Genomic DNA, 144,179 nt, shown 5'->3' with positions numbered 1-144,179 from the left:
AGACAAGGCACACGCACGAGAGCAAAACTGAAAGTTAGGAGAGCTTATGTGATTGAGAACTGTGCGAGTTCAGGTGTGACAGCAGCAATCACCTGGCCGAGCTGATTGACGAAACGTGCGAGAGGTATTTGCCCTGAATCGGGCGTAATCAGGCTCATGATGATAAAATTACGAATATTAAGTCTCAAAGCGTGCTTCTCAGCTGTTGTGTGTTTGTATGAAACTGCATTTTTCTAAATTTTAGAGTGCAATAATTATCAACACATAAACAGATGGGGGTTGCAGTGGCGCAAAAGGCAAGTATGGCCAAATACTCCTATAACTTTTAAAGCCGTTTCAAACATATCACTGACGTTAAGAGCATGCAGTACAAGTGTGAAGTGGCTTGTTAAGCTTATGAAGCCATGATGAATGAAATAATCATAAGACTTTTGAATTAACAAAATTGGGAGACCGTTATGCTAGGCCTTTTTGAGAGTTCAACGCGAGAGCGATATTCAGTCTCTAGTGCGTACTGAGTTCAAAATGGCTTGTGCCAGTAAAACTTTCGCATACGGCTGCGTTCTCTTTAAGGGTAACAATAAACTTGTGTTTCCTCTCTCTCTGTAAGGTTATATCATGGTTTAAACCACGGTTGTGCGTGGAATATTTTCGCATATATTATGCACTGACTACGTGGTGTCAAGAGAAAATGCGCAGTTCTGTGCCTTTTGTAGTGGGTGAATCGCTTTAAACCACCAAGTCATGATAATCACATGTTTCCAGAAGTGATACGTGGTACATGTGTGCCACGCATCATAACTGCGATATTACATGTTTTATTGGGAAGCATGTATACAGGGCACGTCCGTTTGTAAGGCATGCAAGTTACTTTCACTGCATTTCCTAGCACAGGAAGTAATTTTCACTGTATTCTCGAGCAGACGCGTGGTATTGTGGCGGAAGACCCGCTTTCCAAACAGGCGACTGGGTTTGATTTCTACTCAGACCTAGAATTTCAAGGGTGAAGGTCCTCAGGATGTGAGTAATTCTCTGCCCCATATGTAGTATGTAGCCACCCCTAGTTTATGGCTTGCTCAATAGATGGCGTTGATTGTATACATTCTTAAGGAAACAGAGAGGGACAAGTAGAAGATAGGAATGCTTACAAAATCATCACTGCAGACCTACCGAACTTTCAAACAGTAAATTTCAAAATAAAATATTTAGCATAATTCTCAGGGCATTTCTCTTGTGTTTGAGGCAAGAACGGCAGTATTGCGGACCAAGACGTACCGAGCCAATTATGAAGGCACAGTCACGGTATGTAGTGCGTATGGAGTAGGGGAGAAAACGGCTGAACATTTGAAAATGTTCTGTAAACGGCTCTACCCTGTAGTCGAAGATGATAGCGCGAATTTTTCAAAGCAGTGGGGTTTAGGGACAGTGAAGGCAAAATTGACTTTAAACGGGTAGAAATAACCAGCAGGAGGCGAACTGATTAGTGGCTAGAATAGAGGCGCGAGTGAAATTTATTCCTTAATTGCATGCTCATAGTACTCAACTTTATGGCTAAGTGGCGTGAGCCACCACTTGGTCTAAAGGGCAATCCGGATACATCCATCCATCCATTCATTCATCTACTTCTCCTTGAGAATAAGAAGCCGTGGTGTTTACAGCGTATTCACGAATTGAAGGATGGTGAGTGGGGCGAAGTGACCATCGGTCCATCTGTATGCCGAACCATTTGTGCGTCTATTCGTTCGTCCATCCGTCCGTCCATGCATCCATTTATTTGTCTCTCCACGCATGCTTCTGTTCATCGATCCATTCGTCCGTCCGTGTGTCCATCCTTGGACACACGGACACGGCGTGCGTCAGTGCATCCGTCTAGGCGTATGTACTTCTGTCCGTCCGTCCGTCTGTTCATCCGTGCTTATGTCCATCCGTTCATGGGTCGGTCCATGCTTCTGTTCATGCGTGCTTCCGTTCATCCACGCGTCAGTCCGCGCGTGCTTCAGTTCATGAGTCCGCCTGTGCGTCGATGCATGCGTCCATCCATGCTTCCGTTCATTCATTTGTGATTCCGTGCCTCTGTCCATCCATTCATCGGACGGATGAACACACGGACGGAGGCGAATACATATGGACGGACTGATGGATGCATGAATGGACGCACGGAGGGAAGAAAGAACGAGCAGATGAACGGAAGCGCGGTTGAACGGGTGGACACAAACGCAGAGGGAAGGACGAACACTTGCTCCACTTATCTTCATTCACCTTGTAGATATGCCCAGATTTTTTATTATTCATTTCAGTTACATCTTTCTCAACTTTTCGGTCAGGCACAAGATGATTTTCCCACAGAATCAACAACGACGTCACCAATGCCGAAAGTGAAATTGCTGGTAAACGAGCTCGTTATCGCTGTCGTGTTCATAGTGCAGAGTTTCGCTTATACACTGGGCCGCTCCAAATTTCTTGGTGTTTGTCAGCGTTGCAAAGACTGCTTTCTAACGTTTTTATGGCTCAGTGCATCACAGTACACGTTACGGTAAAACTATATAATACTCAGAGAAAGCCAAATTCCGCCTTCTTACAGGTACGCAAACTCCCAGGTGGTAGGCTCCAAATAATTTGAGAAAATACCACCACCACTGAAAATGAAAATTGGAACACAAGGTCCGCGAACACCAATAAATATTTTGCAACAGACATCAGCAGTAACTGTGATAGAAATTATTAGGTCATTGTAATAAAACCTTGTGACAGACTTGGCGAGGGGGACGTTTCTGCTTAGCTGCCTAATAATCTGTGGGGTGTGATGGCACTTTACATGTGTTTGCTGAGCTTACTTGTCGTGATTTTACATAAGGGAGGTCTGTTATATGCACGGATGCATATATCAGTATTGAGTTGTCTGTAATACATGACCACTATGCCAGGTCTCTCGCAGTCGTTAAAACCTCCACACTCCGGGATGACTTGGCAAAGCATTAAGAACAGCACGTGAGAAGTCTTAGTTGCTCTACTCGAGATGAGCTTATAATCACAGTGTCAGATTATTGCGCAGTACACATTACAGCGTTACGTGTCAACTTTCCCGAAGCATACCAAAGAAACACTATCACCGCTCATCCGGAAGTACAATTTCTGCCAATATGTGTCCTTGCCATCTACCGCAAATCGATCGCGCTTCCTTTGTCGTTTACATCTCCTATGCAGCCTTTGTGCTAATGAACACGTTCTTTGTCGTCCTAATCTGCTAGTAGAGGACTCCCATGGGCAGAGTCCAACTGTGTGCAAGCACGGAGTTCTCATTCGGAACACAAACCTGAGTAATCACACGCCTTGTTTGCTTCCACTTGAGAGCTCGTAGGAAAGATTAGAATTAGGAAGTGATTATTGGTTGGCGTGTGTTTTAAATGAACTCCATTGAAACAGCCATAGCTTTGAGAATGAAGTAAAGGGGCTATTCTTTATTAAAATATTGCTCTGAAAAACTCTCAGAAGGTGACACTTTAAATACCAACTTACACGGAGCTTGTCACAGTATAGATTCAGTTTCCTCTATAAGCTGTGATCTCTTTTTTGTCATTCGATCAAGCTATTTGTCGGAGTTATGTGCTATCCTTTTTCTCGAAGCACTGATTCTTTTGTACTTGACTGCGAAGATCCTCTTTACGTGGGTGGCGTTCAACATTACCCAAAGTACAGCAGTGCTGGGTCTGGATAGCTGACGCTGCTGCTATAAAACGTGCCGTATATTAGTAGTAACGTGCCGTATATTTTCTTGTCTTGGTACAAACTCTGGAAAAAAGCAGTTGTATATAGGGCATAATAATTTTAGCTGTACCGCAGCAATGTTGTTACGTTACGAGCGATGCGAAGATAAAGAATAACAGATAGCAATGACTTCAACCAGTTTTTGTCATCTTTACATTGTAACATAACAGCCTTCAAAGTTGAGCCAAACTTCACTGTTGAAGAAGCTGTACGAAACATGACCAATTTCGAAAGCCTGTGTCCTAACACAGAAATTTTCATGCACACTGGAAATGCGATCACATCATAGATTTGCCCTAATTAAAATGTTCAGTGTTTGTATGGGGCCAAACATGCATAAAAAACATGGAAACCGTGGAAGTTGGTTGATATGTGTAGTAAAAAATTATTGTGAAACACTATCACAATCAGATATCGATGTGTCGAGCTTATTTCAAGCAACACAGCAGCATATCCTGAGGCTGGTTTTCAGAAAACGCCGACAATTATAAACACGCGAAAATACGTCACTACTGAGATAGAATGATTATGCACGTTTTAAGAAAATCAGTTAACGCTCGTTAACGAGCCCGTAGCTCTGCACAAAAGTTTCATGATTTTCTTGTTGTCTCGGCTACGTTGATGCTGACTACATAATGATAAGAGCACACTGACGCAGACTTGCATTTGTGTGTATGTGCGACTGAGTGTCTGTGCGGGTCTGTGCGTGTTTGTGTGTGTGTCTGTGTGGGCGTGCATGCGTGCGCGTGTGTATTACACACTAGCGCACTTCGTAATGGGGCATTCTGTAAATTATTACTCTCAACTCTCATTTTTATTCCACTAACAAGGTTCCTTACGTACACACCGATCGTTATACCTTGCCCAGACAGAACAAAACAGCAGTGATGACTTCGAACAGACGTGCATGTCGAGGTTACATAATAATTTAATTTACTCAAGGAGGCCAGGAATACGAGAGCGAAACTGTACAATATGAAAGACGACATAGTCGTAACGTAGGAGAAATAACAATATATTCCGAAAGACAAAACATTTTCATCCCATTTCAAGCTTTTTGAACTGATGTTCAACCGAAATTTACAAATGTCTTCGTACTAGCTCACGGAAAAAGTCTGATAGTTTGTTCAAGACTAACGCTTCGTATGTAGCGTTGTTTCGGTGTGGATGATATTCCTTGTGTTTTGTCTTTAACAGTTAGGTGAATATTGGCATTTGATTGATTCAGAAATACAGAACTGCCTTACACGCGTTTCAGCATTTAGACAAATTCGACAATACATTCGAACCTCGATATAACAAATTACAATATAACGAATTATCGGATAAAACAAAGTACGTTAGCTTTGCCATAACTACAATGTTACTTCTTATCACTTATAATGAAATTTTGGATAGAATAAAGTTTTTTGTGGTAGATGTGATTCTGTTATACTTAACTTTGATTGTAGTTTTTGTTGTGGACAATATTAATGCTTAAGAATTTATATAAATCAATATTAACTCTGCTTTGGTTATGCATTGTGATTTCACAGTTTTACAGTGGTAACCTGAATCCTATACGATCAAGCCATCTGACTTCACGTACACAGCCGTGCTCCTCCTCGACTGAGCTTCAACGGGTTCAGGAGCAAACCTTTAAGAGTTATAGTGATAAAGTATTGACGCCTCGGGCTCTGCATTTGGTTAGTTATGCGCTAATAAAGCTACATAAGAAGCTTGTTAGTATGACTTTGTGGCTGTCCTCGTGGCCAACAGATGACAATAAAATAACTAGGCACTCCAGAGAACCTGGTTGAAGTACGCTTCACAACGCGGTTCACGATGCGCTGACTCGCATTCAGCCTTGTTTTCGTCAAAGTGTGACAGGACGGATATTTATGCAGTGTACTTACCAAGAGATTTAGGCTATGGTTGCTTTCAATTGAACAAACATTTGCGTTATAATTCAAGTGAATTTGGGAAAGTCACACTGGCCGAGGTAGCTACTAAGGCAAGGTTTCGATTTCGAATCACAGCGGACGCATTACCAAGTATATAAAATCGTAAATTGAAGAAAACAGGTTTACGTGGTGAGGTGGTAGGGTTCCATGAAGAATATAACGCACTGTGTCAGCCGAAGTACACGCAGAAAGTAGTGAAACTTGGAACGTTCTTGCAAACAAGCTTCTTGAACATTTGTAAACCAGCTGGTGGTTGGCACGACTTTAAGTAGTTGTCCTTATAGGTGTGACGAACGCATCTTTATTTTTTTACGAAAAGCACGCTCATTTCGTCCACGTGCCTTTTCTTCGAACTAAGCTGTAAGTAAACCTCGCTTGAATAACTTCTTCATGAATGTTCAGTGTCTGAAGCACCGTTTTGTATTCATCATGAAACGGCAAGAATACTCGCCTATAATTAACTATATTATTCTACCCGGCTAGGAAAATTGCAGTGTTGTCTTCCACTACCTCCTAGAGAACACCACATTATCAAAGATATTCTAGAAATAAATGTTGTCTTTGTCGCTCATTGTTCGTCTTCATTTCATAACGAGCAAAACTTGTGACGCTACCCTAAAGTGCCTTCGGTAAGCAGCCGTAAAAGTTCCATTAGGCACTTCTCTTTAAACAGCACTAAATGCTATAGCTCCGAAAATAAGTTTCGGCGTGTAAATAAATGTAGCTCACTATCTCTGGGAACTTCATGTGCCAAAATCATTGACAAAGAAAAAGCACGAGCATTTCTTTGCGTCGGGATTGTGCGACCTCGCAGTTATCGATATCGAACTCAGCCAGCTGCCTACGCATTCGCATGAACTAGAAATCGAAGAGATATGTCTGTTGCACCTCAATAAATATTCATATTTGCAAGGTGTTTCAGCGCGCGACCAAAGGAAAAAAGGACAGGGTAGACAGAAAGAGCGCTGTGTCTACCCTGTCCTTTTTTCAGAAACAGCGCTCTTTCTGTCTACCCTGTCCTTTTTTCCTTTGGTCGCGCGCTGAAACACCTTGCAAATATGAATACGCACCAACTAGCCCAAGCTTCCACTCTTGTCAATAAATATTGTCTGGTTGGATTAGATTGCTCCCAATGGCTTCTTGCATTTCTTATTTATTTGTTTGGTTCACAAGCAGCCATGACATATCGTGCTATCGCCAGGGACACCACAAATTTTCAAGCACGCTCATTCATCGGGCTTTTAACATTTTTTTGTATCTCTGCAGTATAAAATGTCATCATTTACAACTCGTGGCACAGGAGTAATTTTTCACAAAAACGAGTGATATAATTATTTTTATATGCACCAAGTTCTGAACGACTGCATAGAAAAATATGTAATAATCTTTAGAAAAGAAGAAAAAAATGTTTTGGTGACTTTCTTTAAAGCATGCATCGGAAATTTAGTTGGCTCACCGTAGTTTGCTGGAGTTAACCACACAAAAGATAAAAGTGCACATTGAAGCACCACAAAGCAATATTTAGTGGTGTTTTTGTGCACAAGTTGACATGGATGATTTTCGTGTTGTCCCGAATGTGAAACAATGTAGATATTTTATCATTTATTGCAAAGCTATTGTTTCAAGTCAGAGTACTATATCTGGCTATCGAGAAAAGGCAAAATCAAGCAGCGATGAAGTTTCAAACATTCAGTTTAAGGGGATGACGCGAGATTCGTTAGAAGTTTGCCATCAGTTACACGTAAGGATGAAAACTAGAATTTGTACGCATATTCACAAACTAGGTGCATGAGGCGTTCCTCAAGTGGCGTTTATAGTGTTGTTAAACTGAAACAAGACGAAATGATTTGTTATGTGGTGTTGTTGCAGGCCTCAACCTGATGGCCACAGCAACGCGCAGTAGGTATGAAATAATAAAGAGGAGAAAAGGTTAGAGGAACCATCTATGAGTGACTCAGGAAATGAAGCGGACTGGTCTGCCATTTGAGATCACGAGGTGAGACTTACAAAAAATAAAAAAATAAGAAGAATTTAATCACCATAGATAGATCGTGTGTACTTTGGTATACACGCTCTTGTACTTTGTTCGCTGTAAATAGAGTCTGTGTACGTTGGAGAGTGTCTTGCTCTTGCAAAGGAGTCTTGTTAGTGGCGGCCCCACGCTGCGTATATCCGCTGGTCGAGAGGCAAATGTTAAAAATATCGACTTGTATCGCGTCACAACTCAAACGCATATTTGATATCATTTTTTGGTGATCCTCATTCTTTGATTTGTGCACTCACAAAATAATGACGACGGGTTCCGCTAAGCATATTTTATCCGGGCTGACTTCCGTTCTTATAGCGGTAGTGTTTCGCTGGTATAAGAGTTGAAGTGCACCATGCATGCGGCTGCGTAAAATACTGCCACGACGCACTTTCCGCTGCATGTGTATTTGTACGGCTCCGATAACTTTCGTCCCAATAGTTCCGCTCATTTTATGCACCACCGTCTTACATAGGAACACTGCGCCAAGCCCCAACATCAGCCGGCTCATATAGAGCCGAAAGGCCACTGAGCTCACAGAACTGAGATGACAAGACATGAAAAATTTATTGCGCCGCATTGCTCCGGTTTGCCCTAATGGACGAAAGCAGACACTAAAACTTTTAGGCCGCGCAATGACCTAAGGGCTCTTATATGCACTTATCCTAACTTTCCAGCTTGTCAAGCGAACAGGCGAGTTCCATATTTATAGGAAAGCACTCCGCTTCTCCAGTGGGTCAAATGTCAACCAGTGTGCTCTTAGCTTGCATACGTAACAACAGCAAATCGTGCTATGTCGGTCGCTTTAATGGTTTACACGCTAAGACTTGGCGTAGTAACATACCCGATAAAGTGGAGAGAAAACCAAAGCGCTTTACCTCAATAGGTAAACAATATGTCACGTTATGCAAATGTTGCAGGCCACGTGGTCACTATAAAAAACAATTCGCTTTTTCGATAACTTTTTTTTTCTCTTGTGTCACTTAGCACTATGGCTAAATACTACAAATATTAATTCTGATGCCTCACTCAGCTTCACTGCCTGTATGTGTGACTAGGTTGTGCCTTAGGATGAAACAAGCATTTGATATATTGCCCTTCGTTTGTTCATTATCTACATGTTCCAGATTTGACACACTGGCAAACTTGTTTCCTTATTTTGGCATACCACGTTCAGTAAACTAACGGGCATGAAGGGAATGGTCGTAGTGTACAAGACACCATATGTCTTATCGAATGCGCTGCAGAAACATGGAAGCTAAACAACTGTTAGTACTTCATGCTAAGATCGGTGGTGGTATATAAATTTGTTTTCATTGAAAAAAAAGGACGCCATTGTAATGCAGATGCCCTGCGTATAACTCTACAAAAGATAAGATAGCATACTGCAAGGGCCAATTTATGCACCGCCATGGAAACGTGGTAGTGCGCAGTGCAATATTGTAGAAGTGGTCTTAACTAGAAATATTACGGTGCGCCTGCCGCGCCACTGCTCACCGGGCCACGTTGGGAGTTGAAAAGAAGTCATACATTCTAGCAGACCGACAAGGCGCAATGACACAGACGTTTTAAGAAAATCAAAGTTAGCGGCCCCACGTACCTCTATAGCCCACAGACAAAACTGCCGTGAATGCAATCACAATTGCAAAAGTAGCGAAAGGAGCGCTTAAGGTAAAATAAATAGCCCCAGATTGTCGCCCGCTTACGACAGAAGCACTTTCTGCGGCCAAATGAGTTCTGAAGTAGTAGGTTTTGTTCTCTTACTGTTGTAATTTGCATTTCCAGTACCAAGCTTTATTCCTTTTTTTTCTGGAGGGCTTGAATGCCTCGGTCCAGACACGGTTCGAATAAAATGTGCACGTGCCTGCAACTGGCATACTCTCTCCTTCATAAATGAAGCTGTCCTTCTGCATTTTAGTGAGAGGATATATCTTTTCTGAGTATTCATTTGTACAGGACGCTCAGTCCGTTTTTATAGAGAGCAATACAGAAAACTTTTAAACGCGAAGCATTTCATAGCGAACTTCGGCCAGTTTGATCGTTATCTATCTATCTATCTATCTATCTATCTATCTATCTATCTATCTATCTATCTATCTATCTATCTATCTATCTATCTATCTATCTATCTATCTATCTATCTATCTATCCATCTATCTATCTATCTATCTATCTATCTATCTATCTATCTACCTATCTATCTATCTATCTATCTATCTATCTATCTATCTATCTATCTATCCATCTATCCATCTATCTATCTATCTATCTATCTATCTATCTATCTATCTATCTATCTATCTATCTATCTATCTGTCTGTCTGTCTGCCTGTCTGTCTGTCTGTCTGTCTGTCTGTCTGTCTGTCTGTCTGTGTCTGTCTGTCTGTCTGTTTGTCTCCAGGTGGTGGCGCGTGTTTCTGTTGATAATCGCCAGTGATTATCAACCGGGACATACGCCACACCAGTAGTTTATGTCTCCACTGACCCCTTTAAAACAAACACGCCAAGGATGACACGGCGCCTTTGAGAAAGACAGATCCCCCTATCGAAATGTCAGTCAGCCTGTCTAAGGCACTTCCACTCTTCAGCCTGACTAGTAATAACATGAAAATGAAGGCATACATGCATGGATGTCATAACTAACATTTCATGATCTTGCTGCTCTTGCGCCGGTTTCATTGACATGATATATTGCAAAACTGGTAAGGTACGACATGACTGCAAGGCGAAGATAAGTGCCAGGCCGCAACGTGTAAGTCATGATATGCATTTCATGAAAGTTATGAATACACGCCGTGCTCGCGATGCGCTCGCGGTCGTTTCGCTAGCTTCACTGATACCTAATTTAGTAATAATGAACGTGAATGAATGACGATAATATATGACTGGTGCAAACAAGATAGATAATCATGACAACCATGTCATGTGAAGATATCATGACATAACACGATCATGATGGGTTCGCGGCCGTCCCGCAAACTTCACCGACATCAAAATTGGTAATACATGACGTGAATGAATGACGAAGGTATATGACTGGTGCGAACATAATATACATGATATTCGTGTCATGTAACACAAGACGACATGCCACGCTCATGATGCGTTCGCAACCATTTTACTAGCTTCAGATATACCAAATTTGGTATTACGTGACGTGAATAGACAACAAAGGTAAATGACATATCCAGACATGACAATCATGACATGCGTGTCATGTAAAACATCACCACATGATACGCTAATGATGATTTCGCGGCTGTTTCGCTAGCCCGACAACTACCAAATTTGGTCTGAAATGTGGTGAATGGACGCCGAAGGTCAGTTACACGTCATAACATGATAACATGATATGCGTGTGATCTAAGACATGACTACATGCTACGCTCATAGCACGCTCACGTCCGTTTCGCTAGCTTTGGAATTACGTGTCGTGATTAACGACGAAGGCTAATGACACGTCCGAGTATTATAAACATAATTTGCGCGTCATGTAAGCATGACTACATGCTGAGATCATAGCGCGATCATGGCTGTTTCACTACCTTCACATATAACAAATTTTGCATAATGTATCACGTATTACGGAGTAATGTCAGGCGGATTTGTGTTCGGGACATAATAATTATGACATGGAAGTCATGTATGGCATAGTTTATATGCCTATCTATGCTGGTGCTGGCATTCGAAATGTCATTGGTGCTGTCGTTACGCTACTATAAACAACATACCTGCATTTTGTCTAGATATGTGAGCGCGCATAAAATATCTACTTGTGTTTACTGTGTACTACGTCTGCCCACCTCATAACGTTGTGTTGATTTTAAAGTGATATATAGACCAAGCTTCCTTATTTGTGCTTCGTATATATTTCATTCCCACTATACGTTAAATCTGTCAATTTTTATAGAAAGGCAGGTACCTTACCCGGCGTTCACGCATCACTGACGTGCTAATGTGCGGAGACAGGAAGAGACAGAAAAAATAAAAAAAAATGAATATACAAATAACAGAATAAACTGAGTCTTTTGGCTTCCAGACAGCACGCGCCCTGATGAAGTCTCGCATTTGGTGCATTCAAGGTGCAAATCAACTTTGTCGAGCTGACCAGTACTCTCCAAATAAATAATGAAAGTTTTATCCCAACGTCTGTTGCGTGAGGCAGGCTAAAAGGCCAAAGACAGTAAGACGATAATCATTATTTCTCTTGTTATCGAAAGCATGAAATTTTGGTAGGGCGCACGCTAACAGGTATGTGCTCGACATCAAAATAAATTTGCACAAATGGGTTGCCCATGCAATTACATTAGAATAGAAACTTAGCGGTGTTTACTTGTGAAAAGCTGCTGTTCGCGTTGTTCCTTTCTCTCTAAACACCACGCAATCTTCCCAGAACAGTACTTTCCCTCAGCCTTCGACAGATGATGACAAAAGTAGAGTCTAACGCCATCTTGGCCTCACCTTGCTTCTCCGGACAAAAACCAATATTCTTCTTTTGTCCTTTCTCTGAGAACAAGCGCCATTAAACGCATTATATAGGATTCACTCTTGTCAACAAATGTAGCCAATATTGAAAGAGTAGCAAGCAAAAATACTTTTTTCTGTGATCTTAGAAGATTAGTGACGTTTTATTTAGGTCGGCGCGCAACTTGCACCGTATACCTTTGGTTAATGAACAATTGCACTGGTAAATTCATGTCAACTCCACCACGGATGGTCTGCATCATCAAGGTAATGAAAATGTCACAGAATTAAAAACCTCTGATGTCATATTTGTTTACTCGTTTACATTAATGCAACCGCTTTGCTATTTGTCTCATAGGTTCAGGCAACCTTCCCGGCGATGCTAGTTTCAATTAAAGAAATTCTAGAGCGGCCCTGTATAAAGCATCAAACTCTTCAGACGTGACTTCCGAGGATGGCCGAGCCAGAGTATATCAGGACAGATATATCCTCACCGGCGTCAAAAACTCAGCTGCCGGCTTCCATCTAATCAGTCTTTCGTATCTTGCATATTCCCTCAGATTGGGCTCTTATAGGACGTCCATAAGCGCAAGTGCTGCGAGTGAACATTCCGCATATGGCACTTGCGAAAGCTGAGCGTAATTCCTGTTTGCGCTGGGCCACGTAGATGGCATTACTCTCATTTATCATCCTTTATTTTGACGCCCGGCACAATGCCTGATTTCTCCTATGTTTTGCAGCTTTTTTTCCTACACGAATTTTACGCAGCATGTTACGAACACAGATCGATAAGATGACAAGCCGCAACAATGTGAAGTGCTAGAAGACAACATCGTCTTTTTCGCAGTAAATTTAATTTTTGCCGCATATGCGTGGCATGCTTGTTGCACTGAATGTATTTTAACGCTATAGCATTGCAGAGCTCGTTTCGAAGGGTTCTGGCGTAGGCGGTTCTGAGCGAAAGCTAATCATCATTGCGTCACCGAAAAATAAACAAAGATGAAAATAAAATATATAATGAATTCCGAGTCTGAGTTAAAATCAAACCCGGGTCGTTTGCGTGGCATGCGGGTGTTCTACCACACAGCCACGCCTCTGCTTGTGAATACAGTGAAAGTAAGTTCCTCTGCTTGGAAATGAAGAGAAAATAACTATTATGCCTTACCAGCGCACGCGTCCTGGTTACGTACATGTGTCACAATATAACAAGTAATACTGCCGTAATAGTGCGTGGGACAAGCGTACATTGCCATCAGGCGTCAGAACATGCAATTATCATGATGTAATCATGATAATGTAATGAATTATCATGATGTAATCATGATAATTGATCAATTATCATGTAATCAATTATCATGATGAGTTCAAAACCAGTCGCCCTCTATAAAAAGCCAGCACACATTACTGCACCCTTCAGGCCACGTAGCGGGCGCATAAAATGTTCGAAAAGATTTCGTACAATGGGTGGTTGAAATAAACACTAGGAACAGAATATCGCTATGTCGGTAATCAACAGACGACGATGAAGAATTGATCGTGGGCTGCTGTCTCCCTTGCAGGCGCCATTAGGTGCGTGTACCACCGTCATCATCATGTACCGTTCTGCGTTCTATTGTAACCATTAAAGACACTTTTTTGTAATTTTGCTGTTGCGTCGCACGCCGTCGTTCCACGACAATAGGTGTCGAAGCCATGGAAGCAACGAGCGGAACCGGCAACCTTACTAGCAAGTAAGCCGTGATCATTACAATACAAGAACCGCCTGACAGCTAAACGCACTGCTAGATAAATGCAGGTAAGAGAGTCACGGATGAGGTGACAACGCTCTCGGGGTGTGATAGCAACGACTGAATGGTATTCAGCAAGGTCATAGACAAGCTCGTCGCAAGCCGTGACGAGCTTTGGAAGATCAAATCCGCAATCGAGAACGTCATTCCGCTGGATGAACTTGCGAGAGAGTACGAGTCTGCGGGGCACAATGACGATCAGGTACTTCAGGTTCTGACGTGCCAGTGGTGTCGTATTGAAGAGCTCAGCTTATGGAATGTGCGGTGGACCTCTACTTGGACGGCGATCAAACTGTCTGCTGCCCCAAGGACAGAAGCGTCCCAGAGGTTTGGACCTCGTCTCCCAAAGCTGACTATCGAGCTATGTCGTGGGGGCGCATGTCAGTGGATATCTTTCTGGAAGCAGTTCAACGGAGCTGCCATACCATCACATTTCTGAGCGAGACGGAAAAATTTAGTTACTTCCGCAACTACCTGGTAGATGAAGCCATAGTGGTAACTGCTGGGTCACCAAAGACGCAAGCCTCTTATGAGATTACCGCCTGGTTACTGGAGCAGAGGCTCTGGAACAAGAGCAGTATTGTACAGCAGCACTTCTGAGCACTTCGTGAACTGCAGCCGGTAAATTCTTCATCATATATGAAGGAGTTGAGCAAGCTTTACGTTGCAGTCCAACTGAATATACGCTGCCTCAACGTTTTAGACAACGCCATGAGCAATTTTTCAGCAGTACGCTACGACATTATGCTTCAATACTTGCCACGAGAAATCGTCGTCGTGTTCCAGCGCTATAGACGTCTCTAGGAAAAACGACAAGGATCAGGAACATTTGATTCAGGGGAGGCAACCACAAAGTATTGTAAGAAAACAGGAGCATTTCTAATCTATTTCTTTACACAACACACCAGGGTTTTAGGTGTGTGGTGGTTGGGTATGTGGGCGTCTGGTTGCATGCGCGTGTAAAAGTGTCGTGTGTCTGCGCTCTAGTTATCTTTTTTTTAAATGTGCAAACACTGTTTACAAAGACACTCCTCGCGGGTTTATCGTCAATTATGGGCGCTTGTTATAAATGCCGAAAAATCCCTGCATGTGTTTCACTACACCGTTCATACGGCCAAGGCATCGATAATAACTACACCAGATGTTATGTACTAACGTTGAGATGTTGCAGAATCACACGAGGATTACGATTCGTGCTTCTAATTCACGCGTTGCACTTGACTCTGAGATTACATTGGCGCTGACTTGGAGCAGTAACATGGAGCCAGGTGGTGATGATGGCTGGACCAGTAGTGGCTGTTCCTGCCGCACTTCACTGTAACAATTAGTATTGTTCATTCACTCTGTGCAGGTTAATGCTTAATAAACAAACGTTTGCGGGCATGTCATAGAAAACCATATTGGCACTAAGGAAGTTAAGCTTTGGCAGTTTTCAACAACACATGAAAACGAACAAATCAATTCGCACGTTCGCGCGAACACGCAGCCACATTTCCGTTCATACAGTGGGCTACTCTTGTTTAACAGTTGCGAGCCACACTAGCTGTCACCTAGGTATCATTTTCGTTTGTTTATTTTTCGCTATAATGATGTCTGTTTGTCATTGTGTTTGCTTTACTGATTTCTGGAAACATTAGAGTACCTGCTTCACTGAAACTTCCGCAAAATATTGTATGCGATCGAGATTTACTCGTAACAAACAGAACGATTTGAAGTGGTTTTTAAGCTTACTTAGAAAAATTATTTTGGTAGAGACTTACGTGGTACTTGTGACGAATGCGCGCATCATTCATAATGAACCATATACAACATTCTCAACGGGCATTACAAAGATTATAGCGAAATATTCTTGCTGACCTGGTGATTTAACACATTCATTCAGAAATATTTTTGCTTTAGCTAGCATATGAAACTGATTTCGCCACCTACTCCAGAGCAGTCCAAAGAACACGTCGGTAATTGAACATAAGTAGCATCGTATGCTTTTGATCCCGGGCCTGAATAAACAGAAAGGTCTTATTTACACCATAGTTTATTTGGCTCTGTCTTTAAGTTGCAGCATCTTTTCATGTAGAAATGACTACAGATTACTGTACTGTAAAAGCCGTGTACAATTTGCCCCTTCTAAAGATCATTAACATTGTGTAAACAAATATATGATAAATGGCAAATTACCAAGAAGTATATGCAATATGTATTAAATTAGCGAAAACTTTCAAGAACGCATTAGGCACAGCTTTGGTAAACAAGAAGGCGTTCTGCGTGAAAACATTTGAAATGAAGGAAATGCTGGCGTTCAACAAACCCAAGGGCGTTCACACAATGTAAGGTACTGCATGCAACTGTAGACGAGCCTCAACAGATCTATAACCTCTAATCGTCGTGTGATAAATTTCTCTAGTGATTTCTCCTTACACAGGAGCTTTGACCGGTCACCATGAAAATCATTGCACAGTGGAGGTAATTACTGGGCACTGCTTCTGACTTATTATCCCTAATGCATCCGGGCTGTCAATGATCGGGCGTGGGTAGGCTCGTTGCGCACAGCATCCATGCCTATATTGCCTATATACAGTCGCCCGCTATGCGGAAAATATTTTCCGCTGAGATGAAAGCCGTGGAGCGCCATTTGTTTGGACTAATGCTACAGAGATTTTTATTTCTGTCTTAGTATTTAGAGAGTTATAGGAATACATCACGCATACAATTCATGATGCACTCAAAGGACAGCGCCCAGTTTCACATCGCGAGCATTCTGCCTCAACAAACAACAAAAGCATATCCACGGAGTGCATAACGAAGAGTGGAGCGAAGCAGCCGTGAGTCCGTCCGTGCTTCCATTTATCCGTGCCTCCATGCGTCCGTTTCTGCATTAGTCTGTGCGTCTATCCGTCCGTCCATTCATCTTTGTGTCTGTTCGTGTGTCTGTCTGTCCGTCCGTGCGTCTCTCCATCCATCCCTACATCTAACGAACACTCCAAGTACTGCCATCTCGTATCTTTTCATCATATATTCATCATACAGGCGTACCGCCATTCAGCGGACAATCCGAAGACTAAACGAAAAGTGGCGCTGCCGAATGAGAAGAGAGGATTAAGATTAGAGTTTGCGATTAGGAGTAGAGGAGATTAGAGGAGAGGCACACGCACACTGTCTTACGGCCTGCTCTTCCTGTCTAGTTCCCGCCTTTCACCACCACTAGTTCATGGCGATGCGGCCCAACCCTCGCTAAACCTTGCTAAAAGCAAAGTGGTTACGCCCAGCAAGTTTAACTTGTCAACCTTTTCTGGCCAGATAGTGCTCAAAGCGTCCTTCTCCTACACTTCTTTTTTTAATAGGCATCAAATTCAAGGCAAATTTTATTGGAGATTAAGTCATCAATACTCGTCGCTGTAAGTTGTTTCATCAGAAACAACCATTCGTCTATTAATGATTAGTATGCGTGGGTTTCCTCCTCAATTCAAAAGAGTGCGCGCGTGCCACTTCTTTAGTCTGGCCGTGGAGGTGGCTACCTACTACTACTACGACGATGACTACTACTACTGCTACATACATCGCGGACGCACGACCCACGGCTTAGGGCGCTTCGCCCCCAAAATGGAGGCAGTCAAAAAAGCTCCGGTACGTCCCACAATGTAATTGGAGTGATTGCATAATGAGGTTTTTGTCAAAAATGGCTCAATGTTGAAGAACTCGCAATATTCTGCATATTGTTTTGCCGAAAGCGAGAAATAGAGCTTAAAAGAGTTCAATGTACGTGCAATTGTGTAGTATACAAAAGGGAAAAAAAACTTGCTCGACCAAAGTACTTTTACAAGGTTTTGTTTTCCAACTGTTCCAATAATTAGAATGTCATTTTTATTTTTAGGAACTAATTTCTAAGTATAGTGCCGCAGGTTGTGCATTAGCAGCTATATGCAGCCTCATGAGACGATTGCTTTTACGTTCATGTCGTTCCCAACTTTTGGTCGCTAAGTACACCATGAAACGGAAATTCTTTATGTGACTTTAGATTTAAGACGAGAGCCCCAACAGAAACTCACCTACTGCCAAGCGTTGTAGTTCATTAAGAAAAAAATATATATATTCCTGCTGTGAAGTCTATGCCAGGGGCCGAAAAAGAAGTACAGTGAAGTGCTACAAAACTTAAAGCGCAGTGCCAGCAGCCCAAGAGCTTGAGGCTGGCGGTAATTAGTCTTTAAACGTTATGGCGGAAGCATCAATCCTAGCAAAGCGGAAAACGGAGCGAGAAAACTTAATAGCGGAAACGCTGAGGGGGGGGGGAACACAATATTCAGCGTGTTGTGTGAAAGGTTTTTCCGGCATGCTTATCGCCCACCTTAAATCGCTCACGAGCGCTTACGCTCACTCATTTCAATAAACAACAATGTTACGTGTTTCTAGCATAATCCGCATGGCTTCAAAGGGGCCGTGCAGTTACGGCAAACCAGTTTTTTTGATATCATACAGGCATTATGTCGGTCAAAGCATCACCTCAGCCATAAACTGAGGCATGGTGCCTACAGGTGTCATGTGTAAAATACCCCGTAGAGTCCTCATGTCAGGCAAAGAATCACGTTTGAATTCATTTGATAACGTGGTAGTAAAGTAATGTAGCATGCAGGAGTCACACAGTGCGAATCCCAATTCGAGTCGGTAGCCGAATACCTCCAACCCGTTAGAAACGGCTCAATCGCAATTCTTGATCGTCAGCAGCCGCAACAGAAGCTGACAATGCCTTATCGATGTGTTATTCTATGGCTTTCCATGGAATAACGAAAAACGACCTAGTCCACCTTAATGAAACAGTGCCTAGGGCGCTCGGTGAATGACCCGAAGGTCGAGTGTTCGATCCCGGCTGTGGCGATCGCATGTTGAAGAAATAGGGGAGACCTGATACTGTGCGATATCAATGACATTGCGATTACAATCACCTCTTTTCACATAGATGGGATCTTAGCGGAAGACCATACAGCCCTATACATCAGGAGAGGGTGTTCTGTGTGTCGTCAGGTAAGTTCTTTAGCATTTGGTACACAACATAGTCAGAACCTAGTGCCGATTCATTGCAGCAGTTTAGCTATGTTGACTACATCGTTGAATTCGCCTATGTCTTGGCACATCTTGTTTCTGGTTTTTGACTTTCTATAGCTGTCTAATATTTTTGAACGTGTTAGAGCAGTGCTCAGAGCTGGACACTCGTTAAATATGTGCACCCGACAAGTTTGCTTGATCTTCCAGGTTGTTGACATCAGTGTTTACTAAAGAAAGAGAGTGTGCTGCTCACCTTGCATCCTATTTACCTTGTGCCAGGCCTTAGCCACATCTGCATAGGAGTTAACTACCGATAAAAACTTGTGCCAGCTCTCCCTTCTTGCCAGTGGGCGTTTTCGCCGACCTTCGGACATAATTTGTTTGAAGGGAATGAGATTCTCGGCAGTGGGGCAGCCATGCAGCAGTTCCCACGCTTCGCTTTGTTCGTTGCGCCAGTATGACGTCACCTAGAGTGAAAACTGATGTTGACGTCCTCACTTGACCTTAATTCTTGGTGAATTGAAGTAGTCTGAAACCGCGTTAGGTGCAGAATTCTTTCGGGGAGGCGATGAGACCAGTGCAATCAACATAAAATGTAAATAAAGAAAGTATCTCTCGCATTCGAGTCATCCTTGGTGACTGCACAAGGAATGACGGACTTCTTTCTATTCTGTCATTGTGTGAGCGACGGGTACTTGTGGTTTGCTGGCGCAACCTAGATTTTTCAATCGGCCTGAACCAACCTTGGCACATAATACTTCCTTGTTCAAAAATTTGTTTTCTTTCGGTGGCATCAGCAGACTATGACAACGCTAAATTTTGTGTTGTAAGGTATTTTTTCCCAACACTTTTGAAGTTCCGTATTCGTATGAACACTGGCTTCCACGCCCTTATTATTTTTAGCATGCATAGATTAGTCGCACATGAACGTAATCTTCGAAGAATCATACCTTGCGTGCCGTGCCCAATGTGCTGTGTACAATTAGCGGGCTGGTACAGGGAGTGTTCGGTAAAATCATCAACCTGATTTCGTGCGAAACTGCAAGAAGAAATGCGTACCAGTCTGCGCCTGCCTTTAGATCCTTTTTTTTCCTGTCTTCCTATTACTTCCGATTTCATGGAAGGAAAGTTTTTAAGCAACAGAATGCTTTTGTGAAAGAAAACGCGTACAATTTCACAACATTCGCAAACAGCACCGTTTGCAAATTTTGCGAAAAAAAAAGACGGCTAGAGGTTGAATATGAGGCAGCCCAAGCTTGCGGCCTTCAATATTTAGAGCAGAATTAGCAGTTACTCTCGAGCATTACCGGAGGTGCAATCGGACTTCTACGAGATAATAATTAAAAGAGACTCACTTCACATACATTCAAACCTAAGTGTTGTCTGGTTAGTTTTCAACAAAAACTAGGCTTTCTAGAGAAAAGAAAAACAGGGAGCAAACAATAGTTATCACGGCTATGAATTCAAATTGAACCTTCCGCATAGCAAGCAGATGTCCTGCTACAAAGCTACGCAAGTTTTTGAAACTTTTTATGAAAAAAATGTGATAATCATTACGTGTTGTTCATTGTGCGAATCAGTTTGATGCGAAACAGGCAGTGAATAACTGTCCATGATGTATTTATGGGCTTCGAGGGAAGCGTTACTTGCAGAAATTCATGTTTTTGTCAATAAAGTAGTTCTGTTCATATGATGACCTTACCAATCAGCATTGAGATAAATGCAGCGTTCCGACAATCAAGACACAAAGCATATTGTCACAGATGTCACGGGGTCGTGACGTGGCCGAAGACAGGAGACTTCGTGTTGGGGTTTAACTGTTTATTTGGGCGAACCTGTGCCCGGTAAACGGAAAGTCCAATTACAGCAGCAGTCTCGCACAGATAGCAGTCTCGGACTGATAGCGGCGAACGGAGCGTCGGCCTTCGATCAACAACTGACAAGCGGCGAAGCGCGTCGGCATTTATACTCTTGCCGTCGAATGTTCTAGCGTTGTCGCTGGCGGTGGCGTAGCTTCCAGAACAATCTGTACCGTTCGCACAGTGGGCGTGATCTTATCGAAATAATCTACTACAGTCCGGAACCTTCTAGAAAACTGAAGGGGCGGTTTGCGCTAAGAATCGTGTGGTGTTTTGGGACGATAACAAAAACTTAGGAAATGGAACGTGGCATTGCCCCCCTCTGAAAAAAGGCATCGTCCCGATGCTTTAACTAAAGATGAAAGTACAATAATAATGCAAGAAAGTACAATGAGTAAATTCTGATACAACAATAATACAAAAAAACACTGGTTCAGTTTGTTAACGCGCATGAAACGGCTTGAGGCGCGCGACATGGACGACTTCAGGTCGCGATCGGCGTCGTTGAGAGTTCGTGATGCCGTCGGGAACAACCTCGTAATCAAGTGGGCCGAGACGTCGAACCACCTTGTACGGTCCGAAGTACCGTCGCAGAAGCTTTTCACTTAGTCCACGTCGGCGTATCGGCGTCCACACCCAAACACGTTCACCGGGCTGGTATTCCACGAAGCGTCGTCGAAGGTTGTAACGGTGGCTGTCGGTCGTCTGTTGATTCTTGATACGGAGACGCGCAAGTTGTCGGGCTTCTTCGGCTCGTTGAAGGTACTCGCTCACATCGAGGTTTTCTTCGTCGGTGACGTTGGATAACAAGGCATCGAGCGTCGTTGCCGGGCTCCTTCCGTAGACCAATTTGTATGGAGATATCTGCGTCGTCTCCTGCACCGCCGTGTTGTATGCGAAGGTCACATACGGAAGAATGGCGTCCCACGTCTTGTGTTCGACATCGACGTACATTGACAGCATGTCGGCGATCGTCTTGTTAAGCCGCTCGGTGAGGCCGTTGGTCTGTGGGTGGTACGCTGTCGTCCGGCGATGGTTTGTTTGGCTGTATGCCAAGATCGCTTGAGTTAAGTCGGCAGTGAATGCCGTTCCCCTGTCGGTGATAAGGACCTCCGGGGCGCCGTGACGTAGGACGATATTTTCGACGAAGAACTTAGCTACCTCGGATGCACTGCCTTTTGGCAGGGCTTTTGTTTCGGCGTAGCGGGTGAGGTAGTCGGTAGCTACCACGATCCACTTGTTTCCGAAAGCCGACGTCGGGAACGGCCCCAGTAGGTCCATACCAATCTGCTGGAAAGGTCGGCAAGGTGGATCAATTGGCTGCAGAAGTCCCGCTGTCCTTGTCGGCGGTGTCTTGCGTCGCTGACAGTCCCGGCATGTTCTCACATAACGAGTGACGTCGGTGGTAAGACGTGGCCAGTAGTACCTTTCTTGTATCCTCGCGAGCGTGCGAGAAACACCGAGGTGCCCTGCCGTCGGATCGTCGTGCAGGGCCTGCAGGAGTTCTGGTCGCAGAGCTGAAGGCACCACAAGGAGGTACTTAGCTCGAAGCGGTGAAAAGTTTTTCTTTTGTAGAAGACCGTTTCGTAGAAAGAACGACGCAAGTGCGCGCTTGAATACCTTCGGGACTTCGGCGGTCCTGCCTTCGAGGTATTCTATTAGGGCCTTAAGTTCCGGGTCGGCCCTCTGTCGTTCAGCGAAGTCGTCGGTAGTTATCGTTCCTAAGAAGTAGTCGTCATCCGGGTCGTCAGGTAGCGGTTGGTCGACAGGCGCACGAGAGAGACAGTCGGCGTCGGAGTGTTTTTTGCCGGACTTGTAAATGACAGTAATGTCATATTCTTGAAGTCTCAGGCTCCATCGTGCGAGGCGACCTGAAGGGTCCTTCAAGGTGGCTAGCCAACACAATGCGTGGTGGTCGCTCACAACTTTGAAGGGCCTGCCGTAGAGGTAGGGGCGAAATTTCGACGTAGCCCAGATGATGGCCAGGCACTCCTTTTCTGTTGTGGAATAATTTGCTTCTGCTTTGGATAGCGATCGGCTGGCGTAACTAATAACCCTTTCAAGTCCGTCAGCCCTCTGCACAAGAACGGCGCCAAGACCTACGCTGCTTGCGTCAGTATGTATTTCTGTCTCGGCGAATTCGTCGAAATGGGCAAGTAACGGAGGCGTCTGGAGGCGATGTTTTAGCTCCTGGAAAGCGTGTTCCTGCGGCGTTTCCCACTTAAACTCCACGTCGGCCTTGGTAAGGCTAGTGAGAGGATCGGCGATGCGGGCGAAGTTTTTCACGAACCGCCTATAATAGGCACACAGGCCCAGAAATCGGCGCACTGCTTTCTTGTCAGTGGGCGGCGGGAAGTCGGCGATGGCGGCTGTTTTCCGTGGATCGGGACGAACTCCAGACTTGCTGATAACGTGCCCCAGGAACAAGAGCTCCTCATACGCAAATCTGCACTTTTCTGGCTTCAGTGTGAGTCCGGAAGTCTTGATGGCTTGAAGTACAGCTTCAAGGCGCCGAAGATGCTCGTCGAAACTCGAGGAAAACACGACGACGTCGTCCAAGTACACAAGGCAAGTCTGCCACTTCAATCCTGCCAGTACTGTATCCATAACGCGTTGAAATGTTGCAGGCGCTGAGCAAAGGCCGAAGGGCATCACCTTAAACTCGAAGAGGCTGTCCGGTGTTATAAACGCAGTCTTCTCTCGGTCTCTTTCGTCGACTTCGACTTGCCAATAGCCAGTCTTGAGGTCCATTGACGAAAAGTACTTGGCGTTATGGAGCCGATCAAGTGCGTCGTCTATTCGTGGGAGAGGATACACGTCCTTTCTTGTGATTTTGTTCAGGCGGCGATAATCGACGCAGAAACGTAAGGTTCCATCCTTTTTCTTCACTAACACCACGGGGGATGCCCATGGACTCTTGGACGGCTGGATAATGTCATCCCGCAGCATTTCATCAACTTGTCTCTTAATGGTCTCACGTTCTCGCGTCGAAACCCTGTACGGACTCTGACGGAGTGGTCTGGCATTTTCTTCGGTTATGATGCGATGTTTCGTGATTGGGGTCTGCCGAATTTTCGATGACGACGAAAAGCAATCTTCGTATTGCAGGAGCAGGGCCTTGAGCTGTTCTTGCTTATCGTTCGGAAGTCTGGGATTGACGTCGAAAGCTATAGGAGGGGCTTGGTTCCTCTGAGCAGGTTCCGCAGAATCGGCGAGGGCGAAAGCACTGGTGGCTTCGACAATTTCTTCGATGTATGCGACCGTTGTTCCTTTGTTCACATGTTTGTACTCATTGCTGAAATTCGTGAGCATAACCGTTACTTTGCCTCCCCGCAGCTCTGCAATTCCTCTTGCGACGCAAATATTTCGGGTGACCAACAGATGCTGACTGCCTTCAACGACGCCTTCCAAGTCAGGTGATTTAGGAGCGCCGACTGAAATAATGACGCTCGAGCGAGGCGGAATGGTGACTTGTTCTTCCAGCACATTCAAGGCATGGTGTCCTGACGGCGTGCGCGTCGGTAGTGCTTCTTCTGTGGATAACGTTATCGACTTTGTTTTTAAGTTGATGACAGCACCATGGAGGCATAAGAAGTCCATGCCAAGGATGACATCTCTCGAGCAACCCTGTAGGACTACGAAGTCTGTAGGATAAATACGGCCGTTAATGGTGACTCTCGCTGTGCAGATTCCTGCAGGCGTTACGAGATGACCTCCGGCTGTGCGGATTTCAGGGCCTTTCCAAGCTGTCCTAACTTTCTTTAACTTCGCGGCGAACGACCCACTGATGACAGAATAGTCGGCTCCAGTATCGACGAGAGCGGTCACACTGTGGCCGTCGATAAGAACGTCGAGGTCGCTAGTTCGCCGTCTCGCATTACAGTTAGGGCGTGGCGTCGGGTCACGGCTGCGTCGGCTTGTTCCGCTGCTTCCATGTTGCGTCGTCCGGCCACCTTCGGTAAGTGAGCTTTTGCCTTCAGGGCTTTGCCTGGTTGGTGTTGTGTTCAAAAAGCTCCGTCGCGGCGGCGGCGTCGTCGGAGGATCTTCGGTAGTTCGTCGCACAGCAACCGCACCTCCACCGGTTGCTGCCCTTAGTTTCCCGGATACGGGCTAGGAGACCGGCCCCGCGTTGGGCCAGAGTACAGCCGGTGGTGCGGTGACGTGCGGCGGCTGGGCGACGGGGAACGCGAAGGGCTTCGTGGTGTCCACCGAGTTCCTGTCAGGTAGTCGGCGATGTCACGTGGTCGTTCTCCTGGCTGTGGACGCGGTGCATTGACGGCGAAGCCACGCAGTCCCATCTGTCGGTACTGGCAACGGCGGTATGTGTGTCCGGCCTCGCCGCAGTGGTAGCAGAGCGGGCGATGGTCATGGGTGCGCCAGACGTCAGTCTTCCTCGGTGCACTGCGCTGGGCCGCTGGCGAACGGTATGACGTCGGTGGGGGTGGTGGCGGCGGTGGCGTCTGTCGACGGAAGTGCGATGGGGCGGCGTTTTGGCGTGGACGGGGAGAAGCGTTGTGGCGCAGTGCAGCGGCGTAGCTCATAGCTTCCGGCTCGGGCAGCGGTGCGTGGGGAACTTGAAGCGATTGCCGAACTTCTTCTCGCACATTGTCGGCGATCGAATCCACTTGAGGGTGCGCCGATGGCAACAGTTTGCGCAGCTCTTCCCGCACGATCGCTCGGATCGTTTCACGCAGGTTTTCAGAGTCACTGGTTTGAGCAGCAGCGCATTCTGGAATCAGGCGACGATTATACTGTCTGGTGCGCATGTCAAGGGTTTTTTCGATGGTGGTCGCCTCGGATACAAATTCTTGGACGGTGTTCGGTGGATTTCTCATTAGTCCCGCGAAGAGCTCCTGTTTGACCCCTCGCATGAGGAAACGAACTTTCTTCTCCTCAGGCATGTCTGGGTCAGCGTGACGAAATAGACGGGTCATCTCCTCTGTGAAAATTCCAACCTTCTCATTTGGAAGCTGAACCCGGGTCTCTAGTTGAGCAGCGGCCCTTTCTTTGCGAGCGACGCTCGTGAACGTTTGCAGAAATGCGCCGCAGAAGACATCCCACGTTCGGAGCGTGGACTCATGATTCTCTAGCCAGGTCCTTGCGGTGTCTTCCAGGTAGAAGTACACACGACGGAGCTTTTCTTCGTTGTCTCAGTGGTTGAGGGCGGCCACACGGTCGTATGTTTCCAGCCAGGTCTCCGGGTCTTCGAACGATGACCCATGGAAAATTGGTGGTTCCCTTGGTTGATGCATCACCATCGTGGGCTGGGATGCGGCGGTTGTCATAGTCGCTGCAGTCGCAGTCATGGTCTTGGTCTTCCGCGCCTTGTCTTCTAGAAGCCCGTACTCCGGTGGTAGCCCTTGTTGTCGGCGGCTTGTTCGCTGCTCCTGGTTGGCGTCGGTGTCTTCTCCGCGACGTGGGCTGGGTTCACGGCTTGACGGGGGCGTCCGGTACATGAACGAAGCAGCACCTCCACCAGATGTCACAGATGTCACGGGGTCGTGACGTGGCCGAAGACAGGAGACTTCGTGTTGGGGTTTAACTGTTTATTTGGGCGAACCTGTGCCCGGTAAACGGAAAGTCCAATTACAGCAGCAGTCTCGCACAGATAGCAGTCTCGGACTGATAGCGGCGAACGGAGCGTCGGCCTTCGATCAACAACTGACAAGCGGCGAAGCGCGTCGGCATTTATACTCTTGCCGTCGAATGTTCTAGCGTTATCGCTGGCGGTGGCGTAGCTTCCAGAACAATCTGTACCGTTCGCACAGTGGGCGTGATCTTATCGAAATAATCTACTACAGTCCGGAACCTTCTAGAAAACTGAAGGCGCGGTTTGCGCTAAGAATCGTGTGGTGTTTTGGGACGATAACAAAAACTTAGGAAATGGAACGTGGCAATATTGACATTGTTGTGTAGCCAGTCTGGCAAAAGATCTCTTCAGTCGACTTCTGAAGAGGTCTTCCATCGGGAACAATTCACTCTGACAGGGTGCTTTCGGCATAGGAGATGTTAGTCACTGTTTACTTAAATATATCCCCCTGAGTGGACAAATAATTCGAAAAAATGAAATCAGTGACTGCAAAAATTTCGGTCCAAGCACAAAAAAGACACAAGAGCCAATGTTTCAGAAAAGTCAGGGCAGTGAACTCGGTATAACATCATCATCATCATCATCAGCCTGTCTACGTCCACTGCAGGACAAAGGCCTCTCCCATGTTCCGCCAGTTAACCCGGTCCTGTGCTTGCTGTTGCCAATTTATACCCGCAAACTTCTTAATCTCATCTGCCCACCTAACCTTCTGTCTCCCCCTACCCCGCTTCCCTTCTCTGGGAATCCAGTTGGTGACCCTTAATGACGAGCGGTTATCCTGTCTACGTGCTACATGCCCAGCCCATGTCCATTTCCTCTTCTTTATTGCAGCTATGATATCCTTAACTCCCGTTTGTCCCCTAATCCACTCTGCTCTCTTCTTGTCTCTTAAGGTTACACCTACCATTTTTCTTTCCATTGCTCGCTGCGTCGTCCTCAATTTAAGTTGAACCCTCTTTGTGAGTCTCCAGGTTTCTGCTCTGTAGCTAAGTACCGGCAAGATACAGCTGTTATATACCTTCCTCTTGAGGGACAGTGGCAATCTACTTGTCATAATTTGAGAGTGCCTGCCGAATGTGCTCCACCCCAATCTTATTCTTCTAGTTACTTCAATCTCGTGGTTAGGCTCTGCGGTTATTAGCTGCCCTAAGTAGACATAGTTTTTTACAACTTCAAGTGCACTATTACCTATCGCAAAGCGCTGCTCCTTTCCCATGTTGTTGTACATTGCTTTCGTTTTCTGCAGATTAATTTTAAGGCCCACCTTTCTGCTCTCCTTGTCTAACTCCGTAATCATGAGTTGCAATTCGTCCCCTGAGTTACTCAGCAATGCAATGTCATCGGCGAAGCGCAGGTTACTGAGGTACTCTCCATTAACTCTTATCCCTAACTGTTCCCATTCTAGGCTTCTGAAAACCTCCTGTAAGCACGCAGTGAATAGCATTGGGGAGATTGTGTCCCCCTGCCTTACACCCTTCTTTATTGGTATTCTGTTGCTTTCTTTATGAAGCACTATGGTAGCAGTTGATCCCCTGTAGATTTCTTCCAGAATGTTTATATATATTTCATCTACGCCCTGATTCCGCAGTGTCTGCATGACGGCTGATATTTCTACTGAATCAAACGCCTTCTCGTAATCTATGAAGGCTATGTATAGTGGTCGGTTATACTCTGAGCATTTCTCTATTACCTGATTGATAGTATGAATGTGGTCAATTGTTGAGTAGCCTGTTCTAAATCCTGCTTGTTCCTTTGGTTGATTGAATTCTAATGTTTGCTTTACTCTGCCAGCAATTACCTTTGTAAATAGCTTGTATACTACAGAGAGCAAGCTGATCGGCCTGTAATTCTTCAAGTCCTTGTCATCTCCTTTCTTATGTATTAAGATGATGTTAGCGTTCTTCCAAAACTCTGCTACTTTTCCCGTCAGGAGACACCTCGTAAATAGAGTGGCTAGTTTTTCTAACACAATCTGTCCTCCATCTTTCAGCAGATCTGATGTTACCCGATCCTCACCAGCAGCTTTGCCTCTGTGCATGCTCTCCAAAGCTTTTCTGACTTCTATCATTACCGGTGGGGTGTCGTCTGGGTTACTGCTAGTTCTTACAGTATTAAGGTCGTGGTTGTCTCGGCTACTGTACAGATCTCTGTAAAACTCCTCCGTTATTTTAACTATCCTATCCATATTGGTAGTTATTTTGCCTTCTTTGTCCCTTAGTGCATACAGCCGCCTTTTGCCTATCCCAAGTTTCCTCTTCACTGCTTTGACGCTTCCTCCGTTTTTCAGAGCGTGCTCAATTCTCTCCATGTTATACCTTCTTACATCACATACTTTACGTCTATTAATCAACTTCGAAAGCTCTGCCAGTTCTATTTTGTCTGTTGTACTTGACACTTTCATGATTTGACGCTTTTTAATTAGGTTCTTCGTTTCCTGGGAAAGCTTGCCGGTGTCCTGTCTAGCTACCCTGCCTCCAACTTCCACTGCACACTCCGTGATGATACTCGTCAGATTATCATTCATTGTATCTACGCTAAGGTTGGTTTCCTCGCTAAGAGTAAAGTACCTGTTCTGCAGTGACACTCTGAATTCCTGTACTTTCCCTCTCAGTGCTAGCTCATTGATTGGCTTCTTGCGTATCAGTTTCTGTCGTTCCTTCTTCAAGTCTAGGCGGATTCGAGCCCGTACCATTCTATGGTCACTGCATCTTAGCTTGCCAACCACTTCCACATCCTGCACGACTCCTGGGTGTGCAGTCATTATAAAGTCTATTTCGTTCTTATTTACGCCTTTAGGGCTCCTCCATGTCCACTTGCGGTTTTCTCGTTTTCGGTAGAAGGTATTCAAAATACGCAGATTATTGCGTTCTGCGAATTCTACTAGTAGCTCTCCTCTGGCGTTTCTAGTGCCGATGCCATAATCTCCTACTGCCTGGTCTCCAGCCTGCTTCTTCCCTACCTTTGCATTAAAGTCGCCCATTACTATAGTATACTGTGTTTTCACCTTACTCATCGCCGATTCCATGTCTTCATAGAAGCTTTCAACTGAAGCGTCATCATGGCTGGATGTAGGCGCGTAAGCCTGTACTACCTTCATTTTGTATCTTTTATTCAGTTTAATTACAATGCCTACCACACTTACATTAATGCTATAGTAATCCTCTATGTTGCCAGCTATGTTTCTGTGAATTAGGAACCCTACTCCCAGTTCTCTTCTGTCTGCCAAGCCCCGATAGAAAATGACGTGCCCATTCTGTAGCACAGTATAGGCCTCATCTGTCCTCCTAACCTCACTCAGCCCTATTATATCCCATTTAATGCCTTCTAGCTCCTCGAATAATACAGCTAGACTTCCCTCACTAGATAACGGTCTAACGTTAAATGTTGCTAAGTTCAAGTTCCAATGGTGGCCTGTCCGTATCCAGAGATTCCTAGCACCCTCTGCTGCTTTGCAGATCTGACCGCCGCCGTGGTCAGTTGCTCCACAGCTGGTGGGGACTGAGGGCCGTGAGTTAATTGACGAATGCCTACGGGAGGGGGTGGCCAGATACTGCACCAGGGTGGCCAATCCTTCTCTGGTGAGATCATCGGTGCGTACCGGCTTTAAGCCGGTACGATCAGACAGCACCTAGCACCCTCATAACATACATCAATCTTTCTCTTCATCCAAAAAAGCTAGGCTTCCACGTTAGGAAGGCAATTCAGCTTCCTTGTTGCTGAGCCTACATAAAGTATAAATGACCGAGAACTTTGTTGAATTGTGACATATCGTTTTTTTTTGTTCATGATCATCTGAATCATGGTTTTCCGTGGTACACAACGGTAGCATTGTGGTTTAGGTGCTCAGCTGCAAGACCCTAAAAGCAAGGGCTCAATTCCGGCTTCGGTAGTAGCGTTTCAAAGATGGTGGAGTGCTACAGGCCCATACAGTCTTCGGTTTAACTACACGTCCAGAAACACCAGATAGTCCAATATTCCTGAGTCCTCCACTAACACGAACCTTATATTCACCTCATGCTTCTGGCACAAGACAACCCTGATAAGTTTTACCATGTATTTATTCTAACCGGTGTAAAATAACAACCAAGAAGGTCGTTGCTGGATAGTTTAATTCAGCCTGTGCAACCGATTTTTGTGTCAAGAGAAATAAGTTCTTGATTATATTTTATTAAAGTGTTGCTTCGTTAGTACTACCGGTTCTTGTTTTCGCCGTCGGGCACATCTTGAGCTACTGAGCAATCGGCGTCACGTATACCTTAATGCTGAATTATTCACCTTGTCATTAACACTTTCAGCCCTCTGAGCTATATCTTGACGGAAGCAGATTACCAAACTCTTGGTAACATTTTTATCTATGTAGCATGAAAGCAATAATACTAATATCTTTTAGTTCCGTTCGTCACCTACACATACAACGTTGCATCTAATGCCATTCCAGAAAGTACATCGTTATTTTGGCTCTACGGCAGCAAGTCCCCCAGAGCCGTTCATAGGGTTCTTCCGTATGACGTGAGAAACCTGGCGACTACAAACGTCGTGTCTGCGGTCACTTAACATGCCAATAAAGTCAAGCAAGTGGTTGACGCCTACTGAAAAGCATCGTCCAATACAACGTCATACTTCCGAACCCCTCCCTGACTCTCTCGCCATCGACTTCCTCACGCAGTTTTGGATCTCGCCTGTTTCTGCTTCAGGCTTTTAGTCTGAGCTTCTACGGGCCCTATCAAGTGTTTCCTCAAACATCTCCTGGTAATTACAAGGTAAAACGTGCTAAGCCACCTCCCAACATCCGTCGTCGCAACTGAAAGACTGTTAACGTTGACTGGCTCAAGGCACATTATGACCTTGTGACTGATCTCAAAGTCTCCAGAATGTCTACATTCCAGCACCGGATATGGCTTCGAGTATATCACATGGGAATGCCACTGTTTTGGTATGATAATTATTATGCAAAAGAACCTTCCGCATTTTGCTTAAGTCTGCTTAGTGGCATGCCCTCAATGAATATTTTTGCGCTGTTATATTAGTGTGAACCACTTTAGGAATTTTGCGACAGGTTCCTAAAAAATTCCCTTTGCTTTACCGCTGTTTGAGTGGACTCAATTTCATCGGTAACCTCTTGCGCATATCAGGAAGTTCCGAAACTAGTCGTTCAAGCGGCTTTATACTATTTTAGAGTCCGCGGTACACGCTTTACTATTGAACCGACGCCAGTATGATGGTGGAAGACGGATATTTTCGTAGATTTTCGTTCACAGAACGGGGCATCTTTATTTACCCCTCTAGAAACATCTTTAGGTGCATAATGTACATTTTGCAAAAGACTACACGTTTACAAATCAACTCATCTCACTCGAGGCACAAGACGAACGATGGCGCATATCTGTCAAAGTGGGATTTCGCACACACCGTTGCTGTCTCTTGCCGTTACTCTGAAGAGAACGAAGACCGCGATCAGAACATACGCATCTGTATTATGGGTGCACACAAGAATTTTTTTACTTGAATTGTGCAATCTCTTTGACGAAACATGGTGGGTGAATGTACTACTCAAACCATTATTACTCTCATTCCTTCCAGCCACAGCAAGGCTTTCTATTGTAGGAAAGGGAAGTGCAATATTATTCACGCAATATTTTCTCGAGGCGAGACACCACAATTAAGAGTTCAGCGGCGTCATAGCCATATCTCTTAATGCGTTTCTTTTTTCACTGAGATCGATGTTATAAAACATGCCTTGAACGTTAGGTTATAAGAAAGAGACACGAGCTTTATTTAGTTGAGTGTGAGCACTTATGCGGAGCACTTGTGCTGCGTTAAGCCAGACTAGTACAGTGTTTTTACAAAACAGAAAAATAATTCAAAAATTTGCCTGTTGCGGAAGATATAAAACAGTTGAAGCGTTCCAGTAACTTGCATTCTTGTTCACCGTTGACCTTCTGTAAATCACAGCTGTGATCTGCAGCACAAGCCCGAGAAAGTTCGAGCCAGAAACTACGTAACAATTAAAAATTAAAACACTACGGCATACGGTAACCTAACAATCTTGTCCACGCAGCCCTCGGTATTGAAGGGGAAAGAAATTTCGAAGTGCGGAATGTTTGACGCTTAATACTCTCTTCACTCCCACGCACTATCGTTGCGGGCGCGCGTTCAAAGGAATTAAAAAAAGTGAACGCCGCATTCAGCACGGTCGCTTTGATTCCTTTAAAAAGTGTGGTAACTATATCAGCACTTCACTTAATTCTGCCAGCGATCGCAAGCAAGCTCTGAAACACATTCAGGAGTACAGAAAACTTGAAAGTGAGAAGGAGAACAAATGTTTACTAGTTAGCAGATGTTTTGTTCATACCAAAAACAAAGCAGTGCTCGAAACACCACGTGCAACTTTGAGGGATATTTCTGTGAACTGGACCTTTCTGTGAACCGTCATATTGCCAAAAGGTGGCAAGATGTTTAGGTGGTTATTAAAGGGAGGCTTTTTTTTCTTAGTACTACTATAGTAGAAGTAGTCAGTTTATTGCATTTATTGCAATGCAAGAAAAATTATTCAGATGCAAAAGGCGTTTAATACATCAATAAAAGGTCTTTGCAACTGTAGTTGATCACAGATACAATTTTTTGCAGATACAGAAAGCAAAAAAAACTGACATGTCATGTGCGACATGCGCAAACAAAAAGTACAGTAATCAGAAAAAAGCAACACACAATACACTTAACATTGTGCATATACACAAGTGATACACACAAAAAAGGGGAAAACAAAAACAAGACAGGAACAGGACTAGATGCATCGTATACCGCAATGAAACCACACGCTTTCCCAAGACTTGGGAAAATGACAAAGCCCAATTAATTCCTACCTCCTCTTTTTAGACAATATGGTTTAGTCATGATCAGTTATTTCTTTCTTGATTCAAGTTTATTCGAGTTGTTTTCAAAATCTCCCTACACTGACATCAAACTGCAAGGCATTCTGGAACTTGTTAACTAATAGCGTTGACTGGTAGTGCAGTGTTTTCTATAACTTGTCTTGTTTTTTTTGTAAACGCTGTAAGTATCATTTAGCAGGATAGCAATAGTCATTTTCTTTTTGTTTATGCCACTTGTTTTTGTGTACCCTTTGAAATAGTTTAAATATTATATTTGGTTTGCCGTTAACATTTCATGTTTATGAAAGTACACTGAAGCGCGCAAGTTGTCTATTCTTCCCTAGTAATTTTATTATAAGCAAAATGGTATGTTTTGTAGCATAACAGGTTTGTTATATTTTTTGTTGTTGTACGCCGTAATAGTATACCGTAACAAGGCCTCGAAGAAAATAGGGCATGGCAGAAATTTTTCTTTTATTAGTAGGAATGAGGAAACCAGTTCTACACAGCCATTCTACCATTTCTGAAAGTCGCCTAACTATATGATTTACATGGATGTTCCACGTTAATTCTTGACTAAAACATACCCCAAGGAGTTTAAACCTACCCTGCTCTGCTTCAGCTAGTTTGAGAATGAAGTCATGTACTCATTGACATTTTTTTCTCGTATTTGTGAGTTATTTGGTGTAAACTAAGCGTTCGTGTCGTCCGCATACATAATAAAGTGCGGTGAGGCGGGTATACATGTAATATCCTTAACGTAACGCAAAAATGACAGATGATCCAATGAAGAAAACTGGTTTGAAAACTTATCCATTGCTATTTAAATCGTAAGCAGTATAGACACACCGAACTACCACAGCGTGGCATCATCATCCGCAGCAGCCTGACTACGCCCACTGCAGGGCGAAGGCCTCTCCCATGCTGTTATACACCATCCTTTTGAGGTTTATTGGTAGATTACCGTTCATGATTTGAGAATTCTTGCCGAATGCCATGCTAATGCCAAGTGCGATAGTTTGGTTTTTTTTGCGCTCATCATGATCCTCTCACACCATACGGACTTTTCGTAGCGGTTCTAACACATTGTATCTTATCCTTCATATTATTATAAGATCATTGTGGATTTTCTAGAGTTACAACTAATCCAGACTTAACAAAACGATGGAGGTGGACCCCCCGTAAAAGACACCTCTCCCGCGAAAATAGGTGCGGCGTAAATTTTATCACGGCTTTTTGTTATTTTAAAAAAATTATAGAGGCAGCCTGGTTTCATTCTCGAATGTTAAACTGAAGACGCCGCGTTTGAAGCCAAGTACTTGACTGAAGTGTGTGTAAGTTTTTGCGTGTGTGGGCGCATGTTTGAGTCTGTGAGTGTGTGTGTTTGTGTGCACATGTGTGTCACTGTGTGTGAGCGCTTGTCTTGGGAATTTGTGTGTGTGTGTGTGTGTGTGTGTGTTTGAGCGTGTGTGTGTGAGCGTGTGTGAGAACGAGCGTGTTTGTGTGTGTTTGTTTGTCTGTGCCTGTGTGTGTGTGTGTGTGTGTGTGTGTGTGTGTGTGTGTGTGTGTGTGTGTGTGTGTGTGAAAGATCACAAAAGCAAAATACTATTCGGGTGTCTTTTTTTTAATTCCATGTAATCTTTTCACAGTTTTTTTAGCAAATAAGGAGTGACAAAGCACCTAATGGAAGGCAGTGATGAAACAAACAATTGAATAAATGAGAAAATTTTCAGATAACGCAGAAACTCTTGACAAAAACGGCTACGTAGACCTCACACTCAGCAATTTCTAACAGGCTTCACGTAACAAAGCCACTCTTATCTCCCCACCTCTCGATAACTAGTGTTCTTACTAACTTTCAAAGTTCTACTCAGAGTCACCATCACGTTACTAATCCCAATTACGACATATTTTAATGCTGCCGAACACGTGTAACGCTCTCGATAGCTGCGACACTGGTATTCGATCAAAAAGTGTAAACCCGTTATAAAGAACCTTTCCACTCGTTTATATCAAAGGCGATGCCGGTGCTTTTCACCGGTTTAATAAATGACGGAGTCTTTCAATCGATATTGATTACACAGTTAGCAAACATCGTCGCTTCGACGCGATCTCCCGGTGCGGGTACTTCTATGTCCCTCTTCCCGCACAAAAGCTTCAAGTTTATCAGAAATCCTACACTCTTTTGATTCTCCCGTTTTCTCGAAAAAGAAATTAGAAGTAAGCGTGGACACAGATACTGGAGTCGATATTTGCAGAGCACTTCTACCGGTGGCGTCGTGCCATCGAAGCCAGTTATATAGCGGCGCCTATCCTATGTCGGTCTAAATGGGAGAGTCTTTCAATTGCCTGTGTGGCGAGAGCCACTGGTTGGACAAGGCTTGAGCTACGCTTTGATGCTTCTTCTTTCAAGAGTTCATCATAGTTTACTAGGCCTTTCATGCGTGATAACGACACCTACTGGTATAACTTTACACCTGACGTTCGTTGGCAGGCGTAGTGTTTATTTAGCGAAGGGCCCTCCAAAATCATCGTTGATAAGCAAGAGCTGCGGACTATTTAGCCACCGGTAGTCTCCAATTTGCAAGGAAGAATTCTTTGGAAATCCACCTATTGACATTTACTTTCCGCAACAACTCGGCACGTGAAGCCGGCAAAGGTAAATCAACTTCTAGCCTGTATTTAGGATGTACACTGCAGTGTTGAGAGAACTCCAAGTACGCTACTAATTTGTTGCTTTCAAATATTTTAGATGTGGAAGCATCTTATACTCGCGCCTTGTAGTGCGCCGTCCGCGCCGTCCGCACTGCTTCTCGAACATTCGACAGCTGACGCGCGCGCATGCACCGTCGCGCCGTCGCCCACCATCTGTGCCGCGCGCGCTTCTCCTTCGAGAACATTCGACAGCTGACAGCGCATGCGCCGTCGCGCCGTCGCCATCTGTGCCGCGCGCGCGCTTCTCCTTCGAGAACATTTAACAGCTGACAGTGCATGCGCCATCGCACTGTATATATACTCAAGGTCGGCGCTCGCTCGCTCAGTTGCCGCTCGTCGGTTGGTTTGTATGGCGCGTCGACGTCCAAGGTCGCGGTGAAATGAATTCCAACGAATCCACAAACACAATGATCGACGTCACTTCGACCAGCGCCGCCCTTTCGCATACGTGTGTACGTGTTCACTCATTTAACAACCCCTCCTACAACCACGTTTACCAATTAAGCCATCGACCCAAGTAAGTCGCAATTTAACACCCCATTTCACAACCACGTTAACCAATTTAGCCATCGACCCAAGTAAGTCGCACTTTAACACCCCGTTAACCAATTATATGCTCCGCATCCTCCTCAGTGTTCCCCCGAGGGAAGCTGCGGGCAATTTTTTTCTGGGGGCTTCCATTCTTGGTCTTAATTTTGATTCTACCTAAATGTATTTTGTCAAGCGCACATTGAACTCACTAAACAAAACAGCTGAGTGAAAAACACTTTCACAATGCCCTCTCAGCAAAACATCCATAGCCTACTCAACTGCCTGAAACATGCAAGATTTTTTGTTCAGCAGAAGGGGTATATGATGCGGCGCACATATAACGTTGTAGAAGAACAGACTGAGTCGTTCATGACGTGCACTGCATGATTCATCCCACAGGATGAATGAGCTAAATCCTATACAAGTTGCTGGATTTCAGAAGAAACTATTTAGTATGAGGTGTGATGTCTTTACGAACGCTAGCTGCTTGACACGTTTGGACGCCTGCTGTTGTTGTATTTTTTTAACTCGCAGCCTATCGTGCGGTAATATATGAAGTGTCGTGTTTATTTTTACTATATTACACGAATGTAGGGCTTTTTTCAGGAAGCAGTTTGGAGCAATAACGTGGCTATATGGCAAAACACCTGCTTACCATGGAGATGGCATTGGTTTGATTCTCACTTGAACCCTAAACATTTATAATTTTTTTTTATTTGTCTCTTTCGCGATTCTTCAGAATCGCGAAAGAGACAACCAATGGAAAGAGACAACCAACTCAGAACCAACCAATGGAAAGAGACAACCAACTCAGAACCAATGGCGCCGGCATTGTCACGGACTCTTTAATTTATGCAAAACAAGTTCTTTGACACTATCCGGTTAAAACATCACTATCTGTTAGTGTCTATTTTTTTTTTAAATCTGTCGCAAACTGCAGCTATCTTAATGCCCCATAGAACGTCACGAGAAAATGTGCCTTGGGAGTACATTATTTTTGAGTGAGTGGTTTTTTGAGTATAGGGTGTTTTACTATATTATATCAGTGTTTCCAGTATTTCTCAAACTACTGCATTATGTTTCCAGGAACATGAAATAATTCACAATAAATAACCCATATTCATTATCAACCCACCTCTAACATGCTCATACCTGTGTGCTTTTTCATTATGATATGGTTGATTCCGTAGATATTGCTACAATATCTTTTTTCTTTCGCAAACAGCGTGAAATGAGTCATGTAGTTTTATTGCAAAACGTTGTTTTGGGACGCAGGTGATGATGAAAGCTGGTACAAGCATGGCGGCTTGCCCCGCTTTGACGCAGCAAGTAAGATACCCCATTGTTTTTTTAACACATAGCGTTAGAGAGCTAGTGTGAAAGAAATTCCGCGGTCGGCGTCGGCTACGTTGATTGTGAGTGAAAAATCGTCCGTGAGCGAAAAATCAAGACATAAGCAAATATAACAAAGAATAAAATTTTCGGTCTCATTGAAGATAAAATCCAAGCCGTTCGCGTGCTAAGCAGGTGTCCCACCACAAAGCCATGAGGTTACTTGCAGCCGCCTAAAGAAAAAAAAACACTACATAAATGCCATGTAGTGGATGGAAGGAGTCTCCTTAATGCATTTTAGCTGACAGGTGTCCCGATGAAAACGAGCCTGTTCGGCGATTTGTAGGCGCATTTGGGAGGCTATCAAAGTACGTCGGAAAGCGCCACGGAAGTGCAGCCATCACCGCACCGCTAAAAACACACCATAACTTTGAAACAGCCATAAAAATGGACATTTATGTCCAACTAGCGGAAATCGTATCATGCCTTTTTAGAGGTGTTGGTCAAGGAAACACCAAACCCTAGATATTGTGCTGTCCTCTGTGAGGCATTGTGAGACTCCTTATGGCCTCCGAAAGGGTGAGCGCGTGGCTGTATCTTGGATGCCATGTGACTCTTGTTTCAGATCAAAAACCTGTATGTAACATTTGCGTGTGCACGCGTGCGTGTGTGTGTCTGTGTGCCACCTGTGAAACATTGTGAAAAACGCATCTCCTCTACAGCAGAGGGTCGTTCTAGCAGAGGGACGTGGTCACACTGCACAGTCTCTGCAATACTATAGTTACGTCACGGTTGCAGGCGCGTGCATTTGTGTACGTTTGTGTGTGTGTGTGTGTGTGTGTGTGTGTGTGCGTGTGTGTGTGTGTTGGTGTGTGTGTAACCAAAAATAATAATAAGTATGCACTTATTGGTTAAAGGGTGCACTAGGGGCCAGATTTCGCTATCGCGTTCAACTCCTAAAGGCGAAGCTTAAGGGTCCCCCAATTTTTCATTAATTCATCTTGGTACAAACTATTTATTACTACAATTGAAGTAACACACGCGCAAATGCACTCACACACATGCTCACACATGCACGAGCAGATACGTGCGTGCACAGACACACGCACACACGCGCACACGCGCCCACATACATACAAGCGTGGGAATTCGGTTCATCACAGAGCAGTACCGTCCCCTTTTTAGAGGACAAAGGAGGGCGGCCTTCTCCAGTTAGTGTTTGTGCACGGTTATGCACAAACACAAACACACGCTCACGTGCAGTTTCTTGTAAAATTGATCAGATGACGCATAAATGCGTATTGCGACGAACACTGGGCTCTCAGACTGGCACCAGTACAGTTTTACAGATACAAAAGCTGTGAAGATAATGCGGCCAAGTAGGCTGCCTTTGAAAGATAGCTATCCCTCTACGAAGCTCACAGATGAGAGAGATCTAGAGAGGTGATTTGAAATCCGCGGGTTTCGCATCATCGGACATGAAGGTTTTCGGAGAGCTCTGTAGGTGGCGGCACGGAAAGTACCAAGCACAAGCGCGACGCGCAAACGCGCGCGAGTGAAGCCATGCCATAGCTAGCATTGCCCTTTAGTGGATCGTTTTTTTTTTTTTCGCATTAAGGTATTCCGCGACCTTTCCTGCTTGTCGTTCCGTCTTTCCATCCATCTCCCCATCTCTTTTGAGATCGGTTTCTCCCGAAGTGGCACCCGCATACCTCTCATCCCTCTTCTCCACACCTCTCCTTCCGTCCCTCACTCTTCCCAAAAAAGGCGGGCTCGCGACACCCCACTCTGCAACGACGAGATGCGGAGCGCTTAGTCGGCGTGTGGCTGCATTCGCGGGACGTCGTTGGTGCGCATACAAGGGAGCGTCGGAAGTCGGGAAAACGTCGTTCAGTCGTCGCCAGTTCTTCAAGCTGGAGAAACAACGGGAGTGGTTGCGCAACGTGATCACTGTCTCTTCCAACTGGATTCTCTCTCGATAGCAAGCATATCGTCCATCTATTCCGAACAGCGTTACTCCTTCAGAAGGCAATCTGCAAGGACGCTCAGCAACAACATGAATTCAGGAAGCTTGCGACAGTTTGACTTCGTTTGATTGGAAACACGTGCTGTAACAATAACCAGCGGTGACAAGAAGTGGAACGTTTTTGCTCGTGAGCGCACGGGACAGTGGTGTGAAAGTTAGTGGTGGTGCATCTCTGTAAGAGTAAGTGATCGCAATTTATAGGTTTCGCCAAAAGCGTTGAGAAACAAAGCGCAATCCGATTTACTGAAGACAGAATGACAGGAAGCCACAAGAGGCAAAGGTGACTAGGGACATTCGTATGTTACGCTGTATCTGTGTGTCAACTTTTCCCTTCATTTAAGGCAACTTTGATTTTGGAGTTTCTAGCATCTTTAGAGCAAGCGGAACTGCTATATGTTTAAAGAACACCGTCAGTGAAACATGCACGGATTCTTTCTTAATATACAACTGCTTTCCAAAAAAAAAAGATGTCGCGCAGGTATGGAAAACGAATTTGCAGAACATAAAAAAAGGGAGCCGAAAAGTCACAAATTCCTTGGTATTTCGAACAATTATATGCTTTATCTGTACATTCCCCAATTTAGAAAATAAGATAATAACTGAGCAAGTCTTCTTTGGAGCAGACTACATTTTCTACATTAAGGACATGGTTGTTAGGAAAGGGATCAACACTCGAATTCGTTAAGCTTTCAGCACACGGTAACAAAAAAAAATGATAAGGGTCTTTCTTTTCAATCCTACAGGAGGCAAGTGTGGAAAGCGTGAACGCGTACCTTTGGGGAGGATTTTAATCCAGAACACCTGCCCTTGTGCAGTGGTAGATCCTTGATCTCGCCGATATTTCTCTTCCATCTGGGAAGTTCAGGCACAGCATCTCGACTACGGTACAGTGAAGGAAAATCATTTTAGCAGCGCTTTTCTCACACATACTAAGCTTGCTCATGATATTCGAGTCACGTCTTTCATCGTTGTGTATCAACGTGCGCTAAGTTGTGGGTGGTGATGAAGACCTGCACGATACTTCTGAGGAACTGCCCTTCATGCTGATACGCGGGACGTGGCGGCGGACGCATGGCTCGGCTTCATCGACGTGACGTGGGACGGTTAGTGGCCCCGAGTGAGCGGCGGTGGCAGCGCCTGACATTTTTCATCGCAGCCTTAGCTACCACACTCACAGAAGGAAGCTACACGAGCGCTGCTCTACCCGATGTCATCCAAATCGGTGAGTTCATTGCTTTGACAAAGCACGCTTTGCGTTCTCCATTTTCTGGTAATGTATTTGTCATTTTAATCTTTTTGCTGGTAACAGGATGTAGCAAAAGTTGTTAGCGGAGTCACTATCAACTCTCTGCTTATCAGAGGAACTAGGTGATTTGTCATATATATGCGACAGCACAAATGCATCGAACCGTTGGCAAAGTTCAGTAAAGAACATCAAAGTAATGAAATGGGGAAGGTGAAGGTAGGGTTATGTAAAAAACTTTAGATGGTGCAATTGATGTGAAGTAGCGAAGAATAAATATACTGATTTATTACACTTGACCGCTAGCTAGTATACAAAAAAGGTGATCACACAATTTTAGATAGCCCAAGATACTGTCGGTTCATATTAGTCATCAATAGAGGCAGTGCTCTGATGCGGGACGAGAACAATGCTATCATTGCCCTATTTACGAGAGATAATGAGCGTTAACTTGTAATATTCGCAGCTATAGAACCTGCAGAACTTATATTTTAAGCATGTGAACTTTTTTGTGATGCCACAATCATATAGGCAGACTCGATGGCACAATTCTCAGTGGCTCAGGAATGACAACAAGGTGCTTCGAAGCAAATGTCTTTTATGACTCAACCTGAATATCTTTTTTTATTTATTGAAATGGTGCAATTATAGTAGTATCGGCTACGCCTTCTCGCTTAAAAGACAAAGTATTAAGTAAAAAATAAGGGCACGAAATTCAATACAGTAGAATACACGCTGTGAAAGAACATGACAGTTCAAACACGTTATATGCACACGAGTGCGCAATCACAAGTTCAGCAAGAAAAAAGTCAGTTCACGTGTAAACGTTCAATCTAAAATGTTCCGTATTTCTTGATGTACACTGGAAGCCACACTGAGACAAATGATAACACATAAAATCCAAAATGCCTTCCTTTCTGCGGTGTGCGATGAGTGAACGGCGGCATAAAGTTTGACTCTGTGAATTGAAATGAACTCTCTGATGACCCCTTTATAATGCAGTAGAATAAGAGTAGTGGCATGCAGCAGATAACACATAAAAAGCTTTTGTTCCTGCCGAATATCAAAACACTCTCTTTGTGAACCGGCCTTTAGTATGCGCTTTGTGAAATGAGTTGTCTTATGTAAAATATGAAGACTAAACATTGACTGTGAATCAGTGGTGCTGTGCGCCAGCATTTCACAATCTCAAAAAAGACTTAAATCAAGCAAATTTACACAATAAATAAAGTGCTTTACACAATTAAGAGGCAAGCTGTACATTATCACAAGGTTTACTTGTGTATTTAGTAATAAAACTCACCGCCAGAATAAAGTTCGGCGTATCCCATGGTACCTCAGAATCGACATTATGCGAAGCATGCGGAGGGAACGTGACGATGTTGCAAATTTTCTGTCGAGCAAAACGTCATGAAATGACCCTCAATATATGCACATATGTTGCAAGCACAGGTGTATGTTGAAGTGTTGCAGATCTTTATGTGACCAGGTGTTTGCACTTGCGTATCGATGCCAACTGGAACATTAGCAACACCAGAAGCTGACATGAAGCGCCTACGCTCCCCAGGATGCTATAGCCCTGGACGTAGCTACATAAACAACTTCAGCGTATGACAACTAACCACAATTCACGTTAACCTGACGTGACAGCTGTATTAAAGGTGTACATTTGTAATGTTTATAAAATTGGGTAGGGTCCCGCCACGGTGGTCTAGTGGCTAAGGTACTCGGCTGCTGACCCGCAGTGTGCGGGTTCGAATCACTGCTGCGGCGGCTGCATTTCCGATGGAGGCGGAAATGTTGTAGGCCCGTGTGCTCAGCTTTGGGTGCACGTTAAAGAACCCCAGGTGGTCGAAATTTCCGGAGCCCTCCACTACGGCGTCTCTGATAATCATATAGTGGTTTTGGGACGTTAAACCCCACATATCAATGAAATCAAAATTGGGTAGGGAGCACTGAAACCACTATTGACGTTTCATAAAGATTAGCGTCTATTTCCAAAGTAATTGCGACACCTGGCATAACATTGTGGTAAAATGCTTCATTACAACGCAGAATTCTTAGGTTTGATTGCAGCTGGGACCCTGACATTTATTCTTTGCATTCGTCGGATCCACTCTACCGAGGTCGGGTATTTCTGAACGTTCGCGCTTTAACATTGCCTATATGTGTTCTCTTCGTTCCCGGGTAGATAGTAAGTATAAATCACCGATGGCACATACCCGCGTACCAGCGGCACAGACCTGCCCATGGGTGCGTGCCATTGTCTAGCGGGAAGTGTTTGACGACACACGTGACACGATTGTGACATTATTCATCTTTTGACCAGCGCGTCATATTCGTCAAACTACCTTACCATCCCATGCTAATATAGGCTCACGCCAAGTTAAGGGAGTGGCCAAGAAAGCACCCAAAAATAAGGCCTAGATAGATAGATAGATAGATAGATAGATAGATAGATAGATAGATTGATAGATAGATAGATAGATAGATAGATACGCTAAAACGCCGAAGTTCACTAAAAATGCTTTGCATTTGAAAAGTAGCTAAAGGCAACCACTTACTGAACAAGGTCTAGGTGTCACGTATTGACTTACCAGGGCAGGGACTTGTCAGAATGGTGCCCATATACGTGGATTTAGTCCTTCTTTATAAGGGCTTACTGGAGCCGTATAAGAAATCAGCATTATTCATGATAATAATTTGCAGCAGCCGCGGGCTTCGTGTGTCTGTGTGCAAGAGCCAAAGCTTCATTGTGCGGAACTTGCTACTTACAGAAGCGCAAGCATCCACTTCTTCAACTTCATTGTGACCAGCACAGAGCTCTCTGTGCTTAAAGAATCATTTGTAACGATGTATTTCGAAACCAAGGCCGCTTTTCCGGTATGATACATAGGAAGGCCTGTTTTGACGAAACGTTACCTGTTGCCACCACTTGTTTCATAAATCTCTCGAGCTCCACGTTCGACACTTGTGACTGGCATTATTCGGTGCAAGCGAGGATGGGAGAAAATATTGTTTGCATGTCATGTCCTACCAGAAATATGTGACAGTGGAAGAACAAAATATATATCTAAACAGACGCCTAATGCGCCATATGTAAAAAATTCCGCCATATCTACGAAGTGAATGATGATGAGTGGGCGAAGCTCCGGAGGTAAACCTGGTAAACTATGAATCCTCTGTACATTTTGCCCACTCGATTTTATTACATCGCTTCCCCTAGCGTACGTCGCCACACTAAATCGAACGATTGCCTTCAACCAATGACACGCGCCATATGTGACATCATTCCTATTTTATAAGATCTCGCGTCTTTCATCAACTACAAGTACCGCTTTCTAGTTTATAACATCTTGCATCTTTTCATCATCAGCTACAAGTACCACCATCTAGTAAACACTACAAGAACCTAACGAGAGGTGGCTACATACAGGAGACGGTACCGCCATCTAGTGAACACTGCAAGAACTAAACTAGAGGTGGCTACATACAGGGGATGGTACCGCCATCTAGTGAACAATGCAAGAACTAAACTAGAGGTGGCTACATACAGCCTACAGGGGACGCACAGCCCACGCCCTAAGGAGCTTCGCCCCTAAAAGAGGCTTCCGGAAGTGCCACTTTTTCGAGAGCATCCTCGGGATTACAGCTATTTGCAGCAGTTCACAAGCAGAAAAGTACGCCACCAGCGATTCCTTGCCGAAACCAAGTCGTTTTAGCTTAATGTTCCTAACTGTGACGGGCTTCCTTATGTCCTCGAAACAGCTTTTTTTTTCGTATGGAAAGACCTATACGTTGATTGATTGCTTCATGTTTCATTGCAAAGATTTCCGCCTGTCAGCTGCAGTGCGCATACGCATTGCAAGCGTTGTAGAATTCTAACCGAGCACTGTCTGCGTCCCAGCCCTATCGTTCCGATATAAACTCGCGCGTATAAAGAAGTGTAGGATAAACAGGCAGATGTACAATATAAGTAACTTGATTTATTGACTTGGTGCAGCTATCTGATGCATGCAATCAGTATATATATATATATATATATATATATACCCATTTTTGACATACATTTATAATCACAAACTAAACCAGTTATATATATATATATATATATATATATATATATATATATACCCATTTTTGACATACATTTATAATCACAAACTAAACCAGTTCATGTGTAAATAAGGGCAGTATGCAAGCTGCTGCGAACTCTTCATGAGGATGAAAATATTGTCAACACTTAATTTTCTTGTTCATCAAACTAATGCCATATAATTTCACTTTTCATTAGATTAAATGTCTTGGGTCATGTCCCCTTCAAGTCCAGAGAATATTGGTTCCCGCTGCTTTATAGATAGCGATCCATAGTTAATTTTCGCTTTCATTGTTTATTGTGCGGAGTTCCTTTTTCCCACGAAAAATAGGTTTGTGCTAACGAAGACAAGAACTACTGCTGAAATACGAAGCCAAAGGCATCATCATCATTCTCCACAATATTGCCCTCTGTCGTCTTTGAAGTACATATTTCGTCTTCGCCATTGCGAGGCCGTTAATCAAAGTCTTGTTACGGCCGCACACGTTGTTTAGACTTGTGCTCGAGACAAAAATATTTATTGATGGCACGACTGAAGTCACAAGAGAGCCTAAGTTTTATAATAAAATGTTTTATTTCTATGCTTAAGGTAGACAGTATGTAATAATATATTGTACTTCACAAATCACAATGAACATGTGCAGATTTTTCAGTTATTTCAGAGTTACCCAAGGCGCTATACAGTGAACAACGCTCAACGCAACATGTCGGATATTATGGTACCAAGCTTTCTCGCATGCGCACAAATTATATATCTATCACTGCATTTGTAGGTAGCTTTGGTAAGTACACCATCGCATCGTTGTTATCGATTAGGAAAGAGTACACTTATGTACCAACGGCCACACTCAGTACGTCATTCCTAAACGAACTCTCAAGAGGGCAATATATGCTGCCTTCCTAGTTATTTTATTTGTAAACTCAGATGTTCTAATTCAAGGAATAACAGCTTAGCCTTTAGCCTTTAACGATCTGTCTCAACAACTCAAGCACGCGGATTGTTTTTTCTACTGCTATTTCTTCGAAGTGGTTTAATACTCTTAGCCATTGATTTTCGGGAAATTTGGGGAAATCTCCCTTCCGTTCTGCGCAAACAAACAAACTCTAGTTTTCTTCTTATGTGATCTGTCTCGGCGCGGCTAATGAACAGCACACGCAGGGAGGCTCTTTGCGACCGCCTTTAATTAAATCCGAAGTCTGACAGCGCCACAGTGCACGCCGCCTTGCCGAAAACAAGTCTCCGGCATTCTGCTCTCACCAAATCATTTGCAGCACTTTCTGTAGCGGCAGACAATGCGACACGGGCACCGAAAGAGCCCTCGTCAATTGCTGTGGTCACTCAGTAGAAAGAAGACGCGCCAGTCCGTGGCTCAATGCAACCACGCGTACGCTGGTCGAAAGTCCCTGTCACCCTTATTGAAGAAAAGCGCAGCGTTCGCACAGCGAGCTCATTTGAGAACGAAACTGTATGAAACGCGCAAGAATTTCGGCTCTCATGATGACTTGAGGCCTGTTTTCACGCTCAAACGATCCCCTACTCAGGGCGCATTGTTTATTTGAAATTGCACCCGGATGGTAGAATCGTTTTTGAAAGCAAATCATAGATCAAGTATTGAAATCGGGTAATAGATAATGAGGTGCGTTCGTAGAATGCCACGAAACCATGGTTGTAGCATACGAAGCAAGCAGTAACCCCATTACACATTCGTACTTGAAATGTAGAGCAACATTCAAGATGAGGTCAGAAAAAAGGCATCGTTGTGGCAGGAAGACGGCGAGTTGAAGCAGTTGATTTTGTTCATTGTTGAAAATTTTTTAAGTGCCCCATGTGCGGACGAAAATTTTCGGAAATTAAGGCTCAATATAGTTTCAACAATGTAAAGCTACGATAAAGTGCACATAAATTGCTTAACTTCATTTTTTTCATTACAGTTGATTGCTATAACGTTCTTATTTACGTTACATAGGTCCATAGGATCAGATGATACCAGAACTCGTGCGGCGAATAACCTTCGCAGTGTGAACTGGAAGGTAACATTTTTCTTTTGTAAAACAATACAGGCAATTTTTCTTGTTTAACTGTAGAGACATATATTTGATACTTCATAAGGCGGAATTACAAAGTTCTGCTTCGAAATACGGAGGAAATAGAGCTCGTAGTTGATTTAGAACTAGTAAGCCAAGTGAGAAACGATGCAACACCACGTTACTAGAAGACTGATTGTTGGCCTCGTTGGCACTTGCTTGATGCCATTATTTGGTCGCAAATATCGCAAACGGAGAGTAAAGTAACACACAACTCTTATGTAAGTGATTCTTAAAAGCGAGAAAAGAAGATAAAAGTGAGCCCCGCAACTATCTGCATCATGTGCGAAGCCTCAACAGTTGCTCACAAGGAAAGAGGGTAATACCCGTGACACACGGGCAAAAGTAAAGTACTTTGAAGTAAACCCCTTTTGTCGCCTAAAGGGACCATTTGCAGAAAGGAGTTGCGCTGATGACACACGGCACCGGATTACTGCTTTAGGTGGTGCCTCAGAAGAACGCTGCAAAAGAAAATGGTGCTGTTTGTGGAAGCAGCAAGATTGGAAATATTAAAAAGAATCTGAGCATGTACATCACATTCAGCGACGCCGGAGCATAAAACCGTTTTTTTTATTGTCTGGTGGCTTATAATGCGCATACCTGTAATTTTCTTTCGCTTTTTTGCTTTTTAGCAGCAACTTAAATTCGTCTGGCAACTATGAACAGTAGGTGTTTTGCTGTTTTTGTTCGTCCTCTTTACATGGCTGCGTCCAGCTGGGTCAGTGACGGCGTGCCGCGTTTCACCGTGGTCCTGCGATGTCTCAGTGCAGAGACAGAGATAAAGCAACAGTTGAGGTGGGCCTGACTCTTGTCGCCCTCGGCTCCATCGAAGATGAACTAAACGCTGCGAAGGCAAGAGTGATGAGCCTCAAACAAAGACTCGTCATAAACAGCTTCCTTTTGACTGCTTCCGCACTGTCCCCTCGAGCCATCAACCGCTAAAGTTGGGCCAATGTGTGCAACGAACGCTGGTTCGAAGACACATTGCCGTTATTAGGCGACGACCACTTTAAGCAGTGTTTTCGACTGAGCCCGACACAGCAACAGCCGCTGCCAACATGATCGCGCTAGTGACGTAATGCAGGCGTTTGAGAGTATGGATAGACTATAGGTCTTCACTTTTGAACAAATCGCACTGCTGTTGAAATTGAAAACATTTTCTCAGCGCAAAAAATACTGACAGGGCACCGCAGTGTTGCGACACGTTTTCTCATATGGATAAATTATGCACACTGTATGCGAGAGTACTCCCTTCCTGCCAGAAAAGTAGATGCGGGGTCTGCTTTTGTGAAAAGGATCTTTGCCGGAAAGGAGTTACTTCTTTGTCGTGTGTCACTGTGCCCGAACGCCTTTCCGAAAGATGTCCCCTTGTCTAAAGGACTTCAGGGTGCCCGTGTGTCAGGGGCGTTAGGAGGAATTAAAGGATAAGTTTAAAAGGTATAGAGATTGAGATAGGAGGAAGGATAGAGTGTCGTGCAGGGAGAGCGACAACCAGAAGCAAGGAAAAAATAAGAAAGAAGGACACGGTGGCAGAAGTCCGAGGACGGGGCACTACTCAGCGAGAGCCCTTGTCAGCGTCTCGAGGTGGCGTAGGGCGACCCAGTCGGCCAGAGCTGCGCTGTCGTCGGAGATCGTGGGGGCACAACCGGTCGGCGCCAAATCCAATGAACGAGTCTCCAAAACTCATGCTGGTCATGATGTCTTCTGTGTTTGTGATATTTGCGGACAAACTTTTTCATTAACCACGTTACTACTTGAAACATGACCTTCATTAAGACCATACATTTATTTTATGAGCTAAGCACCTCTAGGCGTGGCTAGAGAACAGTGGGCCACGAATATTGCTTTCCGATGGTTTTGATCGTCACACACAAGAACGTCTCACCCCCACCTCTCGCGTTAGGAGCCATAGACGCTGCCATTCTCGTCTAGGAATCCTACGCTTCCTTTGTTGAGGCACGCAACAACACAGTTCCGAAAAAACAAGGCTGTGGCGCTAACCATTTTTGAAGAGGTGGTCATAAGCTATCTAAAAACCGCTTTCGACCTCAAGCGATATAATCTAATCTCGCAACCGTGAAGACCAAGGCCCACTGTAGGCTTCTCACATATTGCATCGAAGTGCAATAGCTGCACAAAAATGCACTTCAGTACTCCAGCGACTATCAACAGCGCGGTCATACGCATGGTGCTGCAGACGACACCAGACGGTGGCGTGCCCTACTAATTCCACAGCCCCCCTGGAAAAGCACATGACTTCCACCACGCATTGAGCTTTGTAGCTCACATTGCAAGGGCCTCTTCTTCGCTTTCTTTTCACTATGCGGCGCGGCGCAAACTCGCACTCCCCGGCTCCACACATTCCACTGCACACTCGGCGTACTCGTTAGCTATTCATCAACTCAGAGGCGAATGAGCACCCCGGGTTTGCAAGGCAGCAGCAACGTCTGCTCGCCGCCAAGACGCTGCAGGAGATCTCGGAAGACCCAAGCGAAGAGGATGCATCCGCGAGTCCACCTGGCTCTGAGAGCCAGTGAAGCAGAGGCGCCACATAAGCTATGGCAAGCGCACCTGAATTGAGAGCTCGCGAGGCCAATGACAGAGGAAAGCGGCGACAAGTTAATATGGAAGCGCAACGGGCGCGGGATGCAGCAGCCAAGCGCCTGAAGGGGTCGTTACCTTCTGGAGGCGCCGAAGCGTGCTTCAAGCTCGACTTCCTAGACCACTCACTCTGCCACATTTGCAAGATGTGCGACCGCTTGCGGGTCGATAATAAACACACCACAATTTCCTCTTATATACCCCTTTTCTGTACATTAATTCATCGACGTTTAAATAATAAAGATTGTATACATACAGTCACCCTATTACAACGTACCACGTCTTTAAATGATATGTGGGGCAAATTTTTCACGATTTTACCGATAAGCGTTGGAGCATTGCCCCACTCATCAGCACTCACTTTGTAGAGATGACTTGGATGTTTTAAGCGCATATACTTTATGCAAAATGAAGGATGGATATGTCTCTGACGGCAGCGATGTTTTCGGTATACGCCGGTGAATGTGGCACATTAAAAAAATAACATTGGTTTTAGGCCCCAACATTCAGCATAGAAAGCAGGCTTTGCTCTCGCCGGAACGGTGCATTGACATAAAAAGCTGGAAAATGGAGAACTTCTACGAGTGCCTGAAGAAAGCATTGCAGAGAGTACGAATTCTATCTGTCCCACGTGAGAGGCCAAACGTCACCGCGATTTTTGGGCGACGCCACTCGGTGCGCCAGCCCTCACATATCATGCTCCCTGTCATTGCATCGCCTTCTCGTGCTTCGCGCTTTTCACGTTGTTGTCAACTTTCAACTTTCAAACAACGATTGAATGAAAACATCACGGTATATGCCTCCACGCGGCAAGAAAAAAATAGTATACGTATTTTTTACTTCTGTACACTTTCACTGCGTGCCGCCGCCTTTTACGTCACGCGAGTGAGCACGTACATCTTTATTTACGATTCTTCAAATCCATTTGAACGTTCGACGCGGTGTACTTCAGAGAACCTTCTAAATTTCTCTGAAACTGATTTAACTACTTATTGAAATGAGCGAGCGTCGTTCAGTATATTGCGACAGCATCATTATTTTTTTATTTGTTCATGCAGACAGTGTCCGTTGTTTAAATGAGCTGAATAGACAACATGAACACAACGCTCATAAAAACTGCTAATGATCCCACCAAAAAATGTTTCATGCTTCAGCAAAAATCGGCTATAAAAATTGCTCACGTTTGAGCGCAGATTCCAGCACACAGTTCATTTAAAGGATATAGTAACCTATTTCAATCGCTGAAAAGGGTACAACCATGAAAAGCTATTTAGTTCAAGCATATACACACTCAGTGTGTGTGCGTGTGAATGTGTGTGCGTGTGCGTGCGGCGTGCGTGCGTGCGGTGTGTGTGTGTGTGTGTGTATGTATGTGTGTGTGTTTACTCTAGCTGCAAAAATGTCTCCATGCAGAGTTGGTATAGGGCTCGCATACATTTTAATACCAGTTAGGCAACTGCCACAGGCCAAATTTTGTGCAAAGACACACAACACCTAAAACGGAGAACATGGCAAGTGCGCTAACTTTCCACAAAACTCATTATTTCGCCGGGATCACGAATATGTGCTCACACGCTGCACCCAAATGAAAAGCGGAGAAAAGTACAATCATTCGTCATTCTTATTTCAAGAAAATATGCGCAAAGAAGTGCCCAAAAGGTGCGCTCATCAACGTCCTAGTTCCAATGTTGATTCTGCACGAAACAAGACAGCTGTGGTGCCGTAGATACACGAAATCTCTCATAACATAAAACGAGTCATGTCGCGTGCTAATGTGCAGGTAGTCTTCTCCGGTCATTGGAGCCTAACTAAAATTGGAGACTCAGCAGTCAAGCCCTTCAGAAAAGGTCTGCTTGCAAGATAAGGCATGGAGCCTAGTTCCTGGACTGTAGAGAGGTGTATCAGCTTCCACTTTCTAGATAAATACAATACGTCGCACAGGTGGTGCGCTGTCGACAGGTAATGAGAGCACTGCAACATTGCAGACAAGGGTAACAATCGGTGGCTCGTGGTGCTCCGCAAACTTTGTTGGTGCGCCCGGGTTTTGTGAGAATTGACCAACCATAAAAAAACGCCAGCCCTGAGTGGAAGGCGCAGCACAGTCACAGCGAAAGCTAAAAGAGTGGCCTTTAAGAGCATTTTCAAAACCTTCTTTGGGTAACTGCTTGAAGTCCACTTGCTTGATACCCACTAGGGCATTAATAACAAAGTTCTGGGCAGTAGGCTGGTATTTGTTTTGCTATTTTTTCATTCTTCTGAGAAGCATGGTATCCGCTAAACACTTGCAAGGAATTTTGTGCGAATCGCCCATGCAGTAGCTGACGACGATTAGGAATTAGTGGTTATGCACGACAATTATTAGGGAAACAAGAACAAGCTTTTGTAATGAATTGGAGCATTAAACGGTCAACTCATTATGCTGGTCGCGTTGTCCGACGACTGGTTGTTCTCTCGTTGTTTTGAAACGCTTTATAAATCGTATTAACGTGACTGCTTTCCCGACATAAAGCCTCCTTAAGGCAAGTTTGCCAACAAGTCGCAAGCACCAGCGTAGCTCAGACCCATTCTGTTTCTGGTCACCGACGCGCGCGGACGCAGGGTGGCAGGCTCGTCAAAAGCTGTGACAGCGGCCGACGCCGGCCATGGTTTCTTGTGCACATCACTTCCTAAGAACTACCGTTTAATTCGGCTTTGCCCTCAGGCGAAGGACTCAGACGCACGCTGGTTTTTGCACTGCGACATCGCAGCACGTTCGTACGGGATTAATGACTTTCGAAAGCCACTCAAGGAACCAGGCATCATTCAAGAGGTGAGCGGCATAGGAGCGTATCAGATGTCGCATGTCTGGCTTCTGAACATTAAGACAGCTGAGGCTAAGAAAACACTTCTGGACGCTGGTCTACTCTCCGTGAAAGACCGGCCCTGCGTCGTCGTTGACCCAAAGAGGCAAGAGGTGCGTCTCAAGTTGCATTGGGTAGCCTTTGACGTCAACGCAGAGACTGTACGGCGTGCTTTCCGGGAGTACGGTGAAGTGAAAGAAGTCATCAGTGACAAGTGGAGAAACGAACACTTCGAAAGAGTCGAGACAACCACAAGGTTCGTTCGGCTATTACTTGAGGAAAGCGTTACTACGGATCGCATACCCCACTATATGCGTCTCGGGAGCGGCACGGCACTGGTGGTCGTGCCAGGGAGAGCGCCACTGTGCCTGCGTTGCCGGAACACTGGACACATTCGTCGCGATTGCAGGGTGCCCAGGTGCGCTAGTTGTCGCGTTTTTGGGCATAAGCAGGCGGACTGTACTCGTTCTTTCAGCAGTGAAGCAAGTCAAGCAACAGATTCCGACCACATTGAATTGTTGATGGATGAAGAGGAAGCAGAGAGGGCCGCGGCTTGGAGTAAGCGGTGGAGGCGTCTCATGCAGTGGCGACCAGCGAGAGAGAGACATCTAAGCAAGACACAGATGACGATACGGTTATGGACACTCCAACACAACGGCGTTTGACTCGGACGGAAACCCAACACAAGCCTGAACCAGTCATCGGCCCCGACGCTACTTCGGACATAGATAGAGTCGAAACTACGCCAGTAAAGCGACGCCTGATTGAGGGAGACGCGGCGTCCCAACAGCGTCCGACCCAGGAAGATCAAGGGCAGTGGCTAGTAGCTGGCTCCGAAAAGTCTCGGGGTGCTGGCCGCCTGCGTTCGTCGTCGCTTTCACGCGGCGGCGATGGGACGACGCCTTGAGCGTCGGCCGGACAGTGGGTTAGGTGTTCGTAAGGTAATCGTCATTCGCTCGGCTTTTTCTCATCACGGTGGCGACGATTAGACTGGCGACGCTGAATGTACGTGGGCTTTCTGCCAAACGAAGGCAAAACCAGCTTTACCGCCTGATTATAGAACAAGATCTAGACATCGCCGCTGTACAGGAAACTAAAGTAGAGAGTGAAGAGCACGCTGAGCGAATGGTACTGCCTTTCACGAGACTGTTCGATGTGTGCGTTTGTCACGCAGTGGGTACATCTGCAGGATGCCTTTTGATGATTCGGCAGAGCCTTGATGCGAAAGTGCAGTCTGTAAATACCTCCGAGGCGGGTCATTTTATTATATGTGATTTATCCTTACCAAAAGAAAAATAGAGAGTAATCTGTGTGCACACCCACTGTGATTCAAGATAGAAAGGAGTTTTTTTGAAAACCTGATGTGTATTTGAAATGTGAACGTAAGCTAATTTTGGCCGGGCATTTCAACTGCGTTTGTTCGAGTATATATAAATCAAGTTTCAGGCCATACAGAAATTCAAGCAATGTCGTTCTAATCGATATGGTGGTGAAGGCTTAGCTAGAGGACGTGGGTGAATGTCTTTGCAGTGGAATAAGAATTACGTTTACCCACTTTCAGCGTTCAAGCCATTCTAGACTTGACAGAGTATATGTGTCTTCTGTAATCATTCCTTCGTGTCATGATTACAGGGTTACACCTGCTACGTTTAGTGATCATTGTTAGGTTCCATTCTCAGTTGGTAAACATAAAAGGAATAACGAACATTTCTCTTTGGACCTCTGGAAATTTAGTGTAAAGCTATTAAATGATGAAGAGTTTAATGGCATTTTTCTAGATGGCATAGAGGACTTAGCAAATAGAACACTAGAATCCTGGGGACATAAGTGGGAACCATTTAAACAGACCATTATGCTGAAAGCTCTTGAGGGAGCCTGTACCCCGAGAAATGCTGAAAAAGATTTTGAAATGCACTTGCGCGAAAACTTGCGACAGTTAGTAGCTGAAGAATGTTCTCAGGCCAGAACATTTTCAGAGGAGATAAACAGAACTAAACAAAAGCTAGAGTTGATAGACCAAGAACGTTATCGTGGAGCATTGATTCTAGCTCCAGCAGAAAACTTGGTAGCGAGAGAGATGCCAACGAAACGAGCTCTTGGAGCTGAGAAGGATGATGCCTGTAAAAGTGAAATAAGAGAAATAGATTATAAAGAAAGAAGGGACCATATGAAAGAAGCAATAGCCGGTGCGTTTTTTTTTGAATATTACAAAGAGTTATTAACACCAACCATTGTACACGCAGATCATTTTAAAAGTGATTTCATTTCAATAATGCCAAGACTTGATGATGGAAGAAAGGAAATTTTAGAATTGTCTCTAACAGAGCGAGAAGTTGAAAAAGCAATTGATAGGTTAAACAATGGTTTAACTTTGTTTTACGAGGCAGCAATGGTTTTACAAGGCAGCAAGCGATAGACCAAAAAAAAAGTTATAGCAGTACATCAAGCCAGCAGAGGTGGCTAAGTGGGTCAGAGAAAAATTAAAGATTGGAGGTAGCGTAGTTACATCAAGGTGAAAAAATTCATCTGGGCTGTTCACGAAATACGTAGCTGGTAGACAGTACGATATATGGTAACCAGAGGAATGTAACGCCAACAGTGTGGTTACCACTGAATGGTAAGCGCAGCCGAGAAAGGGAGAGAGATCACTAGTGTGACAAAACTGAGACTTTCTTAGGTATAAAATAAAAACTGCTCGCCCTGGATAGGGCAAATTCGAAGTCATTGTGTGGGTCTTCATATCCTGCAGTAGACTCGAACAAGCTTAGAATGAGAATTATAATATTAAGAGACGAGGTCTTGCACGTCAGTATCAAGGTCATATTTTAGTGCAGCCGCAGGAGGCCCAACTGAGACAGGCCTCCTGACAAACAATGATGATGATTACAATTGTTTGTATGTACCAATGAAAATGATAATCTCAGCGTCAGCACCCACACTGCTTTCCCCCGTTCGTGAAAGTGGCCAGTAAAGTAGCAATTTGCAGTTAGCAATGGCCTTGGTTTCTTGGTTTGATCCTTACTCGAATTCGGAAGTGTCTTTTTTTTCAAGTTATTGGCACCTTTCTAGATTCTTCAGTCATGGACAGCATTATGATTTTTTCACTCCCAACCAACGACGTCTAATGCCAACGCAAAATGAGCTCTTTAATGCTCTCGCGTTGAGATAAGAGAAGATGACAGCCGGCCCAACAAAGGCTAAGTGGCAAAAGAATTTCTTCAGCCTACTAGAAAGTTATAATCATCAACAACGAGTACGTGCTACAGGAAATAACCCATTCCCAATACTCACGACTGCTCCACTGAAAATGGACCAGACAGCAGTTAGCCCTAGGCTAGGGAATGAGGAAAGGCAAGGGTGGCTGCGAGAGAACCCAAAGCGATGAAAGGCATCATGTCAACGACGACCTGCCCGTAGATCTATGAAAGGTGCGAATGCTTGGCTTCGGAGTGAGATTCTGTCCTTTGAGTTTCGAGGTCCGGAAGGTGTCCGTGACTGTGTGTGACTTACCTCGGACCTATGCTCGAGATTCAATGTAGAAACAACCAGCATTTTCCGGCCAAAGTTTTGCAAAGAGCTAGATGCAACCTAAAAAACTCCTTCTGCACCCGGTTAAGTCCTATACAACCTAGAAGCTTGACTTCGGCCAAGTGGGGGGAGGAGGGGAGGCTGGAAGCGGTTGTTCTATCAACACTACGCTATTGAAATGCAGAGCTCTCACAACCTTTAAAAAATGCACCCCGCTGAAAAAAAGTCTGGCTAAAAGCCTGCCTAGAAAGAACAAAATCAATTTTTCTAACAGCCAAGTTTCTCTGGTTCAAGGCTTGTGCATTTTTATTATGCTTCTCCTACAGAACCGTCTATATTAGATTGTATTGCACTGTATATTTATTGCTATAGTCGTGCGTTTCAACTATTGTGGTCTGTGAAATATACAAATGTTCGCGCAGGAAATCACCCACCATGTAGAGGAAAAGTAATTGCTCTCTTAATAAAGGCACCGGGGCTTGACACAGTCTCTGTATTTTCAGTCTCTGCTGGGGAGCCTCAAACAACAATCTTGGCAGTGTCATTAGTAGAAGCTAACAGGGCATACCGAATGGGCTGTGTGCCGAAGGAAAGCACGGTCGTTAATCGTGAAAGTCCCAGAAGAGGAAATAGGCAGGGCGGCGTGGAATAGACGCCCAAGGTTAGGCGTAGGTGTAATCCGGTGACCTGCACACTTTATCGCGCGAACATTTCTACGTTGTGCAAAGGAAGAACCGGCCTCTTCTTCTAACTCCTACGTTGTAACCAGCACGTACGTGTTTATTAGATTGTGAGAGCGGGAGTGGCTCGTAATCGAAAGTAGTGTTTTTTTCTTTAATGGCCATCTGTCTCGATATAAAGGGTGCCTGGCGAAAATTGATGGCTTTCGAAGCGAACAGAGCCATAAGGACATTAGAAGCCTAGGGGTAATTATCAGATGAAACTAACTCTCTCATCAGTACCATCAGCCCGTTTCCGTGTGCCCTGCAGCAAGGAAGTGGTTCTTGAAAGAGAAAAGAAGAGAAAAGTGAGCCCCGTTATTGTCTGCTTCATGAGCGACACCGCCACAGTAGCTCACAAGGGATGGGGGTGAGGAGGGATACAAAGGATAGGAGTAAAGATGTGGGAAAGCCGAAGAAGGAGAAGAGAAGAAGAGACGTGTGGTGGTAAGCCACAGCGAGCGAGGACAAACCGAGGGGATAGAAGAGATAGGAAAGATGGAGCACGGTCACTGGAGTCCGAGGACGGGGCGCACCTGCGAGAGCTCCTTTCGGCGTCGGTGGATGGCGTAGAACAAGTCCAGTAAGTCAGAGCTGCACTGTCGTCGGAGGTGGAAGGTCGTCGGCGGCAGGAGATGACGTAGGGCGAGTCCAGTCGGCCAGAGCCACGATGACGCGGGAGATCGCAAGCGCGCGGAGCGCACGAGCGCACGACCGATCGGCCCGAAATCCAGCAAGCGAGTCCCTTGCAGCAAGAAATGCCTGTGTGTCCTATGACTTCTAAATATTATAGTCCTGTGCTAGCTAATTCAATGTTGTATCGGCAATGTTATCCTATTTCTCCACATTACCACAATATCTGCTATGTCTACCTGATTTCCCCTTTTTACGCACGAATTTTATCATTCTTATAACGTTCCAAAGAAAGCGGTTAGCGGTCTTGTATCCATTTTTTTACATTCTCCCATTCTGCCTCTACCTGTTCTTCCACTAAGCCTCTTCTTTGTCCCCTCTTCCAGCCAATTCTCTTGGATCACTACAACCTCCCACCCTGCTCTTTCCATCTTCAATGGTATTGAAGTATATATTGTTTCCGGAGGGCACACAGAGGAACGAGGCGATAGTTGAAATATATTTTACGACATCAAGCGTAAGCCGTGAGGGCAAGCGAGAACGTGCCCCACATCCCAGAATCACGTCCTATTTTTCGCTGTCTTTCTTTCTTGATTGATTGATATGTGAGGTTTGACGTTCCAAAGCCACCATACGACTATGAGAGACGCCGTATTGGTAGGCTCCGGAAATTTCGACCACCTGGGGTTCTTTAACGTGCACCCAAATATAAGCACACGGGCCTACAACATTTTCGCTTCCATCGGAAATGCAGCCGCCGCAGCCGAGATTTGAACCCGCGACCTGCAGGTTAGCAGCCGAGTACCTTAACCACAAGACCACCGTGGCGGGGCTGTCTATCTTGCTTATTCAGCATGGTGTAGTCTTGTAACATGACCCCAGGGTGCAGAAACACCGTTTTGGTGCTTTCTATGGTGTTGCGGAGCGGTAGAGCTTCGGGTGGGAGGCATGAATAATGTCTGTAGACAGTGGAGCGGAGGAAGATGACGACTCCAGTGGGGCTATCTCGTAGGTAATGTTGGTCATCTGGTGCAGGACGTGAGAGGGGCCTGGGTACCGGGAAAGCAGTTTCTCAGAGAGACCAACAAGTCGAGTCGGGGTCCACAACAACACAAGAGAACCCGGAGAAAAAGAAACGCCGCGATGATGTGCGTCATAACGTTCATTTCGCTGCTCTTGTGATGCTAAGAGCTCTGGTGATAGTGTCTCAGGCGTATTCAGTCAGCGAATCGACAGCTGTCGGAAAGATGGAGTCAAATGGAAGAGTTGGGTCACAGCTGAATAAGAGATAGAATGGTGAAAACATAGCGGTATCGTGGCGTGAGGAGTTGTATGCAAGTGTAGCAACAGACAATGCAACGTCCCAGACTATAGGAGGTCAGAGGAGAACGAACATGGAAAGCATATCAGTTAAAGTCTGGTTGAATCTTTCGGTAAGCCCATTAGTTTGTGACTCGTAGGTCGTCGTAAATTTATGTTTGGTTTTGCAAGAGTGAAGCAGGTTGTCAATAACTCGGAAGAAAAAAAAGCGTCCACGATCTGTGGTGAGTTGGCATGGAGCACTAAGATAATGGATGGCATTGTATAGAGAAGGAAATCGGCAACACGCGTGACATAGCTGGTTGGCAAAGCCCGTGTTATGGCGTACCAGTTGCATGATTCACTGCGACAGCTATCTATTCGTTTCCGGAGGTAGACTCAGGGGAAGGGCCTAGGAGGTAAAGGCCAACTCAAAAGAAGGGGTCAATAGGAAGATCAGGTGGCTGGAGGAGTCAGGAAAGACTCATAGGCGGTTTTTTTCGACGTCGGCACTGATCGCATGCGACGACGTAGCCACAGACGGAGCGGTAAAGCCTGGGCCAGTAAAATTTGCCTTCTTTAAGCAAAAACGCTAAAAATGGATGGGGCGTCAGGGAGTTCCGCTTCTCAATAATGTCACGCAAGAAGAGATCTCAGCGCTGTTCATCATGGATGTTGCTCAAAGCAGAGAGAGAGAGGGCACACATGGCGGCGCTTCATCGAAAGTCTCATGGGGGTCCAGTGGATGGCGGGACAAGCAGTCAGCGTCATGGTGTAAACGGCCAAATTTATGAGACACACAGTAGTCATACTCTTGGAGCCGTAGTGCCCAGCGACCAAGACGTCTAGTGGGATCCTTGAACGACGAAATCCAGCAGAGCGTTTGGTGATCAGTGTTGACGGTGGAACGGCGACCATGTAAGTAGGGCTGAAATTTGCCAACCACCCAAACTAGAGCGAGGGATTCCCTTTCGATGATCGAGTGGTTCCGTTCGGCCGCAGAGAGCAGACGGCTGGCTTATGCGACAATGCGGGCGCAGCCGCTTTGATGCTAGATCAAAACAGTACCGATTCCGTGGCTGTTGGCATGCGTTTGAACTTCTGTTGTGGCGGACATGTCGAAATGGGCCAGAATAGGTTGTGTTGTGAGCAACGCGATGAGATTAGTGAACGCCAAAGCCTGCGCAGCGCCCCATAAGATAAGAACATTCTTCTTCAGCAAGTCCGTAAGTGGTCGTGCTACGTCCGCAAAATTGTTTACAAAACGTCGGAAGTAGCAACATATGCCTAAAAAGCTGTGTACTTCCTTAGTGCTGGTCGAGACAAGGAAGTTTTGCACAACTCAAAATTTACGAGGATCAGGACGTATGCCAGAAGAGTCGACAAGATGGCCCAACTTGATTAGTTGCTGGCGTAAGAAGTGGAACTTCGATGAGTTCAGTTGCAGTCCTGCGTTATGAATAACAGAAAGGATGGAGGACAGGCGGTGTAGGTGTGTTTCAAAGGTCGGGAAAAATACAATGACGTCATCGAGGTAACAGGCAAACTGACCGCTTGAATCCACGCAAGAGAGTGTTTATCATTCGCTCGAAGGTAGCTGGTGCATTGCATAATCCTAACGGCATAACCTTAAACTGGTAAAGACGATCAGGGGTCACAAATACACTCTTCTCGTGGTCCATGCCGTCGACAGCAATTTGAGAGTACCCTGATAGAAGGTCGATGAAGGCAAAATACTTAGCGCCATGAAGGCGATCCAGGGAGTCATCAATGCGCGGTAGCGGGTAGAAGTGTTTTTTAGTGATCTCGTTTAAATGTCGATAGTCGACACAGAATCACCAAGACGGGTGAAGTGGTGGGCGATGGGACGACTTTTAGCCTCTTAAAAGCGTCGGCACTTTTTAACGACGTCTTCGACTGCCGAACAGCCTTTAAATACAAGGAGGCTAAAGGCACCATCAGCGATGCCTTTGAGTACGTGCGCAACCTTGTCGGCTTCGGTCATAGTGGTACCAGCCTTGAAGCAGAGGGTCGAAACGTCTTGAGTACAGGCCAGGTAAGACTCCGTGGATGTTTGGACACGGGTACTGAGTTCTTTTTTAGCGGCCTGCTCGCACCCGGCAGATTGGCGGAACAACTCGCGCAACTTCGTCTTACAAACGTTCGAGCTGGTGAGCTCTTCCACGCTGTTGAACCACGCCTTGGCCGTACCTCTCTAGTAAAAGATGATGTTTGCCAGCATCATGGTGGGGTTCCAACAATGATTTTCACTCACAAGCTTGTAGAGTTGGAGCCACTCATCGACGTCTTTGCCATCAGTGTCCGAAAATTTGCCGGGATCGCTTGGTGGAGTGGTCACAATGACCACAGGTGAGCTGGGCGCCGTTGATGCGTTGGGCATGGCTGTTGGCGCATCATTTACTATCGGTAGATATGTTACAAGCGGCAACTTGGCGTCCGCTGCGAAGCTCCGTCGTGCTTTGCTACCCAGCACCTCCGCCAAAATGTTACGGGAGGGCACACAGAGAAACGAGGTTATAGTTGAAATATATTTGCATGACGCCAAGTGTAAGCCGAAATGGCAAGCGAGAGCAAGCCCCACATTCCAGAATCACGTCGGCTTGTTCGCTGTCTGTCTTGTCTTGCTTCTTCAGTGTGATGTAGTCTTGTAACAATATGTTTGATAGAGATGCCTTTTCGATCTTGCCCCGAGGTCCCTGGGAATAAAGCGCATTCAGTACACCTTGTCACTTTGTGGTCATCATGCGGAAGTAGGGACCAGTAACATGAGACTTAGAGTCGAGTCCTTTTTGCACGAGGACCATGCTTCCAGGCTGTACATCGGTGATCTGTGATCGATGACGCTTATCAAAATTTCTATTCATTGTATGGCTATATCGTTCGTTCCACTCTGCCACCATACGTTGTTTTTTTAGGATAATATTGTCAGCTAAACCCTGCTCTATATCAGGAGCAGCCAAGTTGATTTTCCATAAGCCGGAATTGGGCTTCAGGGTGATGTTGGGCTGCAAAGCGTGATTTTATGCCTCTTTCTTTTCTGCCCACTGTCGAAGCTTAGGACTTTGGAAAGCCGGTCTGTTCTCGGCAACAATTACTTTACCGTGTTTGAGATAATCAGGGTTGACAGCGGAACTGCCTCAGACTAGCTGGACGACGTTTATATTGGGGGACTTATTTTTTTCGTTGTTTCCATCTGTCGGCCTCCATGTAACGTCTTTGAAGATTTCCCGTTCGAGGAATGAAATTAATGCATTCGTATCTTACCTGCCTGCCTTAGCAGCAACATGGCGCGTGCACTCATTGACGACAACCAGAAATGCTTGCGTTTTCAGCATGCCCTTACTTTCTTCATTTCAGCAAAGTGAAGGTGCAGTACCTCAAAAGGTACCTCAGAGTACTTCGGCGTTATAATTTCATTTCCTTGTGGCCAAAACTTTACTTTGAAGACCTGACCTGGCATTTGTGACATGTTTTATTGTAATACCCGGCATCTTGTTCATCCACGTGAAATTTCAGTTAGCTTCCTGTACAGTCTTCGAAATTCATCGTGCCCTCAAGATTTTGGACTAATATAGTAGAGCCTCAGAATGGTTTCCACTTCGGTCTCAACTGCATGTACTTTTCCGTTTCTATATATATATATATATATATATATATATATATATATATATATATATATATATATATATATATATATATATATATATATATATATATATATATATATTTAACACAATAATAATGAGATCTAACAGACAGTAATGCCAAGGAATGTACAGATGTACAGGGGAAGTTATTAGAACCAATGGAACGTAAATAAAAAGAAAGAAAAGTGGATGAAAAAATAAACAGCCGTGAGCAGGAATCGAACCTACGACCTTCGAATAACGCGTTCGATGCTCTAACCACTGAGCTATCACAGCGGCCTTCCCTCCATCCACTTTTTTGGGTTTATATGTGAATTTAGAAGTAGGAGTGACAGTCAGCGCCATCTATAGGCCAAACGACGAGTGTGAAAACACTCTTATCCGCATGTTTGGCGTCACGTAGCACGTGAACTTATTATGAGCAGGCAGCTGATTAATTGTCCCTCTTATACAACCTAAACACACCAAGTCTGCCAGCACGAGATCCTCGTTCAATGAAATAAGGGAAAGAAGTGTATACCTAAGGGCTCGCTTTTCCGTGTTTTAACACAATAATAATGAGATCTAACAGACAGTAATGCCATGGTTAGAGCATCGAACGCGTTATTCGAAGGTTGTAGGTTCGATTGCTGCTCACGGCTGGTTATTTTTTCATCCACTTTTCTTTCTTCTTATTTACGTTTCATTGGTTCTAATAACTTCCCCTGTACATTCCTTGGCATTACTGTCTGTTAGATCTTATATATATATATATATATATATATATATATATAAGTTTAAGTGCTTCACTGCAGTGTCTTAGGGAATGTGCAAAATGAACGTTGCTGCCGATAGAAGAAGGCCGGGCTGTCAGTGAGCAGTTTAAATAAAATATCTCTCTTTTAAGTATGCTCTAAAATAACTTAAGGCCTTCACAACTGCTAGTGCTTCTTTTTCTGTGATGTAATAATTGATTTGGGTTTCGGTAAACGTACAATAAAAATATGTGATCATTTGTAGTTGTCGAGTCACATCCTCCTTGTCATTTCTTTGGTAAAAAAACAGCCCCAGTTCTGTGGTGGAAAGCATCGGTTTAGAGTTTGAATAAGGTAAAATCTGAAAACGTCAATACAGGGTCACACGAAATTGTGGTAGTTATCTCTATAAAGATAATTTTACATTCATCTTTCCGCAAGAACAGAACACATGTTTATGTCAAGATTACGAGGCAATTGGTCTTCATGGCCCAGTCTTTTAAAAATGCTCGCAAGTGCCATGCGAGTCCTATCAACACATGAAGTGAACGGACGTCGTAGGGCTTCGCAACAGACCTGATTTGCTTCACGCTTTCTTCCTTGGTGCTCTTCGTTCATTCATCTACTCTCCGTTTGACACCTGCCAGGAAATACCACCGTGTGACTAGAGAACTCACTTTTCTTCGCATTGATTTTTAGTCTGGCATCACTGAGTGCTAGCAACACAGCTGAAAAGTGAGGTATATGGTCGTCTCTTGTCCTTGAATACACTGGTATTGTTAACATACACATTGCAAAACTTTCCATTAAAGTCTTCAAGTAGAGTGCTCATCATTTTCTAACACAATGTACTACAGTTCTTCCACCCGAACGGAGGTCGGTTGTTTTCTCACACGTCAAATAGTGTAGCAAACACCATGAACATTTTCGTGTATTCCATCAAGCGCACTTGCCAGTATCCTCTACACAATACTATTCTAGAGTACTAGTCGCATTCACCGGTTTCATCCATGATCTCGTCTATTTTTCGCATCTAAAACGGGAACTGGTCGGTCTGCCGGTTGATGAGTCTGCAATACGTGCATAAGTGAAGTGATTCATCTTATTTAGATATGATCGTAATCGTTGAAGCAAACGACAATGTGGATGGTCTAATGATGCCCGCGTCCAGCAAACCCTGAAGTTCTTGCCTTAACCGGGATTTCATTTCATGGCTCAAAGTATGTTTTTTTTTCTTACTACGTTTTTAACACGCAGTACTTTACTGTCACACAGTCTTTCAATTTGCTCAAGTAATGTGGTTTTCGCCACAGCGCGTAGTTTCTTCAAAATGCGTTTTTATCTTTCGAGAAGCGAGCGGCGGGTCTTGAAAGAAAAACACAAAAATTTGGGAGGCATTTTATTATGGTCCAATTTGGTTTTATTGCCGAAAATAATACCACAAAATGTGACCACTGGTCAAAAACGTATTTCCCAGGCTCGTCGACCAAGTTATTAGCGCCAGTTTATAGACCAGACGCCACTGAGGGTACATAGAAGCAGCACTCGTTAATGGTGGTACAAAGTTCCAAGACGTATGACGAAGTCTCAAGACTGCGAAATTCCACTAGGCGCCTTACAAAGGGCTGGCGGTGTAACCTATTTAGGCGTGCTAGCAGGCGCCTATCAATTGAGCGCGCTAAGTGAACGAACGCGCCGCCGGTTCTCTGAGTAGGCCTCTCTCGCTTGGGATTACCGCAAAGGGGAGCGATACGGCGAAGCGGAATGATTTCTTTTCTTAGATTTCGTACTAAACAAAAATGAAAATGTGCTAAACAAAAGTGTCAGAACCAAAGAATTCACTTGCTTTATTATCTCTCCTAGGTTTCTTACTACGAACAACTTCACATGCAGGTTGTAAAGCAAGATTAGTGAAAGCAAGAAGTTCCTGTCGCTCATTTTTATTCTTCTCTGCCGCCAGAGTAGTTACATGGCTGAGAAAATAAATAAATGAGAAGTGATAGATGTTCATGTTGAGCTTCTTTATCAGTATTTTGATGTATTTAGTGAAAAGGAAACGGTAGAAAAGGGCGCCTGTATCAGAATTTCTCAACTTTAACCGTGCTGGGGTATAGTTTAGTATTGCATGTTTCAGTATGACTACCTGCCACGCGCACGGAAAAACTTTGTTTCTGTGTGTCGCAGATAGCTGGCCTTCAATACGAGGTAAATATTGAGTGAAATAGGTTATTTCACTCTGAACATGAAGTACTAACACAAGGGAGAGTTAGGTTGGCTGGTCAGATTTCATTTTTAAACAGCAGAAAAGCTGAGAACCCAACTCTCTGTTTTGTTGAGTACTTGATGCTCACAACTAAAAGAGTGTGCCACACTCGCCGCCATGGCTACTGGTGGCGCTGACGGACACTCCCACGTTCAAATACACATATAAATCCAATAAAGTGGCTGGGGAAATAGCTGCCTTGGTAGCTCAGTTGTAGTGCACCGAACGCGTCATTCGAAGGTCGCAGGTTCGGATCCTGCCCATGGCAAGTTAATTTTTCACCCACTTTTCTTTCTTCATATTTACAATACGATTCGGTCTAAAATCTTCTTCTATACTTTCCTTCGCATTATTGTCGTTGAAATCTTATTATTATTGCGTGAAACACGGAAAAAACGAGCCCTTAAGTACACACTTCTTTCCTTTATATATATATATCTACCTTCGATATGAAGATCCAGTCAGGACTAAGAGGTGACGCCTTGATTACCAATAACATAGCTCCAAGCTGCTTCCTGATCAAAAATAGTTCGTGCGCTTCAGTGATTTTATCAACGCTGAAACTTGTTGTGCTGCACAAAGCAAAATTGGCCGTGGCACTACTGTACTTATCTGAGAGCGGAGCGCCAGCGCAATGACGAACTGACTGCTTTCACAGGTTAGAGCAACTGAGCTGACGGAATGAAGTTGGGTCGGTGGGGCCTTTGAGCTAGGAAAAATACTCTGTGCTCTTTCCAGTGGTTTTCTGTGGTTAAGTTTGTTACAGAAAACCCGCCATTGCTTTCTGTCTAGCTAGTATGTTTTTTGCATATGCCTCGCATCGCTAGTGTCATCTGCAGACAATATCCTACAATCACCTAATTCAGATCTGTGGCGCATTGCCCGAACACTCTCATTTTGCACGCCGACTGTGTTGGTTCATGTTGTTATTCAAGCAATGGATGCTGTAGAGGCAGCGGACTGCGCCTTCCTTTAAATGCTGAGTAACCTCACAAATTAGGATAAATGGGCAGCTGTCAGCAGCATATCGAAGGCGCGCAAACGTCATGCAACATTTGTCAAGGCTCATAAGCCTATTCAAGGAAAAGAGAGCAAGTGGACGATACCTAAATTTTGTCTTGCGTCTATCAAGAAAAAAGTGGTTGGTGCGTGGGATGCATTTAAGCAATCATTTTTATCCAGCCCGTACTAAGCTTACAACTACTGCAGAAAAACATATAAAAGAAAAAAAAACACTTTTGAGCAGCATCGCATACGTAAAAATATCTGTTTAAAGTGCTCACCGTCTTCTCTTACTATTGTTCGAATTGTTGCTTCGTCTGAGACTTCGCTCGACGTAAGTATATAAGAGTAAGTATTGACTGCATGTAGCTTTTATGCGAACACGAAGTTCACTTTTTTTGGAAATTCCGGGTAATCAATCTTCACTAAGAACGTCAATGCCACGAAAATGGGAGGAGCTGTACGTCGAGAGTCTTATTTTGGTAATACGAAAACGTGCCTGAAGATCAGCAGCAGTACTAAATTAAAACAAATTGGAAAGTGCATCAAGTTTCAGCAAAAGTATATCATGCTGATTATTGTATTCAATACAGATTAAAGATGCTTACGGAACTGGCGCATGCAACCTGACACATTAGCTGATGCGTTCCTTACAGAATTTATTAGAGGATGTGGAAAGCGTGCAAGTGTTTGTATGGAGACAACTCATATCACGTCGAGGGAGTTTGTTAAGTGTGAATACACTTTATAAGCGACCCCAAACCATCCACCGCCGTCGGCGGCGTCCGCAGTCTTCTCTCTATCTTTAAAAGAAAGAGGATTTGGCGGGCCGCAGCGCGACGCTCTACCGAATAAACCACGGACGTGACGCTGATATCGGTGTCAGTAACGCGCCTTATACCCCCTCCCCCTTCGCTCGCTCCTCCGCTCTCCTCGCTCGCTGCAGCTGCGCGCGCACCCCTTGCTCTCGCGCGCCCGCCTTCTCTCTCAGTCTCCCGTCGAGAGCGGGTCGTGCGATGGATGTCCCGCAGGAAACGCTACCATCAACAACGAATGCAGTACAACCGAGTGCCAGCACTGCACCCGTCGTTGGAGGTTACGGTACCGCGGTGGTTTCGCCGACGTTGGAAGACAAGGCGGCGCTGCGAAGAGCTCGTGAGACCGAACGTCAGCGGGCGAAGCGTGCAGCGGATGCCGAACTGCGTGCTCGCGAGGCCGAGTGCACGCGGGCGAAGCAAGCAGAGGATGCCGAACTTCGCGCTCGCGAGGCCGAGGACAAGAGGGTGAAGCGTGCAGCGGATGGTGAACTGCGCGCTCGCGAGGCCGAGATGAGGCATCAGCATCGAGCCGCGAACGCGGCCCAAGAAGCGGAACGACAACGCAAGCGTCAGGCGGAGAAGGGCGATGAAGGCCCGCGTCAAGACGCCGCTCGCAATCGTCAACGGCGAGTGGACGTTCCCCAAGCCATTCCAGCCAGTGAACGTGCCGCGCGGGAGAGGGTGCGAGCCCTGGACTTTGCTCGTCCGGAAGCGTCGTGAAGTGTAAATAAATAATACTTCGTATATAATGTATCTTTGTACAAATGCTTCATGACAAACAACACTTAAATTCATTAATTACACTTTAATCATCATCATCAGTAATAAAACTCCCAAGCATTTCCCCGAGGGTGAACATGGTTAAGTGCGAATGCTCGGGGTGATGATATGAGGGGGAGTAAAGTTAAAATCCGTTGGCATTCGCCAGTGAGTTAACGTAAACTCCCCCGTGTGATCAAATTGTGATTCTCAGGAACAATTACAACATAAAGGCACCACAGTGTGAATAATAAATATAATAGTGCGAATTAATAAATACCCCTCATAGCATCACCCCGTGCATTCGCACTTACATGTTCACCCTCGGGAAAATGCTCGGGAATTTTTTTCTTTGAAAATCATTTTCCAGTAATGCTGTTATGGTCTCTATGTGCCATGTCGTTTATAGAATGAAAATTATCCCCAGTTCCACGCTCATTACCCTTGAACATTGCCACATATTTCCACTTGAAAACAAAGGGGCCTTGAGGAAAAGAGGGATCATGATAAAAGCCCAAGGCAAAGCAGCTCTCACGTACAGCAATAGTTCGTCCTCAGAAGCATACATCATAATCATAGTAAGTATCAACAGAAAAAATCACACCTGCTTACTGTGCATTTTTATAGATCCGTCAGTAAGTACTGCGAAATTCGCAGCCTGGTATGCTACAGCGTACGCGCAGAAAAAAAAGTATTCGCGTGCTTGATCTCTTACTGGTCTAAACTCCGAAGCATAAGCTTTCTTAATTCGAACAATAGTTCACTATTTCGAGGCTTTTAGCATGCAACAACAAAGACGAACGCAAAACGATGTTACTTATGTTCCTGTGTACACCTACCGTATCAGTCATAAGATATATAAAGATTTTCTACTATAATTATGCCCCTAATAGCTCAAATAGTAATGCTACTGAAGTTCTATGGCATTATTTTTATTCCGCATATTTCGAGACGATCCACTCTAACTTCAACCGTTCTGTGTTCCTGCTATCACGTATTTTTATCATGACACCTACACAATAAGTATACAGTTACGTAGGTGTGAAAAAGTATACCGAAAGTGCATGAAGAGCTTACAGAATAGAAAGTTTATTCCGGAGTTTGAAAAAGGGGCTGTGGTGCATTGTTCGAGTGCTATCTCGTTTTGAACCAGTGTTCTTACGCAGACTTGGTATTGGGATTTGCATGGTCGAGGAAACGCTTCCGCGTTTTCGCGATGTCTACAATAGCTGCTACGATACTCCATTATGGACTAAAAATACAGGCTGGCTGTTATGCTTAAGCGTCCAGATTTCTTCCGCTTGTTCTTTTTGATGGTGTTGCTGCGCTGGTAATACAAGATTTGGAGAGGCTGAACCAAGGTGTAGGCACGCATAACGTGGAATTCTAAGAGCCTGAGACACCCGCGAAAATATAAAGCTTGCTGAACTTTAGAAATATTTCAGGTGTTTTACAGCCGCAACTTGCACTTAGAAATAAATCCATTTCAAGGTGATGGTGTACCCACAGTATGGCCTTAACGAACGTTTCGTAACAATATTTTGAAAACAGAGCATTCAAGAGAAACGAGAACTGTGAAATGCAATATCTTTGCCACATTTCGCCTCACTGAGGAGGACTAAAAGTGACATCTTATACAGAAAGCTGCATTCCGAAAAAAGAAACAGTACAAAAAATATACAGGATGCATTCAGCTTTTCTAGCGTCTTTAAACATTGCAAAGCGTCGTAAGTACAGCACTGGGTATAAGGGGTGTGGTATCGAGCCAAAAACAAGATGCAGTGGAAAAGTCTTGGCGCCGCTTCAATTTAACTGAACTTTATTTAGCTGTAAACATCTATGGTACGCTCACGGTTTTACATGAGTTATGATGCTTTGTTTGAGTGTTCACAAACTATGACGCTAGAATTTTCTTCTTGTGGAAGATGTCAAGTGCACATGCGTAAATGAGAGATCGTGATGGATGTTTTTTGAGAGCAGGTCTGCTGAAGACAAGTGTTTTGTCATGTATTTATTGGCGTTGAGGTTTGCGGTGCACAACAAAGATTACCAGTGCAACGGAGTGCAAAGACTGGCCAGTAAAGTACTGCTTGCTTGTTCTGTGTTCTCCCATGAAGAAAAGCCCGACAACAAACAGTCATTGCAGGATGCGTAGTCTTGCATATCGTCTAATTCAATCAGCAGTACACACAAACTATGGTAAGTTTAGAGTGCAGTTGATTGAGTATACGACTGACATTTTCATAAATGAAAAGGGCAAATATATCAAGCAACACCACCACAATCACCTATTACATCACACACTAGAATGTTGCTGAATACCGCCAAGTAACAAATGAATGCCTCTTCAATGGGACTTCCACAGACTATTCAAGATTTTCTAATGGAACACTACAACAGCAATGAAACATCACTTTTGAAATGCGTACAAGTTTGAGTTGTCTTGGGTGGGTCCGTCGGCAAAAGAGTCCACTGCTCAGAAACAATGAGCTTCATAGGAGCGAAAATGAAATAAAAAATATACGTTTAATATCTCGAAACAGTCTTCCGAGCTCGTGAGTTCTGGGTCACCCTCGGTGTGAGGGTTCCTCATCACAGGAATCCTCTGGACATGGTCACATTTCTGGCGACTAGTGGTATTTCAAAGCCTGTAGAGGACCCCACCGGAAATCTTGGCCTCCCACGCTTTGGAGAGGAGGCACTGTGTGTGCGCGTTACGGGATAGCGATTGCCACCTTCGTGGTGACATGAACCCTGGTGTGCCAGTGCGTATCGCACGTCGTACGTCACGGCTGTTGAATGCGTGAAGAGTCGGTTTGATTGATTGATTGATATGTGGGGTTTAACGTCCCAAAACAACCATATCATTATGAGAAACGTCGTAGTGGAGGGCTCCGGAAATTTCGACCACCTGGGGTTCTTTAACGTGCACCCAAATTTGAGCACACGGGCCTACAACATATCCGCCTCCATCGGAAATGCAGCCGCCACAGCCGAGATTTGAACCTGCGACCTTCGGGTCAGCAGCCGAGTACCTTAGCCACAAGACCACCACGGCGGGGCAAATAAAGTGTCGGGTATAGGTTCAACGGGGCTAGATACCGTGCGTGTACGTCTTACATTCAAGTCTCCGAAATGCTTACATTTCATCTTTAATCACCTTGGCGCGAGGTAGCGGCAACGCCCTGATAGTTGGGTGATACATAAATGTGCAAGTCAAGGATATTACATAGTATATGGTTGATATTTCCTTCGGCACCACAGACTTCACACGCCGCACAGTCTGCCTTCGTGAGTGAAACCGATAACCAAAGCCGAGATAGAAGAGAAGAATCTCCTCGACGTATTCAAGATAGAGGCCGTAGTTGCTGTGAATGCAGTCTCGTCATCTTACGGGTGGCGTGATCAACTGCGTTAGGCAAAGGCAATGTTCAGGCCTCGAAAATGACATGCAATGCCTATGCTTAAAAGCGGAATCAGAACGGCGTTCATTTCTTCGTGTCATGTGCGAGCCACCTTGTCTGCGGAATCAACGTGACTGACTCCGCGCTGCCCAGATAAAGCCACAAAACTGCAACTTTGTCGAATATCCGATTTTGTCACAATTTAACATTTACTGTTTCATATTGTGACTGTGAAATAAACTTCTGTCCATTATTGTATATAACACATAAACATACATACATACATACATACATACATACATACATACAAACAAACAAACAAACAAACAAACACACACACACACACACACACACACACACACATACACACATATACTGTGTCTTCTCTCGGAAAGTCAGAATTTGTCAGAACATGAATATTTGCTTCTGATTGAAACAGAACACAGTATTTCTATGGTGTCTTTCTGCACAACCATTTTATCAGGATAGCACAAAGACTCGTAACAACATCCCACACGTACAAATACACCATCTTGCAATGGTTTGAAGCTTACTCTAATAACCCCCATGGCTATGCGCAGAAGTGTCATTTGTTTCCTGATTCAAGAACAGCAAACTCTACTGTTTTTTGCTTAGAAGTGAAGTTTAACGCTGCGTTGCTTCTCCCGAGGTAGAAAAGCCTAAAGCATGGATTATAACAGCTCTCTCTTTTCTTTTTTTTACCCTTATGAGGTTGAAGTGTTTGTGCCTGTGAAACTGCAACACCCACAAACCTTTTGCTCTGCCCATAAGTGGAACTTTGTCATCACAGGGCACTATTATTCAGCTGTGGAAAGCAAACACGCAACTACTTGCTTATAAGAACAAATAGGCGTTGATCTTAAGCTGGCATCACTGATACGTCGCTTAAGCCTGCTTGATGAGGAATTACGGCGATAATTGGGAGAGTCAAAACGTTCATTTGCACATACTCGTAAAGCTGCGCGTTTCGTGCAGGCCTGGCTGTTTTTTATGCCAATGCTAATATTTTGTACTTTCTTCGCTCTATTTCTTTTGCCTTAAGGACACCGTAGATTAATGAGAAGCGCCAGATATAGAGAAAGCAAAAAGGCGAGGGGGGGAGATGATCAACGATACCACCACTTCATTTCATGCCAGCAGCCAAGGGCAACGAGTGCAAAATGGTCAGCATGGTCTCTTCTATATTTCCATTTTTTTTTGCCTCAGAGTGGCTAGTAGAGCACCAATCTAATATGAATGCAGTCATCACGTTTTGAATCCTCATTTTGTTGCTGCCGCTTGCGAGAATATATGCTTCTTTTGATTTTAGTTGCGTGTAGTTTACCTTGAACTGGGTTATATTGATGTCTTTATTTTTCTAACAGTTTTTTCTTTATTTTCTCTAAAGTTTTCTCTAAAATTTTTTCTTTTTTATTTGAGTAACATTAGTATTTTATTTTAACAATTTTAAAGGTGCTTGATCAATGTTTACTCCATTACGCATTTTTGTGCAAAAAAGTCCACAATTTATATCTTTACTAACTACTAAAACACGCTGCAGAAAACTGAAAACTTTGTTTTCTAATTCGTAAGTATGTATATACTGAAATTGTGAATGTATGAAGGCAGGGCTAATGAAGCTGCAAGATCATGGCATAAACGAGACCCATAACTATATAATGTAGTATATTTACGCCCAATAACTATGATATCAATATATAAGATGCCGTAGTGGAAGGATATAAAAATTTTGACTATCTGGTGTTCCTTAACGTGCACTACACCGCAGAGTACGCGGGCCTCTAACATTTCACCTCCATCAAAATGCGACTCTTGCGGCCAACATAGAACTCGCAACGTTCTGGTCAGCAGCCGAGCGCCGACTATTTACTATGAGTAATATTGCTACGAAATATTTTATTGGGGCATATTTCACAATTGCACTACCACTGATATTGGTACTCGTACGCAGCAATGCATCCTTACCCAAAAGAAAGAGAGTAGCTTGGCTACTTCCTTATTATTTATCTTGACTATTGACTATTTGGTCATGACAGTATTAACTACTTCTTCCCTGATTAAAATATTAGCAATAGAGAAGATTTGCCACTCAAGTTTTTGCTAACACTGAAGTGTTTAGCATGCTGTAATATCAGTAAAACGAAATATAGGCAAAGAAAAATGTTGTTCTTAGGTGGTTGTACACATTCTGTGTAGTGTCTGACAAAAGTGGGTGTTCAAGCTAATCAATATTTGATGATCAACTACAGGCAGTAAACATTCTTGAAAACCAATGAAAAAGACTCGGACGGGCGCCCCTCCATGTCTGTTTCGTAATTGTCTAAGAAATTTGGTGGAAGAGATAGGCTAATTGGTCCGTGTAGAGGGCCACATTCAAAGGAGAGACAGTCACGTATTAGGTACAGAATGTAGAGAAATGTAAAATAAAAATGAAAAGGTTTATTTATTTATTTACTTATTCGCAATACTGCCGGTCTCTACTGAGACTATAAGAAAAGATATCACATAGTTTCAAGCAGGAAGAATAATACTGACAAAATTCGAACGAGTGGACGAAGAGAAAGATTGTTTTTGGACTTATGGAAGCAACCTGGTGTGTTTTTTTGCACTGCTTTCTGTGCTTTAAATGCGAAACTCGATTTTTTTTTTACCGATGAATTCTTCAGCGGCGTCTCCAATATTTGTTTTCCTGTTCAAAGTGCTAACTACTGCAGAGGCTGTCCTTGCTGAAAACAAATGAATCTCTAAATACCTACACAACCATGTTATTTTAAGGGCTATAATGAACACTAATTTGTGTTAACTAATTTTAATAGATGAATGCTTCATTAAGGGGGAAAACTGAAAAAAAACTTCCTTTAATCGCCTACAGAGCAAATAAAATCGATCATGCTGCGTTTATAGCTTGAAGCTGGAACAAGAAAGAACATACTTCGAATAAGATATTACTAACGTTGACCATCCATAGATACTAATAATTAATCTGCGCACCTCAATTCTTTCGACTCACGGTGCTTTCGGAAAAAAAAAATGCGATGTTGAAAAATAAACTTGTACAATTGACTGTATACTTTCGGGTACGTGTAGGCTGCTGGTAGTGATATGCTGTATATTTAGAGGAAGTGTGTTCGAAATTTATCTAACTCTTCTAAGTGAAACACTGAAAACAAAAATAAACCGAATAAAGTTCCGTATTGTAAATCATAACATGCACGCCATACCAAACGAATGGCAGTCCGAAGTCCGAATGGATGGGTTCACTTTTTTTAGATGCGGAAGCATCTTATACTCGCGCCTTGTAGTGCGCCGTCCGCACCGCTTCTCGAACATTCGACAGCTGACGCGCGCGCATGCGCCGTCGTGCCGTCGCCCACTCTTCCACCATCTGTGCATCCCTTCCTCCTCTACACACCGCGCGCGCTTCACTCCTCCACCATCTGTGCACCCTTCCTCCTCTACACACCGCGTTCGACATCTACAATTCTTTTGATTTTCCAGTGGACGCGCATGTGGCGTCGCGCTTCGAGAACATTCAACAGCTGACAGTGCATGCGCCGTCGCGCTGTATATATACTCAAGGTCGGCGCTCGCTCGCTCAGTTGCCGCTCGTCGGTTGGTTTGTACGGCGCGTCGACGTCCAAGGTCGCGGTGAAATGAATTCCAACGAATCCACAAACACAATGATCAACGTCCCTTCGACCAGCGCCGCCCTTTCGCATACGTGTGTACGTGTTCACTCATTTAACACCCCCTCCTACAACCACGTTAACCAATTTAGCCATCGACCCAAGTAAGTCGCAATTGAACACCCCATTTCACAACCACGTTAACCAATTTAGCCATCGACCCAAGTAAGTCGCACTTTAACACCCCGTTAACCAATTATATGCTCCGCATCCTCCTCAGTGTTCCCCCGAGGGAAGCTGCGGGCAATGTTTTTCCAACTCCTTTCAAGCGAAGCACGTGAGGCACGATGATGGCTGTCATACTTCAACATTACCCAGTAGGTTTTCCTAAAACGAGCTGAGACGGGGCGGCGTATTTGCTCTAGCAAGTTGTCTACAGCATCTGTTGCCGCTAGGCTGAGAGTCCGAAAGCTAAAGCGAAGACTGGGCAGCCATCTGGTGTCCTCTATTTACTCCTTGTTTCCAGCGCTAAAATATAGCTGAGGAACGGGCAAACAAACGGATATACTACCCATGCCTCGATGTTCTCTTAGGCACAGAGCGTGAAATGTAAATATTCAAGCCGACGGAGAAAGTCTTACATTGGCACGTCGATAGAATAAATCGTCACTACATTTGCCGGTTCACTGCCTGGGGGAGTCTATTTTCAACATTTTTGGGACGATCCTGTTTATTCTTCCACTAGATGGTAGTTTTGGCATAAATTTCGACGGGGGCAAAATGTGGATCCGTATGCGAGGCTATTCTACCACTCCTTGTCCAATGTGGGCCTCCTAGTAGAAACGAAATATATATAGAAAAGACTGACCATGTGATCGCGTACGCAGGATAAACTGTCCATTGAGTTAACCAAGGTTTAAGTAGGCATAAAATACTGCCCGTTAGCAAGCCACTCGAAGAAACAACACATAAATAAAGCCTACTAAAACACCCTTCTAGAAAGTGTACAAAATAATCATGAATGATCTTTGTTTTTAGCTTCTGGCACGCATAAACAGGAATGAAACCTTATGGCGTGAAAACGAAAGGTAATGTTCGAACACGTCATAGTCTCTAAACGTCTGCATTGATGAAAATCTCATTGAAAGGGCATATTTTTGTGTATACTTTTGATAGAAATTTTTAAATAATTCGGACCCTTTGAGACATGAAAAGAAGCAGCTATAACGTCTTCTATTTAGCCACCTATGACATTTTCACTTGGAGCTTCGTATTTTGGTAGTCAAATGCACTTTTTATTAAAGGATTTGACGTTGGAGTTGTTAAGGTGTCAATTGTTTGGACTTTTGCATTGCGTTACTTTGAATTTTGAGGCGTGAACAACAGTGTCTTGCTATGTATATTTTGCTAAATATGCACCGATGAGATACAACGTTATGGTATGTTTATTCATGTGTCGTCTGTTTTATATACATTCATATCCTCATTTTCCGCCGAAAATCTGAAAGATATGTGGTTCCTTGCTTTGCCATGTACGGTTGGGGCATTGCACCCGTAACCCACTGATGCTTCTTGATTGAATTTATATGCCAGTGCGTGCAATACCATTAGATTTTATGTAGTCTGCCACGTTTCTCACTTGAATGTAGGTTGATAGTTGAAAAATTCGTAAACAGGGTTTGTGCGCTCGTGTGGACGTTTCGGCAAGTTGCCATATTTCCTCAAGGCTTGAAGAACATTAAGGAACACAAGCCTACTTGTCGAAACGATGGAACGAGCACACAACCCCCTGTTGACGCATTCGCTTTATCCACTACATAATATTCACGAGAAATCAGCTTGGCCTGCTTCGAGCTTTGTACAACGCAATGAAATGCACGATGGCCCTTCAGCTAATACAATTAGCGGCTTTTTTGAGGTCGTTGAGTGAATTACCCCAATAATGGCACATACACATGTGGAATAATTTACTTAAATTCGAACTTATATACAACAAGACTAGAAGATACAAGTTGCACAAGTTCATCGGAAAGCACAAAACTAGCTCACAAATCAATAACTGAAAGTTTACATTATTTTACAGGTACTCATCTGTAACCAGATGGAATCTGCAACTTTAGCAAAGCAATAGCTTAACTTAAAAAAAAAACTTCAAGCGGTATTCTGACTACTTCACGTTTTCATTACTAAAAAACAGCTCGAGGAGGTGCAGACACTGGTATGTATTATGCGTAACAGATGTACCGGTTTAGCCTGACACCTCACATAAGACAAAAACCTGTCCAACATTTATGTCTATATATTGTAAAATGCACTAGATGTTTTTATTGCACTAACTGTTCTGCTTACAATAAAATGAATAGGGCCTCGGAGAATACATAATGCAAGAAAAACATCCAAAAATTGTTTCCTTTTTTTCTTTGAGTTTTGCATTGCCCTGTTAATATATATGATGCGATAGCCTACTTTATTAGCATCTTATGCAGTCGAGTTTTTATTCCAAGCAAAATATGTGCATAATTTGTTGTTAAACCAACTATTTGCGGACTCCTTCCTTCTCTTTTCTGGTCAAAAGAACTTCAATGTTCTTCGGTTCACATCCACCCAGGTGGTCTTGTGGTTATGGTGTTCGAGTGCTGACGCGAAGATTGGGAGATGAAACGCAAGCAATGGCGACCGCGTTTAGATGAGAGCGGAGTGGTAGAGGTCTTTGTACTTCAAGACATTTGCATGGTAAAGCATTCAAGATGGACAAAATTCCTAGAGTTTCGTCGCTATGGTGATCTTGATAATAGGGAATTTTAAAATAGCGCACTGCGAGCCCTTACGATGCGGTCGCTGCCACTGCGCAAGCGTCGTAACGCGAGTCGGCGTCCGCGTTTCCGGACGCAGAAAATTTGAAATTGCGTGCTGCGATCGCGGCCCGTATGTGGCCCGCTAGCGCTGTTTTCGAGGCTACGGTATCACAGCGATCGTGCATTGCGGTTTGCAGCAGAGCAGACGCTATTCTAAAACTCGCATGGCACCCGCTACGTCAGCAACGCCCGCAGCGCTTGCAAACGGTATTCCAAAACACCCTAACGACAATGTGATCTTGGAACATAAAGCCCTAACAATTATTATGATTTTTTGTGCACAGGTGTCGTGTACGACCATGCTGGCTCATCTGAAGAAGAGAAGCTCCTGTGGCAGATGCTCGACCAAGTCAACCTGAACGCCAGCGACGATGGAGAGAAGCTAACGTCAGTGGCTGGTAACACAGGCACCCAGGAGTTGGCCAACTCTTCTAGCAGAGCACCACACCTCAGCCTGGCCATTGAGAGACTCGATCCAGAAGACACCTTCCAATCGGCAAAGAAAGGTGAATGCTCGTAGCATCACTAAGTTTACTGCAATAATAGGCGCAATAGCCTGCCACTACTTTTACCATAAATTGCATGTGTAAATTTCAAAAGAGGCGTGTCAAATAAACCAAAAGCCAAGAGTGAAGGAAGTCAAAGCATTCGCAGATATCGTGGAATTTTTCACAGCGCAACGGGTTAGATACGGACACAGAAGGGATACAGCGCTGAAAGGAGCTCCGTTTACTAGAAACATGCTGCATCAGAATCGCGAGTTGGGCGAGTTGGTGGATGGTCATCCATGATAATCTACGATGAACATCCAAATATTCCGCAATGACCATCCACGAACTCGCCCAACTCGCGATTCGGCTTCAGCATGTTTCTAGTAAACGGAGCTCCTTTCAGCGCTGCGTACCTTCTCTGTCCGTATCTAACCCGTTGCGCTGAAAAGCATTCCACGATGAACATCTATTACCTCACCCAACTCGCGATTCTGCATTCGCATATACGTTGTCTATGTGCGATACATTTGACTAAGACGGAATGAACACTACCTTTGTACGCACATTTCATTCCTGCTCGTCAATATCTGCATGCCACGTGATTCATCGATTGCCCGCGTCCATTTATACACACTCGTGGCTGTTATCTTATAGTATGCCCCATGTAAGGAGCGTTGTAGGGCTTACCATTTGGAAATACAAGTTACTGTGGTGGTATAACTAGCACACATCTTGCTTGTAGTTACAAATTTGACAAAAGATACGTGTGTGTTTGTCTGTAACAAACCTTCGAAGTGCAAATAAATTTTAGTGCACATAACATAAATGTTTCGCACGAGTAAGCACATTTGCAAGCTTTCCGGCTGTGATCGAAAGAAATGTCGTAAGGGTTGATTTAAAAACCTAAATTTTTAAGACATTGGCCACAGTCTTAGTGCGTGAAAAGAAGGCCTGATAAGAAAACCACTTCGTTTGTTATTCTGATATAATTAGGAAGAAACACTTTGAGTTTGTCGTCTCCGCCTACTCTCATTGTATGAACTCCGTGACCCAAATTAGTATTATTTTATTTTTTTTCCAGTTGGCGTCAATAGCAGTGTTGCGGGCAAACATTCTTTTATTGCAATGATGAGCGAAGTTCACCCGACTCAATCAGAAAAAATGCAAGAAATTCAAGTGCTTTTGGGTGCCATGGGACATAACGTGATGCATTATCAATGAAAGTAAAGAATAGTTCAACTTAATTTTTACTTCAATATATACGTTCATAGAATGACATAATATTATAGAGGTGTTAGTTCAAGTTGCATGGTCTAGGATGTTTTATCTTTGTAAACGTTTAGCTATATTTAGAGGGCATGATTAAAGGGCTCGTCAACAGTTGCAAGTTCAGAGGTGAAAACATAGTGTCTTTCTCAACTTGACTCCTTTTTCCACAAGCGCTACCTCCTTTCGCCACTCATTTCTGATGAAACACGTGGAATGTTGGCACTAGGTGTTTAGCCAGTTATGATTTCGCGCATTTCGACCACACGCTGCTCCTTGTGCTTGCGCAGTCGCAAACTCAGAACATGAAGTGAAATGAGTTCATCGCGCGTGATAGTCACGCAATAAAAGGAAGAACGAGCATGTGACTACTTTGCAAAGCATTGTATGACACAATTCACAGCAGATTTATCACCTATATTGAACAATTGAGAGCTTATTTCACCCTGATGCCACATGATCAAACTGCAAAGACCGCGAACTGTGCCGCGAAAAAGGGAAATTACGGGAGATAATAAGATGGTTTACTGTTCTTTAGGAGGCTGTTTAGGAGTTCTCTAATATAGTCTCGGTACAAAAATAGCAGTATATCTGACTGCATATATAAAATGTTCTCTGTATTGACGCCTAAAGTTTTTCGTGCACTTATTATGGCGACAGAAGTAAAACAAGCGTAAGCGTTACAGTGTAGATAATCTTCTTCGCTTGGGCATACTAATATTTGTAATCATCGTCATCGTGTTGTCTCACCATGTGTTCGGTGTTTGGCTCGTGCGCCTGTGCTGCAATCACAACAATCGTTTTGTCATACCTGGCGTCGTCTCGCAAGTGACGGAGGTGCTGAGATGGTAAATAGGGGCAGTAAATTCGAAATGGCGAAAATTGTCTCTGATGTGAGGTGTCGCTTCAGGATCTAGAAAGCAGCCTCACGAATCAAATTATTCTTGTGGTTTACGGAAATAATTTTCTATACTAATGAAAAGGAAGCTCCCAGCCAGTCGAATCGATTTAAACATGTGTATCGTATACAGCCATTAACTCTTTCGGAGAGCTTAAGCATAAAGGTAACTATTATTTAGGAGAGCTTAAGGTAAAGCAAGCTAATAAGTTAATGTTGATTGTTAAAATGGCAATCTATAAACCTGGTAGTGCTACTTTCGTGCCAAGAAAGGCCCTATTTTGAAATAAAATCATATTTTAGTGTTATGCATCGGGTTCGTGCCCTTCAAACTACCCACCTAAAGAAGCGATCGAGTGGACCGTCTTACGTCACTGTCGCCGTGCACAACGTTGCTCGGCTTTTCTGCGCTAGAATAGCAGACTGAAAGAAGCGGAAGCCACAGCAGCAACAACGCCCATTGATCAATTTCCTGCCATTGGCATCGAGATTGCAGGCGCATTTCTTATAACTGAGTCCCGCTAGATGGCACCGCTTGTCCGGTGTAACCCCACGAAAATTCAATTTTGGAACCACTCGCGACATCACCCGTGGTAACGTCCGGCGGTTCTTTTTTGCATGAATCAAACAGAAACGAACAAGCAACAATTCAAATGCGAAGCATTTCTTAGCGAACTTCAACGACTTTGTGCGTATCTATCTATCTATCTATCTATCTATCTATCTATCTATCTATCTATCTATCTATCTATCTATCTATCTATCTGTCTGTCTGTCTGTCTGTCTGTCTGTCTGTCTGTCTGTCTGTCTGTCTATCTGTCTGTCTGTCTGTCTGTCTGTCTGTCTGTCTGTCTGTCTGTCTGTCTGTCTGTCTGTCTGTCTGTCTGTCTATCTATCTATCTATCTATCTATCTATCTATCTATCTATCTATCTATCTATCTATCTATCTATCTATCTATCTATCTATCATCTATCTATCTATCTGTCTGTCTGTCTGTCTGTCTGTCTGTCTGTCTGTCTGTCTGTCTGTCTATGACATTTAGCTCTCCTGTCCGTTTGGATATTGAGATTAATACCAAAATTGGTAGGGCATAACATGACGATACAAAGTATAAGTGACTAGTTATAACATAAAATTCAGGACAAGTTTGTCATGAATGTCATGATTTGCATGTCATGGTCTTGCTGCTCCTGCGGTGCTTTTGTTCACATGACACATCACAAAGTTTGTATCGTAAAAAATATCTGCATGGCGAACACGAGTGACACGCCTTCACGTTGAAATTGTGACATGAGTGTTGTGTAAGAACATGCATGACTACATTCCACACTCATGATGCGCTCGCGGTCCTTTCCATGGCTTCAATTACACCGAATTTGGCATTGCGGGAAGTGAATGGATGTCGAAGGTATAAAACTGACGCAAACATGGTAATCATGACATCTGCGTCATTGAAGAGCATGACTAGATACCACGCTCATAATGCGCTCGTGGCTATTTCCCCAGCTTCCCATACACCAAAGTTGGTATTACACGACATGAATGGATGATAAATAATTACGACTAGTGTGGAAATGATATAGAATACATGCGCGTCATGTAAGAACATGACCACATGCCACTCTCATAAAGCGCTTGCGGTAGTTTTGCTACTTAACATGCACGAAATTCGGTATACGTGAATTGAATGGATGATGAAGGTATGCGACTGGTGCAAATATGGAAATCATGGCATGCATGTCATTAAAGTGCATGACTACATACCACTCTCAGGATGCGCTCGCGACCGTTCGGCTAGCTTCACATGTACTAAATTTAGTCTTACGTGATGCTAATGGACGATGACGTTAGATGACCCGCCCAAACATGGTAATCATGACATACATATTATGTACACTATGGCTACCTGCTGCCCTCTTAGCGCGCTCGCGGTCATATTGCTAGCTTCACATATGCCAAACTTGGTATACGTAACGTGAATGGACGATTAAAAAAGAATGCCAGGCGCAGAGATGATAATCATGGCATGAAAGTTAGGAATATGGCATAACTTACGTCCGCCTCGTAACATTGTGCTGATTTTAAAGTGGCATATCAACCTTCCCGATTTGTTTTTCGTAAATCATCGATTCGCACTGTACGTGGGATTTGCAAATTTTTTATAGGATGATGTGCCCATTTTCCGGCCTTGTTTTTTTGACGGAAATATGTCACCGGGGTGTTGGTGGACCCGGCAAACACTTTTATTGTAAAAAAAAGTTTTCGATTGTTGCAACTTGTGAAAGTCCTTAACATCAGCTTTATTAAATATCTTTTCTTGCAGTACCTGTCATAATTGCGCCACTATCGCTATAAAAGAAATCACTGCTTCTCTTGCGCCGCACGTTCTACGATGTACACAGCTGGTCCTAGTGTGGTGTGCACCGGACGTGGTTAAATTCAAGAGAATATAAAAAAAGGCAACATCTAAGGGAAGTAAATTGCACTTTAACGACCAATGCTGACGCCTGCGTTTGCGAATGCGATACATATGAGCTAGGCCTAGTAATTGAGACCTGATCCACGACAGGGCGTCTGCACTTCTATTTCTCCTCAGTTTACCTTCATAGTTTTTGCGAAACCGGAGGCCGTATAATCCTATTATCGGTTTCTCTGATATAGGCGGTCTTTCGCTGTTACCTTCTTAAAATTAACTACAGTGTTTACTTCGGAATCATAAAGGAGCTTTAATATGGCCACGCTATTCGTGACGGTGCTGAGATATTTTGTTTAGATGGCTATTATTAATACAACTGCGCTTCTTCGAAGTTCACCAGAACAAACGATGGGATGAAAGAACTATGGGAACAAGTCCAATTTTTCTTGTTTTTTTTGTACTGTCTATTATTGTGCTGATGAACTTCCTAAATTTGCAGCAACTTGCCGAGGCAAAATTATTTTTAAGCAAATACAAGTAGCGCATCTTACAGCCTCTTGCGCCCCGTATTAAGGTATATTTTAGAATTCGAAAAGATATTCCTGGCTTCTGGTTCAAATATATGAAAAACTGTCACAGTGTGGTCAAACTTTCAGTAGGGAAAAACAGGTTCTTCTTCTGAGCATTCCACAAGTGTATTAGAAAAAAAGGTTCACTCATAGTATGCTAGTTGAATTAGTAATTCGTGTAACACAGATACAGATACATACATTGTCGTGATTTGTTTGTTCTTGCATTCGAATGAATCACAAACATTGTCATGTTCAAACTTTTCAATTATTGCCATACACAAAAAATAGAAGGTAAATGCTACTGATAGAAAAGTTTCCAAAGAAGACCTTACAAAAAGCGGCTCGTGAGCTGCTAATTAAGCTTAGCATCATATGTTTGAGGAGTGAACCCTTCCGGTGGAACAAGAACTAAAGCGGATATGACTCTATATTTGGCAAAAATGAACAAGGGTTTATTGACGCCTGCGCGAAATTTGATGTAGAATAGCTTTGATGTGCCCCCTAATGGCAAATGACTCGCAATGAGACAATTTTTTCAAGACTGAGCTCAAGTGAATGCCAGGTAAACTGGCATTCTTTGAAGCTTAAACGAATGAGCCGTCTAATGCCAGCTCGGTGTGGTTAGGGGTACAATCTCGTAAGACTACACTCGTCAACACCTCCATAGCCGTGTACGACATATTAACCTGAGTTCAGGAATGTCCTATACGGCTATTGCATGCTGTCAATTTTGTTCATTTCGTTGTCTCGAGGCAGTGTACAGACTCCTGGAGAAAGGTGTTGTCGCAGTGCTGGGACCACGGAAGTCAAAAGCGGCGTCGCTGGTCGGCAGCGCTTGCGCTGGACAGCATGTGCCACACATCATCTTGTCTCGGGAATTTCAGCCCAATGCCGGCGTCAACGCGGCGTCGGTGTCTGTTAGCATGGCACCTCCTCACAGCGAGTTGGACAAAGCGCTCCAAGATTTGGTGAAAGCTCAACGTTGGAAGAGTTTCACGATTGTCTACGAAAAGTCAGAGGGTGAGTGCAGAGTCGAATAATTTTTCGTTTCTTTCTGTTGGCGAATACTCATTGGCAGCCTGCCCACGTGCTTCTGTGAAATCTCAGTATTTTTCAACACTTCCAGATCACCGTGAGCAAATATGCTGCCATATATGCATACCGGTACAATGTCCACAATAAAGGGCATCATTTTTTTAAATGAAACAAGCTAATGTACGCTAGCAATCTGGGCACTCGATTTTCTTGAATATGGTTCGTCGGTCTCACATCGGCAAAACGCAGTTCTGTATTTCACTGTATATATCAGCTCGCTCATGCATTCACCTTAATTTGCTCTTATGTAACCGGATAAATGACTATCAACATGTGCGACGAGACACTACCAGTCGGGAAAATAGGTATTGCACTCCGTCTGAGCAGCTGAATTGCTTGTCCACGAAGGCTCATTTTCACTCACTGTTGCCAATGATTATAAAGAAGGGTTGAAACATGTCGCTTTCACACACTAGTTCCAAAAGACGAAAAGAGTTTCTGGCACAGAACGTTTCAGAAGTCAGGTAAAATCTTAGTCATATCCTGGTAACTTAACGATTGTTGTGGTTTAACATCCCAAAAACATCATATCTTTATGAGAGACGCCGTTTAGTGGAGGGCTCCAGAAATGTAGACAACCAGAGGTTACCAACGTGTGCCTAAATCCAAGCACATGAGCCTAAAGCATTTTTGCCTCGATCTAAAATGCGGCTGCGGTGGTTGCGATTTGATCCCGTGAAGACAAGCAGCCGATCACCATGGCGGGTCGATATGCTGGCTACAATACACGCCAGCAAGCAGCAAAGCCAGTCAAATTATGATCGTTTCAAGTCAGTTCGTTGTCTAGCGAAAGCGGCCCTATTCTAAATGGTCTTCAATATAGACGTGACGGCGCTTAACCGGGATTTGATGTGAAATAACGAACCGAGGTTAAGGATGTCTTATATATAGTTTAAATCAAGGAAAAGAAATGAACATGAGCCGGGTGCGTAGCACGTAGCAGGATAACCACTGGTAACTTTTTTCAACTCCACGTTCACCCAGTGCAGATTTCCCAGTGCAGACCATCCACAAGTGCCATGAGCGTGCATTTGCTCTTCTTTTAGATGCGGAAGCATCTTATACTCGCGCCTTGTAGTGCGCCGTCCGCGCCGTCAGCACCGCTTCTCGAACATTCGACAGCTGACGCGCGCGCATGCGCCGTCGCGCCGTCGCCCACCATCTGTGCCGCGCGCGCTTCTCCTTCGAGAACATTCGACAGCTGACAGCGCATGCGCCGTCGCGCCGTCACCATCTGTGCCGCGCGCACGCTTCTCCTTTGAGAACATTCAACAGCTGACAGTGCATGCGCCGTCGCGCTGTATATATACTCAAGGTCGGCGCTCGCTCGCTCAGTTGCCGCTCGTCGGTTGGTTTGTACGGCGCGTCGACGTCCAAGGTCGCGGTGAAATGAATTCCAACGAATCCACAAACACAATGATCGACGTCCCTTCGACCAGCGCCGTCCTTTCGCATACGTGTGTACGTGTTCACTCATTTAACACCCCCTTCTACAACCACGTTAACCAATTTAGCCATCGACCCAAGTAAGTCGCAATTTAACACCCCATTTCACAACCACGTTAACCAATTTAGCCATCGACCCAAGTAAGTCGCACTTTAACACCCCGTTAACCAATTATATGCTCCGCATTCTCCTCAGTGTTCCCCCGAGGGAAGCTGCGGGCAATTTTTTTATACATGTGATTTCTTTTGAGCAGAGGCAGCGAATTCAAACTTGAAAGATTCGTAAGCAGTCGGACGCAATGGTTCATTGTTGGAAGAAGTATGCAACGAACGGGATGCGTATGGGCGATAACGTAGCCACGAGTACATTATATTCTAGGCAGTGTAGTGCCCGTCATCTAGTTGATGTTCTTCACCAAGTCCTGACACAGGGTAAAACAACAAAGTGTGATGGCTAGCATACACTGTTCATCATTCTTTTACGAAAGGTGCTCTATTAGAAAAATAATTGATTCATACAAATGATTGAGTGGTGGAACAAAAAACTTCCAGAATATTTCACTTTTCTATCAACTGTTAGCGCTGGGAAACGCGGGCTTATGATCATGCAACACGGTAATATCGAGCACAAGTCAACACAGGATCAACACAAGCAAATCAATTATGGAAAGTGAGTGAAATGAAAAGAACAATTGACATAGAGGCCGTGTGACCGAAGGACTAGGTATTTCACTTGAGTACTTCTACAAACAGCTTCGCTTCAGTTGTGCTAAGTTGCGAGGAATCATATCGTACAAAACATCTTCGACAAAGCGCGCATGCGCGTCAAATAGGTGGCCGTATGAAGCATTAGGTACTGCCATCGCAGTCATCTTCACACGCGCATCAGTCCCCGCCCAGTGTTGCTATGTGCACGTGATGTCCTTTTCTTTTTTTTTTGTTTTTTTTAATTTTCCTTTCCGTCAACACACAGTGCAGAACAATACCTACAAGCACCCGAGTTACAATACGGATGAGGACACGAAAAACAGGAGCATTCTTACTGTTCGGGTTCCGAGCACTTCTGAGCACGCAGCGTGCGCATCATCCTGCTTCGTATAGTCACGATGGCAGGTCCGCTCGAGGCCTGAGAAAGAGCACGAAAGGAACGTGCTTCTGTTGCCATCACCAAGCATCGTTCACGTACTGCACCGTGGTGAACACAGTCTAGCTGCAAACACAACACACCCACATGACACCGCTGAAGGATGGTGGTATAGTGAATACAGTCTAGCTGCCAACACACACAAACACACACACACACACACGCGCGCGCGCACACACACACACACACACACACGCGCACGCACGCACACACACACGCACACGCACACGCATACACACACACACACACACACACACACACACACACACACACACACACACACACACACACACACACACACACGACACCACTGAGCAATTGAGAAATGCTGGTCACAAGACAACAAAACGCAATAACTACGCCATGCAAGCTACGAAGTATCCCTGAGCGCATCGCCGCTGGCGTTATCTAACACTGCAGTTCTGTCACGCCGGCGCCGGCCCATGCCAGGCCAGGCCCACACTGCGACTCTCTTCTATTTCTTTATCGTTTTTTTTTCGCCGTTACGCCCACTGCGCCCACTGCGCACGCGTTTAAAGGTTTCATTGCAGCGACGTAGCTCTTCAAACGTCTGTAGGCAGGACAACCGCTTAGCGCGGAAATTCGAGATGCTCCACGGATGTTGTTTTATGCCAGGGTCCACCGCGGCTCCGATGACGTATTTCCGTCACAGGTATGACGCCGTGAATTATAAACGAGTACTAACATATGAAAAAAACGAGTCACTGGGGAGCGTTGAACCAGTCACCTCAAGCTCTTAGCACGCCACGCTGAACACTAAGCCAGAGAGCAGCTTGTACAGGCTGAGCCATTTATATACATGATGTGCCGCTGGCGTTCATCAGAGTTCAGCAATTTCAACGCATTTTCGTCATCACTACCGAGATGGCACGATGGGCGCGCGTGGCCTCAAGGTCTTCGTGCCGAGCCACAATACGCGTCGCTGTGCATGTCCCTCCACATGGTGTGCATGGTGGCTCTAAAAGTTGGGTGGCTCAATCAAGCACGCACTTATTTTCGGTAATTTACCTCTTGTGCTCCCATCGCAAGTTTCCTTTAACGTTACGGTAGTTAAAAAGCACACAAATATCACTTCGCACGCTGCCGCAGCCGCGTTTAAGAAAGGAGCGTGCTGCTCACACACGAAGTAAAAATTGTGGCAGTTCACGCTCGTCCTCTGTATACGTGTGCGTTCAATTTGTTCGTATTTCTTTCTGTTTGAGCAGCGGAATTTAAGTTTCAAGCTATGACAGTCATAAGTCCATGCTCGCCCTCTGTATACATTTTTAGACGTAATTAAACCGGAAGACGTCTAGCACCACGGGACACCTTCATGTTCTCCCATACTAGAGTACCTCGTACTCCAAGTCGATAAACTTTTCTAAACACACCTCTGTATGCTCATTTCAGCCGCGCTTTCTGCTTGAGGTCCGGACTGCATGTTTCGAGCTGCTTGCCGTTCCTCGCTTAACACTTCAATTTCTCGCTTCAGCATTCATTCAACACTGTAGCATTCATTCCACATGCATTCCACTGTAGCAATCAATGCACTATGAACTCTGAACTACCTCTGTCAGGACAAGTTTTACTTTCGCGTTATACCGGTTCTTTAAAAGAGGAATCACCCATCCTTTTTTTGTTTTTTACAGTGAATGCTGTTTGGAGATTACAATTCGGGTCACGTGCAGTTGTTGTCTGCCGCCGGTGTCCGTAACCACATCGCGCAAAATTATAAGAAAAAAATAAACCTTCCACCAATGACAGAGTGGGCTTCAACCCGGGTCCGCTGGGTGCCAGCTCAATATTTCACCGCTGAGCTACACCTTTTTTCTCTTTATTGCTTTCTGGACTACAGGTCAAGCTAATCTGACAATGACCATCTCATGTGTTTCATGTGTGTTTACGCATCAAACAAAGATATTACATCTTCAACACAGTCGGTAGTTTTATACATAACTCGCACTTTTATAACAGCTTCAACGAAACACTCCAGGAGACCACTGAGCGACACCGGTGCTTGCGAGTTATCAAACTTGCCGTAGGCAGGCTTGATGTAGGGAAAGCAATCACGTTATTACGACTTATAAAGCGTTTTACAAAAGCAAAAGAGCTACCAGTCGTCACAAAATGCAAATGGCGTACGAGTGGGCTGTCCAAATGCTCTAAATTATCACAAAAACTTGTTCTTGTTCTGCTATCAACTGTGACGCAAACCCACTTCAGCCATAATTCCTTATCGTCATCAGCCACTGCATGGACAATTGGCAGAAAATTTCTTGCAAGTGTTTAGCGGACAGCACGCTTCTCCGTATAATGACGCAAAATAGCATAGCGAATGCCGACCTACTATATGAAAGGTTATTATTATTGCCCTAGTGGGTACCAAGCAAGTGTGCTTGCAGTAGTTACGCAATGAGTGTTTTGAAAAAGGCTCTGAAAGGCCCCTCTTCTAGCTTTCGCTGTTAGTATGTTGCGCCTACGGCGCAGGCCTGTTTTTTTTTGTTTCAAATGCGAAGCATTTCTTAGCGAGCTTCGGCGAAATTGAGTGTATCTATGCATCAATCTATATAGCCGCTTACGACTTTTAGCTCTCCTGGTCGTTACGATCATGGCATCGACAACAAACTTGGTATGGCACAACATGACTGCATGATGAGGATAAGTGATAAGTCATAACACGAAAATCATGAAATGTTTGTTATGAATGTCATGATTTACATTTCATGGTCTTGCTGCTCTTGCGGTGGTTTCGTTCACATGATATCTTCCAAAACTGACATGGTATGACATGACTGCATAACGAACATAGGTGGTACACCCTGAAGTGGAAGTCATGATATACATGTCATGATCTTTATGCAATGACTAGTCATGACTACACGCCACCCTCATGGTGCACTCGCAGCCGTTTCGCTAGCTTCGAATCTACCAAATTTGGTATTACGGGGCGTGAACGGACAACATGGGTAAAGGACAAGTCCAAACATAATAATCATGACATGCCTATTATGTAACAACATTACTACATGCCACACTCATGATGCACTGCTACCGTTTTGCTAGCTTCACATATGCCAAATTTAGTATTACGTCACGTAAATAGATGACGAAGGTATCTGACTGGTGCAAACATAATAATAATGAGAAGCGTGTCATGTAGCAACATGACTGCATGTCAAACTCAAGCTGCCAATATAGTTCGAGATGACCTCTCGCGCGTGTGCACCGGTGTTCGTTTAGTCGCGTCACGCCGGCGATGCCACGCCAGGCGCCGATCTACCTGCCGTTTACTTGCAGGCGCACGCCACGTTGCATTGCTTTGACGCATGTCCGTTTGAGCAGGCCCGGCGTCCCTCCATTACGAAGAGAGGCAGACACAGTGCTGTCTAGTAGAGCTTGGTAACGTGATGGGCGTGAAATGCAGCATGTTGCATATCGCGCCGGTTGCCGCCGGGCCGCGCCGACAGACGCTGGTTGCACCAGTCGCGCCTGGTGTCGGTTTTTCTAGCGCAGCGTCGCTTCGCCCAGCGTGCGCACTCGTCAACGTTAGGTCGGAGTACCTTGGACCCTTGATGACCTGCTCGCGGCCGTTTCGCTAGCTCCACATATACCAAATTTGGTTGTTACCAGACGCCAATGGATGACGAAGGTAAATGACTGGGACAAGCACGATAATCATGACACGCAAGCCATGTAAAACCATGACAACTTACCACGCTCATGATGTGCTCGCAGCCGTTTCATTAGCTCCACATATACGAAATTTGATATCACGTGACGTGAATACAAGACGAAGGTAAATGACGCGTCCAAACATGATAATCATGATATGCGTATCATATAAAGTATGACTACATGCTACGCACATAGCGTGCTCGCAGCCATTTTACTAGCTCCACATACACCAAATTTGGTATTAAGTGACGTGAATAGACGAAAACTGTTAATGACAGGTTGAAACACGATAACCATAATATGCGTGTCATGTAAAACAAGACTACATTCTACGACCATAGGGCGCTCGTGGCTGTTTCGCTATAGCTATCCATATGTCAAATTTAGTATCAAATGATGTGAATGAATGACGAAGGCAAATGACGCGTGCAAACAAAATAATTAAGACGTGGAAGTCATGTAGACCTTAACTTACATGCGCCTCGTAACGTTGTGTTGATTTTAAAGTGGCATATCAAATTTTCTCATTCGTACTTCGCATATCATCGGTTCCCACTTTACGTGGTATCTGCCATAATCCCGGCTGCGGCGGCTGCATTTCCGATGGAGGCGGAAGTGTTGTAGGCCCGTGTGCTCAGATTTGGGTGCACGTTAAAGAACCCCAGGTGGTCTAAATTTCCGGAGCCCTCCACTACGGCGTCTCTCATAATCATATAGTGGTTTTGGGATGCTAAACCCCACATATCAATCATTGTTATCTGCCATAATATTTCACTGCGCTCCATCTAGTAAGGATTTTATTGAGTAAGTGGGTGTGCACCGCTTCTATGCAGTTCGTTATCCAGTAGCTGGATGAGAGAGTGCGCAGACTTATCAGCCTTTCTGAAAAGTTTTGCGCACACAAACATGCGCACGCATGCACGCGCATCAGTACTGTGAAGTCCAAGTTGTCATTTTGTTCCCTCACCGCTTTGCACCTTGATAACTCAGAAATTTTCATGTTCGCTTTGTATGATGCACACGTGCTTTAGTAAGTGAGTGTTTATGCCTGCAGAAATAAAAAAAAAACATCGCTGTCTACGCGAAGGAAATGACGATGAGGGAGGCTTCTCGGCCAAACCACCCACATTCGCCCACATATCGTATAAAAACTCGACTCGTTGTTATAGAGATGTTTCTATGTACACATTTACACACGATGATTATTATTTACTTATGTATACCATTACATACACTTATATACACACAAGATTTTAACATTTACGTATGGATGAAGTTATAAAGAGGGATGACGTTACTGGTTCCAAAGCTAGCTGCAGGATGCGTTTTCCTTTGAAGTTGAAAATTTTGTAGTTGGTAAAGTATGTGGTGAGAGGATCTTGGATGAAAGGTGGAAGTTGAAAGTTGGAGAAGGCCATTTCAATACAGGTCTCCCTGATGATGGTGGGATGCTTGTGGCCGTACGAGCTGCACCAGAGACCGTAACCGGACAATATGCGTAAAAGTATCCTGCAGCCGTCAACCGCCACGATGTCCACGTTGAAGTCTCCGATGAACACGAATGGACTGTGTTTGAATTCCCGCTTATCTTCGGCTACTGCAGCTGTCACCGCTCCCACCGCATGCGGAGCGATTATGATGCCTACTCAGGAGTGCTGCTGACGCTGGCATCTATCTACATAGCGTATATTATAGGTAGTATAGTCTATCTTCGCTCTGGCGAGGTCTCACCGCAAAAGATTGGTGGTGGGCGTGCATTGCAGCTGCGTTACAAGCTCTCCGCACCTCTGTCTTCGCTTCCAAGGTGTACGTACATAATGAGCAGCTGCGTAGAGATGAAAACTCACTAAGCTACTGGAGATTTCAAAGAAAGCACGCCAAAAACGCTGAAGTCGAGAACTAGTCAAAACGGCGCCGGGAGTGACTTGCGCCGAGCAAGAGGAGCTTCGCTCCTGAAAGAAAACCCGGATTAGATTTCACGTTAAGTCTACAAATCCTACGTTTAATCTGAACGTAACCTCATAGTAGTTATTCATAATAGCAATAGTATTGGACAATGCAGAAAAAATATCTGTTGTTTCAGTTGAAGCTTTCTTGCTTGTCTCTTAGAAAGCCTGTGCCCTAATTTTCAATGCCTATATGCTTAACAGTGCAGCAAAGTAAGGGCCGTTGTATATCTAGCAGAAATATATTGTGCTATGTTTACAAAAAACTTAGATGCAAATAGGAGACAAGGTGACAAAAAGACCTTCTTCCGCAATTTTTATAGTTTTCTTTCATTTGGTCCAAGTACCTCAATCAGAATAGCTTCAACTTGTCTAATACAGTACCCTGCTAAATCACCGGAGGAAACACACAGCCTTCTGCCAAATCACCGGAAGGAAGCGTATAGAAAACGCGGACACACAAGAATGACACACACAGCGCTGATGGTGTTACCTTTCTTTGTCCTAATCTTATGATGCATTGCTTTCCTTCCTATGTTTTATGAACACATCCACGCTTCTACGCTGACTCTCATATTGCTCGTGAACATGTATATCTAGGAGTTCAGGTGTTGCTTTCGTCGGAAACGAAGGCTATAAGATGCATCGGTGCAATGCTTGCAAACATCAAGCATGCCCGCATCTCAACAAATATACTTACAAAGGCCACTATGAAGATAAGCAGGTGCTGTTTTGTTGATTTGTGAAAATAAAAATATCTTAGCCTTCAGTCTAGCGCAAATTGCCTGGAGCAGCATAGTTTAAGCCAAGGAAGAACTACATTTTCTGCGACGCAAACAATTTCTTGTTTGTAGTTCTGTGAATTGACCGTTGTACGTTACCTAATAATGTACGCGCAAACCATAACAAATGGGCACTCGCTCTACACTAAAATAGGAGTTGCGGATATATTCTGCATGAACCAGCAGCATCTCCTTGCCACACCCAAAGGCCCGTATACCTTATTGTTTATGTGGACCTCACTGCACTGAAGCATGCAAGCAATATGAGAATTGTACGTTTGGTGAATCCCCTGTGCATATAGAGTTTAAGCCCCAAGCGATGTTGCAATTGGTTAATATAAGTGTAGCTCCGTCGCGCATTCACTGGAAAGAGACTTGGACCATCCTTATTTATCATGCAAGACGGCAGACACACGGCTGGATTAGAGCTGAGCCTAATTAAAGCAGAAAGTTAACCTATTAGTTAAAAATTCATCATAAAAGGAAGTATGCGTGCAAACACGGAGAGACAAAGGGCATTAAACAAACGCTAATAGCGTTTGTTTTTGCCCAACTCTCTGCTCTTGTACCCGTGTTCGTGAGCTCACCTTATGCTATCAGGGATTAAGTGTGCTTTCACGGACGGTGGAGAGAAGCCGCGAGATAAAAGGATAAAGCTGGACTACAAAAACAAATGTCAAAAGGAAAATCACAACGCACTATACTTCGTGCATGATATTGTAGGACACGCTGTTGTTCGAGCTCTGATTACACACTAGCACAGCCAGGACGAAAATAGTGCCTGCACGCAAGCTTTGAATATTGCGCACCTCCGGAAAATTCTTGTGGCCTAGCTTGAAGTTATATGCGTCATTTAGTGAACCCGTGCGAAAGCCAAATACTCATAATTGTTTTCAGCACTTTATGAACTTCAGTCGAGATTAGCCAATAAGTTTGTTTGTTTTTGTTTTCAAGAATTTAGCCACGACCTAACGTTATCGCTCAATAAATGTTTAGCGCTACTCCGCGGATGTTCTTGGTGATATGATATTATTTGTCCTCTCAGAAGAGAAACGTCATTTTGTATTTCTTATAAACACTTGGAGAACGCTTTTGAAAAACCAGCATGACCTCTACAGCGAAATACTTAAACGGGGCTATTCCCCTCAACAGCCTACGAGAAAAAAAGAGAAAACATATCACGAACGGACTTTTCAGTATGTTTGTTGTAAAATATCATGATTTTATGTGTATTGAAATAAATTGGTTACATTGTTTGTAGCTTTGCTGTGCGTTATCACTTCTGGCTTTAGGGGTGTTGGTGGCTCCCATTCTTAAATGAAAAAAAGTTTATACTGCAATACTTATGAAGCATTTGCAATGACCACCACCCACATAATATTTCATATTTCTGTGGTACGATGACATCTGCTAGAGTAATTAAAAAATTTTAAAAAACGTTAGACGTTAAAAACCCCAAGTGGTCCAAATTTCCGGAGCGTAGATTCCACTACGGCGTCCTTCATAATAACACGGTGGTTTTGGCACGTTAAACCTCAACAAGTAATATTTTTAATATTAATAATTCCGCATGAACCAAGAGCATAAATTTTATGGAAGCATATTGCACAATACTGTCAACCGGAATCCTGTTTAGGCTTGCTCTTTCCCTAGCACTCGCAACACTATTTCACACTTCACAATGTTCACCTTATCAGCGCATCACATGACCTGATGTGAATTAGTGACGCAAAGGAAAACGATGCACCCATACTACGCTTTTTTTTTTACCTGTACCGTGGGTATCATTTTGTACTCAAGCGGTGTTCATTGGTTTTTTGTTCAGCTCATTACTTCCAGCGCGCCGGAAATATTTCAAACCTTAAATCAACGTTTCTAGGGCTCTGTAATAATATCAGCTGGATGGGCCGAAAGTACAAGTTTTGAATGCACTGGTGAACTATCTTTCTTGGAATGTGGGCTTGTTCATTTTTTTTTTGCGACATTTATCAAAGGCTCGCTCAATCACTGAAGTGACGGCCATTTTTTTATTTTGTTTATCGAATTCCCAGCGTTGGTGCGGCTGCGCGGCCTCTTACACTTGACTCAGCCTGGCAGCCTCCCGATTCCGGTGTCACTTCGGTTACTTTCGGAGAAGATGAACCCTGGGATCGTTCTGCGGGACATCGCCAAGAACGGCGAAAGCAACGTCGTGCTCGACGTGGCGACTCACAAGCTGGGGGATTTGTTGAGACATGTACGGGAACAATTATATTTTGATATGAGTATTGTGTTCGCGTCTGCTTACGTTTTCTTTACTGTCGTTTTCTGGGCCATCGGGTCTTTGACTTTAATATTTCAGCCTTACGTCAGTCTGGTGAACTACTTTTCAGTCACTATATTTAAACCGTCCTGACGAGAAAAGTAAACAAATCTTTGAAGACCGACCTTCGTCAGTATATCTCCCTTAATTAAGCCAAAAGTACATTGATACGTACTTAATTACGTTAGGTTGTTTGCTTTGTGTTAGGTGTTCAAAATAGAGAATATAATTATAAGTTTTTGTCACTTGATTCTATCGGCATTTGAGAACTTTTAGAGAGCATCTTGCGTGTTTGACTTGAGATATTTGTGTGCGCAGTTTTGAACAATGGTTTTGTTGGAAATTCTAGATGTGCTGATACATACTCGTGTGTTCCTTTAAAATGTCCTTATTCTATGAAACACACATCGCGTCTCACGTGATGTCAAAATATTTTTACAGGCACAAAGAGTTGGAATCGTGAATGAGTATCACAACTTCATCGTCACCACACTGGTAAGCGTCCTCGAGGAGTTTTTGCAATGACAATGTTGCCCTCTTTGCCGTAATTTTTTGGATGTTCTGTTTACAAGAAAATAATACAGCAGAGGCAATAAAATTCTTGATTACAAAGTTTAGCTCTACAGACTTGCTCGTTCATCACCTAGCCCTGGTCTTAAAGAACGGACCTTTCCTGCGTGATGTCTAGAGTAAGTGTTCTTTAGAGTATGCGTCTACATACGTTACTGAAGAAATGCCGCACATCCAACTAGTAGATTCTATCCGAGGGTCATTTTAGTGTATCCTATCATTAATACTTAAAGGTTGTAATGTGTTTCTACGATAAATATAAAAAATAACAAAGATGCGGGTTCGCAAATAACGACCTCTCCGTGGCTCCGTCTCACTTTTTATCCTTTGAGATGTAATTTTTGGTTCATTTAGCTTGTCTGCCTACAAATGTGGATCACCAAATGGCCTTACTAATTATTAAGTTGTGGTGCTTTCGTGCCAAGATATAGATTTATTGAACCACAGTTTCTCGCTTGGTTTTGTTCGATATGTGAATTTTGTCGTACATTACTGCATTTTAAACTAGAAGGTCAGAATGAGCATTCCTATTACACAACACGACACAACGTGACAGGGATAACCACTTGACTGATACATTCGAGGTTTTGTGGAAAAGTATAAGAGAGATATATTGTCGCTCGTTGTCAATGATACAGGAATAAATTGTTTTGAAGTTAGCGCGCATCGAGCCTCCAATGTTAATGAGCTCTAACAGTAAACCAAAGTAAGAAGATACAATTCATAGAAGTTTAAACTGCACAAAACTGTTATGATTTTCATGAACCTAGGTTCCAAGATTTTGTTATTTGAACCAAGTATATGAATGGTGCAGGACCTCCACACTGTCGACCTGACAGCCTTGCAGAACTCAGGGACGAATTTGACTGGCTTCATGCTCCTGAAGAGAGAGGTTTGGGAACAAGACATTGGAGCTGTACGTGAGAAGTACACAAAAACTGGCTTATACCCACTCTTCTTGACTCATCGGGTTTCCTGGAAGCAAATAAGGGTGAGTTCTTAAAGCAATCTATTTTTATTACCACTGTTTGCAGATATGCCGTCACAGTTAAAGGATTCAAGCTGCTTTGCAAGCAGGCTTAAAAATATTAGACATAATTTTTTTTGCGTCGTTTCACGTGTCTCAAATACTCTCGATATCTTGTGACTGTATTCAAGGAAAAACAGCGCATCAGTCAAGCGGCTTGCATTAAGTAGTTACTTCGGTAAGGGTTCTATTTTTCTGTTGAACATTCATAACAGTCACTGAAAAGACTCCGTCATACTCAAACCACAGTACGTCGCAAGACAGTATATTGTAAAATTTATAGATTTAACAGCCTTACCATCATCATTAAAATTACTCTTATAAACTAGGAGCATCAACCACCATCTCTTATAGCGAGGACACTGTGTCTCCATCAGTAGAAAATAACATGGTGTTCACTACTCGCGTAAGAATAGATTTCCCTTTGCACATCGAGGCAGTTATAGGCGCCAAAGAAACTGCACTCTTTCAGCACATATTGCTAAGCGATGCTCTGAATATTAGTCGGAAATTGTGTCATGAAGAAGACGTGAAATTCACGTGTTTTAAATTATGCATATCTCGCATAGAAAAATACATATTTGCATTCAATACGCAAGTTTAGCACAGCACAAAAGTGGCACTGTAATGTGATGCTGTAGAAAACGCAGAGTTCTCAAAACCAGTGTACTAATCGTGAAAAGCCGTGCACTGAAAACTCATATCTGCGGCTGCTACCACGTATAGCATGACACAAATAGCTCCATAGTTTTGTGCTACTCTTCTCACATCTATTGTCCTAGCACAACTACACGAAGAAACAGAGAGGATAATTGTTTTTTCCTAAATACTTGCTTAAGGCTAACCAAAAATTCAAGGGGCATAAAACTTCGCTTTTAGAAGTTGAACGTAATAGCAACATCTTGTTACTAGTGCGTATTTCAAACATTTAGTGCATGAAATCTTTTCAAATTTGCTATGCACCTACTATACCTGGCCTTAAAGGAATAGGCGCAGTACCTTGTGTGCCTCTTCAAAGGGGGTTACAGGCCTTCAACCACGCAGCCATAATAATAATCACATATTTTTACGTGCTTTGGCAACGAAGGCTTGTGCCATGCATTAATTCTGCAAAATTTCATGTTGCATTGTGAAGCATGTATACAAGACGCGTGTGTTTGGAAAGCATGGAAGCTACTTTCAGTGCATTTTCAAGCTGATCAAGTTCTTTTCGCTGTTTTCACAAGCAGAGTCGTGGTCGTGTGGTACAACATCCACTTGCTACGCAAACGACTCGTATTCAATCGCCAATCTAACCCAAACAACTCTGGTGCGGTCCTTACTCTTCTTCAGGATGGTTAATCATTTACTTATTTTATTTGCATCATTCTCAATTTTTGAGTAACGCGAAAGATGATGATTTTTCGCTCACTGATAATTTTTCGCACACCAACAACGTAAACACCTATGCCGACATCAGAATTTCTGTGAAACAATCTTTCTAAGGCTGTCACGTTAAAATATCATCTTGTGTTCGGTAGAGCAGGAATGGTTCGGAAGAAAGTTCACAAGACAGAAAAGACGTCCACTTGCGAATAAGCCTGTATTCTGTCTTGTTTACTTTATTCCGAACCCTCCCCCCCCCCAAGTGTAGGGTAGCCAAATAAGTCGAGCTTGGTCAACCTTCTTGCCTTTACTCTCTATCTCTCCGAACCGACTTGTGCCCTCCTACGCAAGGTTTTCCGCCAAAGGGCCCAACAATACAATGTTTTGCAATATTACAATATGTATGTGGTGTAAAGTGAGAACTGCCTTAGTTGCTAAAAACTCGGGGGACTAAGCATCAAAACAAGAACAAGAACGTTGGGTAGAGAAACACGCAGGACGCAGGACTCAGGCCTTTCCAATAAATTGATGTACATCTATTCGCACTGCTTTTTAGAACAAATCATAATCGCTTTCAGGGTAAATAAATTCAGGTAAATATCACTTTCAGAAAGCAGGAAGTATACATTTAGCCAAGCACCTTCATGTCACCTTATTTGTGCAAACGTCCTCGGGCTCATGACGTACCGGTGTTAGTTGAATTTGTTTACCCGCACTCGGTGAAGAAAAAACTTGTAATTGCAAAGGAAAGGCATGGAGGTTAACCGGTTTAGAAGAACTAGTCTGCTACCCCACACATTGGAAAGAGGATGGGGAACATTACAATTTGCAAAGTATTGAGCATAAGAAACACGTGGTATGCCATGCGTGTAGGTCTCAGTCACAATTGGATCATTCTATATGATTCTCTCCTGACGCAGGAATGCGTCTTTATCATGAGTAATGCGAATAAGCCTATATATTGCTATATAGGCTTATTATAATTGTATCAATTTGCTGCGAGTTATTTCTTTTTTTCCACCGAAGAAAATGGCAATGGACGACTGGGATACATTTTTATTATTAATGTTATTATAAACTGATCTCTCTTTAAAAATTTACCATTATAGAGCTTCTCTAAAGCTCGAAATAAGATTGGTCAAGTCACGCATGTGAGAAACTTCGAAATCAGTACTTTGAATGAGCGTTATGCAGAGCGTTGAAATGAACTACCGCAAAAAGTCCTGGTGTTTCCGTCCAGACAGACGCGGCTATCACTCAAGATGCTCTGATCGTTTTCGTGCGAGCCATCCAGAGCCTAGCCAAGGCGCGTGCATTGGAAGCACCACCACGATTCAGCTGTCGTACACGCTCTATGGAAAGGAACCTGACTCAGTCGAACATGCTTAAAGAGGCAGTGAGAAAGGTAAGCCAGCTATCTTAAACTTACTTCCATACAACCAGTGACGACACTTGCTATAGCTTCAGTTTAATACAATGGTTACCGTGGGTGCAACACCTACAAAAATATGTTTGTTTGGAATATGACGTCTGATAGCGATTTTGATTGTAACAACGCATCGTGAAGTTGCGTCATCAAGGCTTCTCAATTACTGCCCTCAGGTTTTAAATCTTGCCGAGGTAGGATTGAAATGTGCCGTGTCATTGTTGCAATATAGAGCAAACGCAAGCATAATGTGCTTGTCAAATGGCTCTTCATAGAACGCTGCGCACATTACAGCAGCGAGATTGTTCATATTCATTAAGCATCCTGTGTATTCGTTGCAGAATAAAATATTGTTTTGAACTTTGAATCAGAGCCATAATAGGCGGTGGACGCCTCGCTGTTTTTTATTTTCAGAAGTAATCACATCACGAATCGGTCCATTCTTAAAGGCAATTTTCCTTACTTCGTACCATATGTAGTAGCACAAGCAGATCATCTGCCATATGTGACAGGCACGGTCACACAAACTAAATTTTTACATAGTGATCTTACTAGTGGTAAGATTGATCTGGCTTTCTGAAAATTCACTGTTTGGTCCCGCAATTCATCAGCTATTAGTGTCGATAAGATTGTTTTAGGTGCCGATAATATATTAAAAAGTGCGTTGAAAAACATTTGTTTCATGTTTAGAGGCTAGGAGGAGGAAACAATTCACCCATGCTCCATGGTATTATCGTTCGTGGTACAACGCTGTTGGACAATTAAGGCTTTCAGACCACGACCATAGTTTAGTGTAAATCACGCAAGAACCATAGGGTCACGTAGATGACATCATGTCAAATATATGTAATACCTCAAGCTGAGATGGAGGTGTTCTTAATGTGTAATTTTCTAGTCTAGAACGGTAAATTTGCCGACTGTGGACATGTTCAAAGTTCCGTCACAAACCACTAGCAGTAGAACACTATTGACGTAAGAGAGAGAGACAAGCAAAGAAAGGTACGGATGTTTTATTTTGTGGTTCGAAGAAACCAAATGCTACTTAAATTTTGTGATTTTGATAACAAGGTCTATTTCTTCACAAATGAAGGTTATTAGTCAAACTAATAGGAAATGTCAGGCACTGAACCTTGTTGGGTTCAGTGCCTGACAGTGCAGGCAGATGTCATTAATATTAACATTTTGAAAAAAAAAACCCAAAAATAACAAAGATTTTGTGATTCTGATAACGAGGTCTTCATCTTCACAGACGAGGGGTTTACTTAAAGTAGGAGTAGTGAAACGGATAGAAAATAACTGATACCAAACCGTGTTAGGAAGCGTTAGAGAATATGGCGCAGACTGTACGTGAGATATAAAATGCCAACTTCCTGAGCATAAATCAGCAAAGTAAGTGTGTTGTCCTCATTCTTATACATTAGCCTTGATTATTCCTCGCGAGAATTCATATGCCTATTTCAGAGCAAGGTGTGCTTCTGAGTGCTGGCATGATACGCTGTATTATTGCTGCAACTGATACCGTTGAGTCGCCTAACACCGCGAGGAGGACTAGGAATGGCACCTTGTCGTTTGCATGAGCCGTACCATGAGAGGTGCCAACTTACACACCTTTGCACATTAAACCTCGCTGACTCATCCTCTCGTCACCCACACTTTTTACGGTACCTTCAATAAGTGCATGTAATAAGGTTACTTACGGCAAGCCTCATTCTCCGTTATTTTATTTACAGAATACTGTCAATCCCCCCATGAGGATTATTACAGGGGTGAGCGTCACTGTCACAACTTTCGACGTTTGAATCAAGAAAAAGCAGAATAATAAAGAACACATAACCACTGAACACAGCAGTAGGTCATAGAACAATCATACATAGTTATTTGAACGATAACCAAGTACGAAGTACACCAATGGCACACCAACAAAAAACAGGAGTCGAGAAGAAACAAAGCAGACAAAAAAGAAAACACAGATCGAGTATTGTTATCAAGGAACCGTATTAAACAATAAATATATGCAGACAAGTGTTTTAGTATTACAATTGGAAACAGGAAGGACTGCGTGAAGAAAAACAGGTGATCACGGTACATGCTAACTAGATTAGAATAGATCAGTGCCTTCAATTAGTTTCATAAAGTACTCTTATGTTGACTGCTGTGTAATGACTGGATTCAGTGTGTTCCATTCTCGAATTACGCACGAAAAGAACGAGTAGGAAAAAGTATTATTACTAAATGAGTACTCTTCGAGTTCCCATGCGTGGCTTCACCTCGTCGGTCTGGTATCTCGAAAGCTCAAGTAAAGGTCTGGGTTTATGCGGAAAGATCTTTGTATTTAGTTACTTTGTCCAAGTATTATTGCTACGGAGAGCAACCTTTTTTATCGTTTTCACCTTGTAAGATGCAGTTGTCATAAAATAACGAAAGTAGACAGTCTTTATTCTCATTACTTTTCATGAGTCAACGGTAATTTTTTTTCTATCCCAAACATGAGGCTATCACTGGGCTTGGCACTGCTTGGTGTTATTTCCACACACGGCTGATGGCTGCCCATAAAGGGGGGGGGGGCAGGGGAGTGTATTCATGCGGTTCATTTATCTCTACTGACTCTCTTGTGTATTGACTGCTTTTCTTGTAACAGTGTGTATACGGAGAAAACTAGAAACGCTCGAAAGAGCTCTCTTAAAGCTGTCATATATGTAAAGCAGTCCTGGCATATGGAGTCTTTTTCTCTAGCAGCGGCACCAATTCATTGCTCTAGCAGATGTGGGCCTGTTTATTAGTACCTGCTATACTTAGTGAGCGTTCTCATTGGTATAGAGAACGTGCTTATTGGTATCATGGTGCGGTAATGCAAATGTTGCTGGGCTCATGTGGCTGTGCTTATGATGGCAAAAAAAAAGCAATAGTTTTTGCCATGAAAACAATAACTCAGGGGAAGCCACGACATCTCCATTGTGAAGTGCCAGTAGACGCAATCAGCGTAATGACACTTAAAGCACTTACGCAGCGATTTAGCCGCGCGCACAAATATAACAGACGGAATAAGCAACAGTCGTAACGCCAGGAATAGCACACGCAACATGCAACGTTACTCACATGATGGAAGTACTATAACAGAGCATAGCAAAGATAGCAGAGAAATCAAATAATGGCGCATGAGAGTTTCATTATGAATGACAGCAGCATAAGGGATACTAGATAGTTTGCCCACATCAGAAACAACAAACTCATAGTATTCGTAAGGGGGGTGGGGAAGCAAGCATTTCAATAGCACAGGCAACAGGAAGTGCACAGGATTGATGTGGGCAGCACAAATAAAAAAAGGCATTCAGTCCTCACCCACAACAGGTGATCAATCTCAGTTTGGCGAGCTCGCTTGGCGCTTTCTGAATGTTCCGCAGGTGGTAACCTTACTTCCGCTGTTTGAGCTACCAGGCTTGGAGTGACTCTGCAAGTTTGTGGTTCATGACAATTTCTCGGGTGAACACACATTTTTGGGCGACAGAGATGTCGATCGTGCGGCTTGCGAAAAGGTATCCCTCCCTAATTTTTGTCATAGTTACCGGCTCCTACAACGTCTTGATGCCTTGCCGGTCACTTTTTGGGAGTGCACAGCATGTGTGCGCGCCTTTACTGATGTCCTTGACTCCGTGGTTTTTCGTCGCTTCGTTGACACTGTCTTCACGCTACATTCTAAGCCCAACGGTGACCGTTCATTGAGCTCGCATTTGCACTCATTGTTTCGGGAGGTCGGATATTGCTGAGTAAGTTTTCCTTGTCCCAGCGCCTGAAATGCTTGGGATGCTTCCTTCAAAGGTGTTGCTTTCGAAGATTGTTGACTTTCTGTGGCCTTGAATTTCTCTGATAAAGTTGCAGACTCTCTTTGGCGTCTCCGCAGCGTTGCTGGGCTCCTCTGGCGACGTTGTGGAAGATGTTAACGCTCCGGTGTCGCCAGTCAACGTAGCCGGAAACAATCTTTAGTCGCGTGTTCCGCGTTACACCGCTTATACTTGGACACACCATCCTGAGATGTATGACCGAAGGTGCACTTAGTTCACGGATGAAATATGGCCGGACGCAACATGCAAATTTTTGCTGCATCGCGCGCACAGCCTGCGCACACCGTGTGACTCAAGCATCACGCGATTACCTTTAATTGAGAGTAGGTTATGGGCTGGCTTGCTCATGCCGATCTGACTATGCGGGGACAGCCAGTAGCCACTCCGCCGGAGCACTGGTCTCGTTGCTGACGAAAGATGCGAGCAAGACGCACTGCAAAAAAATGTACTCCTGAATGGAGCAAAACACAGTGATAAGAGAAAGTGTTTCGTGATTTACAGTATTCGTACTCTTCTAAGAAAGAGCAGCGAGCCGTCCTGGTAAATATAATCCCGAACGCCCACCGCCAATGTGTTTAGAAAAGTGGTTAACGATTTAGAGTCTCGAAACTCTAAGCTATGGGAGAGCCCAAAGTCGTCAATTGGGCCTCTTGATCAGGCCGCATCTACCCCTTACACGCAGGGTTAACAGCAATTGGACCCACTAAATGACGCGTTTCCCACGTACGGTGTTATAAACATTATCGAGTGACAAAGTGCTCGAGCAATGTCTTGATTGATTTGTGGGGTTTAACGTCTCAAAACCACCATATGATTACGAGAGATGCCGTTTTGGAGGGCTCCGGAAATTTTGACCACCAGGGGTTCTTTAACGTGCACCAAAATCAGAGCACACAATCCTGACGAACAATGTCTTAGTGTTACTACTTTACCTTAATAAGCCTCTAATTGGAAGGCAAAGACTATTAGAGATTCAGTCACCCATAGTAGCTCTCACCGACTGGTTCGCTCTGCGCGACCCCCTGACGCCCTGACGATGTGGAACGCACATACAAGGCACCACATCTGTGGACTTCTTTTACCGGCTCCCAACCAACTTTCTTATATCCTTTTTAAATGTGACGCATTTCTTAGCGAACTTTGGCTAATTTGCGCGTATCTATCTATCTATCTATCTATCTATCTATCTATCTATCTATCTATCTATCTATCTATCTATCTATCTATCTATCTATCTATCTATCTATCTATCTATCTATCTATCTATCTGTATGTCTGCCCGTCTGTCTGCCCGTCTGTCTGTCTGTCTGTCTGTCTGTCTGTCTGTCTGTCTGTCTGTCTGTCTGTCTGTCTGTCTGTCTGTCTGTCTGTCTGCCTATCTATCTATCTATCTATCTATCTATCTATCTATCTATCTATCTATCTATCTATCTATCTATCTATCTATCTATCTATCTATCTATCTATCCGCCTGCGAAATTTAGCTCCCCTGGCCGTAGCGATAATGGTATCAAAGTCAAACTTGGTATGGAATAACATGACTGTATGAAGAACATGACATCATGACATCATTACACAGATGTTATGAATGTCATGATTTACATTCCATAGTCCTGCAGCTCTTCCGGTGTTTCGTTCACTTGGCAGGGTGCAAAACTGGTATGGTATGACGTGATTGCATGGCGAACACAAGCGACAGACCCTAACATGAAAATCAAGACATGCGTGTTATGTAACAACATGACTACATGCCACGCTCATGGTGCACTGGCGGCCGTTTCGCTAGCTTCACTTATATACCAAATTTGGTATTACGGGACGTAAATGGAAGACAAAGCTATGATACTGGTGCAAACATGATAAACTGGAGATGCGTGTCATTTCACAACCAGACTACATGCCACATTGATGATGTGCTCGCAGCCATTTCACCAGCTTAACATATGCAAAGTTTGGTATTACGTGACGCCAATAGATGACGAAGGTATGCGACTGGTGCAAAAATGATAATCATGAGATGCGTGTCATGTGAGAGCTTGACTACATGCCACAGTCAAGGTGCCAATACATTTCGACATGAAGCTGTGGGCGTGCTCGCTGGCGTTCATTTCGTCGCGTCACGCCGGCTTTGCCACACCAGGCGCCGGACCTGCCATTTACTTGCATGCGCGCGCCGCGCTGCGTTGCTTTGACGCATGCGCGTTTCAGGGCGTCCGGCGCCACTCCGGCGCCACAAGAGGGAGACGCAGTGTTGTCTGGGTAACGCATCGGCGCGAAATTCAGCGCCGGTTGCCGTCGGGCCGCGCCGACGGACGCTGCTCGCGCCTGGCGTCAAATTATAGAGTGCTCCCGTTTTGCGGCCGTAGCGTCGCTGTGCCCAGCGTGCGCGCGCGTCAACGCTACATTGAAGTATATTTAGCCCTTAATGATGCGCTCACAATTGTTTTACTAGCTCCACATACAGCAAATTTGGGGTTACGTGACGTCAATGGATGATGAAATATATGACTGGTGCAAACATGATAATCCTGACATGCGTGTCATGTAAGATCATGACAACATACCACGCTCATAGTGTGTTCGCGGTCTTTTCGCTATCTTCACATATACTAAAGTTGGTATCAAGTGACGTGAATTGATGACGAAGGCAAACGACACATGCAAACGTGGTAATCATTACACGGAAATCATGTACGGCATCTTTTACCTCCACCTCGTGACGTTTTGCTGATTTCGAAGTGAGATATGTACATATCTCATTCGTACTTCACATATGTTCAATTCCTTCTGTCCTTGGGATTTGCGATTTTTTTTATATCTGACACCGGAGCGTTTCTCTGTCAGAGTGTCAGAGGAATAAAAGTACCGTCATAGCGTTTCAGTGTGCAGGCCACAAGATAATATTTAAGTTTATTTACAAAAGCAGCTAGCAGCTGCATTTTAGGAGCGGAAGTAAAATATACTAGAACGACAAATAACGGGAGCAGCGACCAACGTTTGTAAAGTTATCTTCCGCTTCTAGTAATAACGAACAGAAAAAAGTATATGCGACTGTAAGCACGCTAGGCAAGCTTTTTACAATAAGAGCACAAAGAATACACTTGGTCCACTATACTATGTCTAACAATTGGGCACCATAGATGCCACTGCCTGTGGGGCTGTTCTGAATAATACCTGATCATAGTTTGGTTTTGATAAGACACCTCGCAAGACTCTCCACTGTGAAAGCGTTTAAAAAGCTGGATAAACAGAGCCACAGGTGAGGTAATTATATTCAGCAGAAGCTGACTAATGAGGAGCTCAAAGCTGTACACCAGTCGCGAACAAGCACAGCCAATTACCGGCGCTATGTATGTATGCGCAAATCGGGGAGGTTGTTATCTCAAACAAGAGCTTGCTATTATTTTGTCAACAACGCCTGGTGCTTTTCACGTTTGTTCAAAGTACATCTATAATAGAGGCTCATACTTACTTTTCACAAAATAGTGGTTTTCTATTCGCATTTAGGAGAATATCGAGGATGTTTTCAGGGACACGAATTATTTATGCAGTGGTGAAGGCAATCAGCCAAAATGATCAGTTTGCGTTATCCCACATAAAAATTCAGAAATACGTCGACGAGGCGGCTCGGTTTTCGCGTCAACGACGACGTCCAAGCACACAAGTCATCTTGTCGAAGACAGGTGTTTTTCAACACCCTACAGATGAGCAGAAGTTTTGTGTGGACTCTTGCCTTAAGCATTGTTTATGAAAAGAGGTTATTAAAATTTATCGATCTGGCAAGAATAAACAAAGAGAGACACTCAATGAGAAACACTCATCTTTGTTTTGTCCTTGAAATATCACATTATTTACTGAAGGAAGCAGCCCAATCTCACATGTTAAGCGTTGAGTTTATTTAAAAAGCGGCCTTGGGTAAGTGCGTTTTGCCACTAGCCGGCTGGCTTTGAAAAGTGACAAGCGTGGAAATGTTATCTGTGAAAATGTTCGCTGGAGGACACTGCAAACGTAATACGTTTTGGTAAACAATAGCAAGCTTCTGTCAGCCAAGCAAAGCACAACTTAAATTATTGTTTTGCATTCGAAATTCCTGAACTCAGATAAACGTTAAACATTTTAGACAAGGCGAATATACCTTTATTGAAGGTCCTAATTGGCGTCCATAGTGGGCAAAGTTGCGACTTTCTTGCCTCTTCTCTCATAAATTACCCGGTGGTCTTTGTTCCCAGTGAGGAACTGCTTGAAAGCTGTTTGAAATTTCATTTCACTTAATCTTGTTTCTGGCAGATACGTTTCTCGGGCTTGAGTGGACCACTTTGGCTGGATTCTTCGGGCCAACGGAGAAACGTGTCTTTGTACGTGGCAAAACTCAAGCGTACGGGACTGACTTCGGTAAGTGATGTCGTATTCCAATAGCAGACACAAATGCTGGCCCAGACAGCAAAGAGAGCGCGCAGATTCAAGCCGGGTATCTCACAAATCTGCCATTGAAACGCACGCATCTCGACTGAAGCAGTTTGTGAGCGGAAATCAAGCAGATGAGCATGTCAGGGCGTGAGAAGTGCGAAGCGTTTTAAGGACATTCACTGTTGATTGGATGAAAGGCAGGCGCACAGAATACGTCACGTGAACTTTCGGCCAAATCCACCAGTTTTGGCGGAGCAAGAATTCATGCTCCAAAGAGCGATCCCTGATCTGCGGTTGCCACCAATCTGCCATTTGAACACAGCGCACACTCGCGGTCCGCCATTGGAATGTGATTGCTCCACTTAGAGCAGAAAACCGTGATCTAGCTCTGCCATTGGAATTCAGCATTGAATACTTGGTTTTTAGCATTTACGTGGTATACAAGCGACATTTAGTTCACATGTTCACATACCATATTACCTAGAAAATATGTTGTTTTTTCACCATAGTGTTGGACAACACATGGGCTTGATTTCTTATAGGGACGGACGCCGCGGATAGTTAAAATTACATGCAGTCGTGCCTCCTTTTAGATGGGTGAACAATGTTTTGGAGGGTAACAATTTTATACGCGTCTCTCGAGGACTTAAATTGCGAGATATTGAACAGGTTCCACATGTGCTTACATCAGTAAACAATTGTTCACTTGTCACCTAACAAGCATAGTCATGCCACTCAGACGCCACTGTGGTTAATCATAGGACAGGGTGTGAGATACATGTAACATGTGACAACAAAGACTGCACAACTTATGTCACAACTATTATTATTATTGAGGAGGAAACTTTATTTAGCCGTTCTCAGCAGATTTTCCTGGCGCCTTGGTTAGGTTTATGCCACTTGTTTACCATTCCACATTATTAACCTTGTTAAGTATAACTTCAGCATGAATGGTGAATGAACCAATAATGCATTGCCTTGAAGTAAGTATGACATTGCGTTGTCATGCAGTACATATAAGACTGTGATTTTAACGTGGGGATTGAATTTAGTAGATAACGAATGTTGTTTGCTCAGTTAGGTAATATATTTTTTGCTGTGCAACTGTAGCACAGCACACTTGTGTTCCTTCGTTAATATCTGATGCTTTTATAGCTCGCCGAAGTTTTTCACAGTAATAATATTATAATGTGATAGCATTAAAAGATTGGTTTAGCTAAAATTTCGGCATCGGTGTTGGCATTGGCATTCTCGGTAGAAAGTGAAGTGGTCTAGAGATGAAATTCGACATACATGAGAATGAAAATATTTTAAAAATTTGATCTAAGTGAGAGACGAACTTGTACCTCTTGCGGCTAGTCGGTGTTCTACCAGAGAGCCACTTCCGCCTTTTAGGCTGCTTAATAAAACGTTATATAAATATGATCTACCAAGAAGCCATCTAGATGAAAGAAGCATTACGTTGCACAATCTTATCATTGCACCAGGCGTCCAAACGTGTGAATCGCGCAGAGTCAGCTCCCCCTCATTACAAAGTGGGTTGCTTCACAGATGCGCGTGGCATCTTGTGGGCGGGTACTTCGCCAATTTTCGAATGGAATATGTATGGCGTAATGGGCATTTCGCAATTTCTCTTGCAGTAGGCATGCTATAGTAGTTATAATGCATGCTATAATAGTTATAGAGGCCAATGTCACGTGCATAAACACTCCTTGCCTATGGCATGCTTAATCATGACAAAATTAAGGACACAATGCGCCATCCAGTCCTACTTCAGAAGGTGAACGTTAAGAGTGCTCGAAGTATCTTCTTTTGCGTTTTCGTATCGTGCGAACAAACTTCAAGTGCCACTCTAGGAAGACTGCAAAAAAATGTATTTCTGCAACGGCATTTCTTGCCTAATCTTGGTACTTCTCATGTTTGCATGTTTATTCTCAGGTTGGAACTTGGAGTATGTCATCAGGGCTAAACATTACTCGAGCAGAAAAGTTGTTTGAAGACGAAATACTCAGCGTATTGAAGAACAAGACTTTGAGGATAACGACAATATTGGTGAGACCATTGTTCACTCTTAGAACATGGTGGAAGTTGCAGCGCCCGACAAAGTTTTGTGCTAAGTAGGTGGTCGGACTGGTAAAGCTGCATTTCATGGGATCACGGTAATATACATATACTTTTGTCTTGTTGGGTGTAAAAGGGTAAATTAGCTGAAAGATGCAAGTGTGAAATTCTGTGGAAATATCTCCAAAACAAGAGTTTGAAATGAGAGATTTCAGCCGATTGGAGAAAATGTGTATCTAGATGCATGTTAGATACTGTCAAAAGCCAGCAAAATGTATTACATGAAAAGCGTTATTAGGCTTCTAGAGACAAAAAGAGATAAATAAGGGGAAAAATGGTAAGATCATTGCAAATCAAACATCTGGTTTGCTGCCCTCTAAATTTTGCTCTGCAAGATCATTAACGGTCACATGTTAGATTATTTGAAAACGAAATTATGCAGTATGGTAAACAGTAATAGGGGCTCTTAGCGTATATGTATATTTTTTTACGTCAACGTGTTACTGGATACCGCATTGAATCAGCGCTTGTGCATGCGTTTATGAAACTTATACCTGCTTCCAAGGAACACAAACTACTCTCCAGGTATGTTTGAAGTCCACAATCATACATAGATCTTGAATTCGCTTTCGTTCACCGCTACTTTCTGTATCCACTCTCCACAGACTCAAGCCACCGAATAAATCAAAGCCGATGTGCGAGCGCCATTTACGAACACGCTGTTTGATCTAAATTACCCAATATGAGTGACCTATTCACCTGGATGATCCAATGGCTAAGGCACTTGGCTGCTGACCCGCAGGCCGCAATATCGAATCCCGGCAGCGGTGGTCACATTATCGGTGGAGGTGAAAACGCTTGAAGTGGATGTGCTTAGATTTACGTGCATGTTCAGGAACCCCAAGAGGTCGAAGTTACCACAGCCCTCCACTACGGCGTTAATGATATTTATTACGTTAAACTCCAACAAATATTATTAATTTGTGTGAGCTAGAAATTGGAAGCCGTAAACGTGAGTGGCATAAAGCTCTTTAAAGAGCAGATAGGTTGTGCCACCTATAGCGAGGAAGACAAAAACCAGGCAAGTACCAAATTGTTCCTGTAGAAAGGCGTTCCAGCAGCGTAGTTAAGAAGTAGTGTCCTCCGTATTAAAGAGAAAACAAATTGCCCGCAGCTTCCCTCGGGGGAACACTGAGGAGGATGCGGAGCATATAATTGGTTAACGGGGTGTTAAAGTGCGACTTACTTGGGTCGATGGCTAAATTGGTTAACGTGGTTGTGAAATGGGGTGTTAAATTGCGACTTACTTGGGTCGATGGCTAAATTGGTTAACGTGGTTGTAGGAGGGGGGGTTTAAATGAGTGAACACGTACACACGTATGCGAAAGGACGGCGCTGGTCGAAGGGACGTCGATCATTGTGTTTGTGGATTCGTTGGAATTCATTTCACCGCGACCTTGGACGTCGACGCGCCGTACAAACCAACCGACGAGCGCAACTGAGCGAGCGAGCGCCGACCTTGAGTATATATACAGCGCGACAGCGCATGCACTGTCAGCTGTTGAATGTTCTCGAAGGAGAAGCGCGCGCGCGGCACAGATGGCGACGGCGCGACGGCGCATGCGCTGTCAGCTGTCGAATGTTCTCGAAGGAGAAGCGCGCGCGGCACAGATGGTGGGCGACGGCGCGACGGCGCATGCGCGCGCGTCAGCTGTCGAATGTTCGAGAAGCGGTGCGGACGGCGTGGACGGCGCACTACAAGGCGCGAGTATAAGATGCTTCCGCATCTAAAAATGTGTCCACGACTATGGTTTCATAAGTGTTGCAAGATTTCGACACCATCGGTCAGTAACACGATATTCCAATGCCCGTATGCGTAAACTGGGATACAGTACACGCTAAATACGTCCAAAATTATTTTTACGCAATGGTGACAGCGTGTTATCAAAGGAAACATCGTTTGAATGCAGTTATGAAGGGTTTTTACCTTGTACGCACATTCTTTTGGTTACCGCGTTATCAGACACCAGAATTAATCTGCGCATGCATCAGCTTGAACGAAACATGGAACTTTTACGAACCGTGTACTACTCTCTCGAAAGGTCTTACGTTTCCGGCCCCTTCTCGCAAATTCACCTTCGTTCGTGGCTAAGCACGGTTCGTAGACGATTCTTAAAAGATTCTTAAAAGATAAAAAAGAAACTAGAAGTAAGCCCCGTAACTGACTGCATCATAATGCGACACCTCAAACACTGCAGTGGCTTACGAGGAATGGGGGTAAGGAGGGATTAAAAAGGATAGGGAGGATTAAAAGGGAGAGTGACAGAGATAAGGACAGGTACAGATATACCCACTTGCAGAGGTAAGAAATAGAAAAGATGCACACGGTCGCAAGAGTCCGAGGACTCAGCGAGAGCTTCACGGCGTCAGAATATGGCGGAGGGCTTTCCTCCGTGGTGGAGAGCGAGCCGGTCGGCCATAGCTGCGCTGTCGTTGGAGATTGCAGCGTCACAACCGGTTGGCACGAAATCCAACGAGTGAGTCTGAGCACGGTTTTGGCCTCGCGGAGACTCAAGCCGCAAATGCGAGTGCGATTTGTGATCTGCTTGTTTCACCCAGCTTACCGAAGCTGGAGGAGCTGGAATGCCGCAAACGTAAACGTAAGAGACCTAAAGCTGGATAGGTGGCGCAATTTGAGGCGGTCAAGCAAAACCAGGAGAGCAAAAATTGTTCTTGTCAAAATGTCATGCATTTCACTTCTTGATTAAATGCTTTGTAGCGGGAAATGGCGAAAGAGTTCCTTTTTCACTAATTTTTCCTTCCTGACAGTTTTTACAACGATGTATTTTACCACGCTTTGTGAGTGCGTTTACTTTGTATATTTTTTATGTAAGCCTCCTGCTGTAATGCCCGATGGGGCGATGCAGGTATACAATAAATAAATAAATACTGAACGCTCACAAACGTGTCCATGTCATCACGAGGTGTCAACACCATCGTCCGGTAATCCAATGTGTTTACACAATAGTAAACGCTAAAACAATAAAAACACCTATTACTGTTTTGCCTCAGTTATGATTCAATTTTAACAAAATCAATTATAGTTTCATTGCATTTTTCATCACCATTTAGTGGCTTGCACAAACTAGAAGGTACATGTTTACGTACGTACATAATTGTTTACGCATGGGGAGCTGAAACTTTTCAAAAACTTGCGTTCCTGTCTTCCGGTAGCACGTCAACGTAAAAATGCATAGATACAAGCTAAAAGCCTCTTGAAGCGGAATTCCGAAGCCCTCCACTACGGCGTCTCTCATAATTATATGGTGGTTTTGGGATGTTAAACCCCACATATTAATCAATCATCAATCAATCTTGAAGCAGAAAACATGCAGGCGATATCGTCCAAACTTCGGAATGAAGCTCTCGCGTATGTCTTACACGATGCTTACTGCAGACTGCACCATACGTCATGCTCAAGAAATCCGCGCACAAGCTCGAGGGAAACGACCGCTTCCAAGGTTACTGCGTGGATTTGCTCCGTGAAATATCCGCAACGCTGGGCTTCCGCTACCGGCTCAAGCTCGTCAGAGATGGCGCCTACGGAACCCGTGACTCACAGGGCAGGTGGAACGGCATAATGCGCGAACTTGTGGACATGGTAAGCTTTGATTGAGAAAATTCACTGTGTACTCCAATAAATGAGTGTAACAGAAGCCAGCTTTTTAGGACAACTGTCGTACTTGCTTGTGTAGATTCTGATTATAACACTCTGCATTCTCCATAAGCTGTCCACGCAGTGCTTCAAAAAGTTTGGTGGCGTTCCGGTTCATAAGATACAACCGTTATGAAATACCTTGTGATTTAGAGCTTTGGTGTCTTCAGACTAAATGGTATTTTAAACTCAAAAATATCGTCTAGCTTCTGCCGCTTCTAATAGAAACAATAACTTAGAACAGAATTGCAACCAGCTTAGGGTATCGTTATTCTCTGTAAAAAAACATCACGATACCGTATAATCGGTTCACATACAAAGACAGCTTTCACCTGCTCGTGTCATATGCGTAAAAGCTCAGTATGGCTAATATGGCATGCATCATACGTGTTCGCCCTCACTCTTTCTTCAGCGCATTTACACGCCAGCATAATGAAAAAGACCGTAGCTGGTTGTTTAACTCTGACTAAGGGTGAAACAGCCGCAGTGCTTAATGGTTGATATTATTATTAGGAGTCAAGATATCGTTTTTGAACTATAAACACCGAAGTCCTAACCACTTTCATTTCGTAGGAATAAATATTAACGCGTGCTGTCATCTTCTTTTCACTGTGAACAGAACGCCGTGCTCTAAAGCTTTGTTCTATTTGACCCTATGATTAGGGATGACGTTACCGAGGACAAGTGGGTAATAAGTGGAATGATACCATTTCCTAGAATGAAAGTGAGGCTTGTAAGCGTCAGGTGGCTTGATTAAGACTGATTATCTAAGCTTAGTGAAGTTACTGAGACATTTCAACCATAAATATTTCAGGGAAAATACTGGCTACTTTTCATTTGCAAATACTCCGCACCATTCACTTGTAGCTTTTATTTGAATGTGCCAACAACCAAAATTATCTGAAAATTTCTTGAAGTCAATTGTAGGGTCATACGTTTTTAAGTGTACAAGCGTACTTATAACCCACCTCATCTCTAGCAAATGCTGTTTAATTTAACCGGCTCAACTGTTCGACGATTCCTACGTCTCCGCTGCAGGAGGCAGACCTGGCCATTGGTGACCTGACCATCACCTCAGAGCGCGAGCAATCTGTGGACTTCACTATGCCTTTCATGACGTTGGGAGTCAGCATACTCTACAAGAAGACCGACCAGAAGCGTTCCCTCCTATTCTTCCTGTCTCCGCTTTCGGGGGATGTGTGGTTTTGTGTCGCTGGGGCGTGCGTCACAGTGAGTGTAATTCTGTGCTGCGTCGCTCGAGCTCAGAGCGCAGTGTGTCGTGGAAATAGTGCCGTGTCACGACGTTATGGATGCTGCTGCTGCTGCAGAAGCAGTTTATCGCGCAGTGATGGAGATTGGTACACTGAAACGGACAGTGGCCGTGCCAGGCTCGACATCATCAAGGGTCAGGAAGCAGTCGGTTCCTCCGAGCTCCAACGAGATACGTTATATTCTGGCAGCTGGAGAAATTGTACTCTGCCAACGGTGCGAAGTGACTTCACTCTCCCTAACAGTTGTTGGTTCATAGTTAGCGCCATCATGAGGCAGGGATGTGGTATATTTCCTAGGTAGGTTGAAAATTGTCTTTCTTTCATCAATTCCCTCATTGCATAGACTTTGTTTAAAACCAGATATTGCAATTCTCGTTCTCTACCTTTTATGTTTTGAATATAAAATATAAAACTTCAAGTAAGAAAATGTCGGGTTTTTGACCTTATGCTGATAAAAGAGATTGTTAAAAAGACAAGGGATAGCGCTGAAGAGATTGCTTCATTCTTTTGCGTGAGATATGACTACGCTGAATAATTAAAATAACACCAATTTTTTAAAGTGCGTATAGCTTTCCAAAATGATTAATCACGAAGTTGTCTGTTACACCTTGAGCCTAAAAAAGTAATGTTACGTTGCGCAGATATCGAAACTCAGCAGACAGATTGAGGAGATATGTGGCTAATAGCCTTAGTGAATTGTTCTCGCTCGGAAAGATGTTCCCAGTCTCGCTTCTAAGAACTGGTAATTCTTGTGACACACCTTAGACTTTGGCCATCTCGGTTGAAATGATCCACGTCACGTGTTTGAAGTGCTATCGATGAGGTGGCGCTGCCTCTTGATAGACAGCAACAAAGTATTTAACAGTGGCGTGAATCCAACATAAATATTCAAAACGAAACTGAAAGAACATAATTCTACAATTATGATGTTTCGAAGTTGTTTGTTGTGGCGTGGTGATTTTTTTACAGCAAAAATTACAGAAAAGTACTCAATTCGTGTTTCCGTTGTTTAGTGAGTAACGAATTTTTCTGCATATTCCGACTGTTAGTTGCCTATTTTTTACATGTTTTTAACGCAACCTTAAAAAGAGTTTGCAATTTTCGCATTACTTACACTTGGCTCGTTTTGCATAGCTTCCTTTGTTATTTATTTCGATTATCCTCAGGGCACATAAAGGCGTTATAGAGGGGGTGAGTAATACAACAAAAATGCAGTAAAAGTAGAACACAAAAATACAAGTCAGTGAAAAACATGTTTAACAACAAAACGTTATTTAGGGCGCGTAACTTAATCTGTTAGTGCAGTTTTGAATGATTACCTATTTATGTCAGAAATCGGACGTCATTCATTTACATACCATATACAAAACTTATAGGGTAGCATACTCCCTATAGGATGGCATTGTGTCGACAATGTTCCACCCTGTAGCCTGCTTGGGCACTATTCCTTGTTCAAGATAATTTTGCATAACACGGCATATTGTGCAGGGCAGCTTCAGCACGCATCATTGCTGCCACTTGGTGGATCTTCTCCTTCGTGCTAGTTTCCTGTTACACGGCTAACCTGACAGCTTTTCTGACTAAAGAGAGGCTGCTGTCACCCATCGAGAGTGCCGAAGACTTGGCGAAGCAGTCAGCCGTGCGCTACGGATGCGTTCGCTCAGGATCGACTCACGCCTTGTTCAAGGTATGGCACCATCTATCAGCGACAAGTATTATGATCGGCTCCAGATAAATGCATGCAGTATTGCTTCTAAAGGCACTATGCACCAATCATAAAGCAAGTGGTCTCGTTAAAATATTATATTTCGTGCTGAACAGCATTGTTATCACGATAGCAATAATTATTCAATTTTCGTGCTGTTAGTGAAGTCATAATTTCCCGAAAACTGAATTCACCATTTTGATGGGGTTACGTCTCAAAACTACAATACGACCAGCAGAGACACCGTAATAGAAGGCTCCGAAAATTTTGACCTCATGAGCACATAAGACTATGTAACGTGCACCAAACTCTAAGTACACGAGTTGCAAGCATTTTTGAGTCTATCGAAACTGAAGTCAACGCAGCGGCGATCAAACCTTTTAAAGCTGGGGCACATTTTATATCAAAGCGGATGTCTATTTCGGTGATGGCCTTGCATGGTACTACGTATGGCCTGTAAAACAATTGACGTGTTCAGAAAACACAAAGGCGTGAGTACTACGTACGTTTAGGAAAAGACAGATGAAGTCACCTAGTCACGTAGCCCTAATGAAAGTTCCGAAAGAAAGAAGCATTTGTGCTGATATATTTGTGAGCTAATTATTTTTATACAACCAAATTCTGCCCAGACACTACTTTTAAACAAAGGCTTAGAAGCCTGGGTGGCTGAACTTTATCGACGGGACCTAATTATGTATCAGGTGCTTTGAAATTCATCGCTGCATAAAAACACCTCGCATGATAAACATTACGCAAACCCGAAGGGTCTGAAAAGTAGTTCTAGCTTTTTGGGCCAAATGTTAACGTTACGTTTGAAGTAGGTGTGCGGCGGTTTAGGTAGGCCGCTCTTACGTTGGGACAGACAGACAAGCCCGACCATCACATCGTCGGCCCTTTGGACAGCCCACAGTGATCCCCGACATCGGGGCTCTTCCTAGCGGATAACCACTTTTCTTCATTCGATTGGTCCGTGCCCCGCAACTAGGGACAACGCCAGAACATGTGGTCTAGGCTAGCGAATTCGTTGCAGTACCTGCAAGAGCTATTACAATATTTGTCGCAATAAATATTGTGCAATAAAGCCGAGCTGAGATACGAGCCCGAGAGTCAATGCCTGTGCTCAATTTACCCCTTTTGTTAGAAAGACGAAAGTCTCTCCTGACGAGATAAAAGTGCTAGGTAATTTCATTAGAGGTGGTCCTTTGATCTCTGTCTTCCACAACTCCGGGCCGACAGGAAGTTCTCCGAGGTCGCGGAAAGCGAGACCTCGCGCCTTGGAGTGAACTAGCTTGTTCAGGTTTGTGGGGCTTCCCCTGATGGATCCTATATAGGCGGGAACCAGCTGTGGTTCTTTCTGCATTGCCTTCTATATCGACACTGCCAGCGTATTGTTGCGCTGTAGACGCATATCTCAGAGGCCACATAGAGAAAAGCGTGTCGTTAAGGTAAGGCTGCGATTCTAGTGGTTCGTAAGAAAAGCCTGCACTTCCAAGTAATGGAATAAATCAAATTTTAGTAAATAATATTACAGCTGGCGGGCTCTTACTTGATCCATACCTATGCTCGGATATCATACGTATGCTGTACAATTCTTAGCTTCGACCATTGCCTCACTTTATATTTGTTTATTTATTGGAATATCGCAACATTCGAGCCGGATGAACAACTTCGACTTGGCTGGGGACCTATTCCGTAGTGCCCTTCGAAAAACCTAATGTCACTAAGAGCTAGTGCCGTGAAAAAACGCCCTCTTCTTGTGTGTTCGTTTATAACTATTTCTTGTCGTGAGTGTCACTTCCTTTTGTAATCTCTACTTGTCACAATATTCAGAAGGGTAAACATATCGGCATTCATAAAAACAAGGACAACGAAACAAGCTCACCCTTTAAAGTGAAACTTCGCCTGTGGTGCGCTTTGAGACTAACCAAGTTTATTTGAAAAAGTCAGAAAGCATTTGCAACCTGCTCATGCTTCATTTACATATATAATTTTAGTTCATATTATCGGAATCACTGGTTCACAGGAGTGGAGGCACGATACGTACGAGATGATGCGGCACGCCATGAAAGATGACCTAGTGTCTTCCATCGCCGAGGGCATTGGGCGCGTGGAACGCGGTGGCTACGCCTTCCTCATGGAGTCTACGAGCATTGAGTACGTGGTACGAAGACGGTGCCAGCTGAAGCAGATCGGGGGTCTTCTAGACACCAAGGGTTACGGCATTGCCACGCCGCATGGTGAGCCTTAACTTGTACAACGTGTCTCATTTTCATCATAAATATTGTCATCTTCCCTATCATGAGGCTGACTCCACTCACCACAAGACAGGTGCCTCTTTTGTGCTCCAGTTTTCACCAATTGATCCGACGCCGTGTTTGCCAAAGCCACGTAATTCCTGTAGACTACCGGTAATGTCATTTGTCCAACTAACTTGCTGCGTCCTCTTCGAGTGCCTGACCTCGTGGTGCATGCCCCTCCCATGCTCATTTCATCGTGTTATTGATTCTGATGTTAATAATAAAAATTTTATTCCTCGCTCCACTCTACTTTATTCTTCTCATTAATTGTTACACCAATCATATTTTTTGTATTGCCTCGCTACATCGTTCACAATTGTGCGCTAACCTCACTTTATAGAACAACACATTGCTCATAAACGACCATGTGATTTGGAGCTCCATTTAATAATCCAGTAATAGAGTTGATGTCAGCGTGTCTTTTTGTGGATAGTTTTTCATCTATTAAACTGCAATTTCATAATCGCACGACACTTTTATATAATTTTATTTATTTATTAATACTGTCAGCCCTCACTTGAGGGTCATAACAAGGAGGGAGTACAATAGTAAGTACAAACAGAAAACCAAAACAACTGGTACTCAAAACGTAATGTACACAAGAAACCGAAATTAGCACTAGTTCAATTCAAGTTGATACGTAATTACTAAGATTTATGTTTCATGATACTTCCTCTTCTGAAAATATTTAAAGAATTTCAAAGGCACGTTTCTTTCACGCAAATTTATTAAAATTTAGTGCATAAAGAGGCCAGAAATCTTAAAGGTGACGCATTTATTGAGTGTTTAGTCAATTCAAGTTACTGTACTATCATTCCATCAAAGTTATGTACGCAGGTAAATATGCTCTGCTTATAGTTTTTTGACATTGTCCTCTCTTTTCTCTAGAATGTCTTATTTGCCATTGAGCGCGTAATAGAAAAATTTAAATCCGCGTTTGTCTTTGACGGCATTTTTTTAAGATCGTGTTGTATTGTTGTCTATAAGCAGGTCTGGTAGTAGTTTAAAATATAGTGAGCAATGAAATATTGTGCCAATTACCCTATGTTACAGGTCGCCGGCACACAGTTTGTGTCAAAATGAAGCTGGGTTCATGTCTGTAAAGCAAAAATGAACGGGTAATTCCGACGTCACAGCAAGTGGCATAACACGAAAGGAAAACCTGTTGTTCCCGAAGTAGTTAAATGCTTACTGTACGTAGATATAAGCGAGCTTGCTCAATGTCTGTTGTTTTTTTGTACCTATAGCACTGTTCAACGTAGATCAACGCACGTTGGCGCCTGGTTGCACATCTCCATGCCGACAACCTAACAGCATGATCAAAGAATAAACAAAGCTTTGTGGTAACTGTAGTAGTTACCGCTGAGAGCGCAAGCAGCGAAAGTCATGCGAAAGCCAGAAGAGCGTTTCTGACTGGACTCACATCTTGGGCTAAGAACGCCATCCCGTGGCATTTTGGAGCGAAATGCAACGCGCATTGATTGTACCTTCTAGCCTGGCAGCGATCTTTCTGAGGGTGAACGTTAAGTGCGAAGCACAGCGTTAGGTTGGCGGTGTTGTTGTCAGTGTAAATTAGGAACAATGCGAATTCAACATGGGGACACAAGAAGACACCCTGACAAGAAGAGACTGTACAGCAATTGTCAGTCTTTTTCCTTGTGTACCCATGTTGAATTTATGCTGTTAGTACTTCGTACTGCTAAACCAACTAACCCAAAACTTCACTTAATCAAGTTTTAGCCAAGTAAGTCAGGTGTGCTTCGTAGAGCTATCAATCGTATGAATAGAACGTATGAGGCAAGTAGAGGCTTGGGCTAACGTCGCCAACTTGTGGTGGGCCACGACGTTGACGAAATTGCGCTTCTATCATTGTAAAGGCATCAAATGAAACGGAAGCATAAGAACAATGCCCTGCAGGAACTAATAGTGGAGGTCCCGGTCACGATGCATTGCTTAATTTTGCTGCTTGCAGATGGTGACATCATCCTGCCCGCCCAGATTACTGCGACATGAAACGGTACAATATATAAGAGGGGTGGTAACGCCATCAGAGAATACGACCGCAAAACAATGTATACGTGTCTCTGAAAATGAAGACTTTCACTTTTAAGATGCATGCAGGTACACTTCCTGTGAAGACAAGGCAAAGGACTATATTTTTTTTCTTTTGCACGTAAACTGCAGATTGTTCCAAAACCATGACCCAATTGATAAATGTTTCATTGGTTTTTAATAGGAAGTGCTTAGAAATGTTCTCAAGGAAAAATTAAAAAAAAGACTGAATTCAATTCTGTGAACAATAAGCCCGTCAACGCGACCATAAATAGCACTGCCATTTATTTGCGTTCACTTTTCTACGCCGTTTTCGGGAAGGAAATACGTCACTGCAGTGTTCGTGCGTCCCGGAATAAAACTTTATTTTTAACAAACCATGCCTTATAATGGTTTATTCGTGCAGGATCTCCGTACCGCAACATCCTGTCGTCAACATTACTACGGCTGCAGGAGCGCGGCACCCTGCGAAAATTCAAGGATCGCTGGTGGAAAGTACGGGATCCGCTCAAACCATGTCCTACTACCGAAGCCGGCAAATCTAGGACTGATGCAGCTAGCGAGCTGGGCCTGCGAACAGTCGGTGGCGTGTTCGTCGTTCTCCTTGCTGGTCTTGGTCTGGCCTGCCTCATCGCTTTCGCCGAGTTGTTCTGTAAAGCGAGATTAGGACGCAGTTGAAGGGCTGCCTGAGCCTTTTACATCTCAGCGCATGAAGTGGACTATTTAGCTTGTGTTCATTTTGAACAATGACCGGCGCAACGAAGTTCATGCGGGATACACAAAAAATTGCTATTGATCCTAGCGTGGAATTTTTTGTTCGACTTGAGACGGTTTGAAACATTGCTTGCTGTATATTGTACGGAGAGAGAGAGAGGGGAATAAAATATGCTTGGAAATGCTCAGAGCTCCTGCAAGATTGTGCAGTTTTTTCTGTTTGAGCACTGATCATTAGCCTAATAAAGTGCATTTTCATTAAGACTACCATTATTTTGCAGTATAGCTGCCCATTTCGTCCATGTGACCGGTAGTGCATTTTGTGAAAATGGGTCACACGTGGCTGTGTCAACGATTAAAAGAATACTCAACACCGGCATCATTATTTACGTCCCCCTTTGAATTTTGTAATGGCTCCTTGTTTTCAAAATTTAAACATTTATGATATCTTAAGAACATCTTTATGAGGGTTTATTATTTCAGTAACGAAGCAAGTAGCCCACACCAAACTATCAAATGTTTACAGCTTTACAAGAGCATGTTCTGTCGGCAGCCATATAATCAACAAAAAGGACTGTGTGGTTGAGATTTTCGTTTAAAAAACGTTGTTATTTAGCCTTTTTTGCCATCTATGCTCTTGTACAGCATTAACGCCACTAAGGCCTTTGTGGTATATTCAAAGAAAAGCACAGAAAGTTGGCACCTTTTTGTGTGAACACAATGGTGAAGAAGCATGGTTAATATTCATTTATTGCAAGACCATCCACATGATACAAACTTGCTCAGACGCCGCTGTTTATGAACTGCGATGAACAGTTCTTCCAACAAGAATGTATCTTGACCATTGTCACCATTCACAAATGCACTGGGATATCGAGCGCCTTTCTTGGTCCTACGAAAGCGTATATACGAACACATTGCTTCTTGGCGGTTTTGCGGCAAGCACCACAAAACTTAAGTACAAAAGTATCATCCACCCACTTCCTATACAATCACTACAGCTCCACTTTCTCCTCACTCCTTCGGCGCAATTCAATCATTTCTGCTTGTTTTTTGCATGCTGCATTATATTGTGTACCATTAGACAAAACCACGCTGCATCGAGTACCTGCAACAGACTACAGGTTTTCCCACTCACTTTATTCCAAGTGCCAGCTTCGATAATGCGCACACCATTGAAATAATCTGAGCACCAAGCCTATTAATCCATGTGCCAAACATTTATTCCAAGCGCCAACTCAGTTATGCCACGTGCCAGTGAGTTTAATCCAAGTGCTACCTTGTTTATGCCAATTGCCAAGGGCTTTAGTTCAGGTTTCAGTCAGTTTAATCCCTTCACAAAAAGCTAAATACGGGGCGATAAAACGGCAGTACAATTTAAATGCAGTTCCTACGATATGTAATATAATAGTTCAATGTAGAACAAATCAGTATTGTTTGTATTCAGCGCTAGTACTTGTCAAAAAAAATTTCTACTGTTCTTCGCATGAGCCGTGTTTGTACTTTGCTTTGTACAAGTTGGTAGATAAGTGCCTGGCCGGCATGAAATCCTTTTCATGGCAACGAAAGAAAAGGCACGCACATGCTAACAAATTTTTTGTGTTCGTCACTAAAGCTTCTAATGGTATTTGTTTATCAATAGATGACCGGGCTAGGTCATGTAATGCCAAGTACAGACTATGGTTATTGGAGGGCCGAAATGCATACCAAGATATAAAATGCACACCAAGATATGAAAAGCCTGGCCATGGGCAGCGATGTCTAAAAAGCAAGTGCATACTAAAAAAATTACTAGGCCCTAACAGGGCAGAGAGAATTAAAAATAATTCGAATAGGTTTTCGTCCTGTAGTGCACATAACATGTAAAGTCGTGATCCTGATGTGGACAACGGAAGTCATAATTCACGGTCATATCAGCTGTTAACTTTTCATTCAAACAAAATTATGTGTACCGGATGACTACACGCGTGTTTCAAGTAAACACGCTTGAGCAACACTAGCGTCGTCTGCTACATGAAAACGGGACTATTTCTTTTGATGCTTTTATAAAAAACTGAGTTCACCATGAACACTTATAAATGCATGTTTTGTTTTTTCTGATCGTTTTGGATTTATGTTGCCTGCATGGTTGATAACAAAAATGCTAAAACAAATCCTATTCTATTAGTGAGTCTGACTGAGCTACGGATCTTTTGATAACCTAGGCTACACTTGCCGGTCATCTTGTTGGTGTGGTATACTGAGGATGAGGATTTTTTCTTCGGCTATTGCAGATACCAATTGCGGCTTGATATTTGCTGGTAGGATAATTACGATTTATATCTCGCACTAATCTTTTTATCTGAGTACTGGTGTCGTTCGCACTATTCAATGCTTTACATCCCGCCTCTCCTGCAGTAAGGTGAATGCGGGAAGATTGCGGCTTAGAAATACAGGTTTAAGAGCAGAATAAAGTCCGGCAATATTGCAATTTCACTTCTCGCATGGAAAAAGAAATGCCGTAATCATTTTAACGGCGATGAAGATTTATTAGCGTCATTTGCAGAGTGTTATTGTGGGTCTCTGTCTTTATTTCTTGTGAGGGGAGAGACTGGGCGCACTGCTGGCGAAAATGCGTATATAAATTCGACACAGCATTCTTAATATTTCTTATATTTCTCCCGTCATTACCTCTGTTCTACAGTTCACTTTATTCTTCCTTTATTCACTACCATAGGTTTGTTTTCGCACTGCGGTATAATTTTTGTCTGAGATGGGCTGCCGTAGTTATGTTTAGCTCTTCAGTTAAATAGAGGAGCGCTGCGCTGTCTGCATAAATTATCGGACCACTAAGTTCCGCAAGCACTAGACCCTGTATAATCTCTAAATGACAGCCTGAGTGTACATCTATAAGGACATGGTCGACTGAGTACTTACGGCTGAACATAAACCTTCTATATAATTTTAGGTTGTTGTCAAAGATTTGATTTTGTGTGTGTGCGAGTCAGACAGCGTTTATTTATTTGCGATATGAAGTGCAAGACTTCCTTTCATATGTTGATCTAGCAGGAACACATAATGGCCTTCATGCATGGCTGCTTCTTTCGCATTCAAAAGCATATTTTTGAAATGGGTGTACGCAGTGCTGTTGGCCTCTATTTTATGGCAATGAATGTATGTCAAAACGGTTCTTCTATGGCAATTGTGGTCTTGCGAGAGCTCCTAATGATGGAGTGAACACGCCGATATTCTTTTCATGTATGTATATATGTATGTATGTATGTATGTATGTATGTATGTATGTATGTATGTATGTATGTATGTATGTATGTATGTATGTATGTATGTATGTATGTATGTATGTATGTATGTATGTATGTATGTATGTATGTATGTATGTATGTATTTATGTATGTATGTATGTATGTGTGTGCGTGTGCGTGCGTGTGTGTGTGTGTGCGTGTGTGTGTGTGCGTGTGTGTGGGTGTGTGTGTGTGTGTGTGTGTGTGTGTGTGTGTGTGTCAGGACGATACCATTGCGTCTTAGGCTCATGCGCAGTTGCATTTCCGCGTGAAGTACGGCGTCAGTCACACTACGTGCACAATCTCCGAGGGGTGCCTTCGACACCGTGGCTAGACGGCCCTATCAGGGACTACGTCGTAGTTCACGACGAAGTTCCTGTAGACACACTTGCAGACACTATCGAGGATAGGCCTGACGAATGTTTTGTAGGCTAGGAGCTTTGTTGGTAATATTGCCATTTGAAGTGATCTGCGAAGAAAAAATAATTTTCGCATGGCAGATGAAGTAATGTTCCTAATTTGCTCGTCCCACCTTAAGTTAGACGTAATTGTTAAGCCTAGGTATTTGTGTTTGTGTGCTGTGCTCAGAGCAGTGCCATTTATAATGTAGCAAAAGTTTGATGGCTATCTCTTCCTTTTAACACAAGAGAACAAGAAACACTAGACCTCATGCACTGAAACCAATTTTTGCTAATGCTTTCACACCAAAATAGCTTCTTTCTCAAAACAATAGAGGATTGAAACACACTTTCAAATTCAGTATTTACGTCGCCGAACTTCCTCAAAGCTCTGGAACGACATGTAATTTGTTAAATTATTTCTTTTCTCAGTGCTGATACTGTTTTATATTCTCTTTGTATGAGCGTTTTTACTTTTATGCTTAAATTGTTACATGTTCAAATTACTTCCAAATTGTACCATCTTAAGTTTTAAGCCATCTTTATAGTGTGTTCTTGTATGTGTACTGCCCCTCCGGCTATGGCTAAGTTGGCTTGCAGTATTTTGAAATAAATAAATAAATACAAAGACCCTGGCAGAGACGCCAGATTCACAGGACACTCAAACACGTTCATACTAATCAGTGCATTACTGAAAGCATCTTAACAAATCAGTCTTAACAAGAATAATTTTACTCTGTCACATATACAGAAGAATTATTGAGAACACGTTAGTTTGCGTTTACGAAATCTCGCGCTTCAATAGAATTACCTTGGTGAAAATAATTGTCGACTTTCAGTCGCCTCAGCAAGCCATTTCAACTTGGGTTTGCCACGTGCTTCACTCTGAACTGACCCTGAAAATAATACCTTCATTGTGCGATGTGAAAACGAAAATTACGTGAGTGAATTGCTGTTTTGTCTCGCAATAACTTTCGTCAAAGCCTCAAGACGGAAAATCTTACATATTTTACCATAGTACCCAGTGTCTCTTCTTTGTTGGCCTCGTCTTCGCCAGCACTCAAATACCACCTATTCAAATATGCACCAATAAGCTTACATTGCTCCACTTGGAGAAAGAATGACTATTCTACTTAATTTATGCACAATACAGAAACAAACATTTACATGTAGAAGTGAAACAATATAGAATCCTAAAGTTCTACAAAATCCTCAGTTTTCTACTTTCTCGAAGCAAGCTTCAGCAATGTCATTGGTCCCCCCTCTCCCCCGATTCATGTATTTAAAAATATATGTGGAAGGGTTCTGCTACAGTAAGGTCAAAGTTGTAAGCAACACTAAATATATGACTGTACATTGAACATATATAAATGTTGCGTATAATCATCCGAAGCACACAATCCAAGAGCACAAAATCATCCCATGCACACAATTAGTTATAATACACGAAACAATGCATCTCGCCAGCAGCACATATCTTGATCTCAGAGACATTCTGTTAAAAACAAACTAACGCTCACACTTACTGAATGTCATAAACGGCTGCCAGGTCTTTAATCTTTCCCTTCATTAGAAACAAGAAAATGGAATTTCGTTCGTGTCTTCATTATTTGCTGCTTGTTCTTGAAGTGGTGGCGCAGCCGAAGAAGTTAGGACATCCGCAGATTTTTCTTTTTAAGCTACCTAAGTCCATCTCCGCGTACGTTTGTTTTCACTTAAATTCGTCGACGTGTGTCGTTCTAGTGAGTTTGCTTTGTAATTGTTCCTACTATACGAGATTGCTCTCGAATCTTTGTTGGTTTTGTGCCTATGTGTACTGCAATACCATGAACTAAATATTTTCCCGAATTTGTGCATTCTCACAGGCTGTGATCTAGAAGGAAATTGCTGAACAGTAACGTTCATCTGCCGAAAACTTACAAACACAGCAAAGCACATCGTGCGAAAATGACACCAACATTTGTTGCCTCTCTGTTTCTGTCTCTCCTTCCAAACAGCTGATATTTGCTCTTTCTGGATGTTTCTTTAAGCTATCGAGAAGAATAAAAAACCTCAATGAAGTTTCACAAATGTGCTGAAAGCTCACAACTATCGCCGAAACAAGGAAGGGGCTAGAGTGAAGAGTTCAAGCAGTTCAGTCACTATCAATTTAGTATATCCTGCTTTTTAGCAGCAAGATTCTAATTCGAAGGCCTTAGTTACCGGTAGTTTGTAATACAAGGTTTCTTTTTTGTTATTGTTTTTGCTGCTGTTTTACTGCTCGGTGCGAAAACGAACATACCATGCGCACATACGAAGCGGCAGAGTATGAATGTTTTTTTTTTGCTTTGCTGAAAGTTCTTGACTTCAGGAGGCCCCATCAAAATAGAAAAAAGAAAAACAGAAATCCACAACAAGCTCTTGTATTAGTGTGCGCCTGAACAGCTGCGGCCACGCCACAAGCACCTCATTCTTTCAGATAGCCTTTTTTTGTTCCTGGAGATCATTGCGTCTTTGATACAGCATCTAAACACAGCATTACCCTCTCGGGAACGCGTCAATAGTTCGTAAAGAAATGCGAAGAAGATAAAAGAGCAACAGACATGTTTGGCTGGGGATGAGTGAACCTCGTGGTGCAATGCATTGAAAGACAGAATCGATCCACCAGTAAGGCGATTTTCGCTGCATTGAAAAGGCACGCTGACTCTCAGCGCACCTTTTCCCTTAATCGCGTACGTCACTTTCTCTAACCGTGGTGGATGAGCGCAGATGGTTATAGAAAAAAGAATGCGTAATAGATGTGAGTACAGATAGGAGGAAATGCAAACTCGACATTGTTCGTTTCTGGGATTCCTTTCAGCTTTATACAGATTTGCAATTCGATGAGCGATGGCATTTCAAAATAACGTTACAACGCCCAGTTTACAAACAAAGCGAGAAATGGAGCAAATAGCAAAAAAACTGGGCATGTAATATACGTAATACAAGTGCTTACGGTGCAAAAAAAGACTACTAGAAGAACTAAGGTTGCTGTTGATTTGGTGCACCGCACATATACACATGTTTCTCGTTGATTAATTGCACGTTGTTAGGGATTCAGTACTCTTTATTTCTCATCACAAATGCAAATATTTTCAGGCTCACAAGGATTTGTTATGACTCGAAAGCATTTCCTTTCCGAGACATTTTGTCAAAGCTGTTGAGACACAAGCGAACTGTGAAAGAGTAATTCGCAAGAATCACAGATTTTCGGCTGCTTGACCGTATGAATATTCAAAACACCTGGTGCTCACATGTGCCCGAATAATAAAAACGGCGAGTACAATTACGTATTCAGCTGTTGTCTCTAGAAAACATATTGTCTGTCCAACAATACCAAACTATATTAGAATTTGCAACTATGACCTTTTCAGAAGTTTCGGCGCCAATGTTTTTGATGTTTCTTATACGTCGGCGCCTAGTTTCTGCTCTTTGTGATGTATCTGTCGTGCTCATAGCCGAAGAAAAAATAGCCTGTTTACGTGAACTAATATTATGAATGTATTCGCCAGTTTTATGTACGTTCCAAGTGGACAAAGCCAACCAATCGGTTGTGTTGCCATCTAAGCTTTTAGCCTGGCTACGGCGATAGCCATGTTGATAGCCGTCTTAGCACGCATTGTGTACCATTACATTGTTGGCGCAATGAGAATGGACCAGAGTGTTATCTCTTGAGTGATATTTGTTGCAGCAAAAGAACTAAACGAAAGGAAATGAGGTAGATGCCACGTTGTAACCACCGAGGCGTAATTTCAAAGCAGCAGCGCTGCTGGGCTTATCAGACTGGGAATATGACTGCTAGTGTACTTCTACCGAAATTTTGCTCGAACTTTGTGCCTTTCTGAGAAAAGGAAAACACTGAATACATATGAGAGGGTGAGTATTTCTTTGCAATTTTTAGTGGGTGATTGTTTATTGTACAAGCACGTTACATATCATTCACTGCAATGTAGTACGGTCCTGCTTCTTGCAGCTGTATTTAGAATTCTTTAGGTTTCATCTTTTTCTTGTTTCATCCTGAAGTTCGCCTTTCAATATAAGCCCCTTTTTTTCTTTTTATTCAAAATAATGCTACGTGTGCTTTGGCAATAAGGTCAACTAAACATTGTATGCTGCTGATTTCACCATGTATGCTGTTGAAAGCAATGTTAATTCCAAGTCAACGTCAGCCGAGCAGTCCCACAGAGATTTTTTTGTTAATTAAAGTACGTAATCATGATTTGTAGGTGAACGTCATGAAAGCAGGACGACAAGATTGCTTCTCATTCATTTGTCGCTAGACCGCCATTTCCACAGCATAGTAAGTATTGAACTGTGGTACATCACCGCTCATTTAGTATATTTCGAATGTTCTCGGTACTTTTGTGTACTACCTTCTCTTTGTGTCATTAAATGGTATTGAGCTCAGGTAAGCTTACGAACCTTCATGTGTAATGATGAAAACCTAAAATTTACCATATATTTGGCGCTGAAGCAATCAAGTGCTGCCAAATTGCCCCATGTTACGGAAGTTAGGCGATGGCCTCCGACTAAACTCATTAGAGGTCATTAGTGAGGTCGCCCAGAAGAAAACAGGAAGCGATGCAAAAAGTGAAAAAAATTCAAAGATGAAACCCTTCACCAACCGAAACTTGAACTGCTGAGAATTCCGCTGAGCGCGGTTCATGTAACGATGCTGTTGGTTGGGTGAAGGCGCCTGCATGGTTGCTGGTAGTTTTCTTTGCAAATTTCTATGTTGCGGAACGTTATTGCACAAGCAGTAGCGTGTAATTCTTGAATGAAAGATGATGTAAGTTCAAGATATTTCTTCCCTGAGAGCGATCAGTGAGAAAGAAAAAAATCACAGCATATCCACAGACTGAATGATCAATGGGGTGCAGCGTTCATCCGTCTGTCCACGCCTTAGTGTTCCGTCCACCCGTCCGTGCTGCGTCCGTGCGTCCGTGCATGTGGTCTTCTGCCTGTTTGTCTGTTCGTGGTTGTGTCTGTCTGTCTGTCTATCTGTCTGTCCATCTGTACGAGCGTCCATCTGCCTGTCTGTCGTCTGTCTGCCCGTCTGTCTGTTCATCCATCCGTCTATCTGTCTGTTCATCAGTCCGCCCGTCCGTCAGTCTGACCTTCTGTCTGTCAGTCTATCTGTCTGTCTATCCATCTGTCCATTCATCCACCCGTCTGTCTGTCTGTCACTCACACTCACGCTACCTGCTGAGTGAGGCCTACAAATAGGTGGTTATGAACGGGTCACATACACTGACAAATCAGACATACACTGACAAATCTACGGATTTAGGAGCTTTGCCCCTAAAAGTGAATGAGGTAGTCGAAAAGCAGAGATGTTAACTAGGTTATGCTTGATTTAATACACCATAAAAACAATGAATATAAAAGTGACCGCAGGTAAAATGAAGCAAATATAATGAAATATATAAAGGCAAATTCGCACGCACACAATTTTCCAAGACGTAAGCTGTCCCATATGGGACTCTGTACCCAATGTTAGCGGTTATAAATCATCATATGTATTCGCGCACTTAACCTTGCTTAGTGCAGGCCACCTAGACATAAGAAACTCCGTTTCTTCATTAACATGGTACGGTAAAGAGAAAAGATAACGATACTTCTGACCGGCAATCGCATTTACAACTTAGGTAAAATCTTTCATACAGGAAAGTAATGAATGACTATGTCATCACTATAGTGCAACCTAATAGACGCACATTCACAGTTTCCGAAAATGAATAAATAACTAAAATAGTTCTTGTTATGACATGGTTACTTGATGCTGAAAGAGTGAAATGTAAAAAAATCTGGTTATTTCTAGAATTGTGTGGCAGGCCTCCTTTGTTTCTTCAGACAATGTGTTGCTTCTGTCTTTTTCTAAGAAGTGTTTGTGTGCGTGCCACATTCAGTCAAAAAAATTGGTCCTCTGTAATCATGTAATCTGCAAATGTCGTCGAAAAATAATAATCTTGCGTGTATAGAGAATGAACAATTTATTTTATGTTCTGTGCAAGAAAATCGGTGAATTGTATTCTGGAGGCGCTCCGTTAGAGTGCCTCTAGCGCGCAGCGGAGGTGAGTGAGTGCACAAAGTCATGTTACACGTGAGACATGAGCGCCATCTGGTAGTTTTCTTGGAAAATGAAGCGTGTGGCTCTGAGATGGGATTGCGCGCCCGTCTCAGAGGTTATAAGGTGTAGAACGCAAAGCTACGGGTAGGTGCCACCACCGTCTCTTCTTAGCAAAGCGCTGGAAACACACGCCTTTTCGTGCAAGCATTGCATGGTCAGCGCCGCGTGATAAGCGCTACGGTCCTTAAAATTACTTGTGCATTTCTTTTCTTGTAGAAGATGCGCATGCAGAATATATATGGGTTGTTATAGTGCAATAATAGCTTGAGCTATTATAGGAGCAATAATATGAGCAATAATAGCTTAATAATTGACAAATGCGCAAGTCGGAATGCTAGCAACATTGGCGGGCGCTGCGGTTGGGGTCGATCATTTCAAGTACCTGGTGCTAGTAGGTTTGGACAAACAGACAAATGTACAGACAGACAGACAGACAGACACACAGACAGACGAAAATTTTTGCGTCGAAGGTCATCAAGAAAGACTTTCGTCTTTAAAATAAAGGCGCAAAGTTCCGGAAAAGAGGTAAACTTGAAAATATGGGGAATACTCAAAAATGGGGTGGTTCTGAAGCTTATGTTTTGACATGTGCACTCGTGTTCATCGGAGCAAGCTGCCTTGATATCTTAGCGATGACGAGTTCACTCGTCGAAACACTGACTCTAGCAACTTTGGATGTTCAATGACTCTCAATACCATCGAAGAGAACAGGATGATTTGACGCCTAATCATACTCCAAGATTTTAAAAATAATGCGTTACTTGTCACTATGTACTTTAGAAGTTTAAAGTTGATCAGGGTGTCTTGTCGTCTCTTGTGGGCCTTTTTCGCTTGCTACACACTTATCGTTTGCACACAAAGAACAGCAGGTCAGAGAGGGCACGCCCTCTTCGAGGGATCTAATTTTGTTCTAGCGTCGCAGTGTCACTTGAATAACGGCGCGTGTAGCCCGCTTAGGAGAACTACACTTTCTTATGTCAAGAAAGTGGAAAAAAGACACAATGCTTCTAAGCATCCTCGTAGAGCCACGAAAATATGATTCACACAAAAGGAAAGGTGACACAGTCAGACGAAAGAACATGTTCGAGTCTCACAGTGCCACGTACGTCTGCTTCGACAGTAAAAGCCGCGAAACTGGCGTTCCAAGTTGCCGCGATAAACAATGCTGAAAGGCACACTGGCCTTCATTCGTGCGAGAACCTTTTTTGTCTATGGTTTACGGTGAGCAATAACTTGTGTGAAGGCTCATATATCAGAGCCACTGTTACAATGTGTCAGATATATGCCCGTCCACTGTAATTTATGGCAATCTCTCTTGTACATCCCCCTTTTTATAAAAAAACATGAAAAAAATTACTGATACTAGCGCGGAGTACAGCTGGTTTCTTTATTAACGCTTTAGTTGAAAACACATTTCGCACGTGAGTCGGGAATTATTTTGTAAAATTTATATGGTGTTTACCCAAGCCTAAATATAATCCTAAATATAATTAAAACAACGCACTTATGCATCACTTAGCTGCTACAAAACTCACAGCGTATTTCAATTCTTAAAAAATAATGTTCTAAATCATTTACTTACAAAAATAAATAAAACAGACCTAGACGCCATGGATATTAGATCCAGCCAATATAGAGGGATAGGATTTTATTATTATAAACCGGCTCTAAAATTTATTCGAAATTTAGCAATAAAGAAGACAACCTCACATCAGTCAGTTATCTCAATTTGCCTCTTATACTACAGTCATTCTCGAAAGAGAATTATGTAGGCACGTCGAACACCGTAAGTGCGCATGATATTTATTCTAACACACAAAAATTATTGAAAAAAATTAGTACTTATAGTTGGCGTAACAATAAAGTCGTAAAACAAAATGTGTTTGCTCGTTTTTTACTGGCGAGAAAAGTCAGAAATTAGAGGTTTTAGGCTCAGTCACTCGTCCCATATGTTTTCCGCAGTTCACATGCAATAATGAATATAAAAAGACAGGACTGATTGTTTGAAACATTGGCGATACGCGCCCAGTGGGTCTGTAATCGGCCATGTGAAGTATTGGCTTTTAGGATTAATCTGAAGGGGACTAAGCCCTCAAAACGTTTTATGAACACACACGGATGGTACTACACCAAACACGTATTGGACCACTTTGTTTGTGAACGTGCATGTGTGTAACACACACACCAAAAATGCGGAAAACGTTACTAGACTGCTTGGGAAGCATGTGTGCGTGTGCTTCTTTGACCAGCTATATATGAAAATAACTAGAAAACATGTTGGTGGCCCGCACTATCTTGAAGTATAACGGGCTCAAGCTAATCTAACATAAATGAGCGAAATGTCCCAAGGGAATTTTTGAAAAAAGCCAATCTGTAAAAAAAAACACAAGTCAGTGAGGGTGGCATGGGGGTACAAGCAATAAACCATTAGGTTCTCAGAAAGAAGCAGGTCGAGATGCATCAGCGGTGTATTTTCCTAGATCAGTGATTGAAGTTTGTGCGCATGTGTGCGTGCGTGTGTCTACGTGTCGGTGTGTGTATTTAAAATGCATTGCTTTTGAACTCGGAAAAATTGATTACTTGATTGCTTCAATAAATGACGGATTGGTTGATTGATCGATTGGTATGTGAGGTTTGAAGTGCCAAAACCACTATATGAATATTGGCTTCAACCTCTCAGAGGCACAAGCCCATTTCTTCACTAGGAGCACGGTGGTCGGAAAAACTTCCCTGTGTGCCTGTGTGTGTCTTTGTGTGTGTTACAACACACGTACCTGACCGCATTGTATGTGTGTGTTTTACACACACACACACACACAGACACGCACGCACACACACACACACACACACACACACACACAAACCCGCACACACGAATGCCTGCGAATTGTACTATATTGAAGATAGTACCACACGATCAGGTATAATTGACTGATTTGTAGGGTTTAACGTTCCAAAATTACCATTTCATTATGAGAGGTATCGTAGTAGAGGTCTGTGGAAAGTTTCAATACCTAGGGTTCTTTAAGAGGACAATAAAGGCAACCATGAAATTGACGTTGATGATTGAAATAGCGGTCCAGGAACCTCGTAGTGTTTTTTTGTGCCAACGAAGGGCCTATTTTCAGATATAATCACCTTTTAGTGGTCTGTATCGCGTTAGCACACTTCTAATTACCCGCGACAAAAAGCGGACTGACAGGGCCGACTCACGTCACTGTTGCTGTGCACAACGTTGCCCAGATTTGCTGCGCTAGTAAGAGCAGACGAAAACAGTGGGAGCCACATCAGCAACAACGCCCATTGAACAATTTCCCTCCATTGGCTCCGAGATCGAAGATGTTTTTTTTAAATCAACTGTGCCCCGTTAGATGACACCACCTGTCCAATGTAACTACCTATTTTTTAACCACTCGTGCCGTTCCCCTAAGTAACATCCGGTGGTTATTTTTTGCATGAATCAAACCGAAACGAACAGGCAGCATTTTACTGGGTCTCTGAATGCACAGAAGGTTCTTTATTTGGTTCAGCTAGATCAATTACTAGTAATTAAATGCAGGCGGTAAATCTGATGTCATCGGGATTATTTTGAGAATGTCCTACTGCGGCTCGTGTGTGCTTATGCATTTACCTCTATTTCTTGGTAATTAGGACACTGTTGATAATATTGTCACTTAGATGTTGTCATTCTTTGAGCTTTCATCTAACGTAAATTGTTATTTGAGTTTAGTGTCCCTTTCACGTGCACCTAACACTGAGCACACTGGCCCACAGCTTTCTCGCCTCCAACAAAAGTGCAGTTGCCACATCCGAGATTCGATCCTGCGACGTGCAGGTCAGCAGCGGAGTACCTTAGATCCTCTTTACCTTAGCTTAGCATTCCTTAGCTACCAGACCACCACACATGGGCCATGACCAACTATAAGAGTTAAGCATTCGTGATTCTTACCCAAACACCTGCGTCTAGTATAGTACTGAAGGTAGGACACCTTTTCACTTCAGAATACAGTTTAAAAATGAAACATACGCTGCACTTATTTTTTTTTTGCTTATGGCAGCTGTCTTTCAGGTGGAATGGCGTTAGAATTGTCGGTTTATAGTAATTCTCTAGAGCGGCTAATCTAGCTTGATTTTTCGATTCCATAAGGTTCAGTGGAAAAATTATACGATTGCCGGTAGTACCGGAATTGTTTAAAAGCAAAGTACGCCCTTTTAAAAGTAATAAAAAACGCATGTGTTATAACAAGACCCTGGTGGCTTAAATGAAACGCAACGAAACTGTCCCATTGGCGCGAACACGTAACAAGATTTACATCTTGAAAGCTAAGGTGGTTACATCCTTTTATTCTGTTTACAATTAAAATAGCAGTGAACCACTTTCCCAGCCCTCCTTTCAAAGCCATTCAGACATATTACTGCGTATCAGATATAGAAGATCATAGATAGCTAGTATGCAGAGGCAAGCGTGATTGTTGCGTGGCGTAGTTTTCGAGCACTGCTTTCTTCTCGTTACGAACAAAACAAACGAAATCTGTTAACTCAGAAACATTTCCGCCTCGACATGTTTTCAAGTTTTTTTTGCTCTTGAATAAGTTTCAGGGCAAGCCCCCTGCCAGAACTCTGCAAAGTACTGGCAAAATTAACACAACTTAAAAGAAACTTTAGGCAAAACACTCGATGTAGTGTTTACGTTTTGGGCCCTTTTGAAGGAGCGTCCAACAAACTTCGAAATGACAATGAATGAGAGAAGAGTGCGCGTAAAATCTGCCCTTGCTTTGTGCCAAAAAGTAGGAGGTGGTATTTAATTAAACGTCGAACTTTTCACGCTTCAACCCGATTTTGTTCTGTACCGAGTGTGGCTTGGGCTAGAATAATGCCTAAGGCTTTCGAACGCCCAGCGCACCGGTACGACCTGAATGCCGCGCCCGGTGTGGCGCTTCATGCTTTTCTGCGTTACCCAATTCCTGGCTTGACGTCTCCCATGCTGGAGTGACTGGGGGATTCCAAAGATGATTTACAAAACTTCGGAGGTAAACATGAATGAAAGTAAGTGTCTAGAAAGCCGAAAGTATTGTGAAGCTATACTACTATACAAGCAGAGATTGGGAACATTTCTGCTGCTGTGTAAACACGACTTGGATCAGGCGAGACAAAACGCAGGCGTTGAATGTAGAAGAGATAGAGAGCTGCAAATATTTATTGCAGAAAAAAAAGAAGAGAGTTTGGGGGCCTAAGCTTGATTCCGCAACATGGTTGGCGTCACTTGTTCTGGACACCTCATGATGAGGCCTCGAGACACTCACTTGTACATAAAACTAAACCTACGACCCTACCTCACAGCTCAACTTTCAGGCTGTTCACTTTTTATACCTTCAAAATAAAAGAGTAGATGGCGGAAAGATATATGGTTGAAGAGGCACCCATTTGCTAAACAAAGAGAGTTGCCTAAAAAAAATCGCGCAACTATTCGCGCATCTCGGTTTCCTGACTTGGAACAGCGCTGCTGTGGCGTGAAAGGATGTATGGTTAAACGTAATGTAAGTTGAAGAAAATCACAAGGTTCAGAGTGCAATCATTGCACACCCCTAGTTGCGTAAAGTTTACCACGTAAATAATACAAACCGACACTTATCAACTCCCGTAAAGCCACCGCAAATGTTCCGGTTACCGGGTATACGTTCCGTTCAGAATACCATAATGACGGTGTAAGTGGCCTCAACGAAATGCCAACTATGGGTAAAAAATTCAAGTTTTTCATAAATTCACCGTCATATGTATTTTGTCTTGAGTGAAGGGGATGGCTTTATAAGTGTAACAGTAACGATAATGTAAATCCCCTTTACCGAATACTTTTGGCAGTCCGTGACCTGCAGATAACGTCACCAATGGCTTTGAGTCCACTAAAACTGCTCTAAACTAATGGCGATTCTTTCAGAATTATGCTCCAGAAACGCCAAGGGCACTGAAGTCAGTCGTACATCCGATAATCATTTAATGTTTGCAGCTAAATAAACAGCTCTATGCAGTAGGCCTGGCGTTCTTTTGCATGCATTGTTATCGTATCAGAACAATGACGTCGACAAGTGGTGTGTGAAGTAGGCATCCTGGCGACCACGATAGAGGTCAGAGGACCATAAGACAACTTGAGCCAATCAGTATGAGCCATTTCCCACATGAAGTGATGTAAGTGAAAAAATATTGATTTAGGTTGGGCCATGTAATTACAAGATGTGTAAGCGGAGTCCAATGATGGCATTCGAAGTACTTCTGAAGAATCTGAAATGAATGGCCAGGAACAGGAGGAGGTGGCACCCGGGACGACAAAGAATAGTCAGTGAACTGGGTATAGAGGTGTTTTGTACATATTATATTTTTGTTGATGTTGTTGAGCAGGCGTCAAAAACTCGCCATTTGTTGGCATGGATCACCGTGTTGAGTGATCGCCGACACAGGTTATAAGAGGGACCTGCAGGCGGTGCGAAAAACGCTTCAAATTACGCTTGAAGACTCAGAGGTGTGATAAAAAAAGTTGGAAGTCCTGAAGTGGCTTGGGAGGTTGTGTTGTCTACTTATACGACAAACATAACTAGAAGTTGCTGACTGGATTGGTCTGACGCAACCTGCATCGACATGTCACCAAGAGTTCGGTTAAACTATCCAGTTAGGCCACTGGTTTGTGGGTGACAAGAGGTAAAGGTCCAGTGAAAAAAACTCTCACTCACATAGTAGTCACTGGAGCAATCATAGGGTTCACTTTCTCAATAGCGGTTAATGTTCAGTAGTGCCGAGTAGGTTCCGAGCAGCTGCCGAGCTCAGAAGCTCAATAGTTCCCGAGGTGCACTATGCCAGAAATCTGTGTTTTAAAAATTTATTAAGATAACAGAAAAAATTGCCCGCAGCTTCCCTCGGGGGAACACTGAGGAGGATGCGGAGCATATAATTGGTTAACGGGGTGTTAAAGTGCGACTTACTTGGGTCGATGGCTAAATTGGTTAACGTGGTTGTGAAATGGGGTGTTAAATTGCGACTTACTTGGGTCGATGGCTAAATTGGTTAACGTGGTTGTAGGAGGGGGTGTTAAATGAGTGAACACGTACACACGTATGCGAAAGGGCGGCGCTGGTCGAAGGGACGTCGATCATTGTGTTTGTGGATTCGTTGGAATTCATTTCACCGCGACCTTGGACGACCTTCACCGCGACCTTGGCAGGCCCGGTTGGTTTGTACGGCGCCTTGTAGTGCGCCGTACAAACCAACCGACGAGCGGCAACTGAGCGAGCGAGCGCCGACCTTGAGTATATATACAGCACGACGGCGCATGCACTGTCAGCTGTTGAATGTTCTCGAAGCGCGACGCCACATGCGCGTCCACTGGAGAATCAGGAGAATTGTAGATGTCGAACGCGGTGTGTAGAGGAGGAAGGGATGCACAGATGGTGGAAGAGTGGGCGACGGCGCGACGGCGCATGCGAGCGCGTCAGCTGTCGAATGTTCGAGAAGCGGTGTGGACGGCGCGGACGGCGCGGACGGTGCGGACGGCGCACTACAAGGCGCGAGTATAAGATGCTCCGCATCTAATAAATGATATCTAATAGAGTGCTTACTGCTCTGGAGGAACACAATAGGTTAGAGAAGAGCCCTCTCCAACCTTGACATTCTTAGTTGTTTATTGTAAAATATCAATCCAAGGTGAACGCTTGTCCAAATGGATAATTATAATATATTTTGTTTCATGTACCGAAAACTTGAGGTGATCCAGGTACGCCTTAGTGGTGGCTCAAGATATTGAGACAATCTGCTGTTTCCTAACGTGTTCGTAAATTAGACAGGGAACGGCAGGCTTGTAGCACTTTGCATGGCAGGCCCGGATAAAACCAACACTTTCCGGGTCAGCAGCCAACCACCTCAGTGACTATACTATTGATGATGTCTACGAAAAATTACGAGTCAGAGAATAATAAACAAAGAATGAAAACATACATGACATTTCAACAGTATTCCATTATTTATAACTCCTATGGACCCAGAAGAAAGGAGGCTGAGTTTTCTAGTGTCCGTGCCGCGTTAGCCTTGCTTTTAGAATGAAAAGAAAGATAGATGTACTTAGTTATATACCATGTCCATTGATCCAACTTTGTTGTGTCATGCACATTTGTACTTTCTTTTTGTTTGGAATTAAGTTTTGACACCAGCAGTTTAATTTTTTTATTTAATTCTCCACTCAGTAAGATGTTTTTATATCAGCAAAGACTACCAACTTCAATACCGAAGACGCTCTGTCAGAGTAAATGGGTCTCATGGGGTTATCTAGGAGGAAGACTTTTTGAGCATTAAATCGAAGAAGCCTTCCGCCCGTATGACAGTGACTGCATCACGATAGTCGAGAGTGATTGATTTGCAGTCATCCAAATGGTGTCTCTTCTTTGTCATTTATGCATTTTCTTGAAGCTGTCTTTCAAAACAAGAGTAAAGCTGTATCAACATGGTGGTTTTACGTAGTATTTGTTCGAACTGTGTGGCCGTGGTAATTTCTCCCCAACATTTAGTGCAGGCTTTTAAGCCGCACTCAGAAATGCAAGGAGATAATCAAGCTTTTCTTTCATGATTTTTTGTTATGTTTTCTAATACAGGCATTTATATTAGAAGGGGTTGCTGTTTTCTGAAGGTTAGGGAGTTAAGATTCTTCACATGGATAAGGAATGTTTAGAAAGGTCTACAATTTGCATCTCTTTGACAGTGCACTTTTACTACGTTTGATAATAAGATATCGAAGACTAAAAGTAAAAAGAGAATATCGTAAAAGTTTTTCGCTGTTTGTTAAGGTTTTCAGTACAGAAATATTCATATGATTGCGACGTACACCATGCCTAGGGCGGCAGAAGTTTTTGCAGTCCGCGGTTTCCCAACGTGCAGTCTAGAGGGACCTACGCACTTACCCTCCTTAAATTGTGACCGCCGTTGCTGTGATCAAACCCACGACTTTAGCGTCAGCAGTTACGCACCGCAAATGATGTCCCACCAAGGTGGCAGTTTTTCACTAATTCGGAGCTTTACTTTAGACAACACTCGAATAGAATGCGCGTCAGTTTTTCACGTTACGGAATAGTTGGCCAGGACTCTTAGCAGGTATGACGACCAGCAACGCTACATTCACGGAAAAGAAGCCCACATGCACAGCGCGAAATTTCTACTAAATGTGTTATTTAAAAGGACACATATTTTCGTACAATACTCATACACCAATAATATAACCACGAGAACAAGCACCATCGCAAAGTTGTGTTCTAGGCATTGCGAGTTTTTACCACAAATAACTCTATGAGAAGCAACACTTCACTTACCTGCTCTACGGGCAGATGTCCCGTTTTTTTTAATATATACTGGAAGAATACATCTGAAAATTAGGCTCAGCTTTGCGCAAAAAACTTGCGTTATAATCATCTCCTGATACACAAACCAGTCACTTTCTTCGATGAAAACCAGGTATGCGCAATAGAAATTTAAAGAACCGAATAAACAGAAAAGCTCTCGCTAATTTTGTCACTCTGATGTTCAAACGATGACATATATTCTTGTTACTCAGCTCAAAAAGGCGAAGCGTGGCGATTTTTTTCTACAAGGATTCACAACAAAGTTAACCGTTGAACGTTGAAGGAGGTACCTCCTTCAACGTTCAACCCCCTGATTGAAAAGCGTTACGTAAGGGGCTACTCATGTCGAATTGCCACAGTGCTGTGCAGAAATCGGCGGATCAGGCTTTTGGTTTACTGCGCTATGAAAAATGGAGAAAATACGTAGAGTAACGAATATTTGAAGTCGTAAGTTCACCAAAGAAGTTTCGCAATAAACATTGTAGCACTTCTTCAAAATGTTGTAGGCAGATCGTTGTGAATGGTGCGCCGATTCGTCACCCGTAGAACGTGGGTGACCGAGAAACATTTTTGTCTCCAAATAACTTAAATTCTACCTGAATATCAATGCAGGTGACAATTCATTTAGCTTGGAATCATATAACTTGGCTTAAGTGTGTCAAGCAATTGTCCGAGATTAGGAAATCGTAAATGCATATTCATAATTGTGGTAAATAGATTTTGCTGAAGAATGTGGAACAAATATATGCACATGTATACAGAAGGTCAACGGAAGACCAAAAAATACAAATAGGTGAGGGCTAATTTAGCTCGTAATTGTAAAACGAGAATAGCTGAACATATGAACGGAAATTACGCCCTTTGGTGACAAGAACATGCGACTTGATGAGGTCTTTTTCACGTGCTGTTGCAAACTGTTACAGCTTCCGCGAGAGTTCCTATATGACTTCCTATGGCTTTTCCACAAACATTTCTTTTTTGCATTATTCTACACGTGCTCAAAGAACAATAACTGTTGTGACACTCAAGCGCAGCCGGGGCACATTTGCTGGTCCGGCCTTTATCGCCAGCTGGCTCCACGTTGCTGCTCCAAATACGCACTGAGGGCCTTTCAGAGTAGCGCTAAACGTGGCCATTAGGACCATAACCCGTAATATTCCTGTGATTTCGCAACACCTGTGTCTGACCTCGTAATGGTAAGAATTACAGTTATCAACACATTAGCTTCATGCGCACGTTAGTGAAACACGTGCAAGAAATGATTTGTATTCGTAACAAGCCTCCCATCAACTTGTAAACGGTGTCTAAGCATGCTTTGTTTATGTGTGTTTTGACTGAGACTGGCAGTAGAGTAATAATGAACGTCTAACATAATCAGTGTGATGGTCGCATTGACAGAATGAGGTACCATAATCTTGGTATTCCCGTATTTGATTAACACAAGAAAGCACCACACGGAATGAGGAAATAAATCATTTGTTGTCTTTTACTGGTGAATTGCTATCATAGAAAACAGAAGCAATATTTTGTAGCCGCGTTACGTAGCTAAGCGCTCACTTTCCTGCCAATGCGGCTGCTTTTAGATGGAGGTCAGAGTTCTGAAACACTGGTGGACTCTAAATTTGTGAGATCATGCAATAACCGCATGCGCTGAAAATTATTCAGCATTCACATACTGCACAATTCTTTGTACTTTTGATATGGTTTATCACGTACGTGAATCTCCACAAGTACTTAACATAATTTTGTTCTTGTACAGAGTCTACTGAGCTACACTATGCCTGAACTTTCAACTTTAAAAGTCTAGAGTGTGCGAGATTCAAACTGATCAATTTGCGACTACTCGAATATATTCCGCAAGTGCATTATTCCCGTAGGTAAAGCAGTAGTTTCTTAAAAACATTAAGTGCAGTGATGTTAAATGCGAGTATTTAGGGTTTTTAGGCATAGTTTACAACGTTATCATCATCCCTGTACTAGCCAGCATCTGTGAATTTTGCCGTTTTCAACCAGCTTTCTGAGTGCGCGTAAGTTTTATCGGTTACAACCTCAGAATAAATAACTGCACCGCCCCCAGCACGGCAGCGCAACTGTCATTCATCTCTGCAACCAATCAATGATTGACTATTCCCGTTCTAAGCCTAAACACTTTTTCAACGATAATTTCAATACTATGCATATTAATAATCAACAGTTCCTCGTTGTTAAAATTTTACCTTTGGGTGAGCAGTGAAGTCAGAATTTTCGATGAAATTTGCGAAGTAAAACTTTTTACCTAGAACTGTCGAAATGAACATGTGCCTGAACGGCCAAGTCTTATGCCTCAAATACGCCAAAGTTCATGACGTCACGTAAATAA

General features: G+C 43.6%; 1 protein-coding gene across 1 annotated transcript; it reads left to right on the top strand.

The window, feature by feature from the left end:
- The first annotated feature begins 39,765 nt into the window (after window positions 1-39,765).
- On the top strand, window positions 39,766-122,779 carry LOC119186747 (glutamate receptor ionotropic, kainate 2-like). The gene is made up of 14 exons (XM_075883175.1): window positions 39,766-41,166; window positions 78,423-78,644; window positions 84,540-84,803; window positions 95,923-96,107; window positions 96,615-96,668; window positions 97,558-97,734; window positions 100,376-100,540; window positions 108,688-108,792; window positions 110,746-110,859; window positions 114,326-114,529; window positions 115,622-116,151; window positions 117,343-117,541; window positions 119,583-119,796; window positions 122,315-122,779. The coding sequence occupies exons 1-14, from the start codon at window positions 41,016-41,018 to the stop codon at window positions 122,584-122,586; spliced, it is 2,856 nt and encodes a 951-aa protein (XP_075739290.1). The 5' UTR covers window positions 39,766-41,015; the 3' UTR covers window positions 122,587-122,779.
- Window positions 122,780-144,179: the final 21,400 nt, after the last annotated feature.

Source organism: Rhipicephalus microplus, unplaced genomic scaffold, assembly GCF_043290135.1.
Source record: "Rhipicephalus microplus isolate Deutch F79 unplaced genomic scaffold, USDA_Rmic scaffold_15, whole genome shotgun sequence".
Taxonomy (NCBI): domain Eukaryota; kingdom Metazoa; phylum Arthropoda; class Arachnida; order Ixodida; family Ixodidae; genus Rhipicephalus; species Rhipicephalus microplus.
The sequence above is the reverse complement of the archived record's forward strand: the minus strand, read 5'-3'. Positions and strand labels throughout refer to the sequence as shown.

What these genes read in the sequence shown, in the direction of transcription:
- LOC119186747 (XM_075883175.1), top strand. Translation starts at nt 41,016, where the DNA reads ATGGCTCGGCTTCATCGACGTGACGTGGGACGGTTAGTGGCCCCGAGT. An exon ending in ACCCGATGTCATCCAAATCG is followed by an intron (nt 41,167 to 78,422) that starts GTGAGTTCATTG and finishes TTTTGTGCACAG; the next exon opens with GTGTCGTGTACGACCATGCT. An exon ending in TTAAAGAGGCAGTGAGAAAG is followed by an intron (nt 100,541 to 108,687) that starts GTAAGCCAGCTA and finishes TGTTTCTGGCAG; the next exon opens with ATACGTTTCTCGGGCTTGAG.